Consider the following 144,179-nt stretch of genomic DNA (forward strand, 5'->3'; position numbering starts at 1 on the left):
GAGTCCAAGTGGAATCTGGCCCCATAGCACCATTTCCTGGTGATGGACATCATGCCAGGGGTTTTGATACAGTTGTTTGAAAGTTTAGATCATAACTAAAATCAAGTTTGGAATTATCTAATTACATTCCCCGTAAGCCTAAAAGTAGAAAATTCATAGCTATAACAGTCATAGAATTAGAGATCCCAGAATTTAGAGCCAGGACTGTGTTTTTTGTCATGTTCACATTGTGTGTGTGTGTGTGTGTATGTGTGTGGGCTTCCCAGGTGGCTCAGTGGTAAAGAATCCGCCTGCCAGTGCAGGAGTGCAAGAGACACGGGTGTGATCTCTGGGTGGGGAAGATCTAGAGGAGGAAATGGTAACCTGCTCCAGTATTCTTGCCTTGAAAAGTCCATGAACAGAAGAGCCTGGCAGGCTAGGGCTGCAAAGACTTGGACACAACTGAGCATACACACACATACATTTAATTGAAGTATGGTTGATTTACAATATTAGTTTCACATGTGCAACATAATGATTCTGTGTTTTTATAGATTATATTCCATTTACAATTGTAAAAGATTGGCTATATTCCCTGTGCTGTACCATATATCCTTAAAGCTTATGTATTTTATACATAGTAATTTGTACCTCTTAATCCCTTCTATCATGCCCTTCCCCACTTCCCTCTCCCTGTTGGTAACCAGTAGTTTTGTTCTCTGTTTTGTTATTTTCATTTGTTTGTTTCAATCTTATTGACTGTTACATTCATCTTAAAGATAAACTGAGGCCCAGAGAACTTGCTGCTGCTGTTGCTAAGTCACTTCAGTCGTGTCCAACTCTGTGCGACCCCATAGACGGCAGCCCACCAGGCTCCTCCATCCATGGGATTTTCCAGGCAAGAGTACTGGAGTGAGGTGCCATTGCCTTCTCTGCCAGAGATCTTAAATCTACATAAATAAGTCTGAACAGTTAATGGCTGACTGGGAATTAAGTCAGGATTTCCTCTCCTGTTTCTCAAAATGACATCAGTGAGCGTGTAGTTTGTTTTCAGTTGAGAGAGAGCTTTGGATTTGTTTTGACAAGGCATGTGTGTGCTTAGTTGCCTCTGACTCTTTGCAACCCTATGGACTGTAGCCTGCCAGGCTCCTCTGTCCATGGGATTTTTGAGAATACTGAAGTGGGTTACCATTTCCTCCTCCAGCCTATCTTCCTGACCCAGGGACCAAACTCCTGTTTCCTGTGTCTCCTGCATTGCAGGCGGATTCTTCACCCACTGAGCCATAGGGGAAGCCCTTTGACAAGGTGCTGGATTTCACAGGTACAGTAGCCCTCACTTCAGCAGCAGTGGTGCTAAAATGCAAGTAATTCTGAGAGGCTTACTGAGCCCCCTGTGTGAGGGTGACTAGCACATGGGAAAACATCTCCTATTTTTAGAAAGAAGAAAACAAATGGGAACGCTTCTAACTTCTAAAGAGGAGAAAGAATATTTGAAATCAGAATAATTGTGTCTTTTCCCTCATTTTTTGTGTGTTATTTGTTGACTGCTGTTCTTTTGTTAAAATCAGTCATTGCTTGAAGAGAGCTGTGTCTCAGTGTCGGGTGACATTGTAACAGTCTACATTAAGAATCTGTCATTCTTCACTTGGGATCTGACTTTAAGATGTTTCTGGATTCAAACATGTCACGGCTGTCAGATTTGATAGCTTTGGTCTCCCCAACTGGGACAGGGTTTTCCCTTTTGACTAAGTTTTCAAACAGTTGCTCTTGGTGTGTTTCATGTTCAGTTTCTCTTCAGTACTCTTTGTCTGAAGCTCTAGTATTTCAGACTTTTTTGAGTTGCTCTACCTGATCACTGGTTATTTGTAGTGCTGAGAGAGAGAAATTTTTTTCATGGTTGTAGGGGTTATCTCTTGAGCTAATCATTAGTGGCATTCCTAATTATTGTAAAACCATGGATTGGCAATCGATGCCTTACACTTTCTTGTTATTTTTTATCACATCAGCGAATCCTGTATTTTTCTGAGGCTCTGATGACACTGCAGGTGGTTGACGGAGAAAGTAAAGCCAGATGAAGCCCCTGGGCTGGAGTTTGTCTGAAGCTCCAGAAGAACCCATGGCTCTCAAAAGAGAGTGGTTTGGGCCAAGAGTGAGACAGTGGCAGTCCCAGGGGCTTCTGTGACTATTTCACAAAACTTCATGGGGATCAGAATGTTACCTATCGCAAGACTGCACAGGATATCTAAAAGGTCAGTTTATTTTTGGCATGAGTTACAGCAACCTTGGTTATCCCATACTGTTCAGAAACAATGGTATATGCCTTTGATGAATAATATATGAGAACATAAATTAATATCTAATGCTGTTTATTTTACAGACATAACCTTTCAAAACATGAGTTCTGTTAGGTGGGGGGTGGTCTTTGTTGATGGCAGAGTTGAGAAAAAGCCACTTTTTATTATTGGAAGTGTCAGCTTTTTCTAATCTTTGTCCTAATTACCTGTTGTGATACCTTTGCTTTCTCTTTTTTCTACCTGCCCATCTTGTCCTTTCTTCTGCCTTCCCTTTCCTGTCAGTTTTCTTAACCACTGGAATATAGTAAAGTGAAGGTGGCTCAGTTGTGTCTGACTCTTTGCAACCCCATGGGTTGTAGCCCACCAGGCTTCTCTGTTCATGGACGTCTCCAGGCCAGAATACTGGAGTGGGTAGCCATTTCCCTTTCCAGGGGATCTTCCCAACCCAGGGATTGAACCCAGGTCTCCTACGTTGCAGGAATACAGTAAAAGCCCCTAGACAAACCTAGACATGAGCTGGTTGGTAAATCAAAAAAGTTAAAAGATTGCTACAGTTGGCACAGAAATGGGAAAGTGAAAGTATTGTCACTTAGTCCTGTCTGACTCTTTGGGATCCCATGGACTGCAGCCCGCCAGGCTCCTCTGTCCGTGGATTTCTCCAGGCAAGAATACTAGAGTGAGTTGCCATTTGCTACTCCATGGGGTCTTCCTGATTCAGGGATTGAACCCATGTCTTCTGCATTGCAGGCAGATTCTTTACCATCTGAGCCACCAGGAAAGCCTGCACAGACGTGGGCAATCTGATCAATGGAAGGATAGAGTCCAAAAGTAAACCACACTTACATAGATGGGCAATTAATTTTTGCCAAAGACATAAAAAGAATTCAGTGAAGAGAATGTAACAAATAGAGCTGGAAAATTTGATATCCATATGTGAAAAACCAAACTTGGATCAAGACTCTTACCTTATTAAAAAAATTTAACTAAAAGTGGATCATAAATGTAAAATCTAAAAAAGATAAGTTGTATTTTATTAAAATTAAGAGCTTTTCAAAAGACATTGAGAAAAAAAAAAAAAGCCACAAACTGGAAGAAAAGGGCTTAGATCCAGAAAATAATGAATAACTCCAAAATGTAGTAATAAAACAAATGAGCCACTTAAAAAAAAAAGTGCAAAATACTTGAACGCTTTGCCAAAAAAATTAAAATGGCAAACACATGATAAGATACGCAACATCATTAGTCACTAGGGATATGCAAGTTAAAACCATCATGAAATACCACTACACACCCATTGGAATGACTTTAAAAAAAAGAATACCAATTGCTGGCAAAAAATGTGACATAAAAAACACTCACATGCTGCTGATGGAAAATAGCCAGTAGTTTCTTAAAAAGTTAAACATATACCTATTCTGTGTCCTGGCTTTTCCACTTCTGTGTGTTTACCCAAGAGAAGTGAAAGCATGTCCACAAAAAGACTTGTTTAGAAGTTTCTGGCAGCTTTATTTGTAATAGCGCCTAACAGGAACAACACGAATGTCTACATCAACAGGAGAGTGGATGAACAAAATGGGGGCTACCTATGCTATAGAATAGCGTAGTGTTAGTCGCTCAGTCGCGCCCGACTCTTTGCGACCCCTTGGACTGCAGCCCACCAGGCCCCTATGTCCATGGGATTCTCCAGGCAAGGATACTGGAGTGGGTTACCATTTCCTTCTCCAGGGGATCTATCCAACACAGGGATCGAACCCAGGTCTACCTGCACTGCAGGCAGATTCTTTGCCGACTGAGCCATCAGTAAACAGTATACTATAGAAGAGTACTCCACAATAAAAGGGAACAAACTATTGATGCGTGCAACATGGGTGAGTCTCAAAATAATTACACTAAAGAGAAGTCAGGAGGAGGAAACTATATACTATATGACTCCATTTATGTCGAATTTTAGAAAATGCAAATGAGCCTGTATTGGCAGATCAATTTCACCTGGGGATGGAAAGAGGAAATGGGAGAGGGTTTCTCTGGTGGCTCAGATGGTAAAAATTCCACCTATAATGCGGGAGACCTGGGTTCGATCCCTGGGTTGGGAAGATTCCCTGGAGGAGGGCATGGCAACCCACTCTAGTATTCTTGCCTGGAGAATCCCCATGGACAGAGGAGCCTGGCAGGCTACAGTCCATGGGGTTGCAAAGAGTTGGACACGACTGAGCGACTAAGCATAGCACAATGAGGGGGAGGGTAGGTAAAATGATTACAAAGAGGCATGAGGACCTTTGGAGGTGATGAGTGAGTGAGTGAAGTCGCTCAGTCGTGTCCGACTGCGACCCCATTAACTGTAGCCTGCCAGACTCCTCTGTCCATGGAATTTTCCAGGCAAGAATACTGGAGTGGGTTGCCATTTCCTTCTCCATTGGCAGTGATAGATGTGTTCATAATCTTGATTTTGATGATAACTTCTTATATATATGTCAAAATTTACTGTATACTTTAAGTATGTGTAGTTTATTATGTGAATTATACCTCCATAAAGCAGAAAAGTCCCACTCCCAATGACTTATATACCATCAATTTTTTTTTCAGATTTATATAAGACATACACATTCATTGGGCAGATGTGGTTATTTTGCTTGTTTTAACGTGTGATTCTGGCACTTGGAGGACCAGGCTGCCTTTCTTGCAAAATCTCCTTTTGTGATGCATTCTCTAAGAAACCTCCCACTTGGATTTCTTCAAAATGGAATAAGAACTTAAAGGCATAGGAGAAACAATATAAATTTATCAACTCTCTCGACTTTGGGGGCTTCTGGCCCCTAATCTTTGACTGTATTGTCTCTTGTGTGTATTATACTTAACAACATTTTTGTGTGTATATGATTTGTCCTGTCACTCCAGAGCATCTTAGTGAGTTACTGAAATGGTGTTTTCTTTATGTAATTATATGTCATTGGCTTATGTACTATTTTTATTAAATTACATTTTTGCAGTGCCAAGTATAACTGGCACAAACAAGTGTGGGGACAAACATGACTAACTCTTGGTAAGGACACAGCTTTGCAGGGGTAAACTGTATGGAGACCCTGCCTAAGAGCAGCTACCAGCTACTAACACCCACAGTACTGAGGTCATTCATCACAGTGTAGATTTACAAAATGAACTGGAGTCAGTGCACTTGCTAGATTGGCCAAGGAACGGTTGGTTGAGGACGATTCTCCTGCTCAAGCACTCATACTGTCTTTCATCAGCTGTAAATAGTAAGAGTGTCTGTCTGGGGGTAAGGGTATTATTATTAAGGTTTAAATGAAGTAATATAAATAAAGTGCTTAATGCAATAAAATGCTTTAGCACATACCCTGGCAGGTAATAAGTGCTAAAAATGCACCTTATTTTGATGATGTATGTTATTTCAGAAAGCTTTTTTATAATAGTAGGGCAGGAAGGACCTTAGAAACGGAGTCAACCCATTTATGTTACAGATGAGGAAAGTGGCCCGACAGCATACACGTTGGCAAGCATTTTGCCGAAAGTGGATAATGCTAAGGGCGCGTCACAGGAGGCTTCTTCCTAAGGGGCTCCTGAAGATGTGGAGAGTTCTCTAATACCAGGGGAGGAATTGCATATCTTGTGTCAGACTCATAAATGAGCTTCTTTTGAGAGCAGGCTTACTTGTTCAGAAGGTGGATCATCTTCAATAGCTGTGAACATCTTCTAAGAAACTTTTGCCGAATTCTGCCCTTGAAGCGTCAGTATTCCTCCCCACAGCCTAAAGCAGTGGGTGTGTGAAGCGAGCTAAAAGCAGCATCAGTGAGGCAGTAGGAAAGAAGGGGGTGAGAAGGTGGTGGGACTAATAAACAGATGACATCTGATTTAGTAAGGTAGGTTAGACATTTCATGAAAGCCATGTTTGATTATGCCTATTTGGGTTTTTAGCTTCACACTGAGACCTTTGCTTTCTTGGGCTGGGAATAGATCCACCTTTTTCCCCCTTCATGGTGAAAACAGACAGGGGCCTGTCATTGTGGTACAGGGATTGTATTTTTCATCTCAAGTATGCCCGTGAAGGCTGGTGTCCATACTCCTGACTTAGTGCAATGAACATCACTTGCAAATGATAATGCTTGGAATGTGACAGTAACAGATCATGGTCACCCTGTGCTGGCCAGGGTGATGTCCTATGGTGTTGGTATCTGTCTCTGCTGGCCCGGTCCAGCTTGAGGCATCAAGGTTGCGATGTACCTGCTGAAACACTGCAGGATCAGTAATCCCTAACAGGCATCTGAACTCACTCAGCCAACCCGGACTCGGAGGCAGGAAACCTGGGTTTAAACTGTGCCTTCTTCATACTCAGGCATATCACTTAACCTTTTGGGTCACACTTTCTGTTACCGCAGGAAAACACAAGTACCAACTTTCTAATATTCTTAGAGTAAGGTTTAATGAATTAATAGCTTCATGAATTTATAAACTCTTCACTGAGAAACAGACGTAAGAGGTAAAATGAACAAGTTAGTAATGACTCTGTTTCTACTTAAAAAATAACATCTATCCCAGATGCTCTTGATTTCTGGTGTTAAACAGCTATGACTATCTCACTAAAATTCGTCTTTCACACGTCATGCTTGACATGCTAACTGCTAGTCAATTCAGTGTTTATTGAGCACATATGTGCAGGGGTAGGAGCCAAAAGGAGTCATGATTGTTTGTTCAGAAGACTGGTCACATTTGATAGCTATGTGCAGCTTTTAAAAACTGCTGAATTCTACTTCTGAAGTGGTGGCATTCCATGAGAGGGGACGAGACTCCTCAAGGTATGTACACCTAAAATATTCTTGCTGAGGATTACTGTGTCATCTGTGATCTTCCCTGACACTGAAATGAAATTTTAAATATAGATCCTTCTTAAAATAATGAATTGAAATTCTAACAAAGCATTTGGCATATAAGATTTGCGTTTTTTGATTAAGAAGAATTTTACTAGATTGAAAAAATTCTGAAGGAGAAGTTTCACTCCTGGCATGTCTCTCATTTACATTTTTGTCAGGTTTATTAATGCATATGTACCAAATTGTGTGCAAGGCAGCAAGAGTTCTTTTTGAAGAATTGTGTTGAAATCACAATCATTTTCCAGGTGTCTTTAATCTGTCATCTAGGTAGATGGGATGTAGGTTCTGGCTCTTACTCTTTTGAAATTTGGATTTTAACATTAAGTATTTATATGATGTTTAGTGTAAGAGGTACTAATGTTTTATTATAGAAAAAATTAAAAAGGAGGTAACATGCAAATTCTGTTTCTGTTGCTAAAAACCTTATGATTTCTCTTAAAGCTGATGTGCATATTTGGGTTTGTATTAGTTGAAAGTTTTAAGAAAATATCTGTAGCAAATCATTGAAGCTGTGGAAGAAAGTGTATTCAAAATTGCTAAGTTCTAAAATTCAAAAGAAACGATTTTATCAAAGAAGAATGATGTTTAAAATAGTTCAGGAGAAGTCTTTTTCTTTTAAAACTGTCTCTATTTTGAGATTGGAGTGGGTACTTAGGCACTTTGAGTTTTCTTCGTTTGTGCTGTGCTCTGCTAGGTCACTTCGGTCGTGTCTGACTCTTTGCGACCCTGTGGACTGTAGCCTGCCAGGTTCCTCTGTCCATGGGATTCTCCAGGCAAGAATACTGGAGTGGGTTGCCATTCCCTTCTCCAAGGTATTTTTCTGATCCAGGGATTGAACCTGCATTTCTTAGGTCTCTTGCACTGGCAGGTGGATCTTTTACCTCTAGCATTACCTGGATAAGCCCTTTCGTGGTTTAAATATAATTTAACAAGATACTAATTATGAGTGTAAAGATTTCAAAATTTATAATTCAACCCCAAAGGAAGAAAATCAGAAAGGCCTTGAAGTAAACGGTCTGCTTGTGGAGCTGTGCTCATTTTGAAAGTACACATTTCTGGACCAGATTTCTAATGTGGGCCAAGGAAGTAAGCTTTCAAGGTGCTGAGAGAAGTTTCTCCCAGCAGCTCACCTAATGGTTAAACTTGAATTTGTAGTAGCTGATAGTTGCTTTAGGTGCCCTCTTTGAACTGAATTGTAGGAATTAAAGAATAAGGCATCTAAGAAATCTTAGCAGGTCAACAGTTGAATGATTGGCTGGAAACATGTTTTCAAAACTACTTTGCACAGAACCTTGCAAAAAGAAGGGGGCTGGAATGGATGGAAAACATGATGATTGAATCTTTATGGGTAAAACTATGAGCTCACATAAATATTTAATACCTTAAGTTATTGCCCACCTGGACTGTAGTCAAAAATATAATCATAGTAAAATACCAGAAACTTTAGAAGGGCCTTAAATGCAATTCTCACAGTAGTAGCTTAAGAAAGTTTGTGATGTGATGTGAAAGTCGCTCAGTCGTGCCCAACCCTTTGTGACCCCATGGACTATACAGTCCATGGAATTCTCCAGGCCATGGAGCGGATAACCTTTCCCTTCTTCAGGGCATCTTTCCAACCCAGGGATCGAACCCGGATCTCCCACATTGCAGGCAGATTCTTTACCAGCTGAGCCACCAGGGAAGCCCAAGAATACTGGAGTGGGTAGCCTATCCCTTCTCCAGTGGATCTTCCCGATCCAGGAATTGAACTGGGGTCTCCTGCATTGTAGGTGGATTCTTTACCAACTGAGCTATCAGGGAAACCCTAAGAAAGTTTAGTTTGTGAATAATACATTCTCCCTTCAATCTGTATATCCTGCATCCAACATGATACTTCTTTGCCCATTTCCTATTATTTGTGTTTACCGGGTCTCTTCCTGGAGAAGGAAGCACACCTGTGCAGTTCATTGGATTATGCTTGGATGATGGCTGTGGACCGAGGCTGGGCACCAGGATATCTCTGCAGGAAGGGTCCCCTGGGGTGTTCAGGTTCTGCTGCCCAGCTGCAAAAGTGCATGACCATATCACCCAGTTTTGGGTTTTTTACTTAATAGACTGTTTATTTACTAACTAACCTATTGTTTGTATGTATTGAGGAAGTAAGATTGGGTCATTAGGTGCTAAAAACATTTGAAACCATATTTTATTGATCATTGTCAGAAATGCGCTATTAGCACATGTGGAGGAGTTTGTGAATACAGGGAAGGGACTGAACACTTTGAGAGTTTTCCTGGCAGAATTTTCAGAAAGCCTGGCCAAGAGGACTGGCTTAGGGCATCTGCAAAGAAGCTATTTTGAGAACAAAATTCCAAACATATCATTTGTCAATCCGCAACTCAAGAATCAAACCAAAACAGAACAATAAATAAGTCATCATGACTTCTCATTCTCAGCTTAGTGACAGTGGTGATAGAACACAGGGAAAGATGGAAAACCCTTGGAGGTAGAGCTCTGGGGAGTGAATCGTGGCTGAGTTCAGTGCGCGTGTTTCTCAGCTGTGGAATACAGACACAGCTTTACCACCTTTCTGTTGTTGGTCTAGTGTAGATCATTCCTCTTTCAGTCCCTGGTGCCTCACCTACTGCCTGCTTAAGGGTGAGTCCTTAACTGTGTTCAAACTCTGCAGTTGCTGGCTTGCCCATGTCTCACTTAAGTGGAATACTGCCTGGATCCCAACTGTAGTTAAGTTTCAAGTTTGTTCAAAGCAAAATGAACTTCCTTGTAACTTTTTTCAGCATAACCCTCAAAAACAATTACTAACCTTGGCGGAAGATGAGGCCTCCTTAATGTCTGTACAAAGGTGGTTTTCAGGCCCGCCCTGGGTGCCATGCCCGTCTTGCTGGCCGCGAAGCCTGCTAGGCCTGCAGTGCTCAGTAGGTGGAGCTCGTGCTCTCTCTGTGCCGCAGCCATCGTGGAGGGTGTGGGTTTGGGCCGCAGGAATGTAGATACATCGTCTACTCAAAGTGGCTTCCTTGGGTCGGCAGCAGCCTAAACCCGTTATCGGCGCGGTGACAGCTGATGCTGACTGTCCTTGCTCGCAGGCAGGTTCAGAGTAAAGGCCTTTGGAATCTGTGAGGTTGGGCACAGCAAGAAGCAAAACCGCTGACTGAAATAAGCAGGTTAGGAGTCTGTTATCTGGTTCCCTGCAGATTGGCCCGGGAGCAGCTTCGAGGCTGAGACGAGTCCAGGAAGGCCCTTCTCTCCTGTAACTATGGTCTGAAAAAGTCTCATCAATGTGGCCAGCTCTCTAAAGCCCCCATTTTGGAGCCAATTTAGTGAAAATCAAGAATATTTTGAACTAGGGACAGAATTATAATTTTTATACTTGTGAGCTGGCTTCTCCTGGTCAGTCTTGATTTCCAGCATTCGATCTTATTACTGATGTGAGAGCAGTAGCCCTCAGTGCCTCCTTCTATTTGGGGTATAGAATATATAGTCACCATAATTACCACTTTCTGACAGCTGCTGCTGCTGCTGCTAAGTCACTTCAGTTGTGTCTGACTCTGTGTGACCCCATAGACAGGCAGCCCACCAGGCTCCCCCGTCCCTGGGATTCTCCAGGCAAGAACACTGGAGTGGGTTGCCATTTCCTTCTCCAGTGCATGAAAGTGAAAAGTGAGAGTGAAGTCGCTCAGTTGTGTCTGTCTTCGCGATGCCATGGACTGCAGCCTACCAGGCTCCTCCGTCCATGGGATTTTCTAGGCAAGAGTACTGGAGTGGGTTGCCATTGCCTTCTCTTTCTGACAGCTGAGTCTCAAGCAATGTTATGGACTGAATGTGTTCTTCGAAGTTCCTATGTTAAAATTGTAATCCCTACTGTGATGAGATCCCCTGGAGGACCGCGTGGCAACCCATTCCAATATTCTTTCCTGGAGAATTCCATGGACAGAGGAGCCTGGCAGGCTCATGGGGTGACAGTCGGACACCAGTGAGTGACTAATGTGATGGTATTAAGATGTGGGGTCGTTGAGAGGTGATTCAGTCATAAGGGTGGAACCCTCATGAATGGGATGAATGCCCTTGGAAAAGAGGTTCCAGAGAGCCTTCTCATCCCTCCAGCAGGTGAAGACACAGAAGATGGCCAGCTCTGAACCAGGAAGCAGGCTCTCACCAGACACTGAATCTGCCTGCACCTTGATTTTGGACTTTCCAGCCTCCAGAACTATGAGAAATAAATTTACATTGTTTTTAAGCCACTCAGTCTGTGATATTTTGGTATAGCAGTATGAAGACTAAGACAATCAAGAACATGCCCCCTATTTCTAATTCAAACTTCAATTCTTATAAACAAAGTGATGGGAAACCTAAACCATGAGTCACTGGGATTTGGTTTTTGCTAGTCTATGGTAGTTCAGCTGGTAAAGAATCTGCCTGCAATGCAGGAGATCCTGGTTCAATTCCTGGGTTGGGAAGATCCACTGGAGAAGGAATAGGCTACCCACTCCAGCATTCTTGGGCTTCCCTGGTGGCTGGTAAAGAATCTGCCTGTCATGCGGGAGACCTGGGTTTGATCCCTGGGTTGGGAAGATCCTTTGGAAAAGGGAATGGCTACTCACTCCAGTATTCTGGCCTGCAGAATTCCATGAACTGTACAGTCTATGGAGTTGCAAAGAGTCAGACATGATTGTGTGATTTTCACTTTAGTCTCTTTTAATAAACAATGCAAAGCAGTATAAGAAAACAATAGAATGGGAAGGACTAAAGATCTCTTTAAGAAAATTGGAGATATCAAGGGAACATTTCAGGCAAGGATGGGCACGATAAACATCAGAAATAGTAAGGACCTAACAGAGGCAGAAGAGATTAAGAAGAGGTGGCAAGAATACACAGAAGAACTATGCAAGAAAGGTCTTAAAGACCTGGATAACCACAATGGTGTGGTTACTCACCTAGAGCCAGACATCCTGGAGTGTGAAATGAAGTGGGCCTTAGGAAGCATTACTATGAACAAAGCTAGTGGAGGTAATGGAATTCCAGCTGAACTATTTCAAATCCTAAAAGATGATGCTGTTTTTTTTTTTTTTAATTTTATTTTATTTTTAAACTTTACAATATTGTATTAGTTTTGCCAAATATCGAAATGAATCCACCACAGGTATACCTGTGTTCCCCATCCTGAACCCTCCTCCCTCCTCCCTCCCCATACCCTCCCTCTGGGTCGTCCCAGTGCACCAGCCCCAAGCATCCAGTATCGTGCATCAAACCTGGACTGGCGACTCATTTCATACATGATATTTTACATGTTTCAATGCCATTCTCCCAAATCTCCCCGCCCTCTCCCTCTCCCACAGAGTCCATAAGACTGATCTATACATCAGTGTCTCTTTTGCTGTCTCGTACACAGGGTTATTAATACCATCTTTCTAAATTCCATATATATGCGTTAGTATACTGTATTGGTGTTTTTCCTTCTGGCTTACTTCACTCTGTATAATAGGCTCCAGTTTCATCCACCTCATTAGAACTGATTCAAATGTATTCTTTTTAATGGCTGAGTAATACTCCATTGTGTATATGTACCACAGCTTTCTTATCCATTCATCTGCTGATGGGCATCTAGGTTGCTTCCATGTCCTGGCTATTATAAACAGTGCTGCGATGAACATTGGGGTACACGTGTCTCTTTCCCTTCTGGTTTCCTCAGTGTGTATGCCCAGCAGTGGGATTGCTGGATCATAAGGCAGTTCTATTTCCAGTTTTTAAAGGAATCTCCACACTGTTCTCCATAGTGGCTGTACTAGCTTGCATTCCCACCAACAGTGTAAGAGGGTTCCCTTTTCTCCACACCCTCTCCAGCATGTATTGCTTGTAGACTTTTGGATCGCAGCCATTCTGACTGGCGTGAAATGGTACCTCATAGTGGTTTTGATTTGCATTTCTCTGATAATGAGTGATGTTGAGCATCTTTTCATGTGTTTGTTAGCCATCTGTATGTCTTCTTTGGAGAAATGTCTATTTAGTTCTTTGGCCCATTTTTTGATTGGGTCATTTATTTTTCTGGAGTTGAGCTGCAGGGGTTGCTTGTGTATTTTTGAGATTAGTTGTTTGTCAGTTGCTTCATTTGCTATTATTTTCTCCCATTCTGAAGAAGATGATGCTGTTAAAGTGCTACACTCAATATGTCAGCAAATTTGGAAAACTCAGCAGTGGCCACAGGACTGGAAAAGGTCAGTTTTCATTCCAATCACAAAGAAGGGCAGTGCCAAAGAATGTTTAACTTCTGGACAATTGTGCTTATTTCACAGGCTTGTAAGGTGATGCTCAAGGTAGGCTTTGGCACTAGGTGAACCAGGAACTTCCAGATGTACAAACTAGGTTTAGAAAAGGCAAAGAAACCAGAGATCAAATGGCCAACATTCATTGGATCATAGGGAAAGCAAGGGAATTCTGGAAAAGCATCTACTTCTGCTTCATTGACTACGCTAAAGCCTTTGACTGTGTGGATCACAACAAATTGTGGAAAACTCTTAAATGGGACTACTTAGACCACCTTACTTGTCTCCTGAGAAACCTGTATGTGGGTCAAGAAACAACAGTTAGAACCTTACATGGAACAAATGATTGGTTCAAAATTGGGAAAAGAGTATAAGGTTGTGTATTTTCATCCTGTTTATTTAACTTCTGTGCAGAATATATCATGTGAAATGCTGGGCTGGATGAATCCCAAGCTGGAATCAAGATTGCCAGGAGAAATACCAACAACTTACATATGCAGATGATACTACTCTAATGGCACAAATTGAAGGGAAACTAAAGAGCCTCTTTAGTTCCTCTTTAGAAAGAGGAGAGTGAAAAAGCTGACTGAAAACAACATTCAAAAAACTAAGATCATGGCATCAGGTCTCAGCACTTCTTGGCAAATAGAAGGGGGAAAAGTAGAAGCAGTGACAGATTTTCTTTTCTTGGGCTCCAAAATCACTGTAAACAGTGACTGCAGCCATGTAATTAAGATACTTTCTTCTTGGAAGGAAAGCTATGATAAGCCTAGACAGTGTATTAAAAACAAAGACATCACTTTGTGGACAAAGAGTTATCTAGTCAAAGCTATGGTTTTTCCAGTCATGTATAGATGTGAGAGTTGCACCATAAAGAAGGCTGAGTGCTGAAGAATTGATGCTTGAACTATGGTGCTGGAGAAGACTCTTGAGAGTCTCTTGGACAGCAAGGAGATCAAACCAGTCAATCCAGAGGAAATCAATCCTAAATATTCACTGGAAGGACTCATGCTGAAGCTGAAGCTCCAATACTGTGGCCACCTGATGCAAAGAACTGACTCAATGGAAAAGACCTTAATGCTTGGAAAGATTGAAGGCAAAAGGAGAAGAGGGTGGCAGAGGATGAGATGGTTAGATAGCATCATTGACTCAGTGGGCATGAGTTTGAGAACACTCCGGGAGATAGTGAAGGACAGGGAAGCCTGGCATGCTGCAGTTCATGGGGTTGCAAAGTCTGACATGACTTAGCGACTGAACAACAACAACAATCTCTTAGTTTATGGGATGAATATCTGCCATGTTAGCAAACCCTTGCCCACCTTGCAAAGAGAGGTATTAGCTGTGTCTTTTAAAAATCTGAATGGATACAAAGTAACTTCTCAGAGAGATGAGTCCACTTGTGGGTCATTTGCTTTGTGTCTGACAAATGCCTGGCAAATATGGGCCACCACTCCTCTCGAGGGTAGGCACTATTCATTTATCATGGCACGCTTTCCTGCTGGATCAGTTGTGGCCTCAGAGTCTTTGGCACATGGGAAAAAAACTTCTTTGTCTGGCTTCAACTATGGTTGATCTTTAATATTTTCATTGTATTAGATAATAATAAAGATCAAAATGTTAGCTGAAACAACAAAGCAGATACCCTAGACTTGGTGTTTTAAAGAAACAGAAACTCTAAGGAGAGCCATAGGGAATAATTTAATTTTAGAGCTCAAAAGAAATGGGATGAATTTCCAGCATCTCAAGATGATGAAGCTGATGCTCAGAAGACAAGCTGGGTGGGAATTTTGCTTCTGGTAAGGGAGGAAGCACTCATTGCAGCTCTTCCTTGCTCTAAGAACAACTAGAAAAGATGAAGAAAATACATAAAATGCCTCTGTGAAGGCCCTGGAGTGCTACTCAGCCAGCAAAAACTTGAAGGGACAAGGTCCTTAAGAAAAGGAAAAAAAAAACAGAAATGAAGTGACATTTGGACTGGTTTTTTCCCTCAAGGAACTTGTAAAAATCTGAACTGTGGCTGAGAGGCTGAGAAGCTCAGCAGAGCTTCCTATAGTTTTATGGGGCATCAAGAACAGAACTGGTGTTTAGAGAGCTGATGATCTAGGCTTCCCAGGTGGCACTAGTTATAAAGAACCCGCTTGCCAATGCAGGAGACCTAAGAGATGTGGGTTCGATCCCTGGGTCAGGAAGATTCCCCTGGAGAAGGAAATGGCAACCCACTCCAGTACTCTTGTCTGGAGAATCCCATGAACAGAGGAGCCTGGCAGGCTACAGCCTAGGCTCTGTAAGTCACAAAGAGTCAGGCACAACTGAAGTGACTTAGCATGCAATGATCTAGGGTCCTGGCAAAAACTCAGGCTGTGGGATGGGACTGTCTAATTACTATATCATAGGAAGTAGAGGATTCTTTAAAAAGTCAGAAGCCCAACTTTAAATCACTTCAGTTTATGATTGGGTAAGGCAATCTGCTGCAATTTAAATGTCTATTAAATTGCTAATATTTGACATTACAAAAATTTAAATTTTTGTCAGTCTAATGAGTAAAAGTGATAGTATTTTTTGTTTGTTTGTTTTATACTTTTTGTTGGCCTGATGTGTTTCAGTCATTTACATTTCTTCTGTGAACTCCCATCCTGTTCCATGCCAGCAGTGTAAAACTCTTCTGAGTTTACATTGCTCTGTAGGATTTCTGTTTGTTTTCTGCATGTTAATGCTTTGTTGTAATTTATTATGACTGACTTCTCCCAATCTGTGCTTGTCTTTTAATTTTATTTATGGTTAGTTGTTTTGTTCCCCTTAACTTTTGAAGACCATCAGTTAACTTGTGTGACAGGCAGTTCATTTGTTATAAAGAAAGAAATCTCACTCTCCTTCCTCTGGGTATTGCTTTGAATTACTCCCAGATGGAATTGGAGGACTTCTGGATCAGTGTTCTAATAATGGACAAGGGAGCAGCCAGATGGTCCAGCGATGATAGCACAGCTCATCAATACTAGGCATTTTGGGAGATGAACTGTATTAGAGCCAAAAGCTCTGTGCGAAGGATGAGTCGTGGGCATGACTGGTAGACTGGTAGCATCTGCAATCAACTCTGGTTCCCTTCTGACTCACTGATTAAGGCATAAACGGATTGGGGGGCTATCTCCTTGGCTTTAAGTTCAGAGAAACATTCTTGATAATCAGGGGGTTGGTTTCAGCTGGATACTGGTTTAGCAGAGATAGAGAAGATTATAACGCTGCCTCCAAGGATCCTGCCTTTAGAGACGGAGACCATGTGAGAAACTTATTTTACATTCAGAAAGACCAGGCCTTTTTGCTGCCACTGCTTATGTTCCTTGCTCACAAGGTCTCATAAGGTCTGTGTAAATTTCCCCAGATATACCCATAGCCTTGCTTGATGATGGAGTCATGAGTCAGTGGTGGCTGTCACCTCGGGCTGGTGGTGTGTGCGAGTATTTCATGAATAGCAGCCACTACCACTTATAGCCTTATACACCTGCCTGTTTGTTCAGAGGCAGATTGTCAGCCAAAATAGAATGAGCCTTGTGACACTGCAAGCAAAAAAATAAAGGATTAGCTGTGTAAACGGAAGTCTGCAACAAGACATGATCCTATAAAAACAAGCTAGCCACATGCCTAAAAGCACATGTATAGCATTTCAGCTTTTCAGTTCCCAGACATCATGCACATGCCATAAACCCAGACACAACTACACACACTTATGTAGGCTCATGTCAACTTACTATGCAGTGGTATAGTTACAGTCAGCTATATTATAGCACACACCTGCACAAAACTGCACACATACACTGGTCCATATAACACACAAACCTTGTAAATGCCCTCACACACAGGTATGCACTCAGACACATATACACTCACACATATATACATATACATGTATATGTATATATGCATATACATTCACACACAAATAACCACACATACATTTCATATAATCTTCCTGCTCTACCAGGAACACACACTCTCCCACCTGGAGATCTGGGTGGCATTTGTAATGAAATGCTCCTAGAGGTTTCCTTCCTGCTGTTTAGCTGCTGAAATTTGTGGCACAAGTAGTGGGAGGGATGCTCAAGTCAGAGTCAGATGACCAGGTGCTCTGATTGGGAGCAGATAGAGTTAAGGTTTGGGTGGTCCTGAAATCCTTGGTTCAGCCTTGTAGCCACTGCCATTCCAGTGGCCGCTATGGAACCTCACACATGGAAGGACTTTAATATTTGTTGAGAAAAATCAAGGAATTTGTGATTTACCCCTTAACGCTTTGTCTTTTAAAATTAAAAAACAATTTACTAGAGTAATCTCCTGTCTCTTTCCCCTTGCCTAACTTCAAATAGATGTGCCCAAGGTGATGTGAAGATCTCTTAGACTAAAACCTCCCTGGAGAGCAGAAAACACACATAACTTCTGAAGTCTTTTAAGAATTTAATCAGAGATGCCAAAACCCCCAGAGATCATCTAGTCCAAGGTAATCATTTTATAGTTGAGTGAATTGAGGCCCCGCGATGTTAGGTGGTTTCTCCAAAGTCACACAGCAAGTGGGCAGCAGAACAGGAACACGAGACTCAACAGCCTGATTCCTGGGATCTACATTTTTCAGTTTGATTGGACATGAGTGATTTTATTCCAGGGAATGACTCTTTGATAAGAATGTTAAGAAAACAAAGACTTACTTGTAATATAGACTATATTACAATAGTCTATGAGGAATTACACTGGTTTGGGTAGAGCATTGCTATATTTGATTAAATCTTGCCTATGCTATCACACTGGTAGTATTTCAACTAATAATGTTTAACCGTGTGACTTTAGATGTGATGAAAGGCATCTCTGTCATACTATTTTTATAACTTTGGACTCTGATTTTCTTAGCATATGGGATCCTTGACTATTCCATGGCTGTTTGCATCTGCCTGGTAGATATTAGAGCAATCTCAGGTTTACAATGGTTTTTAGCCTTGCCCAGCTTAATGGATATACTATAACTAGTGCCGGCAACCATCATTTCATTAGAGCAACAAAACCACTAATGGTCTCATTAACTTTGAAGAAATTAGATTTGCTTTAGAACATTGACCTTTATTTAGCAGTGATGGATGGTATTATCATATGTTTCCTGTCACTTCATCAACTGGAGTTTGACTTTTTCTTGTTTTGTTATTTAAGGCATTTGTATTTCTTTAGAGTAGGCTTCTGATTTTTATATAATTTTTGAGCTGCGTTAGGTTTAGACATCTCACTCTAGCCTATGTCCAGGAGATTTACTTGGAAATGGTAGAATGTTTACGTGAATTGCATTGCATAACTTTTCCAAACAACGTATAAGTGTGCTGTGTATTTGTCTTTGCATAGTCATGCTTATTCCATAAGCAATATAATAAACTTCCATGTAAAGCATATAAAATTTGAATACACAGTGTGAATGCACAAATCTGGTGGCTATTAACAGCTATTACCCTCACTTGAACTACTGTGCCGTCCCAGTGTTAAATAAAAAAGATAATTTAAAATACACCATGATATAGTGAATACTGACAGTGGTTGTTAGTGTGATGAAGTCATGGGGAATTTTTCTATTTTCTAAATGTTCTATACTCTTTAATACTGAAAAGAACACATTTATTATTTTAAAAGAAAGGCAAATGAGAAGACAATAAAACACGATGCTGAGAAACACGTTTGTAAAAATCCCCCAAGTTGAAGTTAACCATGTGGAGATGTGTGAATGTCATTACGGTATTTGCCCCTTATTGATGTTCTGTTTCCACAAAGGGGACCACCAACTGATGGTGGTCCTTTACTGCTCTTCATAAAGTTTTATCTTTTTATTTTTTCTTTTATATAATAGCTTTTGTCTCTCCTTCTTCCTTTCCCTCTCTTAACACATGGCTTCTTGCTTTGCTTCTTATGGTGGTTTGGTGTCATTTGTTGTAAGATGTCATCCACTGGCTATCAGTTCTGAGATAATGAGATAACGTACCTTACACTAAGGTATGTTTTAATTATGATATGAGGTAATGTAACATTATGATACATCACCTTTAAAAAATTCAAAGTTAAAATATAAAACATAGCCAATGTTTTATCATAACTGTAAATGGAAAGAAACCTCTAAAAATTGTATAACAGTTTAAAATTTTTTTAAATGGACTTAAAAATTAATTTGGGGTTAAAAAGAATCAGATAAAATTTCAAAATATAATAAACACTTCTTTCATTCATTCAAAAAATATTGTTATATATTGCAAATAAATAAGTGAGATGGATGTCGGTGTTAGTGGAAAGTCTGAGGCTCTAATATCCAGCAGGAAGGACTTACACTTGGATTTTACCAAGCTTGATTGTGCTGCTGAAATGATTTATCTCATTTCTCATCTCCTGATAGAGTGAAACAGCTTCTATGAATAGTTTTTATGCCATAGATCAATGAATTTTTAGGTTTCTTTTGCTAGTTAAATGTTTCTATCAAATATCCTTATTCATGCAGGAAATGATTCCTTTTTATACTTTGTCCAGGAAAAATGATGCTAAGTATCCTTTGAAAATACAGGTGCAAAGACTCACCCATAGGAACAGAATTAAATCTATATCAGTTTTATACATGTGTGCTGTGTGTGTGTGTATTCACACACATCTGCATCAGTGGATGCCGATGGAACTTCTATCTGTGGAACTTCTATCAGGGGATGCCACCAAGGAGACTCAACTTTAGGTATTGAGGATACAACTGAACAGTGCTAAGGAAAACCTTTCATGCTATCATTTGTGAATGTTTCTATTCTCATGGCATGCTCTCATGGATAAGCTAATGATAACTTTTAATTTTCAGGTTCAGAAATGACAATTATTTAAGCCTTGTGCAAATTTAACCCATATACTCTACTTGCTCACTTCCTTCCTAAATCCTACTTGCCAGCTTATGATGGGAACAAATTTTAGAGACCAGAGTTATCATTTTTATTTCATATCTTCTTTTAGAGAATTCTTTACATTTTAATTACTTTTATTTTTTCTAAATACTGGATGTAACTACTGGTTAGAGAAGGGGCTAAGGAAGTTTTCCTGAAATGATCTTTCTCCTAATGGTATATCTTAGCCTTATTGAAAAGCAGCCTCAGTTTTGCAATGAACACATAATACTTTCATCATTTCAGAAAAAGGAGATATTTTAAAAGTGTGTATCTATACAATACAAAAAGGGCAAGGTTTAATCTTTCTTTGCATTCTAGTTAAGCAATCCTCTTCTCCAAGTGTGCTAGGAAATGCCATGTTCAAGAAGCCCCTCCTGGATCAAGATGGGTTGGGGAGAGGGAATAAGCAAAAGGCAGAACAATGGGCCTCTTCTGGTCTTACTAGAGAAAATGCTTAAAGCAGTTAGAGGAACTGGGTAGAGAAAGGAAAATAATCTGACACCTTTGTTCACTCCCTCCCTCAGGGTATTTCAGAGAGGGCATCTTACAGAGAAACCTGTGGAAACCTAGTCTCAGGGGAGATTGGCACTGAAGTGGATAGGTCTGAGGCAGTGATGGCCACCCACTGGGTTCTTTGTTCTCATTATACGTGGGTCGTCAGGTTCTCTCCATCTCCCTTCCTCCCTCCCTCTTTCCTCTCTCTCACACACACAAACCAAGATTTCCAAAGTCTTCATGTACATCCTATTCATAGACTAAAAATTCAACCAAGAGAATATAACCACAATCTGTGTTAGGTAATACTGAAACACAGGAGTAACAAAGGTAAAAATAAATATAAATAAAAAATTTAAAAAGAAAACCACTACTGGAGCATGTGGGAAGAGAGGTACCTTTTTAATAAATACATAAATTATAGTTATTTAATTTAGAAACCACCAATAACTCCAGTGTTTCTGGAACGCAGACTTATCACCTCTAGAATCAGTTACATGACCTTGATAAAGAAGAGAAATTCCTTATTCTTTTGGGTCTTATGAGTTATTGTTATAATTAGTAAGGCCAAAGGACTATAATAAAACATTCTTTGAATATTAAAATAATTATTTCAAAGCCTATATTAAGCCTTGCAAATTTTAGGCAAGTTATTGTATCTGAAATTTTGCCTAAGATATACACTGTCGTGAGTAATGTGTTGCCATGAAAGCTTTTGGATTAAAAAAATGAACTTTAGGTATTAGAATATTTGATTTACTAGATTTTGGCTCCTCTCCTGCCTCTTCCTCTTGCTAAACATTCAGACTGAGACTTTACTATGATTATCTAATCTTACCCATTCTTGGAAGTTCAGTTGCTGAAAATAAAGAGGAAGGAGACTCTCCTAGATTGTTCTAGTGCATATTTGGCTCTGAATTAAATGAACATTTAAATCTCGAAGATTTTCAGTTAATGTTGAATTTGGCTGGATATCCTGTGGTTATAACATCTTAAGCCTTTAAAAATACATGGGTTCTCAAATAGCGATATGCTTTTTTCCTGATTTTTTTCCCAACTAGCATTTTGTTATGACTCTCACTGTCTACATCAAACAAATTTTATGCAGTTTACAATGCTTATAGCATACGGTTGCCACCTACAAGTACTCTGTGTGCCTTAGCAGACAGCCACGTGCAACACTGAAGAACGATTTCTTGGATGAGTAGTAGAGAATCTTGCTTCTATCCATTTTTCTACTTTCAAGGTAGGACTGGGCTAGATGTTTTTTCCTCTTCCTCCCTTTCTCTCTTCCTTTTTCCTACCTCCCTCTCTTCTTATCCTATTTCTCTGTTGCAGTCTCTCTTTACTACAGATACAGTAATTCATGCTGTCAGTATTATTAGAGGTTCTTATTATGCAATGATAATGTCATACTCATGTAGACAACCCCAGGTGTTTCTAGCTTTTGCATCTCCTGAATCTTCACCTATTTTTCAAATCATTTTGAGTAGGAGTCCATTTGTCTTTTGCTTTGTACTTCTGGCTGTACAGTATTCATTAAAGCAGAAAATGTGTTAGCTTGTACACCTCATCACTCATATTGAGACCCTGTGTAGGTTTCTGTTTCAGAAGAATAATAGCTTTTACTAAGCCATAATTGAGATGAGGGCTGAGTGTAATTTTCTGCTGCAAAGGAGAGGATTGGAAAGAAGGAGCAGAAGCTCTGAGAATTTAGACCACGAAAGTGACAGCAGGAGGTAGTGGGGAACCCTCTGGAGAGAGTGGTAGACACTCTCTCAGGGAGGCAACTGACGAGTTGGCAGGGTCATGTGAATATGGTCTCTTGAGACCTCTAGCTCAGAGTGGGGGAAGGGGGAGCGGGGATCAGAGCATAGCGTCTCAGTCTGAGGGCCCTCAATGCCTCCACCCCCTAGTTCCCTTTCCCACTTCCAACTCTTTCCTTGTAGGAAGCTGCCTCACCACATGAGCACATTGCAAAGCAATGGGCTGAGTTGTGTAGGAGAAGCAGATGGAAGAGGTGAGCAGTCCACTACTGTGATTGTTCCCCCCCTTTTAGGGCCTCTTTTGGCTATCTTTGTGTCCACACACTCTCTATAGCCTTGCAGTCTAACTCAACTGCTGTTCTGTCACTTAATCCGTTGGCTGAATTTATTGACCTATCATTGGGTTACTTATTTTTACCCAACATTACATGGCCTAATATTTGTGTTCTGAACCTATTTCTGATTCACAGAACATTAATCTACTGTAGTCCCAAGTGCAAGTAAGAGATAATTTTTTTTGATTAGCATCTAAATATTTTGCACGAGAGAAAGCCAAAAAGAGGTAAGAGAAATGTGTATGCAATATTTGCTTGCATACATGTATATAAAATATGCATGCATATATGTGCATAGACACATATATGTATATATTCACACATATACATTATAAGCATACATACATATGCATATATTATTATATGTATATAATGTCTAACTGGAAACTGATCATCCATTTAACTTACTGTGGAACTTACTAAACTCTATGGAAATAAAGCATTACATTTTCAGTATTTATGTAGTGGAAGTCTTTAAACACCAAATCTTACTGTTGATTAAGAAATTGAATTCAGTACCATCTTAATGGCAAATTAATATAGATTTGCTATGCTGTATGTTTTGTTGTCATTTGCGAAAATTATACTATCAACCAACGTTAAACAGAAAAGCTCCAAGTCAATTATAAATTGAGAACAAATAGCAAAGGCTGCAGATACTTTACATAATATTTAAAACTGTATTGATTCTAATTAAGCCTCTTCCATTAGACCTCCCTAGCCCTTAATGCCTCCTTCAGGAGATAATCCGTTACCACGATGATGGAAAGTCGGGAAGAACAGCCTCCAAAGGCAGAGGAGTCTTAGTCTACTCCTTCCAGATTGGTGTCAGCCACTTTGGGCAGTGGGGGTCCACCTGAGGCCCCTCCCGGCAGCCCCTCTGCTGTTGGCGGGGGCTGTGTCATGGGCTCACATCCAGACTCCCTAGCTGGCAGGTGTGCTCCCACTGCAGGTGGTGGGGCGGAACATTTGGCCTCCATCACACATAAGAAGGTCTCAGCTGGGGGCTCCAGGGCTTGACCGGAAGTCGCTGCCTCAGGCTTCCGGGACTGCCCGTTCACTTCCATCACCGGTAGCGAGGCCTCGGCTGTGGGCTCCTGGGCCTGACCTGAAGCTGCCTCCGGCTTCCAGGGCTGCTCATTGGCCTTCACCACCGGTAGGGAGGGCTTGGCTGGGGCCTTCGGGGCCTGACTGGAAGCTGCTGCCTCTGGCTTGCGGTTCTGCTGATCAGCCGGTGCTGCACCAGGGAGACCATCGTCTTGGGCCTCAGCTCCTGTCTCTGCTCTGAGGGTAGGTTCTGTCTCACTGACTCTCTTGCCCTCAGCTTGAGGATTTGGGGGAGGCAGGGGTATTTCTGAATGGCATGCGGGACTCAGAGGAGCTTGTTCCAGCCCCCTGAGGGCCGTGTCGCAGTCCCCTGGAGGACTGTCGACCTCTGGGTGGATTTCTTTGGATACGTCAAGGGTTGACTCTGGACAATGCATTATCATGAAGGCCGCCGCGAGATTTTGCACAGCCTTGTGAACGTTGTTGGCTTCCTCTGCGTCAGCCTCTTCATTCACAGAGGTGTTTGGCTCGTCATCAGAGGTGTGCTGACCTTGATCATCCTTTTCAGGCATTTTTGCTTCTCTGATTTTTTTATAGAGTTCATTTCTCTCTTCTTGTAAAGCTCGACAGAGGTTCTCTAACCTTCCAATTTTCATCACGAAGCACTCATATTCTTTAGCTCTCAATGCTTTCTGTGATTTAAATACACACACACAAACAAAAGGGTAGGAAAAGTAAAACTGCCAGGTTTTACTGGAGTAAAGTAAAATGCTCTCTGGAGACAATCAAAATCATTAATCCAGGAATTTGTCTGTTAGGCTCTGACCACAGGGTGGTGGCTGAACAGATCCTTGGTCAGGGACATCACTTCTATTTTTGCATTATGTTGGAGACTTTGATAGAATTTTAATCCACTTTTTTTTTTTTTTTTAAGGAAAGAAAGATAGCAAAGCTTCTTTCTGCTTCAGTCTAAGGCTTCTAAAAATCTTAAAATAGATGCATTTTCTGCTTCTAAGACTTAGAAGGAATAAGCAGAGGCTTGCGGCAAAATGACTGAGATGGACTGGGATTTGGCGGTCAGCAACGCCTTATCTGTCCTATAGATAAACTGCTATATGCTAATCCAGCAACTGGTTGATTTCTGTTTATGAATAATAAGCACATCTCTTTGGAATTGGTTGTAGTTTGGGATGAATTGTTAAAATAGTAATTATATCCAGAGAAAGTAACCACACTCTTTCATGATGCTGCTCAAACTATTCAGTTCTCCTTTTCTCTAGAAATGTTGGTGTGTTTGTGCATGGAATCATCTTACTTCTCCACCCCCCCCCCCTTCTGCTTTGTGCTACTCTGTACCTTTTAAGACTTTTTTTTCCACCTGTAAGCCCTGCCTCTCATGTTAAGGGTCATGTATCTTTGCTTTTTATGATCTCAAAACCTCCAGAGCCTGATGTAATATCAGTATTTAAATGCCTGTTGGAGGAATTAAACAATGCACATGCACATCTGTCTGTAAATTAGCACATACCCTGGGTGCTTGGGCTGGTGTTTTCTCTCAGTATGCTTGAATCAATTAATAAATATATTCTGCATCTGTTATGTGTCCGGCACCAGGGAAATTCAAAGACAGGTAAAACACTCATCCTGGCTTTGAGGAATTCACAGTCCAGCAGGTGTGGTGCTGTCTTGGGCACAGCTTTGGAATCAACAAGTAGGCATGTGACTTAGGGTCACAATGCTCTTTGAGTCTGGACCCAACTCTAAATTACTTTTGCTCTGATTATTTTTTATTAGAGTATCATATACCACACCCTAGAAAAAACTCAGCTCTTCAGAGGTCATCATTTGTGCTATTAGAGCATAATTATTTTCTGAGTATGAATGTATTGACAAGGGAGGATAAGCAAAGGGAAAAAGTTCCTCACCTCTTCAATCATGTCCAACAGAGCTTTGTTACAGTTCTCAAACCGAGCTTTCCATGTGGCTGTGTCCTTTTCCAGCTTCTTCATTTTCTTAGTGGTCTACAGAAATTATAGTGTTTTAATGTTAATTCTGAACAGTTAATATATCAGAGAAACTTTCAGTTCCATATGTGACATCAAGAAAAAGTCCTTTCATTACTAGGTGCTGAAGCAAGCAAAAATCCAATGTCAAGGAATGAAGATTGAGTGGAAAGAGTCATGATTTATTTCTGAAGCATCTAAGTCAGTGGTGAACAAACTTATTTGCACCAGAGCCAGTTCAGGAGAAAGAAAACTACTTAAGTCCTTCCTTTTTTGTCATTGTGTTTTCTTTTGTTTAAAAGTAAAAATAACTTTATTGAGTTCCAAGAATAAGCTTGAAATTTAGATTATTTACTGTATTGAATGCAAGACTGTTAATGAGAAAGTTGGACCAGCTTTTTTGCTATTAAAATGTTGATAGTATCTGGGCACATTTGAGAAGTAGCCACAAAAAGGCAACTTTCAGTTTTCTCAGCCTTCATATTTGCAGAGTGCAGTAAGATTCACAGAATGTGATTACATGCGTTATTCATTTCATCCTTGAGACAGTCCCCCAAGGAAGGTTGTTTTCACCTCTACTTTAAAAATGGGGAAACTAAGGTTCAGAGAGATGGAGTAATGATTCAGGTGAGTTTTCAGAGGAGTAGGGCTGGAGTCATTTCCATTTAATGCAACATATGCAGAGTGCCTGCTGGTGGCTAGGCAGAGGCTGGGTGTAGGGTATACAGAAATGAATAAAATGCAACCTAGCTTTTGCAAATCTGAAACTACTCTGCATTCCTGGTTATAGGATCTCCTCTCTGTTTGGATGATGGGAAGGACAGGGCTTGTATTCAGGGACAGTTACCCTGGATTAACTACACATGGTCACTGGTTGCTTCATGCTAAAAAGCCTAAGGTTGGGTCTGCTTGGAGGCCCAAGTTATTGGCTTCTGGGCTCTGTAGAGAAACTACATGAGCCTCCAGTGCTTTTTTATTTTCATCATTTCTTAACTGAGTTAATAGTTTATTAACTTTTTTAATGTCATCAGCCCCTTTAGGAATTTAATGAAATCTATGGAAAGTGGAGAAGGAAATGGCAACCCACTCCAGTATTCTTGCCTGGAGAATCCCAGGGACAGGGGAGCCTGGTGGGCTGCCATCTATGGGGTTGTGCAGAGTCGGACATGACTGAAGCAACTTAGCAGCAACAGCAGTATGGAAAGTGGAAGTGAAAAATAGATTCCAAGGGATTAGATCTGATAGATAAGAGTGCCTGAAGAACTATGGGTGGAGGTTGGTAACATTGTACAGGAGGCGGTGATCAAAACCATCCCCAAGAAGAAGAAATGCAAAAAGACAAAATGGTTGTCTGACAAGGCCTTACAAATAGCTGAGAAAAGAAGAGAAGCTAAAGGCAAAGGAGAAAAGGAAAGATATACCCATCTGAATGCAGAGTTTGAAAGAATAGCAAGGAGAGATGAGAAACCTTCCTCAGTGATAATTGCAAAGTAGAGGAAAACAATAGAATGGGAAAGACTAGAGACCTCTTCAAGAAAATTAGAGACACCAAGGGAGCATTTCATATAAAGATGAGCGCAATAAAGGACAGAAATGGTATGGACCTAACAGAAGCAGAAGATATTAAGAAGAGGTGGCAAGGATACACAGAAGAACTATACAAAAGAGATCTAATGACTCAGATAGCCGTGATAGTGTGATCACTCACCTAGAGCCAGACATCATCGAGTGTGAAGTCAAGTGGGCTTTAGGAAGCATTGTTTTCCTCTACGAACAAAGCTAGTGGAGGTGATAGAATTCCAGTTGAGCTATTTCAAATTCTAAAAGATGTTAAAGTGCTGTACTCTATGCCAGCAAATCTGGAAAACTCGGTAGTGGCCACAGGACTGGAAAAGGTCAGTTTTCATTCCAATCCCAAAGAAAGGCAATGCCAAAGAATGTTCAAACTACCTCACAATTGCACTCATCTCACACACTAGCAAAGTGATGCTCAAAATTCTCTAAGCCAGACTTCAACAATACACGAACCGAGTACTTCCAGATGTTCAAGCTGGATTTAGAAAAGGCAGAGGAACCAGAGATCTAATTGCCAACATCTGTTGGATCATGGAGAAAGCAAGGGAACTTCAGAAGAACATTATTTTTGCTTCATTGACTATGCTAAAGCTTTTGACTGTTTGGATCACAATAAACTGTGGAAAATTCTGAAAGAGATGGGCATACCAGACCACCTTACCTGCTTCCTGAGAAATCTGTATGCAGGTGAAGAAGCAAGAGTTAGAACTAGACATGGAACAATAGACTTGTTTCAAATTGAGAAAGGAGTACGTCAAGGCCGTATATTGTCACCTTGCTTATTTAACTTCTGTGCAAAGTACATCATGTGAAATGGCTGGGCTGGATGAAGCACAAGCTGGAATCAAGATTGCTGGGAGAAATATCAATAACCTCAGATATGCAGATGACACCCCCTTATGGCAGAAAGTAAAGAGGAACTGAAGAGCCTTTTGATGAAAGTGAAGGAGGAGAGTGAAAAAGCTGGCTTAAAACTCAACATTCAAAAAACAAAGATTATGGCATCCGGTCCTATCACTTCATGACAAATAGATGAGTAAACAATGGAAACAATGAGAGACTTTATTTTCTTGGGCTCCAAAATCACTGCAGATGGTGAGTACGGCCATGAAATTAAGACACTTGCTCCTTGGAAGAAAAGCTATGACCAACCTATACAGCATATTAAAAAGCAGAAGCATTACTTTGCCAACAAAGGTCTGTTTAGTCAAAGCTATGGTTTTTCCAGTAGTCATGTATGGATGTGAGAGTTGGACCATAAAGAAAGCTAGCACTAAAGAATTGATGCTTTTAAACTATGGTGTTGGAGAAGAAGACTCTTGAGTATCCCTTGGACTGCAAGGAGATCAAACCAGTCAATCCTGAAGGAAATCAGTCCTGAATATTCATTGAAAGGACTAATGCTGAAGCTGAAGCTCCAATACTTTGGCCGCCTGATGCAAAGAACTGACTCATTAGCAAAGACCCTGATGGTGGGAAAGATTGAAGGCAGGAATACAACAGAGGATGAGATGGTTGGATGGCATCACTGACTCAATGGACATGAGTTTGAGCAAGCTCTGGGAGTTGGTGATGGACAGAGAAGCCTGGCATGCTACAGCCCATTCGGTGGCAAAGAGTCAGACATGACTGAGCGACGGAACTGAACTGATGGGACTACACCTAAAGATGCAGTATGCATATCATTTTTTCTTTTTTTGTTAATTCTACTAAAAGTCTATAAATGAACTTCAGATAAAAATTTTTGCTCTAATATTTAACTGAATCTTAAAACTAATTTTGAAATAATATTTTTCTACTCTAATGTTTATTCCAAATTAAAACTCTGTAATTAAAAAAATATTTTTAAAATGGTTGAATCCTTTCTGGAATGGGAAAGTTGTAACTTTTAAGAAATGTTGACCTATTAAGTTTGCTTGTGAATGGTGAAATTTATCATATATGTTTGTGAAATTTTTTTTAAAAGAATGTTTTCTACACTTAAAAGAGGTTAATGCTAGTTCCTGTTCAGAAAAACAGTTCTGATGCTGATTTTGTTTTGGGAAAACAATGAATTAAATAAAATTTAAACATTATGTCCAATAATAAAATTAGCAACTTATATTTGTAAAAGTGGACTTCCCTGGTGGCTCAGTGGTAAAGAATTTGCCTACCAATGCAGGAGACATGGGTTTGATCCCTAGGTCAAGAAGATTCCCTGGAGGAGGAAATGACTACCCACAACAGTATTCTTGCCTGGAAAATCTGTGGACAGAGAAGCCTGGTGGGCTATAGCTCATGGGGTTGCAAAAGAGTCTGACATGACTTAGCGACTAAAACAACAACAAACAATACAATTTGTAAAAGACTTTTAAAAAGTTAAAAATCCTTAAAAACACATTAACTTATTTGAACTTCACAATCTTGTGACATAGGCAAGAAAAAATAGCATTTTAATAAGGGAGAAGTTAAGTGAATTGTTTACTGCTACTTGATGAGTAAGAGCATGCCCAGAATTTGAATTCAGACTTCTCATTAAAGATTGTCTTAGTTATATCATATTACATATATTCTCTTCTGAGAATATTCTATGAAATGGTATTTTCTACTCTAACATTCTGCTCTTGCATATTTGTATGAAAGTTTTTTTAAATCATTAGAAGATTTGATATTTTTATTTCAGCATAAACAACATAATATTATATTGCTAGCTCTTTTCTTTTTAAACCTCTCCATGGACTAGAAAAAGAAAATGTTCTTCCTCAGGGTGAAAATGTATCCTGGTGTTTTTTGATTCTTCCTAAAATTAATCTGCCAGATATTTAACCAATAAAATACAGCCCAGATCTCATTTGCATGTATAAATGTTTCATTACTTCATGAGATGCACTGAAATATCTTAGTGAGAGAAAAATGAACCCAAAGGAAAATTGCCTGTCAAAATAGAAAATGTCAGTATTTCATGGGAGATAAGCAATACTCACTTTATCCATTTCTTGTTTGAAAGTGGCAAACACCTCATTGCTTTTTGTCAGTGTGCTCTGAAACTCTTCAAACCTTCCAGAGTAGAGAGTAAGCTGTAAACAGGGGAAAGAGTAGGTTTGTTTTAGGCCTGCTTTCCTGTTTTAGGAATGCTTCCAAAACAAAACCACCTGTCGTTGTTTGTTATTTGAAAAGGAAAATGATTTAAGAGAATTCTCAATACAATGTTAGTGATATGTTCAATTCTTTTTACTTTGCGATCAGCCTAGGTCAGTGAGTATGACTGAGGTACTTCTTTAAAGAAAAATGACATAATAAAATATATCATCACCATTTCATTGTATCATAATTTTTACCAACAAACATTTATTGAGCTCTGACTGAACATAGCAAGGACTATTATGTACAAAAGCATTTAACCTGTATCTGCTGTTTTTGAGGGAATCCCAAAGACAACTTGATTACAGAACAGTGAACACGAAGTACCAAAGTAGTTAAGTACTGATCAGAGAATGAGATAAATGTGGCAGGTGATCATATAAGTCACATTTTTGTAGAGAAGGTGAGCCTTGGGCTTGGTCTTGAGGGAAGGGAGATATGGGCCAGATATGGACTAGGGATACTGCCATTATGTGGTTGTGCCATTATAAGCACGTGTCATTTCCCTTTTTGACATTGTGGTTTTGTGTGTTTTTGAATACAGTGTTCTAGCCAATAGTAGTTAAATGTTCCTTTTCAAGGAAATGAGTTTATTATACCAATTTTTAATAGAAATTATCATTGGAAGGACTGATGCTGAAGCTGAAGCTCCAATAGTTTGGCCACCCAATGCAAAGAACCAGCTCATTGGAAAAGACCCTGATGCTGGGGAAGATTGAAGGCAAAAGGAGAAGGCGGCAGAGAATGACATGGTTAGATAGCATCACCGAGTCAATGGACATGAATTTGAACAAACTCCTGGAGATAATGAAGGACAGGGGAGGGGCCTGGTGGGCTGCAGTCCATGGGGTCGCTAAGTCGGACACGACTGAGCAACTTCACTATCACTTTTCACTTCCATGCTTTGGAGAAGGAAATGGCAACCCACTCCAGTGTTCTTGCCTGGAGAATCCCAAGGATGGGGGAACCTGGAGGGCTGCCGTCTATGGGGTCACACAGAGTCGGACACGACTGAAGCGACTTAGCAGCAGCAGCAGAATGGTTCATTCTCACATGATTCAGAATAGCAGAGGTTTTACTGCAGTACATGGGCTTCCCTTGTGGCTCAGCTGGTAAAGAATCTGCCCGCAATGCAGGAGACCTGGGTTTGATCCCTGGGTTGGGAAGATCCCCTGGAGAAGGGAAAAGGCTACCCACTCCAGTATTCTGGCCTGGAGAATTCCATGGACTGTATGGTCCATGGGGTCGCAAAGAGCTGAGCAACTTTCACTTTACTGCAGTACACGAGAACAGTAAAATAACATAAATCCTTTCATAAGAAACAGATTTTCCAAAGAAAAATCAAAACAACAGCTCATCAGCATTTTGAAATCAGTCATTAACAATGTGAATAGGTGATAAATTTGGGGTAACTCTAGTGGCTTAAAAGTTTTCTCATGATTCCTTGCCATACAGACTGAAAAAGACTGGGTACCGTGTCATCAGGGAATTCACGGCCAGGAAAGCTTTCAGACACATAGTTCAAAGAACAACACAGTTAACCCTTGAACAAAGCAGGGGGTTAGGGGCATTGACCCTCCATGAAGTGCAAAATCTGTGTATCATATATAGTCAGCCCTCTGTATTCCCAGTTCCTCATCTCTGCAGTTCCCTATCCATAGATTCAGTCAATGTCAGATACTGCAGTACTATAGTATTTGCTATTGAAAAAAAAAATCCATACATAATCATCTTCACAGTTCAAATATGTGTTGTTCAAGGGTCAAAACTAACTCATTATGTGCAATGCACTCTTGACATATTCTGTTTAATTTAATAAATCTGTTTCATTTTCTCCACAGACAAGTGGCTAGGATTCACTAAGTTGATTTCAGGGTGCATGAATAGGTCAAGTCCCTCAGTTTGAGGATAAGCCCCTGTGGGACTGCCTGCCTGTGGGAATAACTATCCCAGCTGATCTTCACCTATCACAAAATCCATTCATTTGCATTTTGGACCCAGTCTCCTGTTAACTTCTTTTCCTTACTCTCCTCTTTCTTTGCCCAACTTTTCAGTAATTCCATTAGGATTACAGTGGTTGTATAGATGTGGTCTCCTGAGCTGGTCCTCCCACCCTCTCTTGCAGTCCTATAGCTGCAGGCTGCAGACAAGAGGGGAAGGCGGGCCGTGTGTGCTCTGTTTCACCTGCGCAGCCTTGACAGGGGACTTCCCTGGTGGCTCAGCAGTAAGAATCCGCCTGCAACGCAGGAGACGCAGGAGACATAGGTGAGATTCCTGGGTCAGGAAGATCCCCTGGAGAAGGGAATGGCAACCTACTCCAGTATTCTTGCCTGGAAAATTCCATGGACAGAGGAGCCTGGTGGGGTACAGTCCATGGGGTGGCAAAGAGTTGGACATGACTGAAGCGATTGAGCATCCATGCATGCATGCAACCTTGACAAGATCAGCGGGAGCAACCACACCCTCCCCGGCCAGCTATCTTCTTCTTTGGGCTGAGTGTTCTTTTGATGTATAAACTGGGCGGATTTTGTTTTCCTCCTCTATGTTTTCTGTGTCATGGAGATGACAGATACACCAAAGTTCGAGGGATTAGTGTCTCACTTCATCACCACTTTGGCCTTTTTCTAGTGACCCTCAACTTTCTTGTCTTTTAAATTGGGTAAAATACATATAACATTCACTGTCTTAACCATTTTAAGTGTACAGTTCAATATTGTTAAGTAAATTCACATTGTGCAAATGAATTTCCAGAAATTTTCATCATGCAAAACTGAAACTCTGTAACCCAGTAAATGATAGCTCTCCATTTCTTCCTTTCCTTCTAGTGATTTTTTTTACATCCGCTTTTCTTTCTGTTTGACCTTTTTGTCATAGGTGGCAAAATCTGTGTGAACTATACTTTTCTCAGGTAACCAACTCTGACACTCTTTACTTATATACTAACTAAAAATGTACACTTCCTGTTTCCTTTATGGATATTTGTTTGGTCGTATTTTCCTTCTCACTTTTATGTTGACATGATGAGTGTCTGATATGTCATATTCCCTCTTTCACTGTGGTATATCAGAGAAGCATGGAAAGAACATCCAGAGGTCATCCTCAAGATTCCTACCAGAGGCAGAAATAGAAACAAACTACTCTACGGTTAGTAACAACAACTCCTGCTCCAATATTTCACTTTTAAATGGGCTAGGTGGCACATGCATTCTTTTAACTGAGCACAGATTTTGATTCCAACATCACAAGAGAAGACTCTACACATGGACATCATCAGATGGTCAATACTGAAATCAAATTGATTATATTTTGCAGCCAAAGATGGAGAAGCTCTATACAGTCAGCAAAAACAAGACTGGGAGCTGACTGTGGCTCAGATAATGAACTACTTATTGCCAAATTCAGACTTGAAGAAAGTAGGGAAAACCACTAGACCCTTCAGGTATGACCTAAATCAAATCCCTTACGATTATACAGTGGAAGTGAGAAATAGATTCAAGGGATTAAATTGGATAGACAGAGTGCCTGAAGCACTATGGACAGAGGTTCGTGACATTGTACACGAGGCAGTGATCAAGACCATCCGCAAGAAAAAGAAATGCAAAAAGACAAAATGGCTGTCTGAGAAGGCCTTACAAATAGCTGAGAAGAGAGGAGAAACTAAAGGCAAAGGATAAAAGGAAAGATATAACCAGCTGAATGCACAGTTTGAAAGAACAGTAAGGAGAGATAAGAAAGCCTTCCTCAGTGATCAGTACAAAGAAATAGAGGAAAACAATAGAATGGGAAAGGCTAGAGATCTCTTCAAGAAAATTAGAGACATTTCACGTAAAGATGGGCACAATAAAGGACAGAAATGGTAAGGACCTAACAGAAGTAGAAGATATTATGAAAAGATGGCTACGATACACAGAAGAACTATACAAAAGAGATCTTGCTGCTGCTGCTAAGTCGCTTCAGTCATGTCTGACTCTGTGCAACCCCAATGACTCAGAAAGTCATGATGGTGTGATTACTCACCTAGAGCCAGACATCCTGGAATGCGAAGTCAAGTGCGCTCTAGGAAGCATCACTACAAACAAAGCTAGTGGAGGTGATGGAATTCCAGTTGAGCTATTTCAAATCCTAAAAGATGATGCTGTGATAGTGCTGCACTCAATATGCCAGCAAATTTGGAAAATTCAGCAGTGGCCACAGGACTGGAAAAGGTCAGTTTTCATTCCAATCCCAAAGAAAGGCAATGCCAAAGAATGTTCAAACTACTGCCACAATTGCCTTCATCTCACACACTAGCCAAGTAATGCTCAAAATTCTCCAAGCCAGCCTTCAGCAATACGTGAACTGTGAACTTCCAGATGTTCAAGCTGGATTTAGAAAAGACAGAGGAACCAGAGATCAAATTGTCAACATCTGCTGGATCATGGAAAAAGCAAGTGAGTTCCAGAAAAAGATCTTCTTCTGCTTTATTGACTATGCCAAAGCCTTTGACTGTGTGGGTCACAACAAACTGTGGAAAATTCTTAAGGAGATGTGAATCCCAGACCACCTGATTTGCCTCTTGAGAAATCTGTATGCAGGTGAAGAAGCAACAGTTAGAACTGGACATGGAACAACAGACTGGTTGCAAATAGGAAAAGGAGTATGTCAAGGCTGTATATTGTCACCCTGCTTATTTAACTTCTATGCAGAGTCCTGTATATTGTCATTTGCTTATTTAACTTCTATGCAGAGTACTCATGTGAAATGCTGGGCTGGATGAAGCACAAGCTGGAATCAAGATTGCTGGGAGAAATATCAATAACCTCAGATATGCAGATGACACCATCCTTACGGCAGAAAGTGAAGAACTAAAGAGCCTCTTAATGAAAGTGAAAAAGGAGAGTGAAAAAATTGGCTTAAAATTCAACATTCAGAAAACTAAGATCATGGCATCCAGTCCTATCACTTCATGGTACATAGATGGGGAAACAATGGAAGCAGTGAGAGGCTTTACAAAATCACTGCAGATGGTAAGTGCAGCCATGAAATTAAAAGACATTTGCTCCTTGGAAGAAAAGCTATGACAAACCTAGACAGCATATTAAAAAGCAGACATTACTTTACCAACAAAGGTCCGTGTAGTCAAGGCTATGGTTTTTCCAGTAGTCATGTATGGATGTGAGCATTGGAGTATAAAGAAAGCTGAGTGCCGAAGAATTTATGCTTTGGAACCGTGGTGTTGGAGAAGACTCTTGAGAGTCCCTTGGACAGCAAGGAGATCAAACCAGTCAATCCTGAAGGAAATCAGTCCAGAATATTCATTGGAAGGACAGATGCTGAAGCTGAACCTCCAATACTTTGGCCATTTAATGCCAATGACTCATTAGAAAAGACCCTGATGCTTGGAAAGATTGAAGGCGGGAGGAGAAGGGGACAGCAGAGGATGAGATGTTTGGATGGCATCACCCATGTGATGGTCATGAGTTTGAGTAGACTCCGGAAATTGGTGATGGACAGGGAGCTTGGTGTGCTACAGTCCATGGGGTCACAAAGAGTCAGACACGACTGAGCGACTGAACTGAACTGACTGAAATTTTAATTACAAATGTTCATAGCATATATGAAACAAAGTTGTCTAGGAATTGTCTTAGCTAACTTAGGTTATTTGGCTTGGAAAGTAATCCAATTATTATTATAGTTGTAGAGAAATCTCCTCTCATCTTAAATAGATACAGTGAGGTCTTCTGAGATTAAAGACTGTGATTACCTGTCTTTAAGAGTTGACTCACTGATCTTTCCCCTTGGATAGTATTTTATGTCTGCAATGCTGTGCTGTGTTGATATTGCTGACTTTCCACATCTACTACCATCTTCAGCCTTATTGATCCAATGAACACTCTATTTGTAGCCACAGTTGTATTCCATTGATCATCTCTGACATTTACTCTATTGCCTTGGTTTGTATAATTGAAAGTCAGACGTCTCTTCCCTAAGTGAGAATCATGCCCCAGACTGGCAAGCTATTGTTTTAGGACTGAAAAGTGACTTCCAGCTAGGAAAACACAATCTGTCCTTTATATTGTCTTTGCTCAGACCATAGAAATGGGGACTAAGACGTCTTCCTCCTACTAACGCACTCTTTTAATTGTCAAACCAAAGGACGTGTTTGAGTGCTTTGCAAAATCATCTGTGATAGACTTTGTTTAAGCTGGCTTGAAACTCAACATTCCAAAAACTAAGATCATGGCGTCCCGTCCCATCACTTCATAGCAAATAGAATGGGAAAAAGTGGAATCAATGGTAGATTTTATTTTCTTGGCTCCAAAATCGCTGCAGATGGTGACTCCAGGGATGAAATTAAAGGATGCTTGCTCCTTGGAAGCAGAGATATCACTTTGCTGACAAAGGTCCATCTAATCAAAGCTATTGTTTTTCCAGTAGTCATGTATGGATGTGAGAGTTGGACCATAAAGAAGGCTGCATGCATGCATGGATGTGTGTGAGCTCAGTCGTGTCCAATTCTTTGTGACCCCATAGACTGTAGCCTGTCAGGCTCCTCTGTCCATGGAATTTTCCAGGCAAGAATACTGGAATGGGTTGCCATTTCCTCTTCCAGGGGATCTTCCCAACCCAGGGATGGAACCCGTGTCTCTTGCATCTTCTACATTAGCAGGTAGTTCTTTACCACTGTGCCACCTGGCAAGCCCATAGAAGAGTGCTGAAGAATTGATGCTTTGAAACTGTGGTTCTGGAGCAGACTCTTCAGAGTTCCTTGGACAGCAAGAAGACAAAACTAGTCAATCCTAAAGGAAATCCATCCTGAATATTCATTGGAATGACTGATGCTGAAGCTGGAGCTCTAGTACTTTGGCCACCTGATGTGAAGAGCCAACTTATTGGAAAAGACCCTTATGCTGGGAAAGATTGAGGACAAGAGGAGAAGGGGATGACAGAGGATGGGATGGTTGTATCGCATCGTGGACTCAACGGACATGAGTTTGAGCAAACTCCGGGAGATTGTGAAGGACAGGGAACCTTGGGGTGCTGCAGTTCATGAGGTGGCAAAGAATTGGACATGACTTAGTGACTGAAAAACAACAGACTTTGTTTTTCAAGGTTTAAACTTTAAAAAAATATAGTGTTGATACTTTTCAATAGAAGCTTGTTTAAGCATTATTACATGTAGAGATTCAGGGCCTCCATATTCTTCTTGATGTTTAAGTAATTATTGAAGTTGTGAAAATGCCTTGAAGACAAAAGAGATAGACAAGAGAGGGTCCTTGCAGAGAGAGCCAAGCACCATGGAAAGCAAAGTGATGAAGGAGGCAGGGTTAACTCAGTTTAGTACCATGCTTCTACAGCCCTGGAAATTCTCTGTGTTCATGAACTAGAGCTGAACAGGGTCCTGAGATCATCTTTTCCAGTGGTTCTGAAGCTTTTTGGCAACTAAAGAACTTCTTTGTCTCATCTATCACTAGGTGTGTCCTTAGCCATAAGATAAGAAAGCCTTCCTCAGCGATCAATGCAAAGAAATAGAGGAAAACAACAGAATAGGAAAGACTAGAGATCTCTTCAAGAAAATCAGAGATACCAAGGGAACATTTCATGCAAAGATGGGCTCAATAAAGGACAGAAATGGTATGGACCTAACAGAAGCAGAAGATGTTAAGAAGAGGTGGCAAGAATACACAGAAGAACTGTACAAAAAAGATCTTCATGACCCAGATAATCACTATGGTGTGATCACTCACCTAGAGCCATACATCCTGGAATGCGAAGTCAAGTAAGCCTTAGAAAGCATCACTACGAACAAAGCTAGTGGAGGTGATGGAATTCCAGTGGAGCTCTTTCAGATCCTGAAAGATGATGCTGTGAAAGTGCTGCACTCAATATGCCAGCAAATTTGGAAAACTCAGCAGTGGCCACAGGACTGGAAAAGGTCAGTTTTCATTCCAATCCCAAAGAAAGGCAATGCCAAAGAATGCTCAAATTACTGCACAATTGCACTCATCTCACAGGCTAGTAAAGTAATGCTCAAAATTCTCCAAGCCTGGCTTTAGCAATATGTGAACTGTGAACTTCCAGATGTTCAAGCTGGTTTTAGAAAAGGCAGAAGAACCAGAGATCAAATTGCCAACATCCACTGGATCATGGAAAAAGCAAGAGAGTTCCAGAAAAACATCATTTCTGCTGTATTGACTATGCCAAAGCCTTTGGCTGTGTGGATCACAATAAACTGTGGAAAATTCTGAAAGAGATGGGAATACCAGACCACCTGATCTACCTCTTGAGAAACCTATATGCATGTCAGGAAGCAACAGTTAGAACTGGACATGGAACAACAGATTGGTTCCAAATAGGAAAAGGAGTACATCAAGGCTGTATACTGTCACCCTGCTTATTTAACTTATATGCAGAGCATCATGACAAATGCTGGGCTGGAAGAAGCACAAGCTGGAATCAAGATTGCCAGAAGAAATATCAATAACCTCAGATATGCAGATGACACCACCCTTATGGCAGAAAGTGAAGAGGAACTAAAAAGCCTCTTGATGAAAGTGAAAGTGGAGAGTGAAAAAGTTGGCTTAAAGTTCAACATTCAGAAAACGAAGATCATGGCATCCGGTCCCATCACTTCGTGCCGAATAGATGGGGAAACAGTGGAAACGGTGTCAGACTTTTTTTGGGGGGGCTCCAAAATCACTGCAGATGGTGACTGCAGCCATGAAAGTAAAAGATGCTTACTCCTTGGCAGGAAAGTTATGACCAACCTAGATAGTGTATTCAAAAGCAGAGATATTACTTTGCCAACAAAGGTCCGTCTAGTCATGGCTATGGTTTTTCTAGTGGTCATGTATGGATGTGAGAGTTGGACTGTGAAGAAGGCTGAGTGCTGAAGAATTGATGCTTTTGAACTGTGGTGTTGGAGAAGACTCTTGAGAGTCCCTTGGACTGCAAGGAGATCCAACCAGTCCATTCTAAAGGAGAGCAGTCCTGGGTGTTCATTGGACGGACTGATGCTGAAGCTGAAACTCCAATACTTTGGCCACCTCATGCAAAGAGTTGATTCATCAGAAAAGACCCTGATGCTGGGAGGGATTGGGGGCAGGAGGAGAAGGAGACGACAGAGGATGAGATGGCTGGATGGCATTACCGACTCGATGCACATGAGTTTGGGTGAACTCCGGGAGTTGGTGACGGACAGGGAGGCCTGGTGTGCTGTGATTCACAGGGTCGCAAAGAATCGGACACGACGGAGTGACTGAACTGAACTGGACTGAGCCCACAAGATAACACTAGTATTAACTCATACACTAACTAGTCGTTAGCATTTTAATTAATATCATTGTTATCATTAGATTGTGAGTTTAATTAGGCAGGCATTTTTGGTTCTTTTATTGAGTAGTATATCTCTAACATGTAGAGCCATGTCAAGCACTTAGATGCTCAGTAAATATTAGTTGAATTAATTATGCTTATTATGGGGCAGACACTGAATTAAGTGCTTTGCATGCATAACCTGAAAACAAACTGCATATATTACATAGACTTATTTTCCTTTTATAAACTGAATCAACTATACGAATAGCTACCATCCATGCTGCTAAGCGAAGCTGTTATATTGTCAAAAACAACTACATTTTACACAGCAGCTGCTGCCTCATATGCTGTTATGTTTTGGAAATACTGAAAAGTAATAGGCTTCCAAGAGGTCAAAGGACTCCAGCTTGGGATCTTAGATACATTGCAGCATCCTTGTTTTACATACCAGGAAGTTTAGGTCCAGGGAGGTTTAGGTGAATTGTACAGAATCAGACAGCTTCTCAGCAGAAGAGCCATCTGGTCCCTGGACTCAGCCCAGTTTTGAGGATTGAACAAGGAACACTGGCAAGTCTAGACCTTGGTTCCTTCTTTTTCAAACTTGAGGGAGTGGGAAATTAAATCATACCTTTCAGGTTATTAAAGGCCTGTTTTCTGATATCTGCTGAATGAAGCACTCTCTAGCCCAGAGTCTCATGGTATTAATGTATTCTTCATTTAGCATAGAAGAGTAGAGATTGCTTATAACAGATGTTGTGAACACTGAATAGCTTCAAGTACTGTCTGCTGTATACTTCAAGGCTTTGTGCTGTGAATGGGACAGAGATAGAGCCAGAAGCCCTGACTTGATGCTCTGGATTCTCCCCTCCTACCAACCCCTGCCCCCCTACAGTCAGGTCACACCTCCTTCCCCCTGCCTACTTCTGGCTCGGGAACTGTCTCTGCCTGCCACCCACCCCACACCGTGAAATGATGTGCTCTGTGACTGCCTAAAGGGTGATCTTGAGTTTGTAACTTTATAGTTTAATCTTTTAATTCTGAGTCCTTTGAATCTATTAATAGTGAAAAAATATATTTTTCAAATTTCTGTGTAATTAATATTTTAAAACTGTTTGGTATATTAGTGGGGAAACAAGTCATCATTGTGTTTGGTAAACACATTGGAAAAGTGTTCTTTAGGAAGGTTAGAAATCAAAATGTTATCTTTGTTTTTGTCTATGCAGTGATGTAATTTGTGATTTTGCTTCTTTTAAATTAAAAAAAATGTACAAATATTCATTGAACTTGTTCATTCATACAATGAATAATTTTTTAATATTTACAATGGACAAGTATTCAGCAGTCAGAACATTAACATTTATAAGTGAAATATTCAAATCTTAAATTAATGCTGCCCAGTTTTGGAAGGCTTCTGATTTTCTCGCTTTTGGTGAATTTTCACTGTGTGATTTTATAGTCCCTTTAGCAAGTGGGCATTTCTCCCAGCTGGGGAACTAGGACTCTGTGGCCTAGCCTGTGGCACGATGAGCAGAGCCCCAAGGGCCCCAGAAAGATGGGAGAAGTCTGGCTTTCCTCCAGAGCCAGCTGTTGCATAACCTTTATTTTTGAGCCTGCAATACGAATTCCTATAGTCTAATCAAAATACACTCATAACAACATGAAACCAAATAAAAATGATTTCTAACTTGTCCACCATTTCTAATCATTCAGCACTGGCAAGGCCAGCACGACTCTGTTTTGCTGACTCTATTTTTCTAATTTCCTTTTATTGTGAATAATACCAAACAAGTAAGGACATTTTCAGTATTGGGAATTATAGATGGTGCATTTGAACAGGTTCCATCAATCCTTACCTTCACAGGTTAATGGGGGAGGAGGGAGAGAGGACCTGTGAACAGATGGGTGAGGACCTGGCCACCAGCCTATCCTGGTTGACCCTCATTTGTATGTCAGCAGACCTTTTGACCAGAAGTTGTTGGTGCAGAGCATTTATTTTTCTTAGATATAACATTGTGCCTTTATTTTTACTTAAAAATAGTAAATATGAAGTTATTCTTCATTTCTAACTCCTGCCCCCACTTCCCCTCCCACGTGGAAGGCCTTGTGTGGACTCCCTTTGGTTCACAGCAAGGAAGACACACTGCATGCACTGTTGTACCCCTACTTCACCTGAGCCTGCAGGACTGTCTCTTGTTCCTTCAGCACTTTAGCCTGAAGTTTCCACTCTGCTGCCTGGTTCAGCAGCTGTAAGGAGAGAGAACGCATGGAAAGATCGTCAAATTGTCTTTTAAATTACCGTTTATTGTGACTCCTGTGTAAACTTAATTGCTTGCTAAATAATCTTCTTAAGTAATTTTTGGGGAACTTTATAATCTCAGAAAACTAACAAAACAACTAGTTTTAAAGGTCTTATTCTCAGCTAAAAATTAGTGATTCTAATGGGAAGAAAAAAGAGGAAAGAAAGTCTCCAACTCAAGCATGAATCACACAAAATTCTGGACCCCTCTGTAGCAATTCTGCCCAGCTATCATTCAACCTCTGCTTGAACATTTTCAGATTATCCTTACCTGGGGCATTGTTGTGAGCAACTGTTCCTTTGTATTAAACCTAACTGTTCAAGCAGTTAGTTATTGTTTTTTTAAAAAAAACAATAGTGCTAGAACTGGAAGACCTAAGATATTTAATTTGTAAAGCAGCTTGATTGGATAATCCTGTTGAGTTTTACAACTTTCTTCCAGTCTTCTATATCTGCTTGCATCCAACTTGACAATTTTTTTTTTTCTATTTGCCTACATCTAGGCTTTCAAAGCATTAAAGCATAGTTTTTATAGAAACAACTTTTTGACACTTATTTCATGAGTTTATATATTATTCTGTTGATTCACATAATGCAAAACCAAGGATAACTGGGAAAAGAGTTGGGAGCAAAGATCTGACTCTTGGTCTTAGCTTAGGCAACCATCTTCAGATACTGCAGATGGCTAACTCACCCCAGGATCCAACATGCTGTGGGCCTCTGTCAGTATGCTTACAGAGAATGGTGAACGTCATGGATAACCCAGTCAGTCAGTCAGGTGGCTGTCAGTTAAGAAGTTTCTATTTTATTTCAAGATAGGCTGATAGAAGTTTTTTCCTTTTTGTTAATCCATATATTTTAAAAAATGTCCATTTTTGTTTTTGGAACCAAAAATAATAAAATCATTATTTTTAAAAACTTGGAGGCATCTTTTCCCTTATCCGAGTTAGTCCTGACCTCTCCATTTATAAAAGGGGGTTATGGTATGGACCTAACAGAAGCAGAAGATATTAAGAAGAGATGGCAAGAATACACAGAAGAACTGTACAAAAAAGATCTTCATGACCCAGATAATCATGATGGTGTGATCACTGACCTAGAGCCAGGCATCCTGGAATGTGAAGTCAAGTGGGCCTTAGAAAGCATCACTATGAACAAAGCTAGTGGAGGTGATGGAATTCCAGTTGAGCTATTTCAAATCCTGAAAGATGATGCTGTGAAAGTGCTGCACTCAATATGCCAGCAAATTTGGAAAACTCAGCAGTGGCCACAGGACTGGAAAAGGTCAGTTTTCATTCCAATCCCAAAGAAAGGCAATGCCAAAGAAAGCTCAAACTACTGCGCAATTGTACTCATCTCACAGGCTAGTAAAGTAATGCTCAAAATTCGCCAAGCCAGGCTTCAGCAATATGTGAACCGTGACCTTCCAGATGTTCAAGCTGGTTTTAGAAAAGGCAAAGGAACCAGAGATCAAATTGCCAACATCCACTGGATCATGGAAAAAGCAAGACAGTTCCAGAAAAGCATCTATTTCTGCTTTATTGACTATGCCAAAGCCTTTGACTGTGTGGATTACAATAAACTGTGGAAAATTCTGAAAGAGATGGGAATACCAGACCACCTGATCTGCCTCTTGCGAAATTTGTATGCATGTCAGGAAGCAACAGTTAGAACTGGACATGGAACAACAGACTGGTTCCAAATAGGAAAAGGAGTTCGTCAAGGCTGTATATTGTCACCCTGCTTATATGCGGAGTACATCATGAGAAACGCTGGGCAGGAAGAAGTACAAGCTGGAATGAAGATTGCCGGGAGAAATACCAATAACCTCAGATATGCAGATGACACCATCCTTATGGCAGAAAGTGAAGAAGAACTAATGAGCTTCTTGAAAGTGAAAGAGGAGAGTGAAAATGTTGGCTTTAAGCTCAACATTCAGAAAATGAAGATCATGGCATCCAGTCCCATCACTTCATGGGAAATAGATGGGGAAACAGTGGAAACAGTGTCAGACTTTATTTTTGGGGCTCCAAAATCACTGCAGATGGTGATTGCAGCCATGAAATTAAAAGATGCTTACTCCTTGGCAGGAAAGTTATGACTAAACTAGATAGCATATTAAAAAACAGAGATATTACTTTGTCAACAAAGGTTCGTCTAGTCAAGGCTATGGTTTTTCCGGTAGTCATGTATGGATGTGAGTTGGACTATAAAGAAAGCTGAGTGCTGAAGAATTGATGTTTTTGAACTGTGGTGTTGGAGAAGACTCTTGAGAGTCCCTTGGACTATAGGGAGATCCAACCAGTCCATCCTAAGGGAGATCAGTCCTAGGTGTTCATTGGAAGGACTGATGTTGAAGCTGAAATTCCAATACTTTGGCCACCAGATGCGAAGAACTGACTCATTTGAAAAGACCCTAATGCTGGGAAAGATTGAGGGCAGGAGGAGAAGGGGATGACAGAGGATGAGATGGTTGGATAAGCATCACTGACTCAATGGACATGAGTTTGGGTAAACTCCAGGAGTTAGTGATGGGAGGCCTGGCACGCTGCAGTTCATGGGGTCGCAAAGAGTCAGACACGACTGAACTGAACTGAACCTTTCTGTGACTTATATCTGCTGTTCTGCTAAATTGCTGCAGGAAAAGAGGGCATCATTTTAGTTTCTTGGTAAGATCGAGTTACTCCATGTCTGTCCCCTAGTCTCTCTCACAAGAATCTTTGCCTGATTGTTCCTCTGTTGTGCCTCATATATTAAATCCAAAGGTACTGATGTTCTATAGGAAGCATAGTTTACCTGAGGATAATTACCTCTAAATAATAAATAAATGCTTTATTTCTTACTTTGAGAGCTAGATTGTAAATGGATTTAATAAATTAATCTTTAAGAGCACATGGAGATTTGATTGTAATTATGCAGTGCCCACCAGGTTATATTTTCCAAAATCCATTCTTTTGTTGTCATGTTTGAAAACCAAAGTTTAAAAAAAATTACTATTCTGACAAACTGAAGTGATTCCAGTCTGATTTTAGGTAAATGCAAAGCTTGTGATCAGTTGTTAAATGGCCAAATCTGAATGACTGGTTGGTTGTCTCTCCCCAGCAGCAGATACATGCTTTAACTCATGCCTCTGAAACACACCTCTGAGTGTGATGTACTATCACAGAGCTTGGGATCTGGGGACAGATGTACTGGAGATGTGGCCAGCATACCCCGGTCACTTAGCAGTGTGTGACCTTAAGCAAGTCACATATCCTTTTATGGGCCTCAATTCTCTCATCTGTTTTGGAGTGTTTAGGGTTAATAAGATATCAGTAAAAGATACCACTTGGTTTCTTAAACCAAAACTCAGGAGTCATCCTTGATTCTTCTGTTTCTTCACTGTCACCATCTTCCAGTTCAAAGCATGGCTTGTTGGTTTTATGTTAAAAACTTAACTTTTATCCATGTCCAGCTCTTCTTCTCCACTGCCACTTCCCCAGTCAAAGCCATCATCAGATCTTGCCCAGATTGCTGCCTAGCTGTCTTGCCCTTCTCTAGTTCACTTTCTACCTATCAGCCAAAGTCACTTTTTACAGATGCAAAGCAGATCCTGTCACTTCCTTTGCTAAAACTACCCAGTACTTTCCCATTATATTTAGAATAAAATTCAAACTATATGTCAAGCAATACAGTTTGCCCCTTGCTTACCTCTACAGTTTCATTTTGAAATTTTCTCCCATTGGGGCACCTACTCTTGCTACCCTGACCTCCTATTTCTGGAGGATGTCAAGCTGGTTCCAGCATTAGGACCTTTGTCTCTGCTACAGACACTGCTGCTGGGGCCCTCGTCTCTGACTCCCTGATCATCAGGAAGGGAGCAACTCAAGCATCCTCCGCTCCAGGAGGCCCACCAAGTCACCCAGTCTAAAGGAGGCCTCCTCTTTCTGCCCCTTTGAGATTCTTCATTATTTCCCTAGTAGCACTTATTATCTGAAATTATCCTTCTTTGTTTGCTTGCTTATTTATTGCCTTTTTCTTCCAAGTTAGACTCTAGTCTCCATGCTGGGATGTGGACTTCTCCATCTTGTTCACCACTACACGCCAGCACCTAGAATGGAGCATAGCTCATGAACGGTGCCTGCCAAAGGTTTGGTGAATGGATGCATGATACAGTGTTACAGTGATAGGTACAGTGTTTCCTCCTGGGCCGGCCAGTGTCATTCTCCAGGGAAGCTTAGGCTCTTCCTCCATCAGTCTAGTGCTCTATGACCATTACCAAAAACATTCTCAGGGGTTCTCTGACCCCAAGGCAGACCAGACAAGCACATAGATGCATAAGATAAATACATATTCCTTTTCGCGTTTGTGTCGCTCCTCTGCTTCCTTCATCATTTCTTGTGCCTGCTCAAGTTTAGCATCCACTAGCTTCTGCTGCAGTTCTCTGTGTTTAAATATTTTGTCGAGGTGCTGAGGAAAAATAAAGTGCACATATCAAGTTGAGTTACTGTGCTGACAAACGTGTATAAAAAAGTAATATTGATATAAACATGCGTTCTCTAGGTTTTAAGAGTTAAAAAGAGGGGGAATAAAGCCATTGGCATCACTTATGCTTTTATACAAAAGTCATAAATTGGTGGAGTCTCCTGCATTTTGCACTACATGAAAGTGGCTATGAAAGGTGGAGGTGCCAGAGTCCAGCAATGCAACGCCAAAAGGTCCCAACAGTAGTTTTCTAAATGTGCCAACTATTAGATGTGGCACTACTTATTACTCTAGGCTCCAGAGACAGTGATGTATATTACAAGGGCTGTAGCAATATCACTTGGTATTCTGGCTCTTTCTGTGAATATAAAATCACATTTAATCACAATATGAATTCAGTTTATCATGGTGAATTCTCTGCATGCTTGCCTCAAGGGTGTGGGGAAGCCTTGAGGTAACAGCCTGTGGCTCTTTGTCTGGGACTGAGGCAGGAGCCCCCTGACATGAACTCTGTTGCTGTGGTGGGCAAGCAAGGCTCAGGTTTGCAGATGAATTGATATGCAAATGTGCTACTGCCTCCTCCACACCTTTTGACCTGTTGACTACCTTGGTAAAATGAAGCTTCCAACTCCACCTCAGGGTGGAGAATTTCTTGGTCATTAGGGGGTCCCACTGGCAAGAGTACATATGGAATTATATCTTTGGGCCTTACCCAGAACCAGTCCTAGGAATATACAGCTGGTCTACCAGGTCATTCCCATACGTGATCTCTCTGCAGAGTATGGGCACCTTTTTTTTTCTTTTTTTTTTTTTTTTAGCTCTTTCCCCTTTTTTTCTTGAACCTCCACTTTGGAGCAGGATTGATCTTTGTGACAAGATAAAATGGTAGCATGGAATTATGGCCTACTGCGAGAAGTTTCTTGATTTACCGAACTGCTATATCAGTTTTTTTTTTTTTCTTGATTAAAGCTTAGCATGTTGCCAGCAGAGCTCCTTTGACTATGTTATATTACATTTTAAGGCAGAGATTTAAAATTTTAAGTGAGATGGGAAAAGGGATATGACATATCAAAATCCAGAGGGGGGCATCTGGAATCTTCAAAACATATTAAATATTAAAGTATAATCTTGGGATAATGAAAGATCTTTATAGTCCCCCAAGGTAAACTATTGATAACAAACTCTTTTGGCTTTTGTGATTGTGGATACATGATTTAATCTTGTAGCTTCTGCTTCACATCTATAAAATGTGGATAATATGTTATTATCTAGTACATAAGATTGTTGAGACAGTTAAATGACATACTGTATGTAAAGTATAATACTTAGCACATTGCTTGGCACAAACTAAGTATAAATAACAATACCATTATTACTATAATTATTATATATATACTATATAATAGTATATATATTAGTAATATAGTATATGTATAGTAATATATAGTATATTATATATATACTATATAATAGTACATATATTATTATTTGTGCAGTATATACAATGCAGACTTTTAATTTCGATGACATGCTAATTCTTAAGAGGCCATGCATGAAGTATTTCTTGGTTCTGTAGAGAGAGTTTAAAAAAGGCTGAGAAATATTATATTTTATTTTCAAGGATAAATCCATTCATGTTGTACCCCTTGTTTATTGCCTCTGCTTTGCAGTGATTCTAGTTTTGAAGAAATCCTCTGTGACTTTCAGCCAGGTATTTTGTAATATCATTTGTTTTTATTTTGGCTAGTAAAAGAAGTCCAAACCTAAATATTAATCAGTTGAGAAGGCTGATCATAACTTTGTTATTAACCGACCTCCCAACCTTCACAAACCAGACCCAGATCTATATGCAGTATTTGTAAATTGTCTGATGTGGTTCTCACCTCCTCTCTGAGCTCATACTGATCAATGATGCTTTTTAGTTTCTCTGCGAGCTCTGTGTTCTCCTGACAGAGCTTCATGTTTCGCTCACTCTGCTGCTCAATCTGGGCCTGGATATCCGTCAGGGTGTTCTGGAAATGACTTGTGATCTCCTTCCTTTTCTCTTCTTCCTCACGTGCCCGCTGAAGGGTTTCCTCCTGTAGAGAGAATGCACGCTCTCGTTATGCTGGTTTATAAGTCCGTAGGTTTACAGAACTCAGAGTTTGGTCGATAAAGGGAGAATAGTGTGCAGGCTAAGTAGGATGTATTTCCTCAGTTCCCTAGAGGTAACATTGCTCAGCCCCAACATAAATGTTTGAGCAAAGGTTTCAACTGTGAGTACACGGTCACTCAGAGCAGGTGCAGCAAGGGCCTTGAATTTGATAGCTGGTGATAAATAAACTTGTTTTAAAGTCAACAGGTCCTCTGCTGAGTAAATAAACTGCAGTGTTTCCTAACAGACATGCAGCCTGAAGGTTCTATCTCTTGGTTGTAGCCTAGGAAAAAGGATACTCAGTCTTACTGATTGATGGGGTAGATCACGTGTTCCCTTAGTTTGGTACAGAAAGAGGAACAGCAGATCTTATGTTCCTCTGTAAAAATGATGGCATTGTATTCCCCAAGTTTTGTAACTATAAGTGATTACAATATATATTTTTTCTTATTAAAAATAAATGTCATCCAAAAGCTTTTGAAAAGAAAACTAAGATAGCCATATATTAATTACAGCAATTCAAAAGTATCAAAAAATTTTAGAAAATATGCTGGGTATTTTTTGAAGGAACAATCATCCCATGAGTCACACAGAGTAATTGAAATATTCAGTGTAAATTTTAAATCTGAAAGCAATATGACGTTTCAAATCTTCCTTAACTCTAAAATGAAACATCTAATTTCCCCCTCTTCCACTTTGTTAACATTGAAGAATTGAAAATTAACTTTTATATCATTTCTGTTCTCTTTTCTCCTAAATCAAAATTCCCCTTTCATTGCTAACTACTTACAATGTACCCAAATTTCCCCCGTATCTATATTGAGAATTATTTGCTTTGTGCTTATTCCTGTCATTCTTTTAGAATAAAAGGGTTTAATCTTCTACATACACCAAAGATAGAGACTCTGCTGACAAGTGATACAGACATTTTAGGATCCCTTTAGTTCTGATTAATTTTATTATGAAAGCTTTCTTCATTGTTGGCAAGTAAAATTATACTGCATTTAGTTGCCTATCATGATCAAATTATGTAACAGGATTTTTAAAAAGAAATACTGATTGAAACAAGTAATTGTGCAAGTCTTTATTATGATAGTAGAATAATGTGATCAAAATAAAAGCTGATGCTGGAAATACATGCTCTGGAAATATTTTAATTTATCATTAGATATCCCCTTTCTTCTACAATATTGATATATTTTCTAACTCTGACTCCTGGTATCGGAATCACAATTTGTTCATGGTATAAACATTTATTGAATGGAAATTTCTTCAGTTCAGTTCAGTTGCACAGTCGTGTCCAACTCTTTAAGATCCCATGGACTGCAGCATGCCAGGCTTCCCTGTCCATCTCCAACTCTTGGAGCTTGCTCAAACTCACATCCGTCGAGTCAGTGATGCCATCCAACCATCTCATCTTTGTTGTCCCCTTCTCCTCTTGCCCTCAATCTTTCCCAGCATCCGGGTCTTTTCAAATGAGTCAGCTCTTCATATCAGGTGGCCAAAGTATTGGGCTTCAGCTTCAGCATCAGTCCCTCCAATGAATATTCAGGACTGATTTCCTTTAGGATTGACTGGTTTGATCTCCTTGAAGTCCAGGGGACTCTCAAGAGTCTTCTCCAACACCACAGTTCAAAAGCATCAATTCTTCGGTGCTCAGCTTTCTTTATGGTCCACTCTCACGTCCATTCATGATTACTGGAAAAACCATAGCTTTGACTAGACAGACCTTTGTTGACAAAGTAATGTGTCTGCTTTTTAATATGCTGCCTAGGTTTGTCATAGCTTTTCTTCCAAGAAGCAAATGTCTTTTGATTTCATGGCTGCAGTCACCATCTGTGGTGATTTTGGAGCCCAAGAAAATAAAATCTGTCACTATTTCCATTGTTTTCCCATCTATTTGCTATAAGTCATGGGACCGGACGCCATGATCTTAGTTTTTTGAATGTTGGGTTTTAAGCCAACTTTTTCACTCTCCTCTTTGACTTTCATCAAGAGGCTCTTTAGTGCTTCTTCTCTTTCTGAGGTATATGTCTTAGGAAATTTCTTAGAAAGAAATTTAGAAGAAATCTACACTTCCTAATCTGGAGAAATTAAATATCAGAGATGTTATTTCCTTGAACTTTGAATGCTAACACTTACTATATATATTTCACTAAAAATGATTACAGCCATCTGTTAAAGAGTTGTTGAATATACATATGATAGTGATTCTGTCCTTATTGTTCCTGATTAACTTAGAAGTCAACAATCTCCTAGTTAGAATTATAGTCCATGATTTGGATATTAATTGCATTTATAACTATTCCATCCATGAATGAATGAGTAAATGAAGGGACCATCCCATGCTACCCAGCAAGTCTGAGTTTTTCACTTCCACTGGCTAGAAAAAGAGGGTATAGCTGTTAACATGGCATTTAACACATGTCAAACCATAATAGCACCCAATCCTGGCCCATAGAATGGCATCTTGCATTGTACATTACACTGTTTTTCAATGAGAGAAAAATAAGTCTACTGAAATCATAAAATTTGATTCTACTAATAAATAAAACACAATCATTTGGGCAGTGTCTGAGGTAGAATTTTCTTTATCATACACAAAATTCAAAGTGAAAATTAATAATGCAAAAAGAAGATTGAGGGACAAAATCTGAAATAACTAAGAAAACAACTTTTCAGAAATCACTGTGCCTCTTAAAACCAGTGCTGTGCCTGGCACACAATCCATAGGTATTCTGTAAATGTTTATAATGAGTCAACAGATTTCATTTATTTACATGCAGACATATGAATAGCTTGGATCCTATAGTCTTTTCCACATTAAAATTCAGTGATATTCTGATAACAAACCCTGCTTATTTCTTTACTAAAATTATATTGCCTAAGACACTAATTTCTTACAAGGTGGGTCTTTTGGTATAATTTGAGGCTCAAAATACTATGTTCATTGATAAAAAGGAAAATATCTCAATAAAAAGACAGGAGCTGTCAGGAGAAAAATAATCTATAAGAAAGAACAAAGTGGAAATTTTAGAGTTAAAACTTACAAAATATGAAATGTAAAAACCACTGGGTGGGCTTACACAGCAGAATAGAGATAACAGAGGACAGAGTCAGTGAATATGAAGATAGGTCAGTGTGAAATATCTAAAGATCAAGGAGAAAAAAGATTGATGAAGTACATGAAGTGAGACTCAAGGACCCGTGGGACAATATCAAAAGATCTAACCCACGTGGAGTTAAAATCTTAGAAGGGGAATGGGGGAGAGAGAGAGAATGGGGCAGCAAAAAAAATATTTAAAGAAATAATGACTGAAACTTCCTGAAATTTGGTAAAAGACATAAATTACAGATATGAAGTGAAAGTTGCTCAGTCACGTCTGACTCTTTGTGACCCCATGAACTATACAGTCTATGGAATTCTCGAGGCCAGAATACTGGAGTGGGTAGCCTATCCCTTCTCCAGTGGATCTTCCCAACCCAGGAATTGAACTGGGGTCTCTTGCATTGCAGGCAGATTCTTTACCAACTGAGCTATCAGGAATACAGGTATAAGAAGCTCAACAAATCCTAAGTAGGATAAATATGAAGAAAGCCACACTTGGGCATAAAACAAAATTCCAAAAGCCAAAAATCCATAGAAAATTCTTAAAAGTAGTCAGAGATAAATGACATATCACACCAGGAGAACAATAATTCAAATTATTGTTGATTTTCATCAGAAATTGTGGAGGCCAGAATACAGAATCTATAAAAGACTGAGTAAGAGAAAGAAAAGGAAAAAAATTCTTGTCAAGCCAGAATTATTTATCCAGTGAGTATAACCTTAGATCATAAAGCAAAATAAAGACATTTTAAAGATAAAAAGCAAATAAGAGAATTGACCTATACTATAAGAAATACTAAAGAAGTTCTTCAGGCTGAAGGGAGTGACACCAAACAGAAATGTAAAGCTTCAGAAGAAATAAAAAGCATCAGAAATGGTAAAATCTGGGTTTGAGAAAAGACAGTTTTGCTTGAATTTTTAAAGGACTATATGAAATTGTTTAAAGTAAAAATTATAGCATTGCCTCAGGAGTTTTATAAATTATATAAAGATAGGGAGCAATAAAGGGACCTTCTATTTGTAATGTTTCTACATGTTATATGAAGTGATACAGTTTTAACTCCAGGTAGACTGTGACAAGTTAAGAATATCTATAGCAATCATAGAACAACCACTAAAAATGGAAAGAGATATAATTAAAAATCCAAGAGATGAGATAAAAAATTTTTTAAGTTTCCAGTAATACAGATAAGGCAGGATAAAAGCAGAGGAAGAAAAAACAGATGTGACAAATAGTAAATAAATAATAAAATGGAAGACATATCCAACCACTCCAATAATTACATTATGTTAATGGTTCCAAATAGGAAAAGGAGTACATCAAGGCTGTATATTATCACCCTGCTTATTTAACTTATATGCAGAGTACATCATGAGAAACGCTGGACTGGAAGAAGCACAAGCTGAAATCAAGATTGCTGGGAGAAATATCAATAACCTCAGATATGCAGATGACACCACCCTTATGGCAGAAAGTGAAGAGTAACTAAAAAGCCTCTTGATGAAAGTGAAAGAGGAGAGTGAAAAAGTTGGCTTAAAGCTCAACATTCAGAAAACGAAGATCATGGCATCCGGTCCCATCACTTCATGGGAAATAGATGGGTAAACATTTTGGGCTCCAAAATCACTGCAGATGGTGACTGCAGCCATGAAATTAAAAGACGCTTACTCCTTGGAAGGAAAGTTATGACCAACCTAGATAGTCTATTGAAAAGCAGAGACATTACTTTGCCAACAAAGGTCCGTCTAGTCAAGGCTATGGTTTTTCCTGTGGTCATGTATGGATGTGAGAGTTGGATTGTGAAGAAGGCTGAGTGCCGAAGAATTGATGCTTTTGAACTGTGGTGTTGGAGAAGACTCTTGAGGGTCCCTTGGACTGCAAGGAGATCCAACCAGTCCATTCTGAAGGAGATCAGCCCTGGGATTTCTTTGGAAGGAATGATGCTAAAGCTGAAACTCCAGGACTTTGGCCACCTCATGCAAAGAGTTGACTCATTGGAAAAGACTCTGATGCTGGGAGGGATTGAGGGCAGGAGGAGAAGGGGACGACAGAGGATGAGATGGCTGGATGGCATCACTGACTCGATGGACGTGAGTCTGAGTGAACTCCAGGAGTTGGTGATGGACAGGGAGGCCTGGCGTGCTGCGATTCATGAGGTCGCAAAGAGTCGGACATGACTGAGCGACTGAACTGAATTGAACTGAATGGACTACTACTCCAGTTAAGGGGCTTCCCTGGTGGCTCAGTGATAAAGAATCCACCTGCCAATGCAGGAGTCCCAGATTCCATCCCTGGGTCAGGAAGATCCCCTGGAGTAGGGACTGGCAACCCACTCCAGTATTCTTGCCTGGGAAATCCCATGGACAGAGGACCCTGGTGGACTATAGTCCGTAAGGTTACAAAAGAGTCAGATATGATTTAGCAACTAAACAACAACAACAGAAGTTACTCCAGTTAAGTGGCAGATATTGTAAGAATGAAAAGAAAGAAGGCCCAACTATAAGAGATGCATTTTAAATAGAAAAACATAGAAAAACCCAGGTTGAAAATAAGTGGATGGAAAAAGATTACTCATTGCAAGCAATGAGTAAGAAAGCTACAGTGGTTAGATTGATATCAGATAATGTAGACATTCATATTGGTAAAAGTCACTTTATCAAGGAGACTTAGAAATAACAATAGTATACACATGTTGTACTAATGCTTCAAAATATTAATACATGAATCAAAAATTGACATAATTGAAAGAAGTAGGCAATTTCACAATTATAGTTGGAGACTTTTTATACCCATCCCTCAGCAATTGATAGAGGAACAAGTCAAAAATTCAGTAAAGACATAAATACTCTAGAGTTAATTATTACTTATATAGCATTACACGTAACTTCTGAAAAACAGACATTCTTTCCAAGTGCATTTAGTATGTTCATCAAGATAGACCATATAAAGGGGCCATAAAAATTAAACAATGTTTCTAAATAACCCATGGATCAAAGAAACAATCAGGAGGGAAATCAGAAAATGTTTTGAATTTGAGTTCTGATTTTGACAAAATATTCATGACCTTAGACAACTGATTTTGATTGCTCAGTCTCAGTTCCTTCAATAAAATGGAGATACTAACTCATGGTTTTTGTGAAGATTGGATAAAATAACATATGTAAAGCACTCAGCACAAGTCCTGGCATAGTGATGCTACTTAATTCCATTGTCCACAACTGGAAGTCATTACTGAGGGTGTGCAGATATATGTACAGGGTCTCCTGCCACTTCCGTCGTTCTGTCTTTGAATGCTATCCAAAGAAACTACAGCACATCATTCCATCCACATCATCAAAGGAGATTTAACTTTTATCTCCTTATGCTACAACACTCCTGAAAGCTGGGAGGTTTATGTAGGTACAGAGTGCTATTACTTGATTACATATCTGAAGTTGAGGATAATGCCCCCATTCCCATCTAACCTGGGTTTTGATGGTCCCAGAGCAATGATTAAAGAGATGCCAGAAGTCCATCTTTTACAACTCATAATTTGAGAGTTAAAGTTCATCACCCTAGCATTTCATTTCCCAAATATCAAAAACTGACTGTGGGGGTGGGAAGAGGCTCAAGAAGGAGGGGATATGTGTGTGTGTGTGTGTGTGTGTGTGTGTGTGTGTGTGTGTTCAGTTCCTAAGTCATGTCCAACTCTTTGCAACCCCACGGACTGTAGCACATCAGGCTTCCCTGTCCTTCACTATCTCCTAGAGTTTGCTCAAATTCATGTCCACTGAGTTGGTTTTGTCAGAACTCTCCACTGTGACCTGTCCATCTTGGGTGGCCCTGCATGTCATGGCTCATAGCTTCATTGAGTTAAGCAAGCCCCTTTATCATGATGAGGCTGTGATGAGTTATGAGTGATTCATGATGTTGTATGGCAGAAACCAACACAACATTGTAAAGCAATTATCCTCCAATTAAAAACATGTGAGAGATTAACAGACTATGTCAAGAATTGTTTGAAATTTTAGTGACCTAAGCTTTTAGTGACCAAAGCAGAGAAAGCAGTGGAGATGGTAAGAGCTAAAGTCAGAGAGGTAATCAAGGGCCATGTAGGACCTCATACACCACACTAAGGATAATGAAGAGCCACTGAAATGTTTACACAGGAAGATGGCTAGATTGGCATTTTAGAAAGATCATTGTGGCAGATGGATTGGAGAAAGCAAGACTAGAGGCAGGGAGACCGCACCTCTGAAAACTGATATCAAAATGAATAATTTTCTTTTTCTACTTCAAAAAGCCCCCAATTTTGGAATGTGAGGAGCCATTATCCAGTTCTATTTTTCTTCCTAATTCCATTGTACAAACTCAGCAATGATATTAATCTCTCTGTTTCTTAAAGTATCTCCTTTTAAACACAGGTAATAATAACTATATCACAGGAATATTGTTGTCTAATTCTTGTTTGTCAAAAGCTTTAGCATCTTCAGCTGGAAAGGGGATTGTGGCTGCATGCAGTACTGTGTTGGAGAACTCTGCATCTTGCTTCATTGAATGGAGCTAGTGTCTGCGTGTAATCAAATTAACCACACTGCTACAGGCTTCAGATCAGATCAGATCAGTCGCTCAGTCATGTCCAACTCTTTGCAATCCCATGAATCGCAGCACGCCAGGCCTCCCTGTCCATCACCAACTCCTGGAGTTCACTGAGACTCATGTCCATCGAGTCAGTGATGCCATCCAGCCATCTCATCCTCTGTCGTCCCCTTCTCCTCTTGCCCCCAATCCCTCCCAGCATCAGAGTCTTTTCCAATGAGTCCACTCTTCGCATGAGGTGGCCAAAGTCCTGGAGTTTCAGCTTTAGCATCATTCCTTCCAAAGAAATCCCAGGGCTGATCTCCTTCAGAATGGACTGGTTGGATCTCCTTGCAGTCCAAGGGACCCTCAAGAGTCTTCTCCAACACCACAGTTCAAAAGCATCAATTCTTCGGTGCTCAGCCTTCTTCACAGTCCAACTCTCACATCCATACATGACCACAGGAAAAACCAAAGCCTTGACTAGACGAACCTTTGTTGACAAAGTATGTCTCTGCTTTTGAATATGCTATCTAGGTGACACCACCCTTATGGCAGAAAGTGAAGAGGAACTAAAAAGCCTTGTGATGAAAGTGAAAGTGGAGAGTGAAAAAGTTGGCTTAAAGCTCAACATTCAGAAAACTAAGATCATGGCATCTGGTCCCATCACTTCATGGGAAATAGATGGGGAAACAGTGGAAACAGTGTCAGACTTTATTTTTCTGGGCTCCAAAATGACTGCAGATGGTGACTGCAGCCATGAAATTAAAAGACGCTTACTCCTTGGAAAGTTATGACCAACCTAGATAGCATATTCAAAAGCAGAGACATTACTTTGCTACAGGCTTTCGCTGTGATTAATGAAGCCCATGCAAACTGACTGAAGTGATCAGTCTATTATTTTTAGATTGAATAATTAAGCTTAGAGAGCTTCAGCGTTTTTTCGAGTAACTTCTTTTTTCAGATGACTGTTGACATTTTAGCTCTCAGTCTTCCCTTTTTCTGTCAGTTAGCTTTGTGTCAATTTGTTTCATGTCACGCAGATTTCATTTTTAGTCAAAAAATGTTGAATTTTTATAAATTTGTATGTTAAAGAGTAGAACTAAGGCCTACCTTAAAAAACAAAACAGAACAAACTCAACATAAAGAGGAATAACACACATTTTACCAAAGTTCTACTATTCATTGAGTACTACATCAGCACCTTACATATGTGGTCTCATTTAATTTTTTCCTGACCACACAGTGACATTGGTATAATCCCCATTTTATGGATGAGATAACAGGCTTGGGTGGTAAAATAATTTATTGCAGGTCACAAGTGAGCAAGTGTCAGGGCTAATATTTGAACCCAAATCTCTCTGATTCTAAAACTCACAGCACGAATGGCAGAAGCCTGTGCCTACAAAGTGTGCAAGAAAGTGTGTTATTTGGGGCCTTGGTGACACATACCTTCAGTGTCTTGTTGTGTCTCTGCAGCTCCCGGCACAGACTCTCCAGTTTGCTTCTCGCAAGGATAGCTCTGCTGTGTTCACCTTGTAGCTGGTCCTTTTCTTTTTGGATCTGTGCCTGTTTCTTTTGTAGGAGTTTTAACTTCCTTTGCTCAGTGCGATGTTCATCCAGCTAGATGTGGGGGTGCACATGTGAAAAAAAAGGGCAGGAATCTCTGTTGAGTTGATAGGAGCAGAAGAGGAAATGCCTAAAGACCACCCTCTGGTTGTTTGGAAAGTTTGTTGCTATCATCACTGCCCCCTCTGGAGTCAAACGAACTTCACGCGTGTTACCATGGCAATATTTGTAGATATGATTTAAAAGCATAACATTTATAGGTTTTTCCTTTATCATTATTATTCTTGATCTCTTTTACTTTGATCTTCTTTTCAGTGGTCTAGAAACAATTTTATCTTTTGTGAGTCTAATGAAGTCAGTCAGTATAGAAAGGCATGTTTCAGAATTCACAATAATGCCTTACCTTAGGAAAATGGTCAGTGGTGTGTCTGCTTGGTTTACATTTAAATTTTCACAATTCTTTCTCAAAACAAGCTTTAGCAACTATTTTAATAAGTAGGAAAGCGAAAAGCAGCTAGTAAACAGAAGGTGAAGCGTGTGGATTATGAGAAAGGGGGAGAGCAGCATGTACTCCTTGACTATTTAAGGACTGATGATCTGTCACCAAAGTTTCCGAAATAGCCACTGCACAACTCAACAGCACACAAGGGAAGTGTCTGTAACAAGCCTTGCTCTCTGCCCATCCCCCACAGCCTCCATGCTTATGGTGAATGAATCATGACACTTGTTTCTCCTGAGCACAGGTGGGGCCTCCTCTCACAGCAGCCACAGCTAAAGTATCGAGGGCAACATGGAAAATGAAACCAGTGGACCCCTGGACTTTCTGTCTCATGATGCTAAAGTTCTGAGCTAGGGGTTGCCAGATAAAATGTAGGACACCCAGCTGAATTTCAATTTCAAATAAATAGAGAACAAGTTTTTAGTAAAAGTAATTCAAAGTATTGCCATTTGCTCTTGGTTTACTTGAAATGCAAAGGTAACTGGGCATTCTTTATTTTTGTTTGGTAAATTTGGCAACAAATATTTATGGAATTCTAGTTGGAATGGGGGAATGTGGGTTCAGCCTCCCCCATTCCAACTAGAATCCCATAAATATTTGTTGATATAAATTAAGCCTCCAGAGACGGCATACTAGGAGTAGGACTGGGATCTGACAGTGTGACCAGGAGCAAGCTGGAGCCTTTTTTTCAGAGCTGTTTCCTCCACTGGACTGAGTTCCCTTAGAATCTGAATGGTGTGTAAGCCAGGTGGGCACTCGCTGTGATAATTATCTTGTTGGCTAATGAGGAGGAAAAGGCCTGGAAGCTCATGGGTTCTTTGGACTGCAGGTCCCTTGGTGCCTCTCAGAGCCAGATACAAATGGGTACACACACTGTAAGCCCTGATATGTGTCTTAGTTTGTTATCTTAATTTCTTATCTTGAAAAAGCATTAGTTCTTTCTGAGCTAGATGAACAGGATTGTCACATTTTCTTCAGTTCACATCTTATTTTAATTCTTTCCTCCCTCCCTCCCTCCCATTACACTGAAATGTCCATGATAAACCTTTGCCAGATTAAGCTGGGGATATTCATTCATGATATTCTATCTTCATACTTATGTATGTTTTTACTTATTAGTGAGTGTTAGCATCAGGAAAAGCTAGGTCCATATTATCCATATTACTATAAATATTAATTGAAATTGGTATCTTTCTTGAGGTTCAATTGGAAAATCAATGATATTTTATTATATATTTATCATGCTAACTTCATTTTGCACCATAGTTATTAGATATGGATGAAACTTCTTGTCCTTGTGTGTGGACTTTAAATGAACTGTTGTCCTTTCTTGAAATTTATATGTTGTTATTACTGCTATTGCCATTTTGGTTTAGACTTTTCCTTTGGAAGATTAAACAATTTGTCAGGGTTTCTCAGCCTTAGCACCATCGACATTTGGTGATAGTTCTTTGTTGTGGGGGTCGTCCTGTGCATTGTAGGCTATTTAGCAGATGACCCCTACCCACTAGAGACCAGTAGCATCCCCAACTGTGATATCCAAAATATCTCCAGAGACACTGCATGTTGTCCCATGGTTGGCAAGACTTTCCCTCTTTGGGGGAACACTGCCCTGTGTGGATTTATCTGAGCATCAGGAGAAGGATACTTTGCTTATGTTTCGTAAGTTGGAAGAGATGATTTGTGCTTGCTCACTGAACATTTAAATGTTCTAGTTTTACTGAAGGATCATACACATTTGACATATAGCTAGGTCTATCTTGCTTTGCTCTAACTAAAACCCCTTAACTTTCTGACAATTTTTTTTAGAGTGTGACTAATTTTGTTCAACTACTTCAAGTTTATGTGATTGCATATGGTGTTTCTTAATGGATGAAAGCAAACATTATAACGGAGTCAACTTCAGTCAAATGCTGGCTCTGTGATTTAGTGATACGTTTAGATGTATGCCTTCTGTCCAGTTCTAACAGGCATATAGGATTTTTATCTGCAGTTTCTCTTGTTCTCTTTCTTTTTATTATTAAATTAAAAAAGTAAAATTAATGCCAAGTAGTTTGTGATGTTGTAACTACTTATAAATTGAGGAAATTTGCAAAAATATTTCTTCCAGGTCATTTCTTAATTTAGTCATGAGGTGTCCTTATTTATTTATGAACTTATTCTTATTTATTAATAAAATACAGTTGTTGATATTACAGGATTTAGAATCTGTAAGGGTGAGTGAACTTGAGTAGCAATGTGATTCACAGCTTTTGAATTTAATAATTTATTCTATGTTAACACTTAAATTCCAGACACTCTCTATATTAATTTCTGAATCAGTGAGTAGGGAAATAGCTTTTAGTCTCCAAGTAAAAGGTTGAAATTCTTCATAATTTTTACTTTCTGAAAAGGATATATAATAGGGTTTTGAGGTCAATTTTCTCCTATTTATTTTTTCTAGAATGATCTTTTTAGTTTAAAAGTTTATTATGGGATATGATACAAATGCCAAAGTATAGTAAGACTGAGCTGAGTAGAATTTCTGGAAAAAATAACCTCTGTGGGATTGACTGCTTGACTAGTAGGGTGAGTGGGTTTGGGAATTCTTGGAGACCAGGGTGAACAGCCCTGGCTCATAAGAAAGATCTTAGGCAGACTGGATAAGTGATTCTTTTCTGATGTACTGCTGTGGGGCTACAGCAACATAAAGACTAGTAGTCTGGAAGATGCCCAGTTCATCTAAGCATGGGACATGGTACTAGAAACTAAATATGAAAGGCCTTGGTGTGAATAAGTAAATTGAAGGGTAAATTAAAGGGAAATCAATGTAGTAATTATTGAAAAGAGCAAGGACGGACCAGTGAGGATGGGGTCAGATTTGGGGGAAAAATATTATTTTTGACTGTTTTATGGCGCTGAAATTGTTCATGAGTGGTTAACAGGCAATATTAAACAAGTTGCAATAAAATTGATACACTAATACTTGCTTTAGAAATTTATACCATTCTTTTGGAAAACAATATGGCCATTAAAAACATTTATACTGCTTGATTTAGTAATCCCAATTCTGGAACTTTTCCCTGGGATCATAAAAGAGAAGAAACAAATCTCATGCATGATGATGTTCACTGCACCAATATTTGGTAAAACAAACAGTGGAAAGAATATAAATGTCCCCAAACTAGAGAACCAGTAGAATAAAGTCAATTAATGGAAAATTTCATAGCTTTGACAAAATATAATTATGAAGAACACATGTGAAAATGATTGTCACATGAGCCAAAAAAAGGTATTAAATTCTATGCACCTAATGATGGTAGCTATGCAAAAGGTATCTTTGTATAGTAGAACTGAAAAGGAAGACAGTTAAGTCAGTGTTCATGTTTTAGACTGTAGGATTAGAGATATCTTTACTTATGTATTCAGCATTTTCCTTATATCATTGTGATGTGGTTTATGTGATTAAAAATAATTTAAAAGCATTGTTGGCAGAGTTAAACAGTCACTAGTCATTCAGGGTTTCAGAATTTCTTTGAGGCTGTGCTGTGATGTGCTGTGCTAAGTCTCTTCAGTTGTGTCTGACTCTTTGTGACCCTATGGACTGTAGCCTGCCAAGCTCTTCTGTCCATTGGATTCTCCAGGCAAGAATACTGGAGTGGATTGGTGTGCCCTGTTCAAGAGGACCTTGCTGACCCAAGGATTGAACCTGAGTCTCTTATGTCTCCTGCATTGGCAGATGGGTTCTTTACCAGTAGCGCCACCTGGAAAGCCCCTTCTCTGGGTCTGTTGTATGACAATTCAGCATAATGGTGTACATGAATGTACAAGGGAGAAAGCAAAGACTACACAGGGATCACAGGACTAAAATCAGAGTGAAAAAGAAGGTAAACAAGCCACTCATAAACTCTACTTCATCAACAGGGATAAGATGCAACCAGTGACCTGAGTGGTTTGTGGGTCTCAGTTTTGGAGACCTTCTTTAAAAAAAGAAGATTAAAAAAAAAGAATCATCTTCAGGGCTTCACAGGTGCCTATGCAAGTGAGAGGCCCTGACTCTTAAGCTTTTTTGATATGAGGTAAATCTGCCTTCAGGGGCAGTCTGACCTACTGCCAGGAGGAACTGTTTTGTTGGGTAGGGGGCTGTCACTGCTTCTCTGAAAGAAATAAGTAAGTGAAAAAAAATGAGGAAAAGAAGAAGAAATGAGAATGAGGTGGCGTATTGCCCAGCCTCACTTGAGAGGACGCCACATCTCCACAGTGGGTCTTCTACACCTCAGGGCTGGTGCATGGACCTCAGGTGCAACTCCTTTAGTCAGTTTTTGCGAGGCCTCACTGAAACTAGTGGTGCTGGCTTTGCTGAGCCCTTTTCTTTCTTCCAAGTGGACTATTGTAAGAGTACTGGTGAGGAGACCATCTACTTCACAAGTTCTCTGAAGTCTGGGAGTGGCTTCTCTTCCTGCCACGGGCCCTAATTTGTTGAGAGGGAGACTGCATGTGGAGGATATATAACTGGAAACAAAATCCATGTCAAGTGCTTTGCTATTGTGTGGGACAGGAGAAGAATGTAGATCATGGAGAATAAATGAATGAATGAATGGATGCATTCATCAGGAATAAATGAGAATGTTTCACAAACTGAGGGGTGGAATTAAGTCAACCTCTGCCTTATTTGAGAAGACTATTCCCTTAAAAAACCTGTGCTTAAGAACCAGTTGAAAGTTTACTTTTTATTTCTAGTGTACTTCTGTTTCATTGAAAAGCCAAAAAGAACTTTTAAATTTTCACAACTTTTAATTATCTCTAATTTGCTGTTCCATCTCTCAAATTATGCACATAATTGAAGGTGGAGTGATTCCAACTCTGTTCTCTTTCTTCCTTTTGCTTTTATTCCTCAGTTTTTCTGTTTCTTTCTTTCCTTTTTAAAAACTCTGCCTTTGTGAAGTCTGATTTTGACTTGCCTGAGGTAACCAGCTATAGTCTATAATTCTCAGCTCTAACCAGAGCTTAAATCTTTCTGGCAAAAGGGCTAATCAATGAACTTACCAATTCAGCATATTTCTTGAATAAAAAATCAAACTTTTCCTCAGGAGTTTGCAACTTGTTCAGATTTTGCATTAGCAGGTTGGCTTCTTTGCCTTAAAAGAAAACAAAAACCATAAAGACATTTTAAAAATTAAGAGTTGAACTTGAAGTCAGATGATAAGGGCTGGAATCTCAGGTGGTCTACTTGTGCTAAGTTGCTTTGGTCATGTCCGACTCTTTGTGACCCTATGGACTATAGACTTCCAAGGCTCCTCTATCCATGGGGTTCTTAAGGCAAGAATAGCAGAATGAGTTGCTATGCCCTTCTTCATGGGATCTTCCCAACCCAGGGATTGAACCCACATCTACTGTTAGCTGCTTGCTATCCAGCCTTGGGCAAGTCACTTAACCTGTCTGAGATGCAGATGTAAATTTTTTTTTTCCCTTTGAAAAGGAATGACACCTACTTTGCAAAATAAGTGATTAATTGAGAAGTTTATAAAAATGTGTGGTACAGTGTCAGGCTCATGGTAGATTTTCAATAAATGTTGACTATAAGAGTAGTCCCTAAATTTCCATCCTAAGAATTCGTTCTTAGTTACTTCCCCTTATACTCTAAATATTCCAGGGAATTGTGAACATCTGAAAATATTCAGAAGACTAAAAAAACCACAGACTTTATGGAAGAGTAAATCATCCATTTCCCCATGTTAATTATTAAAAAACAAAAAAAGAAGAAGAAGAAGCAAACCAGCCTATATCTGACTACTATAAAGCAGCCGGCATTAATACCTGGAGCTGTAAAAAAATTCCAGCCCAAAGCAGAGAAACTTGATAGTTTAGTCTGCCTATGTTTTTGGTTTTGTTCCTTTAGTGCCTCTTTCTTTTTTGGGGACGGAAACCAATTGTCTTGTTTCTGTGTGTGAGCCCATTTCATGCAGTTTTTGTGGGAATGACTCTGATCGTATTTCCTATCAGAGAATAAAGTCAATATATAGAGAAAATGGACCCAAGACACTTTCCCCCAGGCCTTTTTGTGTCTCTTTGGTTACAAATTTAGCCTCCCCGGGTCTTCCCTTCTCCCACCTAGACCTTAATCTCTGTTGGCAGTTTCATTTTCTGTTCCCAGTTGGAGTTTGTGTTATGTTTAAAAACTCATCAGTTTATGATTATTTGATAGTGAGCCTTTGATTCTTTCTTTTCTTTCCCCATTGTTTTTCCTTTTTGTCTTTTGAGCTCAGCCTCCCAGATAGCCTTCCTGAGATGACTGGATCTTTGGTATCCACAGGGATACCTGTAGATCTTTCAGTATCCACAGGGTTGAGGGTTGCAGGCAGGAGCTGGACCCTGAGGCTCACACACATGTACCACTGCACTGTCTTTGCCAACAGTTGGGTCAAGGTGGGGCAGCTTCCCCATCCTCACCTACCTGTTATACCTGCCCTGTCTATCTGAATAGAGAGGTCAAGCCACCCAGTGGAGCCTACATTTCCTGATATAAATCTGCTTGAGAATGTTAACAATTTTGACAACCTCTCCCACAAGAACAGGCGTTTCTCCTTTGCTGGAATTTTTGTTTTCATCTTGGAGAGGCAAATATATCATGGAATTAGGGTTTCCAGGTGAAATATAGGACATGGGACACTCTTATACTAAAAAACAATGGTGTCTCTGAAATTTAATGTTCCTTGGGTGGCTTGTATTTTCACACTTGCTAAATCTGGTAACTCTAATGGCATCAAAGAATTTTAGGTTTAGAAGGAACTTCAAAGAGCACCCAGACAACTGGTTAATTTTATAGATTAAGAATAGAAAGCCCAGAGAAGCCCAAAGTTATGTAATTAGCACTGGCAGAGCCAAGGCTTGGATCCAGGGTTTGTCTACTTGTTCCAAATCACTCCACTCCCATGTGGAATTTTGATGCCAGGGAAACCTAGAGAAATAAAAAGAAGCTTCTTTTGAAAAAAGAAAAAAATGACCTCATTCCTAACAGCTGGTTTCATCTATCTTTGCCCAGTGAGTCAGTTCAGATTAGAGACATGATCTGAGACAGGGGAGAGGGCGGGGGTGAGTGGTGCCCGACCAGCAACCCAATTATGGCCTATGGCATAACATTACCTTTAAACTGACAAACTCTGCTGTCCCACCCCAACCAGGCCTGGCTTTGAGAGATTTCTGTAGTAGCAGGGATGGCTTGTGTTGGTCTGGCCATCCCTTCACCCTGGTCTTCAGTTTGTGGAAGGCGCTCATGTGATGACTGCTGTCCTGGGTTAGAGGATCACCCATTAAAGGCAGGAGACTGTACTGTTGATCATGTCTGGCCTGGAACCTCTTATAGTGTTTGGTCCATGGCAAGTGTTTAGTGAATCTTGGTAATAATGGAACTAAACAGAGCCAACCTGTGCACACGAATATCTTGTAAATCAAATAAACACTGTCCAGAAAACAACTTTGTGATCAACTGGAGGAAAGACACCTGTGACCTTTAATGTATGCTTAGCATAGCTCTCAATGTGAGTATCAACCAGAAAACCATATCATGTTTCTTTTGGGAAAAATAGAAACACTTGAGTGAGGCCAGTGAGTGGGGATCTCTTTTTCTGTGTTCAGTATCTTCTCTCCCTTTAGTTTTTCTAACAATGAGAACAGTTTTTTGTTTTGTTTTTTTTTTTAAATTGACACACTTGCTGAGGTCTTTTTCTGCTCTCATATTCTCTTTTTTTATTTTATTTTTTCTAATTTTATTTTATTTTTAAACTTTACATAATTGTATTAGTTTTGCCAAATATCAAAATGAATGCACCACAGGTATACATGTGTTCCCCATCCTGAACCCACCTCCCTCCTCCCTCCCCATACCATCCCTCTGGGTCGTCCCAGTGCACTAGCCCCAAGCATCCAGTATCGTGCATCGAACCTGGACTGGCAACTCGTTTCTTACATGATATTTTACATGTTTCAATGCCATTCTCCCAAATCTTCCCACCCTCTCCCTCTCCCACAGAGTCCATAAGACTGTTCTATACATCAGTGTCTCTTTTGCTGTCTCGTACACCGGGTTATTGTTACCATCTTTCTAAATTATTTTGTATAGAAGTTGAACATTCAGATGCATCATTCCACCCTTCAAAAATGATTTCTACAAAAAAAAATCCAAGAAATTGGAGACAAACATGTACATAATCCATAACTTTGTAACATGAGAGAGCTTAGTTTTTACATGTCCATTAAATTTTTGCTGGACTACAGTGCTGTGTACGATTGTGTGGAGGAGGGATTAGACCAATCATCTCATAAGAAAGGCTGTCATTACAATTTTAGGAAATGGGGTCATTAGGTGACAGTGTCAGACACAAGAAGAAAAATCAGTTTTATGTGTTTAAACTACTAGCAGTTTCTTAGCTATAACTATAAAGAAAGCTTTCCTAAAAAGAAAAAAAACTGAGCCTAATAATGAGATTAGCAAGAAGAGATAAGAAAGTCTTCCTCAGTGATCAGTGCAAATAGAGGAAAACAACAGAATGGGAAGGGCTAGAGATCTCTTCAAGAAAATTAGAGACACCAAGGGAACATTTCATTCAAAGATGGGCACAGTAAAGGAAGAAACGGTATGGACTTAACAGAAGCAGAAGATATTAAGAAGACGTGGCAAGAATACACAGATCAGATCAGATCAGATCAGTCGCTCAGTAGTGTCCGACTCTTTGTGACCCCATGAATCGCAGCACGCCAGGCCTCCCTGTCCATCACCAACTCCCAGAGTTCAATCAAACTCACGTCCATCGAGTCAGTGATGCCATCTAGCCATCTCATCCTCTGTCATCCCCTTCTCCTCCTGCCCCCAATCCCTCCCAGCATCAGAGTCTTTTCCAATGAATCAACTCTTCACATGAGGTGGCCAAAGTACTGGAGTTCAGCTTTAGCATCATTCCCTCCAAAGATATCCCAGGGCTGGTCTCCTTCAGAATGGACTGATTGGATCTCCTTGCAATCCAAGGGGTCTTCTCCAACACCACAGTTCAAAAGCATCAATTCTTCGATGCTCAGCCTTCTTCACAGTCCAACTCTCACATCCATACATGAATACATAGAAGAACTATACAAAAAGATCTTCGTGACCCAGATAATCACGACAGTATGATCATTCACCTAGAGCCAGACATTCTGGAATGCAAAGTCAAGTGGGCCTTAGGAAGCATCACTACAAACAAAGCTTGTGGAGGTGATGGAATTCCAGTTGACCTATTTCAAATCCTAAAAGATGATGCTATGAAAGTGCTGCACTCAACATGGCAGAAAATTTGGAAAACTCAGCAGTGGCCACAGGACTGGAAAAGGTCAGTTTTCATTCCAATCCCAAAGTAAGGCAATGCCAAAGAATGTTCAAACTACCACACAATTGTACTCATCTCACACGCTAGCAAAGTAATGCTCAAAATTCTCCAAGCCAGGTTTCAACAGTACATGAACTGTGAACTTCCAGATGTTCAAACTGGACTTAGAAAAGGTAGAGGAACCAGAGATCAAATTGCCAACATCCGTTGGATCATGGAAAAAGCAAGAGAGTTCCAGAAAAACATCTACTTCTGCTTTATTGACTATGCCAAAGCCTTTGACTGTGTGGATCGTGGATCACAAGAAACTGTGGAAAATTCTTAAAGAGATGGACGTACCAGACCACCTGATCTGCCTCTTGGGAAATCTGTATGCAGGTCAAGAAGCAAGAGTTAGAACTGGACATGGCACAACAGACTGGTTCCAAATCAGGAAAGGACTACATCAAGGCTGTATATTATCTCCCTCCTTATTTAACTTACATGCAGAGTGTGCAAAATGTCGGGCTGGATGAAGCCAAGTTGGAATCAAGATTGCTGGGAGAGATATCAATAACCTCAGATATGCAGATGATACCACCCTTATGGCAGAAAGAGAAGAGGAACTGAAGACCCTTTTGATGAAAGTGAAAGAGGAGAGTGAAAAAGCTGGCTTAGAGCTTAGCATTCGGGACTCCCCTGGTGGTCCAGTGGCTAAGACTCTGAGCTCTCAGTGCTGGGGCCCTGGCTTTGATCCCTGGTTGGGAAACTAGATCCCACATGCCACAACTAAGACCCTGTGCAGCCAAATAAATAAAAATAAATATTAAAAAAAAAAAAAAAAACCTCAACATTCAAAAAACTAAGATCATGGCATCCAGTCCCATCACTTCATGGCAGATAGATGGGGAAACAATGAAAACAGTGATAGACTTTATTTTCTTGGGCTCCAAAATCACTGTAGATGGTGACTGCAGCCATGAAATTAAAAGACGCTCGCTCCCTGGACGAAAAGCTATGATCAACCTAGATAGCATATTAAAAAGCAGAGGCCTTACTCTGCCAACAAAGGTCCATCTAGTCAAAGCTATGGTTTTTCCAGTAGTTATGTGTCGATGTGAGAGTTGGACCATAAAGAAAGCTGAGCACTGAAGAGCTATGATTTTGAACTGTGGTGTTGGAGAAGACTCTTGAGAGTCCCTTGGACTGCAAGGAGATACAACCAGTCCATCCTAAAGGAAATCTGTCCTAAATATTCATTGGAGGAATTGATGCTGAAGCTGAAGCTCCAATAGTTTGGCCACCTGATAGGAAGAACTGACTCATTGGAAAAGACCCTGATGCTGGGAAAGGTTGAAGGCAGGAGGAGATGGGGATGACAGAGGATGAGATGATTGGATAGCATCACTGACTCAATGGACATGAGTTTGAGAAATCTCTGGGAGTTGGTGATGGACAGGGAAGCCTGGCGTTCTGCAATCCATGGGGTTGCAAAGATTTGGACACAGCTGAGTGACTGAACTGAACTGAACTGAATAATGAGATTTTTCCAGGGAAAACAAAATAAAACAAAACTTTACAATAAAAAAGAAAAAATTGGAAAAAGCAGTAAGAAATAAATATATCAATTTCCAACTTGGGTCAGAAGAAAGTACTAATCATTTCACCCCAAACAATTATTTTTCCCTTACTTCACTTACTCCTCTAAACCCTCTTCTCTTTTCAGGATCTGACCTAAGTTTGAGCATCCCTATGCATCTGTTCATGAACCCTTCAGTCTCTGTGGATTCCTTTCTCCCCTAAATTCCTCTGGTCTTCTACCATTTCTTCCAGAAAATTTAGCATTTGTTTCAAAGCTACAGTTTGTTTCCTTCTCAGAGTGAAACTAGAAATCAAGCTAAAATCTTATAAAATAGACCACCTGGGAAGGTGACCGTTCTAAGGCAGAGTAAGTCAATAGCTGTAAAGACTTTAGAAAGCCAGTGTCCTAGTCAAGATGCTACTCAGAAGGTAGAACTGAAACTCCCCTGTAACTGGAAAGATGAAACCCATTAAACTGAACTATAGCTCAGCTAAATGCTTCTCAACCGACATACCAATTAGTCTATCTTTGGTCCTGAACATTAGTGACTTTAGGTCTGCACTTTGCTTTCTTTATGACTAATCGCACAATCACATCAATTAGTTGAATAACTTTTGGGGGCAGACTTTAAAACTCTCTAGGCTTTAATTTTCCTATCTAGAAATTGATACATTGACTAGATAAATTCTGAGCTCATAATAGACCTGTGGATCAGCTTTGTTTTTCTCCCAGATTTATGCTTCAGACCCATGATTCCCTACTCAATCGGTCATCAACCTGATTATCAAAAGGGATATTACATTTATCATTGTTTTGTGCTTCTTACTATGTGGTACTTGTGCCACTCACATAGTGTTGATAGAGAAGAGATGAATAAGACACCTGTGAGCTGGAGGATGGGGTGAGGGGAGGAAGGGACATACTTAGACGTTAACAGGACAGGTCATAGTGCTGTCTAGTGGGGAATCTGTTTTTATTTTGTTCAGTGCCAAGGAGAAAGTGACTCCACCAACTAAAGAGATTTTAGTGTTCCCTCAACTGCTCTGGTGTACAGTGTGTTACTAGTGGGAGGATATGCAGCCTGTAAAGGAAAAACAAGTCCTGGGTACTTGGATTGTAGAGACATTTCCCAGATATTAATCAGTGTTCTGTGAAAGATGGATGTTTTTGGTCCAATAAATTTAGGAAATATTATAAACTATGCCCATTACTCTTGGAGATTTTCACTGTTGTGTATGTTAAAGGTCAGAGAATTCTGGCAGTTGGGAAACTATCTTGGTCTGAAATTTCAAATATCCCTAAGCATATACTTTGGAAAAATTTGGGTTAGAGATTCAGAACATTTCAGTATCTCAAAAATATCAATAAAGCAAATGTTATCTGACAAACATACAATAATTAAAGATTGGTCTTTGATCAAATACGTAAGCAAAGACTAAGGATATGTCTTAAATGTGGATTGAATGACATACTCAAAGTCTGTAAAAGTTCTGAATAGTTTCTAAAAGAAGACTACAGCTGGGACTTTATATTTTTTCCAGAAAGGTAGAGGAAGCATTTTCTGAAGCATAAAACCATTGCTTCCACAATCTGTTTGTGTCAACATTACCCAGAGTGCCTTGGCCCCAATCCAGACCTACCGATTCTGAATCTCTTTGCTCAGGAATGGCATTTTTGACAAATTCTGTATTTGATTCCAATGCATAGTTAAGTTTGAAATCATTGGTCTAGACCATAGTTTAAATGACATAATAATGTCATTTAATTGATAAAGAGCCAAGCAGTTTGTTGAAGCCACTTGCAGGCAATTGAAATGATGTTTAAAAAGGTGGTTACATATTTAAATTAGCCTAAAAATACTGTTTAACTCATAATGTAGCTGAAATAGTACAGTGTTTAGAGAATATACCAACAGTCTTCAGAGGAACAGCTTGAAAGTATCAGCGGCTTATACACATGTAATTAGCGTGCACCCATGTGGGCATTCTGATCACAAACATCGGTCCTGATAAACACATTCAATTGAACTTTGTTAATTTATATATAATGACAGAATTAGTTGTGACATTTTCTTCTTTCTCTAAATTTTTTTGATTATTTGGTAAAGGAAAGTGTGAAGTCACTCAATCATGTCTGACTCTTTGTGACCCCATGGACTGTAGCCCTACCAGGCTCCTCCATCCATGGGAGTTTTTAGGCAAGAATACTGGAGTGGGTTGCCATTTCCTTCTCTAGGAGATCTTCCCAACCCAGGGATTGAACCCTGGTCTTCCACATTGTAGGCAGATGCTTTACTGTCTGAGCCACCAGGGAAGTAAATATGTGGTTAATACGCTTCCCAGTGCATCTGTGCAGTAAAGAATCAGGTAAAGAATCCTGCTAGTACAGGAGACCCACGTTCGATGCCTGGATCAGAAAGATCCCCTGGAGTAGGAAACGGCAACCCACTCCAGTATTCTTGCCTGGAAAATGACATGGACAGAGGAGTCTGGCAGGGCTACAGTCCATGGGGTTGCAGAGTTGGACATGACTGAGCTACTGAACACAGCAGCACCTGAGGTTAATACAGATTTTGAAATAACTCGTGGAAGACAGAGTAGAAACCAAAATCGGTCATCTTTAACTTTACCCCTGCTTTCTTCATACCTATCCCCCATTATAACACACACAAATTCCTATGTAGAAGTAGTTTTAGAGTGATAAAGCCAAAGGTCTTTCCTGGTTAGAACCACTTGAAATCATTCACCTTTGCAATGTGATTTTATGGTGGCTCAGAGGTTAAAGTGTTTGCCTGCAATGCAGGAGACCTGGGTTCGATCCCTAGGTCGGGAAGATCCCCTGGAGAAGGAAATGGCAACCCATTCCAGTATTCTTGCCTGGAGTATCCTATGTACAGAGGAGCCTTGTGGGCTACAGTCCATGGGGTCGCAAAGAGTTGGACACGACTGAGCGACTTAACTTTCAACAACGGAAAGTTTAACAGTGACTAATGCAAAAGCTTATTTCTGAGATGCCTTGGATAGAGAACAAAAAATGCCTCTATAACACAGCGCAACTTTATTCTCTTTCCCGAAGTTCCAAACACTAGAGTGATTCCAACCTTGCACTTTAGAACTTGGTATTATCTGAGTTAATCTTTATGCTGAGTAGGTAAAGTAGCTGTTTGAATGTGTCTTTTAGCCCTTCTTGAAAGCATTACCAGCAGTGGTTTTAAATCTCATAGTGAGGTCCTATGCCAGCACAGACATACTTTGGGGTTTGCACATAACCTGTTCACTGAAGTCTGAACCCAGTTCTGACTCCAGTGCCCATGATCTTTCACTCTGCCACACCGGCTTCCAGAAATTAGCAAGATGTGACCACTATCTCAATAGATAATCTCCCTCCAGCTTGGGATACAGGTATATAAACAGATGATTGCTGCAGAAAGTTTAATGGAGAACTACAGAAGATGATGCTGACTCTACCTGGGCATGTCAGGGAATGTATCACATAGGAGGTGGTGATTGTAGTGAGTGTTTCAGTGAAATTTCACCAAGGAAGACAGGCAGAGGACACTCATATGTGTAGTAACATGCCCTCACTCATAGCTAAAAAATTAACTCTCTCACCCTTCTTGTAGAGCCATTTTCAGTGTTACCAAACCCCCTATCCCATGCTCTCCTAACAATTTCCTGTGCCTGTTCTAGCACTTATCCTACATAGCAGTTAGTGTACATGTCTACTTTCTCTCTAGACTTAGAGTCCTTAACCAAAGATCTTTTTTTTTATCTTTGTGTACCTCATAAAGACTAGGCATTAGTAAATATTTGCTGAACCAGTGAACTAATTAGAGTGAAAGTATTCTCTGCAATTTTCAACATTCTATAATTAATATATTTCTGAAGTTTTATTAAAATAAAAAATACTTTATATACGTAGTAATGGAAATACTCAAGTGATCCAGTGACAATCATTTTATATACAAAAGCATCCCTATATTTAGACTTTGTTTAAATCTAGATTCCACTAGCTTTGCTTTGAACAATTTCCTTTTCATTCATTCACTCACTCATTCATCCTTATAACAGATATTCAGCATGTATTCATTGAGCACCTAGCACATGTCAACCACTGTTCTAGATGCTAGACATCCAATGATGTACACATACACACATTGCCCCTGCTCTTGAGATAAAAGAGCTAGTGGGGACGAGATGTATTAATCAAATAATCACAAAAATAAATGTATACTCTCAAATGTAAATGTCAGGAAGGAAAGATACATAGTACAACTGAAATGGAAAACAAGAAGACTTCAGGTTGAGACTAGGAAAATGCCATTTAAGTTGTGACCTAAGTGATGAGTTAAGTGCTGAGAGGGCAGAACTGGGAAATGGGGAGGGATTTCTAGGTAGAGAAAATAGAATGGACATGGGCCTGTGGGGGAGTGGAGCATGGCCTGTTGAAAGAACTGAAAGAGAAGATGAGAATGACCAACTACTAGATGGCGGTGATGACAGTAATGGTGTTAATCAGGACAGCGTGTTCAGAAAAGAGGCTTTGGGGGTAACTTGATGAGAGATAAAGCTGGTTGGGGTTAGATATTAAGGCCTGAAAGACAATGTTAAGAAGTCTGGTCTTTGTTCTATGAGCAGTGGGAAAACACAGGGGACAGAGAGTAGATGGGTAACATACTGAAAAGTTCATTTTAGTTCTGTTGAAGGGGAGGGGGCTGGGGACAAGTATAGTAAGAGAAGATGTAGGGCGATCCCGAAGGAAGCTATTGTGTTAAAATCCAAGTATGAGGTGTGGCTTTTAGCAAAGGTTGGAAGTGCCCCATTTTAGGAATAATTCAAAGAAAAATCATACATTAGAATGTAACTACTTGCCTAATCCTTTTAGAATTTTCTTCTCCAGTTTTTGCTCTTTGTTGCTGGCAGGCTCTTTGGCTGTGGATGGCTCTCCAGTGGCTGCAGGTTCTCTCTCCACCTCTTCAGGGGCCTCCTCGCAGTCTCCATCCTCATTGTCAGGGGGGTCTGTGTTCTCAGGCTGCTCCTTGACCATGGTGGTACCCTCCCTCCCTGCCGCGCCGGCAGTGGACCCGTACGTGTTAATGATGTCTTCCAGTTGTCGGTTCAACTCTTCAGAGATATCGTGGGGTCCCCGTTCCAGCTGTATACCTGCCGCCTGCTCTGGTGCTGGGAGTGGGGTTGAGCAGTCCAGATCGTTTTGCTTCTCCAGGCCATTTTGACTGGACAGTGCTGAACTGTCCCTCACAGGTGTTGATGGTGGCTCCCCCGACAGCTGCCCAGGCTGATTGCTCTCCATACTGGGAGTGGTATCTGGTGGTAAGCACAGCCAGGGTTGATGTAGTTAACCCAGTTACAGGCACATGGTAAGGCTATCCCCACACTGGTACCTACTGATTACAGTCTCTAACACAGAATGAATATCTGTGCATTCATATTGCATTGATGTTGCAGTTAGTTGGGTAGGAACAGTGAGAAGCATTTCCAAATTAAGTCATACTGTTAGCATATGTTTGATTTTGGTCTTTAATTTCCAATAGTATCTCCTATTATTGACATTAACAGATTAATTCAAGGTATTATTTTTCATGGTCATTTGCTTAGAATAACCATTTTGTGTTACCATTCTCATCTATAATTCTACGTAGATTTACAATAATTGGAAATACTTTAATTTAATGTTTAATCTACATTTAATGTCTAAATTTAAATTGATACTTTTCTCCTAAAGTTTAAACATTGAATATAAGAGCCACTGACCTTACTAAAATCACTCATAATAGTAACAGTCTAAACTCTATTTTAGTGCATATTGATTAGTATGAGCCCATCGTGTGTTAGTCACTCAGTCGTGTCTGACTCTTTGTAGTCCAATGGACTGTAGCCTACGAGGCTCCTCTGTCCATGGAATTCTCCAGGCAAAAATACTGGAGTGGGTTGCCACTTCCTTCTCCAGGGGATCTTTTAGACCCAGGTGTTGAACCCAGCTGCACTGGGGGCAGATTCTTTACCATCTGAGCTACCAGGGAAACCCATGAGCCCATTAATATAGATCAATTATTATACTGGATACAGGAAATACTTGCTTTTCTGGTATTTTCCCTTTCCCAGATGAGCAACATGTACTTATTAATCAGAAAAAAACACTTTTTTGAGATTCAAACCAGCATCATTTTTAGAATAAGACTGCATGAGGAAAGATGTAGATTAACTAATGAACGTGTATGGAAACATGGTGATACTCATAATGAAAATTCCTTGAATTTCTATACCATTTTGTTCCACTGAGGGCTTCCCTGGTGGCTCAGTTGGTGAAGAATCTGCCCTCAATGCAGGAGATCTGGGTTTGATCCCCTGGAGAAGGAAATAGCAACCCATTCCAGTACTCTTGCCTGGGAAATCCCATGGACTGAGAAGCCTGGCAGGCTACAGTCCATGGGATTACCAAGAGTCAGATGCAACTGAGCAAACATTCTGTCTTTCTGTCGTTTGTTCCAATATAAAAACTGACTTTCTTTTAGGGGTAAAAACACCCCAATATATTACGACTTTCTCATCTCAGTCAAGAAGCTCTAGGATAACAATAATTTTTAAGAAGTAGAAATGTCTTAAAAGCAGGGAGGGAATGAACCAGGGAAATAATCCAAGTATAATGTAATAATCCCAAGTAATCCCTTTGGAAATAGGGAGTGAGGGATGGGCTGAATCAGGCTTTCTAGGGTGGCTGGCTGTCACCATTTCTAGAGTTGCAATATGTTTGGCTTCTGCCTTTAAGTTGTGGTGCATTTTACTTGTGAATAATAATTAATGGTGGTGCTGCTAATTGGCAGCATGAAATTATGACAGGGTCCTAATAATCTGCAGGTTTTGCTGTTGGCATGAAAGTGAAAACAAAAACACACTGCTCCATGCACTATACAGCTTCCTCCTCCCCTTCTCAGGGCAGGTGAAGTCAAATGCTCCAGTGCAATAAGAACAGAAAATTCAGTGTCCAGACATTGCCACCCACCTGCGGCCCTCACCAATTTTGAAGGAAGTACTCACTAATTTTGAAGGAAGAACTGTTTTGTCTCATTTATTTTAATTCACCATCTTTCTTATCAAATGATGCAGTAAACAGCTTCATTGTCTTCATCACTGGAATTCTTTATCCTGACCCCTGCTTGTTGGGTGCACTCATCTATATATAACTTACGCTTCCCCTGAACTTGGAGAAAGATCCATGGCACCTGCTGTCCAGCCAGTAGTTATTTTAAGCTTTTCTAAAAGAAGCCCTGGCCTTTAACACCTCATCTTTAGAACTAAAAGGAAGAGAATATTTTTTAAATCAAATTGAAAACAGTAAACATTGATTGGTTTAAACCCATACGTGGGTTTTACAGTGTTAGGGGGGCTTCTGAGGATGAAATAAAATCTAAAGTAAACCAGACTTCAAAGCAATGAGTTTAAAACCAGCTGTCCAGAGGAGTTTTAGTGTGGTTAGTTTGAATACAAATGTTTTGTTTGTATTTGATTTATTCTTCATTCATCAGAGGCCATAATCATTGATGTTTTTTATATTAAGTGCATGATCTCCTTTAAACTCATGCTCCACATTTACTTTAAAACAGAATAACTGAGTCATTGTAAACCACAGAACAACTCATTTTCTAAAAGTAGCCTCAACAAGATCCCAAGAGGACAAAAACAAAAAATAAAAATAAAAAATAAAAAAACTCTTGTTATTTGTAAATTGTCTCTTTCTTTATCAATTAGTTTTACAGCAAAAACTTATTTCTAAGTTTTATCTTCTACAAACTTTATTGCCCATCTTTTGCCTCCTCTGAGAGAGAATTTTATTTTTCACTTGTCCTGGCAGTCCGGTTAGATGACCACACTCACACACACATCCCTTCCTGAGCAACACATTTTACTTATAAATAAAACAATGGAAAGTTCTTCAGCAGTTCACTGGCAGTCTCAAAGTTGCAAGTTTCGAACACCACAAACCGCACCCTACATCTCACAGGGCTCGGGGGAGTGTTTGTCATACTTACCAGAATGCAAGGAGCTAAGCAGAAAGAGAAAGGAGAGGCAAGAGGCAGCAAAAGCTAGTCAGAGCAGCAGCAACAGCAGGAGCCTGGCGGGCAGCTGCGCTCTTACAGTGTAGAGAGAAACCAAACACACACGTACACACGCGAGCAGTGGGAGAGCAGAGCGGGGGTGGTGGGGGGTGGGGGGAGGAAGAACATCCTGTGACACAGCCAGAGAGAAATACACCAGGCTTTACTAGCAGTCTCCTGGGCAAATGTCCTAGGAAAAAGAAGCGGCTGGTAGATCTTAGCAGACTCCTAGTTTTGTCCTTTAAAAAGTTTAAACTCTCAGTACACATGCCCATTGCTAGTGCAGTTTTTCACTATGGTTGTTCTTTGGGGCAGAGATCAAGTTTTCTTATTTCTTGGTTTATTTCCAGTGTGCCCTGTGATTCATCTTTTTTTCCCCCTCCTTCATATGCTAGCTTAATTAGTGTCAAGTTTCTAATAGGAATCAAGGAAAAAGAGGAACAATGGCATAACGGAAAGAGGTAGTAGAAGCACTTTAATTCTGATGTCATTATTTGGTTTCATTGTAAAATTTGAATATAAATTTAGATGGCTCATTTGGCAGTGGGTTTAGTGCATCTTCATGTACATGCTAATTGGTATGACCTCCAACCCCGTGTCTTACTCAGGTAACTGCCTTTATTCAAATAAGCCTCAGGGAAGCAGTTGCTTTTTCTTCTTTAGTTGCAGATTTTCCCATCTCCCACAGTGACATTTCCAAGTCTTTCCTCCCTTCTCAAATCCTGAACCTGTTGCTTAATCCTCAGAAAAAGAACTTCCTCTTCATTGACCATATAACGGTTCTTTTTCTTAACCTACATCCATTCCCCTTTTCTCCTGTTTCTGGAGAATGTGTTCCCACACATTTCCAAATCGGATTCCTCCATCAGAGCTTCTCCTCTTGAGACTGGCTGACATAGCGATACCCACTGTGTTAAGCAGGATCATGCCGCTAGAAAGGCTTCCACACCCTAATCTCAGGAACATGTGAATATGCTGCTTTAGGTGGTGAAGGAGACTTTGCAGATGTGATCCACTTAAGGATCTTGAGATAGAGAGATTATCCACAATTACTGTATGGTTCCCATGTAATCACAAGGGTCCTTAAAGGTGAGAGAGGGTCAGGTCAGAAAAGTAGACTTGGTGATCTAAGCAGAGGCCAGAGTGATGGAGAGACACAAGCCAGGGAATGTGAGGAGTCTTGAGAGGCTGGGAAAGACAAGGAAGCGTATTCTTCTCACAGTCCTGCAGAAGGGATGCAATTCTGCTGACACCTGGTTTCAGCCCAGTGAAACTCATTTTGAATTTCTGACCTTCAGAACTATAAAAGAAGAAATTTGTATTGTTTATAAGCCACTAGATTTGTGGTAACTTGTTTATGGCGGCAAAAGGAAACTAAAATATCCTACTCCCAAACTTTCTCACCCCTTTCTCTGAGTTCAAGGGAGGCATTGATTATGTATAGATGGATACCTAGTAAGTGGAGGTCAGGATAAAGAAATCCCAGAGAGGAAGACAATGATGCTGTTTATTGCATCATTTGATAATGAAATTGATGAATTAAAACGAGTGAGAAAAAAGTACTTCCTTTGAAGTTAATGAGTGCTTGGTGAGGGCCATAGTGAGTGATACTTCATATTGGATTGTAGCAAACCATTCCAGAGCGGTCTCTCAGTAAATAACAAACAATATTTCATCAGTGCTTCTCAAGTATAAGTAATGTACATATTCTCTTAACAGAATAACTTAATGTTGAAATTAAAGGAAGAAAAAGAACTCACTATGACTGAAACAAGTTATTGCATTATTACTTGTACCAATATATACTGATATAAAAATAGGTATAACCTTCTGATATTATTATATGATAGAATTTTAAAAAATATTACTTTGAAAACCATACGAAAACAATAAATACAATTCATACTAACAACATTACTTGCATGTGACACATAATATTTTGCTGAACCCGAGTTGTTACTTGCAACGTGAATACTGGTCCTTTTGAGTTCATGGTATTCTTTTACAATGTGCTTTGTAAAATGACTCCACTTCATCAACTCTTGGTCCATTCAGATTACTACATAAGTTTCATTCATATGACCTGCCATAATTTCAATCGGACTTCATTTGATACGAATACACCATTTACTGCTCTGTCTCATGTTCCTGCAATTATTAAAATAGTGCTGTTTTGAGCTGATTTAACTAGATATGCACATGATATTGAAGACACAAAATGAAAGATACATGTGTTAACATGGATATGACAGCTACCCAGAAGACCCAGAATTGGCTTATACAGGCATACCTTGGAGATATTGCAGTTCAGTTCCAGACCACCAAAACAAAGGTAATATTGCTATAATCAAGTTACATGAACTTTATAACTTCCCAGTGTATATAAATTATGTTAGCATTGTTCTATACTCTATTAAGTGTGCAATAGCATTATCTTAAAAAATGTACATAGCTTAATTTAAGAAATACTATTTTGCTAAAAAATGCTCACCATCATATGAGCCTTCAGTGAGTTGTAATATTTTTGCTGAGATAGAGTCTTGCCTCAGGGTTGGCTGCTGACTTATCAGAATTGTGGTTGCTCAAGGATGGCTGGCTGTGGTAATTTCTTAAAATAAGACAACAGTGAAGTTTGCCGCATTGATTAGCTCTTCCTTTGACAAGTGATTTCTCTGTAGCATGCAGTCCTATTTGATAGCATCTTACCCACAGTAGAGCTCCTTTCAAAATCAGTCTTTCCTTCCAAGCCTGCTGCTGTTTTATGAACTAAATTTATATAAAATTCTAAATTATTTGCTGTTATTTCAACAGTTTTCACAGAATTTTCATCAGCAGTAGATTCCATCCCAAGAGACCACTTTTCTTTGCTCATGCATAAGAAGAAATTCTTTGTCTGTTAAGGGTTTTGTCATGAGATTGCAGCAATTTAGTCACATCTTTAGGCTTCATTTTTAATTCTGTTTCACCTCTGCAGCTACTTCCTCCATGGAAGTCTTCAGTCCCTCAAAGTCATCCATGAGGTCTGGAATCAACTTCTTCCAAACTCCCATGAATGTTGATATTTTGACCTCTTCTCATGTTCTTAGGACTTCCCTGGTGGCTCAGATGGTAAAGCGTCTGTCTACAATGCGGGAGACCCGGGTTTGATCCCTGGGTTGGGAAGATCACCTGGAGAAGGAAATGGCAATCCACTCCAGTACTATTGCCTGGAAAATGCCATGGACAGAGGAGCCTGGTAGGCTACAGTCCATGGGGTCACAAAGAGTCGGACATGACTGAGCGACTTCACTTCACGTCTTCACTTCATGTTCTTAAATGCATCTAGAATGGTGAATCCTTTCCAGAAATTTTTCAATTTACTTTGCCCAGATCCATCAGAGGAATCACCATCTATAGCAACTATTGCCTTAAAAATGTATTTCTTGAATGATAAGACTTAAAAGTTGAAATTATTCCTTGATCTGTAGGCTAAAGAATGAAATTGTGTTAGCTGGCATGATAACAACACTAATCTCATAGTGTATCTCCATCAGAACACTTGGATGACCAGGTACTTTGTCAGTAAACAACCATCTTTTAAAAGGAATCTGTTTTTCTGGGCAGTAGGTCTCAACAGTTGGCTTAAAATATTCAGTAAACGCTGGGCTGGAAGAAGCGCAAGCTGGAATCAAGATTGCTGGGAGAAATATCAACAACCTCAGATATGCAGATGACACCACTCTTATGGCAGAAAGTGAAGAGGAACTAAAAAGCCTCTTGATGAAGGTGAAAGAGGAGAGTGAAGAAGTTGGCTTAAAGCTCAACATTCAGAAAACGAAGATCATGGCATCTGGTCCCATCACTTCATGGGAAATAATAGATGGGGAAACAATGGAAACAGTGTCAGACTTTATTTTGGGGGGCTCCAAAATCACTACAGATGGTGGTTGCAGCCATGAAATTAAAAGACGCTTACTCCTTGGAAAGTTATGACCAACCTAGATAGCATAGCAGAGACATTACTTTGCCAACAAAGGTCTGTCTAGTCAAGGCTATGGTTTTTCTAGTGGTCATGTATGGATGTGAGAGTTGGACTGTGAAGAAAGCTGAGTGCCGAAGAATTGATGCTTTTGAACTGTGGTGTTGGAGAAGACTCTTGAGAGTCCCTTGGACTGCAAGGAGACCCAACCAGTACATTCTAAAGGAGATCAGTCCTGGGTGTTCTTTGGAAGGATTGATGCTAAAGCTGAAACTTCAATACTTTGACCACCTCATGCGAAGAGTTGACTCATTGGAAAAGACTCTGATGCTGGGAGGGGTTGGGGGCAGGAGGAGAAGGGGATGACAGAGGATGAGATGGCTGGATGGCATCACTGACTCAATGGACATGAGTCTGATTGAACTCCAGGAGTTGGTGATGGACAGGGAGGCCTGGCGTGCTGCAATTCATGGGGTCACAAAGAGTTGGACACGACTGAGCGACTGAACTGAACGGATGTTGTAAGTAGATGTGCTGTCATCCAGACTTTGTTGCTCTACTCGTAGAGCATAGGCAGAGTAGATTTAGCATAATTTTTAAGGACCGTAGGATTTTTGGAATGCTGAATGAACACTGGTTTCAACTTCTCTTTCTAACAAGAGAGTCAGCCTGTCCTTTGAAGCTTTGAAGCCAAGCATTGACTCTTTAGCTATGAAGATCTTAGATGGCATCTTCTTCCAAAATAAGACTGTTTTGTCTACACTGAAAAACTTTTTAGTGTTGCCACCTCCATGAATTACGTTTAGTAAGTCTTCTGGATAACTTGCTGTAGCTTCTACATCAAGCACTTGCTGCTTCACCTTGTACTTTTATACAACGGAGATGGCTTCTTTACTTAAACCTCATGAACCAATCTGTGCTAGATTCATGCTTTTCTTCTTCAGCTTCCTCACCTCACTCAGCCTTCATAGAATTGAATAGGGTTGGAGCCTTGTTCTGGATTAGACTTTGGCTTAAGGGGATGTTGTGGCTGGTTTGATTTTCTATCCAGACCACTAAAACTTTCTCCTTATTGGCCAGAAGGCTGTTTTGCTTATCATTCATATATTCATTGGAATAGCACTTTTAATTTCCTTCAGGAACATTTACATTCATAACTTTTGTTGCGTAAGACTTAGCTTTTGCCCTGTTTTGGCTTTCAACAGGTCTTCCTCACTAAGTGTAGTCATTTCTAGCTTTTGATTTAAAGTGAAAAATATATGACTCTTCCTTTCACTTAGAAGCCATTGTAGGGTTATTATTTGGCCTAATTTTAATATTATCATGTGTCAGGGAATAGGGATGCCTGAGGATAAAGAGAGAGACAGGGAAACAGCTGGTTGGTGGAGCAGTCAGAACACCAGCAGCACTTAATCCATTAAGTTTCCCATTTTATATGGGTGTGGTTTGTGGTGTTCCAACAAATTACAATAATAACACCAAAGATTACTAATCATAGATCACCATAAGAAACATAATAATAATGAAAAACTTTGAAATTTTTGGAGAATTACCTAAATAAAGTGACACAGAAACATGAAGTAAGCAGATGCTATTAGAGAAAAAATGGCACCAGTAGACTTGCTAGATGTAGGGTTGCCACAGACTTTTAATTTATAAAAAATGCAGTATCTGTGAAGCACAATAAAGCAAGTCAGTAGGATGAAGTATGCCTGCATGTATTAATTACAATTAAAATGAATACAGACACAGTAACCAAGGGCTTCCAAGAATATATCTGTAACCTGATAGAGACCCAAAGAACTGGAGTAGGTAACTAAAAAGACAAATTAATAGAGCTCAGTGCTGTATTATAAAATCAATATTTGAAGAATAAAATTTAAATATAAGGAATAAATTAATTTTTTGAAAATAACATTGTTCTGTAAGTATAACAAGAAAATAGTTGAAAGTCAAATGATACTAGAAAGCTTATCACAAGAACCAATATTCTTTTGCTCTTCCCATTACCTCTTCCTCTAACTTTGCCATGCTTCTCAAAGCTCCCCAGGTAAAAATATTGAACTATTACAGATATTGCTTCTGTGATTTACTTTCTCATTTGTAAATAAGATGGCTATATTGGTGTCATATGCCTATATTGATATCCATACATCAGTTTTTGACATTACCTATTATTTTCCCATAATGATAGATGAATTAAATTATTTACACTGCTTTCCTTTTCCTTTTCCTTATTTCTTGAGAAAATTACATATCAATTTTTAATTCATATTCTATTAATTATTGAAATAAAACTCACTGCTAAATCAGATAGAACACTATGATTATAGTTCCTTTCTTTTGCAGCTTTCTGTTTTTCTTGGAGTTAATGATAGCCTTTTCTTTTATTTGTTGAGTATTAAGAGCACTCAGTCTTCCCAAACTGTACAAGAACTCTGTAAAATACCTCTGTATGCAATGTCATCCAAGATCAAATCTATCAGGTAATCTATATTAATACATCCTAATATTTTCTTGGGAGATATCACTTCCACAAATACCCTGAGAGTCTGGACTTCTTGCTCTGTTCTGGTTTGGTGACTTTCTTGGTCTGCTGCACAGCTGTGGTCCTAGCACTTCCTTTGCTGTCATCCTGGGAATTCCCTTTACCTCTCTCATGTTTCCTGATTTCCATTCTTCCTCTTTCTTGGTTTACTTCCTCATTTAGTGAAACACATTGTCTTTTGGCTTCCTGAGAAGGCATTTGTGGGAAATTTTTTATGTCTCAAATGTCTTTTTGCTACTCTCGTACTTAACAGTTTGGTTAGGTATAAATCTTTTTACAAAATGTAAAAAAAAATTTGGATAAAACTTTTTTTTACATCTCTATAAGAGTATTTAAAGCATTGTTCCCTTGTCTTTTCGTTCTCAGCCATTGTTCTTAAACTTTTATTCCTGGTTCTCTGTGAGATCTACTTTTGTTTTTCTCTCTGGAACCTCTTAGGATCTTCTTTTTAACTCTGATATTCTGAAGTTTCACAGTAGTAAAATTTGATGTGAGCCCTTTTTCATTTATTGTGATGGGTACTTAATGTGTTTTTTAGTCTGAAGACTCATGTATTTAACCTCCTTCCCCCTATGTAATTTGTTCCTCATCTTGTTCTCCTCTAGGCCTCATATCCCTGAATCCAGAATCTTTTAGTTAAGTTTCTCACAGAACAATCCTCAGGTATCTCAAAAAGGTGGAAAGACATTGTTTGACTTAGTGATTTGGAGTTGGGGACCCTTGGGTTTACTGCTAAGTCTCCAGTTGTGTCCGACTCTTGTGACCCCATAGATGGCAGCCCACCAGGCTCCCCCGTCCCTGGGGATTCTCCAGGCAAGAACACTGGAGTGGGTTGCCATTTCCTTCTCCAATGCATGAAAGTGAAAAGTGAAAGTGAAGTCGCTCAGTCGTGTCTGACTCTGTGCGATCCCATAGATGGCAGCCCACCAGGCTCCTCCATCCATGGGATTTTCCAGGCAAGAGTACTGGAGTGGGGTGCCAGTGCCTTCTCCAAAGTCTGCATATTGCAATAATATTGAGTTCATCTCTGCAAAGTCCCTCCCTATTGCACTGCTGAATGCACCAGTGACCTAGGAGCATGGAAGTTGTGTCCTGCCTTGTTCATACAAAATGTCTCCATTGAGGATAGGGTTGAGTTTTCATGGCCACCAAGGGCTGCAGCAATGACATTCCCCTGGAACAGGCTTCACTGTTCTAACCTGCTGGCAAGGGGGCTGGAAGACCATATGGCTGAAGCATGGCAGTGTTTCTCTGCTTCCTCCTATCAGTGCCTGTTTCATCAGCACTTTTTTCAGCACAGTTTAGGATACTGTTTTGGATAGTGGTCTACTTGATGCTGCAGATCAACAGGAAAAGCCTGCTGGCCTTTGAATACTCTAACATAACCCTGGGGGTAGAATTGCTGAACTCCAGGGTTACAGTCACTTCATGGTGTCCCACTTCCTCTGGCTCATGTTCCCCACAGGAGAGTTGGGAAATATATCCTTTTGAAAGAACTCTAGTCACAAGATACCAAAATTAATGACAAGAAGGTAATGATATAGAGTGACTGAAATGTCAGTTGCTGATGATCCCAACTTTGAGGTTGCCAAGCCACCTGTGGTTTTACATTGGGCCCTTCCTGTCAGGTGTATTTCTTTCCTGCATCCCCTTTTTCCATTCCTATTTATTCTGAGTTTGACTGCTATAGTGGCATCTGCAGAATCTTAGCAGGGGAAGGGATCTCACAGATCATCTTCTCTCCTCCCTTGAACTCAGAGGTTCTGTCCAGAGCCACCCTGACCCATCGTCAGGTAGATGACATTTGATGAAAAACAGTCAGTTCAGTTCAGTTGCTCAGTTGTGTCTGACTCTTTGTGACCTCATGGATTGCAGCATGCCAGGCTTCCCTGTCCATCACCAACTCCCAGAGCTTGCTCAAATTCATGTCCATCAAGTTGGTGATACCATGCAACCATCTCATCCTCTGTCATCCTCTTCTACCCCTGCTTTCAATCTTTCCCAGCATCAGGGTCTTTTCCAGTGAATCAGTTCTTCACATCAGGTGGCCAAAGTATTGGAGTTTCAGCTTCAGCATCAGTCCTTCCAGTGAATATTCAGGACTGATCTCCTTTAGGATGGACTGGTTGGATTTCCTTGCAGCCCAAGGGACTCTCAAGAGTCTTCTCCAACACCACAGTTCAAAAGCATCAATTCTTTGGCGCTCGGCTTTCTTTATAGTCCAAGTCTCACATCCATACATGACTACTGGAAAAACCATAGCCTTGACTAGATGGACCTTTGTTGGCACAGTAATGTCTCTGCTTTTGAATATGCTATCTAGGTTGGTCATAACTTTTCTTCCAAGGAGCAAGTGTCTTTTAAGTTCATGGCTGCAGTCACCATCTGCAGTGATTTTGGAGCCCAAGAAAATAAAGTTTGTCACTGTTTTCATTGTTTCCCCATCTATTTGCCATGAAGTGATGGAACTGGATGCCATGATCTTAGTTTTTGAATGTTGAGGGTTTTAAAAAATATTATTCTTATTTATTTATTTGGCCGCACATGGTCTTAGTTGTGGGATGTGGGATCTAGTTCCCCAACCAGGGATCAAACCCAGGGCCCCAGCACTGAGAGCTCAGAGTCTTAGCCACTGGCCCACCAAGGGAGTCCTGAATGTTGAGTTTTAAGCCAACTTTTTCACTCTCCTCTTTCACTTTTATCAAGAGGCTCTTCAGTTCCTCTTTGCTTTTTGCCATAAGGGTGGTGTCATCTGCATATCTGAGGTTATTGATATTTCTCCTGGAAATCTTGATTACAGCTTGTGCTTCATCCAGCCCAACATTTCACATGATGTTCTCTGCATATAAATTAAATAAGCAGGGTGATGATATATGATCTTGATGTACTCCTTGAAAAAAAACTTGAACGTACTCCTTGAAATAAACTTGAACGTACTCCTTGAAAAACTTGAGGTACCGATTGAAAAACAATCAGTCCTTCCTAATAAGATAGCACTGCTTGGCAAGAGGAAATAAAGGAATCAAGTCTCCAAAAATGATAGATCCATGGTGTTTTACCACTTGAGCACTGTGCTTCCTTTCAAAGGTTTGCCAAAGGCATATATTTCTCTTTCAAAAAGCTTTTTTTTTTCTTTGTGTTTATACTTAAACACTTTGTGAGTTTAACATTATATATCAGTTCTTTTGATTTTCTTCCCTAAGGGTCATGAGTTCTCCTTTCCCCTACCTGAGTGTCATGAGGCCTGACTTTCGCTGCTAATCACAAAGCCTTTCTAAGAAGGGGTCTAAGGTTGAAATTATGTTTTAAGGAAAGCCTGTCATTTTGATGTGTTAAAAAACAGGAGTGTGGTGGTCACCTCGTTACAATCCATTAAGTACTCTTTTCCTTCCTTCTTGCAATGCAGTTCTTTTTTTTTTTTTTTTGCAATGCAGTTCTTATCAAAGAGTATGGACCTATTTTTAAATTCTGTGTCATTTTTTTCTCCACAAAAATTGGATGTGATTTTGATAGAATCTGGGATATCACAAACCCTGAGAAGGCAGAGGTGGTCAGCAGAATAGGAGGGAGTGAGCAAATGGTTAAACCTCTGTTCCTTTATTTTCTAATCCTTTTTATTGTGTCTCCTTCTTATCTCCCTTCTGTAGTGCACAGATGCCTAGGCTTTTTTTTCCCCCACAACAGACCAGTAACTGAGTTTGTCTGTCTTCCTGTCTGATCTTTAAGATCCCTTTCCTGCTCTAAATATCTTTATGTGCCTGGTTGTCCCTGTATGCATGTACGCTCAGTCACGTCTGACTCTTTGCGACCCCGTGGACTGTAGCTTGTCAGGATCCTCTGCCCATGGGATTTTCCAAGCAAGAATACTGGAATGGGTTGCTGTTTCCTCCTCCAGGGGCTCTTCCCAACCCAGGGATCACCTGCATCTCTTGTATCTCCTGCATTGGCAGGTGGGTTCTTTACTGCTGTGTTACCTGAGTTGTCCCTAGATTAGATTAATTTACCATGTATGGATCTTGATTCAAGTTTAAGAACTGGAAAGGAAACACCTCACCTCCTCCATATGTCTTTAAACCATTTTGCAATCCATTCTGTATCAATTTGAATTGTGCCAAATTAATCTTGTGAATCAGTTGATCTTGCTAATCAGTTATGATCCCAAATTGTAGCAGAGTCCTGACAGAGCTGCCTTGTTGCCTAACTTCACGGGTCACCCTTCAAACAAAATAAATGTGGGACCCACTGGTTTTGGGAGACATGATGGTCTTAGACTCAGCATGAAACTACTGCCAGATGGAGTCATGGTTTTCTTGAGAAGGACAAATTCCCAACTTCCATCCCCTCAGATACCCAAAAGAGATCACAAAATCATTAAAAGCATGAAGGAAAAATTCAGAGGAATCCTCTTAGGTATCTGTATGGTGCCAACAGGTGCAAATACAACTTCTTCAAAGACATTCCTGTGGGAAAATGGAACTGTTATTAAAAAGTAATGAAAGCCCAGCTGTAAACCTTCACTCTTAGCCCCAAATCTGCCTTCCCATGAGGTTCCCATTGGTGAAAAGAAGTATTTTGTAGGTTGTCTGGAAATAAAATTAAGTTCCTGAGATGTGATCACTACCTGCCCGTGGGCTAGAAGACACCAGCCAGAAGTAATGGGTGCTGATCCTCTCCTGAGGAAGCGCAGTCCTACAGTGTCCCACCCAGAACCGGACAAGGGCCTCCCCAGAAGTCTCTTCACAGAAGTCAGTACTTCCATGCCTGAACCTTGCTTTTAAAGTCATGGGATATAGGTAAAAATGGACTACTATATTTAAATATGTGTGATCATCAGCAAGTGTGTGCGCGTTAGCAAAACAGAAAAATACAAGAAATGGAAAAGCAAGACAAATGACACTGGGCAGACTACTAATGTATTTTTTAAAAATTCAGAATGTAAAATTCAGAGATCTTAGAACCTAAAGAATGAGAAAATGGGCTTCCCAGATGGCACGGTGGTTAAAGAATCAGCCTCCCAATGCATGAGATGTGGGTTTGATCCATGGGTTGGGAAGATCCCTTGGAGTAGGAATTGGCAAACCATTACAGTATTCTTGCCTGGGAAATCCACTGGCTACAGTCAATGGGGTTGTGAGGAGTCAGATACAACTGAATGATTGAGCATACACACATAAAGATTGCGCATCTTTTGTGGGGGTAGGAAGGCAACAATAAGCAATTAACTTTAAAAAATCCATACACTTATTGAAACTATGAAACTTTATTGGTTAGAAGCACATATGAAGAATGTGAACATTTTGCTTGAGTGTATTTTGTATATTTAGCTAAAAAATAGAATGATATAAATTTATGTATGTAAAGGTAAATATTATATGAATTAAGCTGTTTTAAATGAGTACTTTTTTATATCAAAGACTGAAACTCAAGAAGAGAAATTTAACTTTGTACTAATAAGAAAAAAATAAGGTCATGGAAAAGATAGACATCTTGGGCCTGAGTCTAAGAGGGGAAAAAAGTGAAAGGTTTAAATCTGTCCTAAATATTAATAATAAAAGTCCCAGTTCTAGAAAGCCAGGATTGAAAAATAGCAACAACAAAAATTAATGTGGTGAGTTTTTAAATATTTATTCCAAAATTTGATGATCATTTTTATTTAAAAACCTGTTAGATTTCAAAGGTAACTACTCCTATATTGTATAATGCAACTGGGAAATTAAATGTGATTTTGTGTTTTTTCTCTATAAGGATAAATGACATAAAAATTGAAGTGAAAATATGCAATTACTTTATGTTAAAGTAATTGCATGTTTTCACTTCAATTTTTAATTGAAATATATTTATGTAAATATACATAAAGTAACATAAAGAAAAACAATATTTCTGTTGCACTGCCTCATTTTGATATACTCTGCTTATTTTCTGATATTCTGAAGTAGTTTTTGGAAGATTGAATTTATAACATAGTAAGGAATACTTTTATTTATCCAAAGACCCATGAAAAATTGAAGTTCTACATCGGTGTCATCTGTAATTGGAGAACGCAATGGCATCCCACTCCAGTACTTTTGCCTGGAAAATCCCATGGATGGAAGAGCCTGGTAGGCTACGGTCCATGGGGTCGCTAGAGTCGGACATGACTGAGCGACTTCACTTTCACTTTTCACTTTCATGCATTGGAGAAGGAAATGGCAACCCACTCCAGTGTTCTTGCCTGGAGAATCCCAGGGATGGGGAAGCCTGGTGGGCTGCCATCTATGGGGTCACACAGAGTCGGACACGACTGAAGTGACTTAGCAGCAGCAGCAGCAGCATCTGTAATTAAATTAAAGGATAAATATGTTTTTGATAAATGAAAATTTATCAGATGATATACTCAGAATAAATGAATCTTAGATTATGAGCCAAGGGGAAGACTTTCAGTTGAAACATCAAAATTGAGTTTACATGTAATGTTCAGTTCAGTTCAGTTCATTCGCTCAGTTGTGTCCAACTCTGCAACTGCATGGACTGCAGCACACCAGGTTTCCCTGTCCAGCACCAGCTCCCAAAGCTTGCTCAAACTCATGTCCATTGAGTTGGTGGTGCCATCCAACTATCTCATCTTCTGTCATCCCCTTCTCCTCCCACCTTCAATCTTTCCCAGCATCAGGGTCTTTTCAAATGAGTCAGTTCTTCGCATCAGTTGGCCAAAGTATTGTTGCCTACATACAATCCCAGATGGCTCAGTGGTAAAGAATCCACCTGCCTATGCAGGAGATGTAGGAGATGCAGGTTTGATCCCTGGTTGGGATGATCTTCTGGAGGAGAAAATGGCAACCCACTCCAGTATTCTTGCTTGGAAAATCCTGTGGATGTAGGAGCCTGCCAGGCTACAGTCCATGGGGTTGCAAAGAGCTGGACACAACTGAGCATGAGCATGCAAAAAGAAGAAAAGGAAAACAGAAAATTAAACGCTTTGAACTTGTCTGATGCTAAATGGAAGTGGTACTCACTGGGACAATCACTGGATCATAAAATGCAAATAAAACATTCCATGATATATCAGGTTGCTAAGGGAATGAGAAAATGTGGTATACACTAGGAAGTGCTTTTAGCTTAGGAAAGAGATTCAGATATATTTAAAGAGTTTTATGATAGGGCAAAATTTAGGAGAGATAAGTTTTAAATTACTTTACTTACTAGAAATGAAAGAGAAGCGGGAATCACTTTGCCCAGCAATCCCTTGGATAAATGAATTCATATTTTTCATTGTCGACGACACAGGGAAACTTTCCATCCTCAAAGAGTGAACTGAATTAGCTGTGGGACTCCCTTCCAAAACTATTTATTAGAACTAAGAAGAGCAGTGACCCAAAGCTTGCACTTCTGAGAATACTGAACTGGCAGTGAAGAGGATGCCAAAGACCTAGACTCAAAACCAGTTGAAAAAAGTGAAGCAAACCACCTATCAAACAAACACCATTACATAGCTATGGAGAATGAAGGCTGAAGAATGAATCTAGAACCAAGTAGCTGGAATACACATCCCTTCTGGGCTCACTGCTCAAAACAAAAGTGACTAACCAGAAAATACTGGGCTTTACTCAGTATTTTATTGTCCATATTGACCTTGAGGTGGATATCTTAGAACTCATAGTTCAATAATGAAAATAAAAATTATTCTTGCTTGTGTCAGAGAAAAAAGTGCTGCAATTGTAGAATTACTCAAATTAAATAGGACTGTTGTACTTCTAGAACAGAATTAGAAATATCAATGTAAGCTTTAAAAGAAAACTTTCGTACCTTTGACGATGCAATAACCTAGGAACAACGGTACTCCATTTGCACTCTATCACCCTGTTCTTGCTCTCTGTATTTTTTCACTAAGGAAAATTAAGGATCCTTAGAGAAACATTTCAGTCTAGGTTTGGTGTAGAAATATACCAGGTAGCTTGGATCATCCTCTACCAGAAAGCAAGAAAGCTCTCAAAGATTAATAAAGTCATATGAAAAAGATACAGTTCAGTTCAGTTCAGTCGCTCAGTCGTGTGTGACTCTTTGCGACCCCATGGACTGCAGCACACCAGGCTTCCCTGTCCATCACAACTCCCGGAGCTTACTCAAACTCACGTTCATCGTGTCAGTGATGCCATCCAACCATCTCATCCTCTGTTGACCCCTTCTCCTCCTGCCTTCAATCTTTCCCAGCATCAGGGTCTTTTCAAATGAGTCAGTTCTTCGCATCAGGTGGCCAGAGTACTGGAGTTTCAGCTTCAGCATTAGTCTTTCCAGTGAATATTCAGGACTGATTTCCTTTAAGATTGACTGGTTTGATCTCCTTGCAATCCAAGGAACTCTTAAGAGTCTTCTCCAGCACCACAGTTCAAAAGCATCAATTTTTCAGTGCTCAGCTTTCTTTAGAGTCCAACTCTTACATTCATACATGACTACTGGAAACAAGACTACTCTCACCATACTTGCAGTCAACTCAAGTCCCCTTGTTTTGTTTTGGTTGTTTTTATGTGATATGTTTTAAATATGATTTTCTAATTCTGTATTTGTGTATTTTGAACTAGACTGCTATTTTGAACCTAGAAATTTTACTTATTATCTCTATTAAACTGACAGTTTTGGCTCATTATTCCAACTCACTTCGATGTTTGGGAATGATGGTTCTATCATTAAATGCTCTGTATTCCAAGCTGTTCTCACCTGTGCTACTGTCACCTCTTCTCCCCTTTTTATGACACTGTTATGTATGGAATATGTTGGTGACTTGGTTCACAAATTAGTCCGTAGTTACACTACAGAAGGGTAAGATTATATCATCACTAGAGGAAGAATAAATATCATCAAGAGATCTTTGTATTGGAGCTGAATGAAGCAACTATTGATGCTGAGTCATTTCCCTTTGGGAAGATGAGCACATTTGCTACTCTGAATAGTACTGGTAATGGTAGTCACTGTTTTCTATTAGGCAGGAGGATTTATTCCGATATAGAAATGTTTGTTTTAACGTAAAGGATAAGTGGTACATATAGATATTAGGAATACAAAGTGGTAGACAGCAGTGAACACTTGCTATTCTGATAGCTGCCCAACATCCAAATCTTCTGTCCATTTCAAACCCCATTCACCAGTGCATCGGTCTTGTTTGAGGGCAGGGTTCTGCCTTCCTTCTAGTAAGGTAGAGAGGACCATTTCCTTCCCGACTGTTGGAAATGAGTACAAGACCCAAACTTGTCCAAACACACTATCACCTGGAACTTTGAACAGGCGGAGTGATGCCGGGAACAAAGGTTACTTTCTGGGGGCAGTGATAAGTGTCCAGTGGGATGAAGAGTTTCCAACAGTCCCAGTATTACAGCAAGAGGTTTTAGCAGTATAACCTTAATCAGAATATTTAATCAGGGCCAAATCTCTCCTGCTTAGATTTCCTTGATTCCTTATCATTTTTTGAACCTGGTTCCCCATTATTTCTTAGATTTGGTAGGCTAACTATAAATTTCCTTTCTGTTTAAATGTTATGGAATCGGTTTCTATCACTTGCAAGAGGATCTCAGAGTAGTATGGTACACAAAGTACACATCACAGGGGAAGGCCACCACAGGGCTTTGCAGATGCTCATTAATGGCAATTTCTTTTCCTCTTTTCCCCTCTTTGTTCCCCTCCAGTTGTAGTATAAACTTTTTGAAGGTCTATTTCTCTTCACTAACCCCCTCTAAGAAGGTGCTTATTGTATTGCCTTGTACAAAGAAAGCAGTCAATACTGCTTCTTGCCCAAATTACACACTGAGTGAATTGGAATTTATCACTGATTTCTCCAAGATTGCAAACAGCATGGGTGAAAATATAAAAATGCCCTAGCAAGCAAATTGAAAACAGAAGTGGTGCTCTAGTTCTGGCTAGCTTCTTTGGTTACAACATTTATAATGCTTAGGAGGTGGGACCACTTAAATGCGTCTTGTTTGTTTGGTTTGGTTTTTGACCTAACAAACAGTATGGGAATTCCTTCTTGAAATTTTACTTGGCGTCATACATTTCTATACAGTCAGCAAAAACAAGACTGGGAGCTGACTGTGGCTCAGGTCATGAACTCCTTACTGCCAAATTCAGACTTAAATTGAAGAAAGTAGGGAAAACCACTAGACCGTTCAGGTATGACCTAAATCAAATCCCTTATGATTATACAGTGGAACTGACAAATAGATTCCAGAGCTTAGATCTGATAGACAAAGTGACTGAAGCACCATGGATGGAGGTTTGTGACATTGTACAGGAAGCAGTGATCAAGACCATCCCCAAGACTTCAGTTCAATTGCTCAGTCGTGTCTGACTCTTTGCAACTCCATGGACTGCAGTGTGCCAGGCCTCCCTGTCCATCACCAACTCCCGGAGTGTACTCAAACTCATGTCCATTGAGTTGGTGATGCCACTGAACCATCTAATCCTCATCCCTTCTACTCCCGCCTTCAATCTTTCCCAGCATCAGGGTCTTTTCAAATCAGTCGGTATTTCGAATCAGGTGGCCAAAGTATTGGAGCTTCAGCTTTAGCATCAGTCCTTCCAATGAATATTCAGGACTGATTTCCTTGAGGATGGACTGGTTTGATCTCCTTGCAGTCCAACGGACTCTCAAGAGTCTTCTCCAACACCACAGTTCAAAAACATCAATTTTTTGGCACTCAGCTTTCTTTATAGTCCAACTCTCATATCCATACATGATTACTGGAAAAACCATAGCTATGACTAGATGGACCTTTTTTGGTAAAGAAATGTCTCTGCTTTTTAATATGCTGTCTAGGTTGGTCATACCTTTTCTTCCAAGGAGCAAGCGTCTTTTAATTTCATGGCTGCAGTCACCATCTGCAGTGATTTTGAGCCCCCCAAAATAAAGTCTTTCACTGTTTCCATTGTTTCCCCATCTATTTGCCATGAAGTGATGGGACTGGATGCCATGATCTTAGTTTTCTAATGTTGAGTTTTAAGCCAACGTTTTTACTCTGCTCTTTCACTTTCATCAAGAGGCTCTTAAGTTCTTCTTCACTTTCTGCTGTAAGGATGGTGTCATCTGCACATCTAAGGTATTGATATTTCTCCCAGCAGTCTTGATTCCAGCTAATGCTTCATCCAGCCCAGCGTTTCTCATGATGTATTCTGCATATAAGTTAAATAAGCAGGGTGACAATATACAGCCTTGATGTACTCCTTTCCCTTATTTGGAACCAGTCTGTTGTTCCATGTCTAGTTCTAACTGTTGGTTCCTGACCTGCATACAGATTTCTCAAGAGGCAGGTCAGGTGGTCTGACCTGACCACTACCTCTCTGGAATACAGAGAGGTATTCCCCTCTCTTTAAGAATTTTCCACAGTTTGTTGTGATCCACACAGTCAAAGGCTTTGGCATAGTCAATAAAGCAGATGTTTTCCTGGAACTCTCTTGCTTTTTTGATTATCCAGCAGATGTTGGCAATTTGATCTCTGATTCCTCTGCCTTTTCTAAATCCAGTTTGAACCTCTGGAAGTTCACAGTTCATGTACTGTTGAAGCCTGGCTTGGAGAATTTTGAGCATTACTTTGCTAATATGTGAGATGAGTGCAATTGTGCGGTAGTTTGAGCATTCTTTGGCATTGCCTTTCTTTGAGATTGGAATGAAAACTGACCTTTTCCAGTCCTGTGGCCACTGCTGAGTTTTCCAGATTTGCTGGCATATTGAGTGCAGCACTTTCACAGCATCATCTTTTAGGATTTGAAATAACTCAACTGGAATTCCATCACTCCCCAAGAAAAAGAAATGCAGAAAGGCAAAATGGTTGTCTGCAGAGGCCTTACAAAGAGCTGAGGAAAGAAGAGAAGTTAAAGGCAAAGAAGAAAAGAAAAGGTAAACCCATTTGAATGCAGAGCTCCAAAGAATAACAAGAAATAAGAAAGCCTTCCTCAGCGATCAATGCAAAGAAATAGATGAAAACAATAGAATAGAAAAAACTAGAGATAGTTTCAAGAAAATTAGAGATACCAAGGGAACATTTCATGCAAAGATGAGTACAATAAAGGACAGAAATGGTATGGACCTAACAGAAGCAGAAGATATTAAGAAGAGGTGGCAAGAATACACAGAAGAACTGTTCAAAAAAGATCTTTACGACCCAGATAATCACTATGGTGTGATCACTCACCTAGAGCGAGACATCCTGGAATGTGAAGTCAAGTGGGCCTTAGAAAGCATCACTACGAACAAAGCTAGGGGAGGTGATGGAATTCCAGTTGAGCTATTCCAAATTCTAAAAGATGATGCTGTGAAAGTGCTGCACTCAATATGCCAACAAATCTGGAAAACTCAGCAGTGGCCACAGGACTGGAAAAGGTCAGTTTTCATTCCAATCTCAAAGAAAGGCAATGCCAAAGAATGCTCAAATACTGCACAATTGCACTCATCTCACATTTTAGCAAAGTAATGCTCAAAATTCTCCAAGCCAGGCTTCAACAGTACATGAACCGTGAGCTTCCAGATGTTCAAGCTGGTTTTAGAAAAGGCAGAGGAACCAGAGGTCAAATTGCCACATCTGCTGGATCATCAAAAATGCAAGAGAGTTCCAGAAAAATACCTACTTCTGCTTTATTGACTATGCCAAAGCCTTTGACTGTGTGGATCACAACAAACTATGGAAAATTCTGAAAGAGATGGGCATACCAGACCACCTGACCTGCCTCCTTAGAAATTTGTATGTAGATGAAGAAGGAACAGTTAGAACTGGACATGGAACAACAGACTGGTTCCATATAGGAAAAGGAGTACGTCAAGACTATACATTGTCACCCTGCTTATTTAACTTATATGCAGAGTACATCATGCAAAATCCTGGGCTGGATTAGGCACAAGCTGGAATCAAGATTGCTGGGGGAAATTATCAATAACCTTAGATATGCAGATGACACCACCCTTATGGCAGAAAGCGAAGAAGAACTAAAGAGCCTGTTGATGAAAGTGAACGAATAGAGGGAAAACGTTGGCTTAAAACTCAACATTCAGAAAACTAAGATCATGGCATCTGGTCCCATCACTTCATGGCAAATATATGGGGAAACAATGGAAACAGTGAAAGACTTTATTTTGGGGGGCTCAAAATCACTGCAGATGGTGACTGAAGCCATGAAATTAAAAGACGCCCTTGGAAGAAAAGGTATGACCAACCTAGACAGCATATTAAAAACCAGAGACATTACTAACAAAGGTCTGTCTAGTCAAACATATGGTTTTTTCAGTAATCATGTATGAATGTGAGAGTTGGACTCTCACGAAAGCTGAGTGCTGAAAATTTGATGTTTTTGAACTGTGGTGTTGGAGAAGACTCTTGAGAGTCCGTTGGACTGCAAGGAGATCAAACCAGTCCATCCTAAAGGAAATGTGCCCTGAATATTCATTGGAAGGACTGATGCTGAAGCTGAAACTCCAATACTTTGGTCACCCGATGCGAAGAACTGACTCATTTGAAAAGACCCTGATGCTGGGAAAGATTGAAGGTGGGAGGAAAAGGGGACGACAGAAGATGAGATGGCTGGATGGCATCACCGACACAATAGACATGAGTTTGCGTAAGCTCCAGGGGTTGGTGATGGACAGGAAGGCCTTGTGTGCTGCAGTCCATAGGGTCACAAAGAGTCAGGCAAGACTGAGTGATGAACTGAACTGAACTGATACATTTCTGGGGCTTCCCAGGTGGCTCAGTCGTAAATAATTCACCTTCCAAGCAGGAGAAATGGGTTCAATTCCTAAGTCAGGAAGATCCCCTGGAGAAGGAAATGGTAACCCATTTCAGTATTCTTGCCTGGGAAATCTCAAGAACAGAGGAGCCTGGCCGGCTACAGTCAAGTTCAGGGTCTCAAAGAGTCACACAACTTAGTAACTAGACCACCACCATGCATTTCGTACAATGACTAAAAAAAAAAGATGTTCCTTCATACAAGATAAGGGGGACATTTTGAAGGTATGGTAAATTTTTTTCATTAGTGATATATTTAAAAATAATTTCCTTTCCTTCTTTGAAGGCCCAAACAGTGAGAAGCCATATTAGAAGCTGCCATGCATAGGACAGTTCAAGAAGTCCTTCTTTTTGGAGGTGGCATCTGAGCTGAGACTCAAATGACCAGACAGAACTAGGTGTTCCCAGCTCCACGGCAGAGAGTGCAGGTGGAGGAAGGGCAGATGTGCCTCTGGTATCTCTCTGCTGCACTCAGCCTTCCCCTTCACCTTCCTCACCCAGGCTTTGTACTCCCCCACCTTGTTTATTGTCAAACAGGGACACAGACAATCAATTTGCAGTAAAAAAACCCTTCATTAGAGATGTACTACTTCCCATGGGACAACATTTAACACTATTAAACAGAATATCACTGTCTCAGGCTAAACCACTAGTATCTGAATTCTTCCAGCCATAATCAGAGATATCTGAAGGGAAATGATTAGGTTCTTGACTTTGAAATGATCCTCAGAGTGATACCTCCCCAAACAGAAGGTGTCCATCCCAACTACAAATTCCTTCCCCTGCCATTCAGTCTCTCCCATATAAATTTCTGGCAGTTGAAGAATGACCATTCTATCTCACCTAATTATGAAGCCTTCAGACCAAGATCCGACCAGCCAGCTATATAATGAAGAAGAGCTTTAATTATTAAAAGGGACATTTATGTGTCCTTTTTGGATAAATTTTAATATCATTGCATTGGAGACTAAAATGTCATTCTGTTTTTCTTCTAGACATCCTCAAGTCTTATTTCCTCTGTTTATTAGTGTCACCAGCAAGCCCATTAATATTCCTGGGAAATAAAAATAGAAATCTGTGTAATATTAATAAGATAAAGCCTAAGCTTTTTCCTTTTCCTTTGTGCTTAGTCTAGTTTCACTAGCTCATAGGGTGCTGCATGCAGAGGTCTTGCACCTGCCACTTCAGGCCAGTTCCTAGTGGCAAATGGCTGTGCAGACCTATCACATGGGTGGGCCATCTGCAGAAGCCCGCCCCCCAATGATACTTCAATTAAAAATGGCTGTGGTGGGCTATGCACAGAGACGCTGCAAATGATGCTGTGATCTGGAATGTGAACAAGATGCCTGTGCCAACCCCATGAGAACTCTGCCTCCTACCCACTGAGGAGAACCGTATAAAGCAACCCCACCCACGGCCTGTCCTGGGGAACATATATCCCAGAACACTCATCTCATATTTGCTCAAAGAAGAAAGTTTTCCTTTGCTTCTGAATCAAACTTGGTCTCTTTCTGTTGTCTCCAGCAGCACTGTGCAGGAAGACCCTTATTGAGATCTGACTGGAAAAGGTCGGTAACATAAGTACTGATACATGATAACTGATGGAATTGTGATTTAAACAAGTTTGTCCAGAACTAAGCCAGGAGTACAAGTTTTCCAGTCTCCGGAGGAGTCAAGCCAGCCCTGTATTCTTTCTACTTACCCTATATCTTGTGTCTTGGAGAATACAGGTTGATGAGGTGGCCCTCTGGGATTTGAAACTTTGAACTGTAGAAGCTGAAGAAATTTTTTAAAAAGTAGCTTGCTGAAATAGAGGTGAAGCTTATCTCTGAGCCATACCATTTCTTTATTTTGCATGAAGCCTCTGGAATGGATAATTGAGTTATGCAAATAAAAATCAAGCATCTATGGGTGGATCTGCCTATAGGGGACGCTGATGCTGAATGCTCTGTGTGATACAAGTGCTAGAGTTTTCAAGCCCAGGCCATGCCTCTGAGACCCTGAGTTTTCGTGGGGTGTCTTAGGGTAATGAATTTACAGTCTGCTGCTGACAGACCTCTTGCATGACCTTGTGAAACTGCAAATGCTCTTACACAAATAATCTGTAGCAGTTAGTTTTGTTTTTGCATGGGATGCACTGAGCTGGAGAAAAGCCAAGGAAGGGCCTCCAGAAAGAATCTTGATTTCATGCTAGAGGAAAAGCAGCCCAAGAGAAGAGGACCAGGTTTGCTGCAGCTCCACCTGGACTGGACTGTTTGTGTCCTGTATGTCACACGAGTTAAGACAGAATCTGGAATGACTATGACTGCACTATTACCGTTCAGTGTCATTGTTCTGTTGAAGTTGCAGTCAAGACCACCCTTCCATGGTTGAAGACTAGACATTCTGGAGAAGAAGACATTTCTTCAGTCATCCTTGAGCAAGAAGACCTAATGTTAGGACCTTAAACTTGAGAAAAGTTTAAAAATTCTTTCTCACCTGAAGTGATTTTGGACGCTTCGGCACAGTTACCTGAAGAACATTCCTGAGGTTAGAATAGCCTGACCCTTACTGTGTTCAGGCTGCTTGGGGGCTCCCTTGAGGACCATGAAGGCAAGTCAAGATTACACTGTGAGAATAGCCATCTCAAGAAGCATTTATAAGATACCCTTCCATTTGGTACCTTGTATCAGAGAAACTACAGTAGTTTTGTTAAATGCTGCAGTCTAAACTTAGCTGTATCATGAAGAGTGAGGGAAGGGCCTGTCCCCTAGGTCAGTTGGGTGTTAGCAAAGGCCATCATCCAAGGAGTGTAACTACTTCTGTATCATGTTCATCTCAGAACATGGGTCAGGAGAGAAGAAAGGGAAAGCATGCCTTGACCAGGGCTTTGGGCCAAAGAACCACATGCAGGATCAGCTGTGGAGCACATGTGAGAAGGAGCTCAGCCATGGCTTTCAGAAACAACCAAGGAGAGTTTGACGTGGGGAAGTTTCATGCTGGGAAGGTAAATTTCTGATAGAACTGCAAACTTATTTTTTAAGACACCTATGTGGCAGGCAGGTGTAGTATTCATTTGTAAGAATTTTTTCCCTTCAAAATGGGACTTAAAGCTTTTCAACTTTATCTGGAACAGTACAAAGTAGGGTTTTTTGTTTGTTTGTTTTTTTGTTTTCTTTGCATTTTTTGCATGAAGTCTGCATCCATGTAATTATGTGTTTGTCATACCTCTTACTGAGACTGTTACTCACATGAATGAAGTAACAAAGAAACAATTACATATTTGAATACTAATAGAATAGAATAGAATATTCTGTTACATACAAATAGAATATTTACAGCATCCTAGAAAAATTCAAGTATCAAATTCTCTTTAAGTAGAATATATTACAGAAAACTGTGAAATGCAAGAATGGATATCCAGGCAAGGAAGTTTGAAATTCTTTATGAAAATAAGCAATAGAAGAGGGGAATTTATACTGACATAAAATATATGTGGGCCAATTTTTAAAAAACCACAATACCTTTCTTGTGACTTTGTAAGCCATTTACTCATAAGAATAATAATGGATACTATTTTAGACACAGAAAATTTACAGAGAATTTGGATTCTGAGATTAAGTTTACATTTTAGAACAATGTATAGGTTAAATAAATGGAAATAAAAAGTTACATTATATAATTAATGATAATAACAAAATCTCTTTCAGCTGAAAAACAAAGTGAAAAATGACAGGGAGAAAATATTCTCAGTAAGAATATATTGAAATGTTGTTAGAAAATTTCTACTTCTATCTATGACAGAGTAGTTTATATCAGATCAACTCCCTCCCCCGACAAGAGCAATAAAAAAGATAATAAAATTTATTTTTAAAAAGCCACAACCAAATAAGCATTGGAGGCATCAGAGAGCAACTAACGACCTGTTAGGGTGAGCAGGATGAAACCCAGGAAACAAGCAATGCATTGATGTAAACCTGATGTTCTTTATTGATTATCCTCTGAGGTTGTTTTTCCAATACGAGAGTGACACAGGTGTGAAGGTAATTACAATAGTCTCAGAGCTTCTGGTTGGCTCACAAAGTTGGGTGGGCAAAAGATGGAGCTCAGTATGACCAAAGTAGCTAAGACCTTGGAGAAAAGGGAATTGCAGGTAAGTATGTTTGATGTTTTACAGTTCTTTTCCCCACAAGGGTATTTAATAAGACACAGAGTGAGAATATAAGCAACAAATCAGAAAGTGGAAGTTAAGATGCTAACTAGAACTTTAGGCAGTTCCACAACATTTGAGAAATAGGAAAACAATTCAGAGATTTCCAAAGACCTCTTGGATTTAAATCATCTTATTTCTTATTGGATCAGTGTGATCAATAACTCGTCTGTCTTCCAGGAAAAATCAAGCAATAACAATAAAAAATACCCAACCGTCTCTCTAAAGAAAGATATCATCAGAGTCCTTATAATTCATCACTCATACCTGGCATTCAATTAAAAATTATCAGGCAACCCCAGAGACAGGACAGTGTGGCCAAAAATGAAGGAAAAAAGCAATAAAAACAGACCCTGGGTGATCTATGTATTGAGTTATTTGGTACTTTTAAATGTTTGTAGTAAATAGATTTAAGAAAATATATAAAAATAATTTTGGAAGATAACTGGAACCTATAAATGTGGTCCATGGAAATTCAAGTGTTGATAAATGCAATTATCAGAAGATTTCATCAAATGAGTTTAACATCAAATTAGAGCAGAGTATTACTGAACTGCTAAATAGAAAGTACAAAATTAAAAAGGTAGTAAGTACAAAAGAGAACAAGATATATATATGGCAAATGGTGAGAGAAGTTCTTACTGCTACTACTGCTAAGTCACTTCAGTCGTGTCCAACTCTGTGTGACCCCATAGACGGAAGCCCACCAGGCTCCCCCGTCCCTGGGATTCTACAGGCAAGAACATTGGAGTGGGTTGCCATTTCCTTCTCCAATGCGTGAAAGTGAAAAGTGAAAGGGAAGTCGCTCAGTCGTGTCCGACTCTTAGCAACCCCATGGACTGCAGCTTACGTATGTATAATTGGAGCCCTGGAAGGAGAAGGGGGAGAGAAGTGGGGGCTAAGAAATAATTGAAGATATATTATCTGATAATTTTCCAAAACTGATGCAAGACATTGCCAAAGATTCAAGAATTTCTATAAAATCCAAGATTACATAAGCACTGCTGCTGCTGCTGCTAAGTCGTGTCAGTCGTGTCCGACTCTGTGCGACCCCATAGACGGCAGCCCACCAGGCTCCCCAGTCCCTGGGATTCTCCAGGCAAGAACACTGGAGTGGGTTGCCATTTCCTTCTCCAATGCATGAAAGTGAAAAGTGAAAGTGAAGTTGCACAGTTGTGTCCGACATAAGTACTACTTAAAAAGAAAATTATAAAAGCATCCAGAGGATGCGTCTGAGGAGAAACAGTTAAAATGATGAAAGCTGGAAGACAATGGAGTGATATTTTTAACATACTCTAAGAAAAAACTGCCAACTCAGAATCCTTCAAGCATTGAAAATACCTTTCAAAAATCAAGGTTCAATGAAGACATTTTTTTCAAACAAAATTTGAGAGTGTTTGTTGCCAGTAAATGGACATTAAAATTGATTGATACAGAAATACTCTCAAATATTACTTTATATAAACTAATGGACTAAAATGATGAATTCACAAAAGGTAGTTAATTTTTGGGGGGGTTTAAAAAAGTGCAGCTTTGTTTAGGATTTATTAGGTTATTTTTCTCCTTTATTAAAAAATAATATGAGAAATAAGTCCTTTGGAAGAATACTTCACATTAACTGATGGATGACAATATGGGCCATTTGTAGAATGTGACAATTTTAACAGGAAATAAGAAAATTTAGAAGGGCTCAGCAAAATGCAACAGGCTAAAATGGCAATTGAGTAAGAAGTCAAAAGATTATTAATTTAAAAATATACTTTATGAATACTTTATGACTATAATAAAGAATGGAAGTATAATTTGTGGTGATTATTAAATATAGTGCTTTATGTCTTTTGTTTTTTCTTAAAATTTTGAAAATCTAATGTGGCCTTCTGTACTTATGTACTCTTCCTTTAGGATTCTGCTCCCAAATAATTTCTGGAAACCATGAAGAATATATGAGATTATCAATGAGATAATCCCCTTCATTGCTAGCTTGTTGTAACCTGCCAGTTTCAGTCCTAGAGAAATAGCTGTTGTCAGTGAACTCAATTTCTTTCTATAACTTTCTCTGTCACCTAAAATCCAAATTCTTGGACCTGGTTTGGAGATAAAGCACTGGAAATCTGAGGAAAATTTTTCTCATATTTTAGTTTTAGTAAGAATGCAAAAGAAACTTAGTTCCAATGTTTCCACTTCTGAAAATCATACAGGGGAATAAGGAAAGTGCAAAAATGCTACATCTGACCATAATGGTATTAAACTATAAACAGAAACTATAATACCTGCAGATATAACACTGGGAAGAACCTCCACACATATAAATTTAACAATTTTGATGAAATGAATGAATTCTTTGAGATTCAAAAGCTGCAAAAGCTTAGCCAAGATGAAGTAGATAACCTGAATAGTTCTATAACTGTTAAAAATATTGAACTTAATGTTTAAAACCTTCAGAGAAATAAATCTATGGTCTTAGATTATTTCATTGGGAAATTTCACTGAATATTTAAGGGAATAGAATGAATGCTACGTAATGCTACGTAATCTCAAAAAAATTAACGAGGAAAAAACACCTCCCAGTACATTTTATAAGATTATCATTACCCTGATACCAACACACAAAAAGGGAAATGGAGAGAAATACAGACCAGTATCCCACATGAATATAGATTTAAAAAAAAATTCTCCAAAAAATATTAGCAAGTTGAATCCAATTAAATATAAAAAAATAAAATACTATAGCCAATGAGGGCTGGGAATGCAAGCCTGGCTTTTTTTGGGAACCAATGTAATCCACAATATTAATAGTCTAAAGAAAAAACCACATAATTGTATCAATTGATAAAAATAACCTTCTGACTAAATATAGTACCCATTTAAAATAAAAATCTGAACATAAATGTTTATAGAATTCTTCATAATGAAAAATACTGGAAACAAATGTCTTTCAGTGTATAAATGGATAAACAACCTCTGGTATATCTGTATAATGGAATATTACTCAGCAATAAAAAGGAACCAACTTTAACATACAACAACTTAATTGAATCTCAAAGATGTTATGCTGCATGAAGTAATTCAGTCTCAAAGTTTATGTATTATGTGATTACAGTTATATGACAGTCTCTAAATGACAAAATTATGACAGAGAACAGACTAGAAGTTAAGGGGTGGGAGGGTGTGACTTTAAAAAGATAGCACAGGGGAGATTTAGGGGTGATAGAATTTTTCTGTATCTTTATTGTGGTGGTGGTTACATAAACATTTGTGGAACATGGAATTTTACATACCCTCCAAGTTCAATTTAACTGTAAAATATGAACAGAGGAGCTTGGCAGGCTACAATCCGTGGGGTCACAAAGAGTTGGACATGACTGAGAATGCATGCACACACGTGATCTTTAAATAATAATTTAAAAACACATTATAGCTATATATTCAGCAAGGAAAATGAATCTTTAAGAAACAAAGAAATGCTGTAAACTCCATAGTATATGAAAGTACGGTCAAAAGCAACTGAGATCAGCAAAATCTTCATGGGAATCCTTGATGAAGTACTGAGTTTATAGGGAAGAATAAGTAGTGTAAAGAAGGCCAGTTGTGGAAAATATTAGAAATTACCATCAACATCCACTTCTAAAGAAGACAGCACTACTGTGAGTGAATAGGACTGAGAATAAATAGGAATGATTACTGGGGGAGATGGCGAATGTGCATGGAACAAACAGATGGGCAACAGAAGTGGCAGGTCTCTTTCCCCTTTCTAATCAGGAAGACAGTGAAGCAACCATCACTTCTACCCACATTTCATTGACCAAAACCAGTCATATGAGCTTAACTTCCAGGGGAAGTACAACACTACCACAGGCACACGTAATCACTGTAGTCTGCCTCGTGCTTGTGTGAGTGCTCACTAGCTCGGTTTTGTCTGATTCTTTGTGACCCTGTAGACTGTAGCCCACCAGTCTCCTCTGTCCTTGGAGGCAGGAATACTGGAGTAGGGTGCCATTTCTTTCTCCAGGGGATCTTCCTGATCCAGGGATGGAACCTGCATCTCCTGGGTCTCCTGCATTGGCAGGTGGACTCTTTACCACTGAGCCACCCAGGAAGGCCCTATAGTCCACCTCTCTGGTAATTAAAGCCACTTTCCTTCCTGCATGCCAGATAACACCCAGCTTCTTTCCAAGGATAACATCCCCAAAGTCCCACTAGTCAGTGATGTCAAATTCAAACTCCAGTATGTCTGGGTGGTATAGGATTGTCTTTTCATTAGGGTGTGGGTCACAGGGCTCTGTATGTCATTTCCAAGCATGGCTGCTCTTAATCTGGAACCCTGGGAACTAAATAACAAGATATCTGCCTCCTACTCAAAGGACAATGATTGATTAAGGACAGGGTAATACAGGAGCACTCCAAGTAAGAATAGGAAATGGAGGGAGAGATACTGTAAAGATAGTGGCCCAAAGCTGCTTCCCTGGTGGCTCAGATGGTAAAGAATCTGCCTGCAATGCCAGAGACCCAGGTTCAATCCCTGGGTTCGGAAGATCCTGTGGAGAAGGGAATGGCAACCCACTTCACTATTCTTGCCAGGAGAATTCATGGACAGAGTAGCCTGTTGGGCTCCAGTTCATGGTGTCGCAGAGTCAGACACAACAGAGTGACTAACACACAGACTCTGTATGAGTCATATATACTGTATACAAGCTATATATTGAGTGGAGTATGGTTCTGTTCATAAAATGTTGTCCATTATTAAATTTATTAATAATGCATTTCTAATGCATTAAGGAAGAATTGATCAAGATTTCTGAAGGCCAGTATGGCAAATGAAGCAAAGCCTTTAAAGATATTTATTCCTCAGTACTTAGTATTTTTGTTTTTTATACTTTATCATGAGTAAATAATCAGAAGATGCAGATATTTACACCTAATGTTCATTGCAGACTTACTGTAATACCAAAATTGAAAACAATTGAAATACCCACAGGATAAAAATAAAATTTTTACATATTTATTAATTGGAATATTTTGAAGTTCATAAAGATGATTTAATGGCATGGGAACATGTTCATAATATAAGGTCATGGGGAAAGATGAGTGGAAAAGATTTGTATATATGTAGGTGCTTGTATATATATAGACATGCAAAGGAAAAATTTGAGGATATATGTGACTATACAACTGGCAGTCATTTCTTTATGGTTGGTGGATTACAAATAAATTTTATTTTTTTCTGCACATACTTCTGTATATCAGTGTCTCCCATGCCCAGTTTTTATCTCCATTGTTTGCTTTGGTTTACTCTTTAGAACTCATCTAACATAATGTATGGAGAAGGCAATGGCACCCCACTCCAGTACTTTTGCCTGGAAAATCCCATGGACGGAGGAGCCTGGTAGGCTCTAGCGATCCATGGGGTCGCTCGAGTTGGACACGACTGAGCGACTTCACTTTCACTTTTCACTTTCATGCATTGGAGAAGGAAATGGCAACCCACTCCAGTGTTCTTGCCTGGAGAATCCAGGGACGGGGAAGCCTGGTGGGTTGCCGTCTATGGGGTTGCACAGAGTCGGACACGACTGAAGTGACTTAGCAGCAACATAATGTATGTCTTAATTTGCTTTTTCTACATCTTCTCTTGTCTGTGTGCTCCGTGGAGGCAGGAAGTTTTGTCAGGTGTTCCCCTGCTGAATCCTTCATAAACATTTGCTCATGGAACAGCGAGTGTCCCAGGATAGAGACTTGGGGCAATCAGTACTTTTTTTAATGTTCATCTCTTTAAGTCCCTTTATCTCCTCTGGACCTTTCCTTATTTCAAATACTAAGCCAAGGTTTCAGTGAGAGATTGGCAGCAATTTCAATTGTCTTTTCTGTAAGAAGCTTCATTTTGGGTCAGTGACTATGATTTTTCTTCACTTAAACACACAGAAAATCATTTCTTAGTGTTGACCTTTTTGGTCAGCATAAGATGAAGTAGGGATTTGGGTTGGTGTGTGATCAGAGCCTCTTTGTTTGCAAGGAACTCCTAGAGATTATTATAGTGATCCCGGGAGGAGATGTTTGTTTACCTTTTAACCTCCTTATACAATAATAAAGACACGTGTACACTTGAGCAGGGGATGAACAGGAAAGTCGGAATCATCAGGCACATAGTTTGTCTTTTACCATCCTCTCTCTGCAGGTCGGCTCCATCTTCCTCTCTAGGCTTACTTACCAACTTCCGCTGCTTACTGATAACTTCTGTTTCCTCTTCAGTTTGCAAGGGCCTTAGTCTACCTCAGGGCTTCCTTTGTCTGCTCCCATCCCCCACTTCTAACTGACTCAGCCTCTGGTTCTCAAAATTGATCTGCCTCTGGTTTTCAGCAAGGGGCAAAGCATAGATTGCTCTGGCCTGTGCCCACCCCGTATCCAATCTGGTGCTTTTGGGGTTTGGAAAGGATCCCATAAACCAAAATAAGCCCCTAGGAGCACCTTACTTCCTCTTGAAGCCCCAGACCCTTGCCTCCTTCTCCATAGTCCAGAATATATATACCTCACCTTGCTTTGCTGTCTTTGGAATTTTTCATACTTACATGGATATGTAATAGATTTGGTTTTCTCCTGTCAATCTGCTTCATTCATTTTAGTTGCCAGCTAAAAAAAGTAAGAGGATAAAGAGGGGAAATTTCCCTTCCCCTGACAGTTGTTTCTGAAAAGAAAATGTCTGTAAAAATTGTTCAAATTTCAATATAAAACTTAAAAAAGTGATTAGGGCTTTTTGGGGGGGAAAAAAATCCTCAGTTCAGTTCAAATGTGTGCCCATACCTTCCAGAGTCAAGAAACATTAAGAGTTTTTCTTGATAAGATGACACAAAGAAAATTCTGGAAATTTCTGAAATATTAATATTCCCATCATGTCGATGAGTCATTGCTGGAGTCTTGTCTCCTGCTGAAATAAAGAAACAGATATGGAGAGATATGTGGGTTAGAGAAGAGCCCTCAAAATTTGATATCTGAGTGTTAGTCACATGTCATTTTGATTCTGAACATCATCTGTGACTGGAAGATAAAAATAGTTCCTTTTTTGTTTTTATGCTTTTATGTTACTGTGTTTGATTCCTGATGTTCTGAAAAACGCTAATTTGTGTTTTTCACAGCGCAAACTAAAATATATTTCCTCTAAGAAAACAACAGCAGGATGAACCCAACTGTAGAAATTATATTTACTTTAATTTGTAAATCAGATTTGTTTCTAGCCTCTGCCTCTGTGGTCAGAGACTGAAACAGTGTACTGACTTCAGTAGTTACTTCCTCATTCTTTCAGGGGGTGTTAATTTTTATGCCTGCTTATAACCACAATTTCCCTCAAATACAAACACACAGTCAAACAATTTGGCAAATAATTGTTAATTATTTTATATTATAGTTAAAGATTTTTCTTAAAAAAAAAAACCCAAACTTTAAGCTACATGATTCTCTAAGTCAGTAGTATTTCCATCTGATAAAGGAAATAAAATGAAGCAGCATGGATAATCAAGACCTAGGAGAGATTTGCTTTTGGCATTGCTGAAGGCAATGGCACCCCACTCCAGTACTCTTGCCTGGAAAATCCCATGGACAGAGGAGCCTGGTGGGCTGCAGTCCATGGGGTTGCTAGAGTCGGACACGACTGAGCGACTTCCCTTTCTCTTTTCACTTTCATGCATTGGAGAAGGAAATGGCAACCCACTCCAGTGTTCTTGCCTGGAGAATCCCAGGGACGGGGGAGCCTGGTGGGCTTCTGTCTATAGGGTCGCACAGAGTCGGACACGACTGAAGCGACTTAACAGCAGCAGCAGCAGACCTGGTAATACCAAAATAGTCCCTCCCCCACACCAATCAGTCCAAGTTTGTTGGCTGAGGAATATTTCCTTTGCCCATAGGAGCCTTGACCTCCTGTCTGATCTTCACAACTGCTTCATCCACATGATTGTGAAGGTGGTCACCACTGCTTACTCCTCTCCCTCCTTCAAGGTATGGCCATCTCTACCACTGCTGATCTATGAAAAAGTCCCAGGTGTTTGCTTGCTGGGTTTTTTCTATCTTTCCTAGACTATAGGCTGCCTGAGGACAAGAGAGGCATCCATTACATTAACCTTTGTACCTTCTCTCATAGGACCTCCCTCATAGCTCAGTCAGTAGAGAATCTGCCTACAGTGCAGGAGACCTGGGTTCAATTCCTGGGTGGGGAAGATCCTCTGGAGAAGGAAATGGCAATCCACTCCAGTATTCTTGCCTGCAGAAACCCATGGTCAGAGAAGCCTGGCAGGCTACAGTCCATTGGGTTGCAAGAGTCGGACACAACTTAGTGAATATACCACCACCACAGTGTTAACAACTGTACCCAGTCCTAGTGTGATAAATATTTGTTGACTAATGAGAGAACATCTCAGCATCAGTCATGTACTTCTGTCTCTTTTTGAAAAATTCACTTTATTAAAAATCATTACCATATGCACATGTATTAATCTCTAATTTAGTTGAGAGAGAGAGTCCAAGGGCAATTTGTCCACTGTATCTATTGCTCTCTGTCCCATTGTTAGATTTGTTTGATTGAGCTAACAGTTTAAACAGATGTTCATTTCTGTACCATGTTTCTGCTACTTTCCCCCTCACTCTTCAAGCAGAAGTCATACTGGTCTTTCAGTTCCTCAAATGTGCTGGGCATTTTCTTGTCTCTGGCTCTATTAGAGCACTTTTTCCTCTGTTAGGAATGTTTTTACTCTTACCCTCCTTGACTTGGCTCTCTTAGAGTTCTTTCAGCATCCAGCATGAGTGTCATTTCCTACAGGTTGTTTTCCCAAATCTCCTGATTTCCCCTTTGCTTTTTCTCCTCACACTTTGTTTTTGAATTCTGCCTAGCATTTAGCATTTTATTACGATATATTTAGCTAACAACTTTGTCTGCTTAATGTCTGTCTCCTCTTTTGGTTGTAGGTTCTAAAAGAATAGGATTGAAAGTGTAATGCTTTGTACATAGTGGGTGCTCAGTAAATATTTGTTGAAAGAATGGATAAATGACTGAATCATTACAGTATCCTCTTCCTCTCTTGCAGTTCTATGTGTACTAAAAGAATTGAACTTCTCTGAGAGAGAGAGGGGGAAACCTTTTTTTTTTTCCCAGATGGCAATGTATATGCAATATAAATCAAGCAATGAATAAATTAGAATAAAATTTAGATATCAAAGATGTGACATTTCATTTCAGGTTACATCACTTGCTGTTAATCAACACTTATTTGAAAATTGTGTTTCTTTCTCTCTTTTTTTTTTAAGAAAAAAGCTTAAATCAGTGTTTTTTATGGTTTATGAATCTCCATAGTAGTCTCCATCTCCACAGTGCTTTTGGCTTTAGTATCAAAAAGTCCTTATACATAACTTTCTTTCAACTTTAATTGTATGTAAATTGGTAGGTAACATATATTTTAAATACGATGTTTTACCCTTACTTCCAAATAGGAATTGTGGTCACTTTCATATTATTAATACATTTTCCAGACATCAGGCAAAGCAATTATTATGAAGATTAAAAGAATAGACAAATTTTTTGAGGAGAGAAAACTTTTTCCACAGAAATCTAACATTGTATCATTAATATACAGATAAATTTAACATAAATTTAGCAATATATTTTTAAAATTTCTTGATAGACAAAACCAGAAAGGAAGCACAGTGGATTCTAAAGTTCCCTTTAGATAGTATAAAATAAATATCTGTATTCAGTTAGGAAAAAACAAAACAGTATTCCCAACATTGTGTTCCAGGCAGGAATTAGGTTCCAAGAGGAATTCCTTGCATAGATCCATACAGAGGAACAATTAATTACACAGTGGGCAGTATCTTTAACTATTATTTTGTAGAAGATACGAAGTTCAATTCAGTTCAGTCACTCAGTCATGTCTAACTCTTTGTGACCCCATGAACTGTAGCACGCCAGGCCTCCCTGTCCATCACCAACTGCCGGAGTCTACCCAAACTCATGTCCCTTGAGTCAGTGATGCCATCCAACCATCTCATCCTCTGTCGTCCCCTCCTCTTCCTGCCCCCAATCTTGCCCAGCATCAGGGTCTTTTCAAATGAGTCAGCTTTTCACATCAGGTGGCCAAAGTATTGGAGTTTCAGCTTCAACATCAGTCCTTCCAATGAACACCCAAGACTGGTCTCCTTCAGAATGGACTGATTGGATCTCCTTGCAGTCCAAGGGACTCTCAAGAGTCTGTTCCAACACCACACTTCAAAAGCATCAATTCTTCGGTGCTCAGCTTTCTTTATAGTCCAACTCTCACATCCATACATGACCACTGGAAAAACCATAGCCTTGACTAGATGGACCTTTGTTGACAAAGTAATGTCTCTGCTTTTTAATATGCTGTCTAGGTTGATCATAACTTTCCTTCCAAGGAGTAAGCGTCTTTTAATTTCATGGCTGCAGTCACCATCGGCAGTGATTTTGGAGCCCAGAAAAATAAAGTCAGCCACTGTTTCCACTGTTTCCCCTGGTCATAGCAAACACCCTCTTCCAACAACACAAGAGAAGACTCTACACATGGACATCACCAGAGGGTCAATACTGAAATCAAATTGATTATATTCTTTGCAGCCAAAGATGGAGAAGCTCTATATAGTCAGCAAAAACAAGACTGGGAGCTGACTGTGGCTCAGACCATGAACTCCTTATTGCCAAATTCAGACTTAAATTGAAGAAAGTGGGGAAAACCACTAGACCATTCAGGTATGACCTAAATCAAATCCCTTATGACTACACAGTAGAAGTGAGAAATAGATTTAAGGGACTAGATCTGATAGACAGAGTGCCTGATGAACTATGGACAGAGGTTCGTGACATTGTACAGGAAACAGAAATCAAGACCATCCCCAAGGAAAAGAAATTCAAAAAAGCAAAATGGCTGTCTGAGGAGACCTTACAAATAGCTGTGAAAAGGGAAGCGAAAAGCAAAGGAGAAAAGGAAAGATATACCCATTTGAATGCAGAGTTCCAAAGAATAGCAAGGAGAGATAAAGCCTTCCTCAGCGATCAATGCAAAAAAATAGAAGAAAACAATAGAATAGGAAAGACTAGAGATCTCTTCAAGAAAATTAGAGATACCAAGGGAACATTTCATGCAAAGATGGTCTCAATGAAGGACAGAAATGGTATGGGCCTAACAGAAGCAGAAGATATTAAGAAGAGGTGGCAAGTATACACAGAAGAACTATACAAAAAAGATCTTCATGACCCAGATAATCATGATGGTGTGATCACTTACATTCACCTAGAGCCAGAAGATGCAAAAAGGTCTAAGAATGACCATTTGTTATATCAACCTTTGGCAGATACCAAGCTGATAATATTAAACTTTTTAAAAGGCTTTTCATGGATTTATCTCTGGGCTTTCTATTTTGTTCCATTGATCAGTATTTCTGTCTTTGTGCCAGTACCATACTGTCTTGATAACTGTGGCTTTGTAATAGAGCCTGAAGTCAGGTAGGTTGATTCCTCCAGTTCCATTCTTCTTTCTCAAGATAGCTTTGGCTATTCGAGGTTTTTTGTATTTCCATACAAATTGTGAAATTATTTGTTCTAGCTCTGTGAAGCATACCATTGGTAGCTTGATAGGGATTGCATTGAATCTATAAATTGCTTTGGGTAGTATACTCATTTTCACTATATTTATTCTTCCAATCCATGAACATGGTATATTTCTCCATCTATTAGTGTCCTCTTTGATTTCTTTCACCAGTGTTTTATAGTTTTCTATATATAGGTCTTTAGTTTCTTTAGGTAGATATTCCTAAGTATTTTATTCTTTCCGTTGCAATGGTGAATGGAATTGTTTCCTTAATTTCTCTGTTTTCTCATTATTAGTGTATAGGAATGTAAGGGATTTCTGTGTGTTGATTTTATATCCTGCAACTTTACTATAATCATTGATTAGTTCTAGTAATTTTCTGGAGTCTTTAGGGTTTTCTATGTAGAGGATCATGTCATCTGCAAATAGTGAGAGTTTTACTTCTTCTTTTCCAATTTGGGTTCCTTTTATTTCTTTTTCTGCTCTGATTGCTGTGGCCAAAACTTCCAAAACTATGTTGAATAGTAATGGTGAAAGTGGGCACCCTTGTCTTGTTCCTGACTTTAGAGGAAATGCTTTCAATTTTTCACCATTGAGGATAATGTTTGCTGTGGGTTTGTCATATATAGCTTTTATTATGTTGAGGTATGTTCCTTCTATTCCTGCTTTCTGGAGAGTTCTTATCATAAATGGATGTTGAATTTTGTCAAAGGCTTTCTCTGCATCTATTGAGATAATCGTATGGTTTTTATTTTTCAATTTGTTAATGTGGTGTATTACATTGATTGATTTGCAGATATTGAAGAATCCTTGCATCCCTGGGATAAAGCCCACTTGGTCATGGTGTATGATCTTTTTAATGTGTTGTTGGATTCTGATTGCTAGAATTTTGTTAAGGATTTTTGCATCTATGTTCATCAGTGATATTGGCCTGTAGTTTTCTTTTTTTGTGGCATCTTTGTCAGGTTTTGGTATTAGGGTGATGGTGGCCTCATAGAATGAGTTTGGAAGTTTACCTTCCTCTGCAATTTTCTGGAAGAGTTTGAGCAGGATAGGTGTTAGCTCTTCTCTAAATTTTTGGTAGAATTCAGCTGTGAAGCCATCTGGACCTGGGCTTTTGTTTGCTGGAAGATTTTTGATTACAGTTTCAATTTCCGTGCTTGTGGTGGGTCTGTTAAGATTTTCTATTTCTTCCTGGTCCAGTTTTGGAAAGTTGTACTTTTCTCAGAATTTGTACATTTCTTCCACGTTGTCCATTTTATTGGCATATAATTGTTGATAGTAGTCTCTTATGATCCTTTGTATTTCTGTGTTGTCTGTTGTGATCTCTCCATTTTCATTTCTAATTTTATTGATTTGATTTTTCTCCCTTTGTTTCTTGATGAGTCTGGCTAATGGTTTGTCAATTTTATTTATCCTTTCAAAGAACCAGCTTTTGGCTTTGTTGATTTTTGCTATGGTCTCTTTTGTTTCTTTTGCATTTATTTCTGCCCTAATTTTTAAGATTTCTTTCCTTCTACTAACCCTGGGGTTCTTCATTTCTTCCTTTTCTAGTTGCTTTAGGTGTAGGGTTAGGTTATTTATTTGACTTTTTTCTTGTTTCTTGAGGTATGCCTGTATTGCTATGAACTTTCCCCTTAGGACTGCTTTTAAAGTGTCCCACAGGTTTTGGGTTGTTGTGTTTTCATTTTCATTAGTTACTGTGCAAATTTTGATTTCATTTTTGATTTCTTCTGTGATTTGTTGGTTATTCAGCAGCGTGTTGGACACCTTATCTTTGACAAAGGAGGCAAGAATATACAATGGATTAAAGACAATCTCTTTAACAAGTGGTGCTGGGAAAACTGGTCAACCACTTGTAAAAGAATGAAACTAGAACACTTTCTAACACCATACACAAAAATAAACTCAAAATTAAAGATCTCAACGTAAGACCAGAAACTATAAAACTCCTAGAGGAGAACATAGGCAAAACACTCTCCGACATACATCACAGCAGGATCCTCTATGACCCACCTCCCAGAATATTGGAAATAAAAGCAAAAATAAACAAATGGGACCTAATTAAACTTAAAAGCTTCTGCACAACAAAGGAAACTATTAGCAAGGTGAAAAGGCAGCCTTCAGAATGGGAGAAAATAATAGCAAATGAAGCAACTGACAAACAACTAATCTCAAAAATATACAAGCAACTCCTACAGCTCAACTCCAGAAAAATAAATGACCCAATCAAAAAATGGGCCAAAGATCTAAATAGACATTTCTCCAAAGAAGACATACAGATGGCTAACAAACACATGAAAAGATGCTCAACATCACTCATTATCAGAGAAATGCAAATCAAAACCACTATGAGGTACCATTTCACGCCAGTCAGAATGGCTGCAATCCAAAAGTCTACAAGCAATAAATGCTGGAGAGGGTGTGGAGAAAAGGGAACCCTCTTACACTGTTGGTGGGAATGCAAACTAGTACAGCCACTATGGATAACAGTGTGGAGATTCCTTAAAAAACTGGAAATAGAACTGCCTTATGATCTAGCAATCCCACTGCTGGGCATACACACTGAGGAAACCAGAAGGGAAAGAGACACGTGTACCCCAATGTTCATCGCAGCACTGTTTATAATAGCCAGGACATGGAAGCAACCTAGATGCCCATCAGCAGACGAATGGATAGGAAAGCTGTGGTACATATACACAATGGAGTATTACTCAGCCATTAAAAAGAATACATTTGAATCAGTTCTAATGAGATGGATGAAACTGGAACCTATTATACAGAGTGAAGTAAGCCAGAAAGAAAAACACCAATACAGTATACTAACACATATATATGGAATTTAGAAAGATGGTAACAATAACCCTGTGTATGAGACAGCAAAAGAGACACTGATGTATAGATCAGTCTTATGGACTCTGTGGGAGAGGGAGAGGGTGGGGAGATTTGGGAGAATGGCATTGAAACATGTATAATATCATGTATGAAACGAGTTGCCAGTCCAGGTTCGATGCACGATACTGGATGCTTGGGGCTGGTGCACTGGGACGACCCAGAGGGATGGTATGGGGAGGGAGGAGGGAGGAGGGTTCAGGATGGGGAACACAGGTATACCTGTGGCAGATTCATTTCGATATTTGGCAAAACTAATACAATATTGTAAAGTTTAAAAATAAAAAAAAAAGGCTTTTCAGTAAGGAGTTAAGATAATATGTTTGTTGGTTTTTGATTAACTACTCTAAAAGAAAAAGTTTGTTTAGAAAAGAGACAATACATCCTTAAGTATCACTTGGGATAATAGAACCCTAAAATACAGCAAAAAAAATTATTCCCCTTTATGCCTTTTACCCAGGTTTCCACCTGAGTTCCTGGTTAAGGCATTATTCTAAATCTTATTTTGGTTAGAATTACATTCTGAGAATGCTTTGCAAAACATATCATTACCTGCAGGATAAACTGACTTGTTATGTGGAATTTCCTTCTTATAGTCTATGCAGGTTTAAAAATGTTCCAGAGTATTTTAGTATAGTTTATCCTAAGTTGAATCTTCTGACCATAATTAGATAATAGGTTTAATTGTGAACTATCCTCATAGGTTTTTATACAACTATTCCAAAAATGAAATATAATTTTTATCTTCTATAATGAACATTTCATGGTAACAAGAATTTGTGAAGCCAATCTGAACATTACATTTCTTGATTGATTCAGAGATTGCCCAGCCACCCAGTCAGAATTAAGCAAGTGTGATGACGTTTGCTGATTCCTGGGAGAGAGTCTTCTCTCCAGCAGGAGGAGAAGCCTCATGGGATGAAAGTCCAATAGCTACTTCCTCTGTCTTGCTACCGCGAACACCCAAGACATATTGTAAAGCTGGATAGAGAATTGCCTGGATGTTAGCTTTTAAATCCTAAATCCAGCCAAGTTTGGAGAAATGCCTTTTTTGTTTAGCTCAACTTGAGTCCAATTTTCTGTTGTTTGCAACCGAGAACAGCTAACTAAATCTTCCTATTCAGAAGATTAGAACACTTATGTTTAAGATCTAACTAATATCTTTTACACACACACACACACATTCAAAGGGCTAAAATATATTCATTAAAAATTATTGAAGTACAGTTGATAGACAATGTGTTAATTTCTGTTGTACAACAAAGTGATTCCATTATATATTCTTCATTTTCATGTTCTTTTTCATTATGGTTAATCACAGGATATTAAATATATCCCTGTGCTTACAGTAGGACTTTGTTGTTTGTCTAGTCTATATATAAGAGGTTACATCTGCTAATTCCAAATACTAATCCATTCCTCTCCCTGCTCTCCCCCTTTTCAATCACGTTTGTTCTGTATGTCTGTAAGTCTGTATGTTTCACAGATAAGTTCAGTTGCGTCACATTTTAGATTCCACATAAGAGTGATGCCATATGGATTTGTCCTTCTCTTTCTGACTTCACTTATAATAATACATGTAATATTATTATATATATATATAAAATCTCTAGGTCCATCCATGTGGCTGCAAATGGCATTATTTCATTCACTTCTATGACTGAGTAGTATCTACTATATATATGTACCACATCTTTTTTATCCATTTGTCTATTGGTAGACATTTAGTTGGTCTCCATGTCTTGGCTATTGTGAATAGTGCTGCTATGAACATAGGGGTGCATGTTATCTTTTTGAATTCTACTTTTGTCCAGATATATGCTGGGTCATATGGTACCTCTGTGTTTTGATTTTTGAGGAATTCCATCCCATCTTCCATAGTGGTTGCACCAATTTACGTTCCCACCAACAGTGTAAGAGGATTCCCTTTACTCCACACCCCCTCCATCATTTGTTATTTGTAGATTTTTTTAAAATGACGGCCATTCTGATTGGTATGAGGTAGAACCTCATTATAGTTTTGATTTGCATTTCTGTAATAATTAGTGATGTTGAACATTTTTTCATGTGGCTGTTGGTTATCTGTATGTCTTCTGTGGAGAAATGTCTATTTAGGTATGCCCATTTTTTTATTGGATTGCTTGCTTTTTGTTGTTGAGTTGTATGAACTGTTTGTATATTTTGGAAATTAAGCCACTATGGGTTGTGCCATTTGCAAATATTTTCTCCCATTCTGTGTGTTTTCATTTCATTTCATTCCTGGTTTCCTTTGCTGTACAAAAGCTTGTAAATTTGATTAGGTTCCATTTGTTTATTTTTGCTTTTATTTCTATTGCAAAGGGCTAAAATAGACTCAAATTTGAAAACATTAAAATTAAAACTGTCTTTCAGGATGTTACTCTTAGCCATTTTCATTCTGCCAGAATGTTATGATACTGGGTAAAAAAAATTCAAAGCCTGGTTTCTTCACCAAGATCAGTCATTTGCATGGAATGGAAACTAGTTAAAATTGTGAATGAATGCCAACCTGATTCTGAGAGTAATTTGACTATTTCATGAAACTGGCAGGAAGGAACATAAAGCAGTATTCTGTGGTCATATGGTCATTTTTTCCCCTTGCAAAAAAACTGAGAAACCCAGACTTGACAGCTGAAATCTGCCCTACACTTTCAGAGGAAGAGAATGCTCTGAGGAATTTGTGAATTGGAATGACAACAGAATTATCTTCTGAATAGAGGTTGATTCCACACAAAGTCCATTCTGAGGAAACTACACCTGAGATATTAATGAGAACAAAGAATTGACAAAGAGTGAGTCTTGTCACTCAGGATAGTTTCTAAAGGATTCTATAAACAAAAGATTGTCTTTTGAGTCTCCATTCTTTTTGAGGTGACTGAATAGATCTCATCATCTACCTGTAAATGTTTGTTCAAATAAATTATTGACTGAGAAAAGTTTTGGGAGATATAGAATGAGGAGAGGTTGTTAGAAGCCTATAAAGCTGAGTGAAATAGTTCAGGTGGTAAGAATTAGAATTTGTTTTTTCAAGATGCTCTTGTGAAAGCCATAGCAAGGGTAACTATAACCCTCAGTCTACACTTATTGATCCTACTGGCTGTGTCCAAGACCCTTCATTATAGTTGTTTTAAAGGACAGTGTAGAGTAAATATTTGAATTTAATACATTCCAAGTTAACAGTAATTACATATATAGCTGTGTACTTTTTTAAGTTTTGTTTTCCCTTAGATTAGAAAGTTCCTTTTGAAAAGTTGTTTCAGATAATGATTTAATAAAATGGAAAATAAACATGTTTTTTCCTGACTAGTGGAGAAGCTCAAATGCCAATTAGGATTCTTACTGCAAATATTTGAAGATTGAACTCTGACTTAATATTTGATATTCCTTTTGATGAAATGGAGCTAATTTTAGGTACTGCTAAATTTTGTGCTCAAATAATGCCATTAGGGTCCATTTCTAGGCTCTGTTCTGTGGCTCATGACAGATTGAGATTTATATTATTCTACTTTTAAATTCTATGCAGAGATAATTGCTTCTTGTACCTTCCTCATAATTTTAAGGATTCACATACATACTCTCTCTGGCCCAAATTGGCTTGCTATGCATACCCCATCCTTTAGCTGATCACTGTTGATGAGGGGTGGTAGGGGGTGGGGTGGGGGGATGGTAGCTAAATAAGCAAATTGGCTTAGGCCCCACTCCTGGAGTAAAGTGGAGTGACTTTTTCCCACACACATGGAGATGGGATGAGATTGTTCACTCAGAGGAAAATTGTGATACTGTTACTATCATAAGGGGGAGTGGATGCTCTGGGCAAAAGAACAACCACTCTTGAGTTAGAATATGGGTGTTCCAGTGGCAGAGCTGGTCAGAGTTTGAGGTCAATGACCTGGAAAGCCTCTTTATGAACCCCTTCTTCTGATCTAGGTCTTTAGGAATGAAGGGCATAAATATTGATTGAGATATGAAATACTGTTTTATCATGTTCAGAAAATGAATGAGTCAAAGAACTTCTCTTAATAGCCTAAATATTCTTGTGGAGTACAGTTATCCTGGAAAAGATAATCCAGTGTTTCTATGGTGAAAACTTTAAGTGTTTTAACGTGCTTTTTCACGTATCATCTGACAATGGTATTGGGCAACGCAATATGTAACTTGCGGACAACCACAAAGCATCTTGATTTAGAAATATATACATCACATATTTACATTGACAACACTATTTAATCCATTTAGAATTGTATTTTATGAGAAACTGAAGGTCGCACATTTTGGCCAACAGTCTGTATCTGAAGCAGTTCACTGATGGAGAGAGAGATTTATTTTTCAGTTTCAAGTTTATGACATGAAGTATTTGTTTCATAGGCAGTATTTACCTGGTTCTTTTTTTTTTTTTCCTGTCTTTAATTCTTGGATCCCAGATACCAAGAACAAAGTGAATAACACAGTTAAATCAGCCGATTCTGCATAAGGCCAGAAAGAAGAGTTCTATTTTAGAAAAATTATTGAATTCTAAATCTGTGTCTGAAGAAATGTTGTGTAGGTTTTAGCTGTGAAAGTCTTCTGAGAATATAGTGGTATTCCCTATGGTTTTGATTGTGTTTGTCCTGAAAAGTTTCAATTTAATCTTAGAAAGGTTTGAACAGTAAGAAAATCAATTATCAGGGTTTCAATTTTCTCCGGGCAATTTTCACCATTTCAGCATGCCCAAGAGGGAAACGGCCTATAATTTTGTTATGCTGAAGAATTTGGCAAGCTGGCTAATGGTCTTCCGAAAAGTAAAGAAATCCCTTCGGTGGCATATGCAGGAAGTTATGTCTGAATCATTTGGAACCACTGTAGAGAAGCTTTTTGTTCCTGAAGAGATCTGTGGGGGATTTTCTTGGGAAGAAAAGGTGTCTGAATATTCTTAAATCTTGGACAGATTTATCAAACTCACTGTTTCACTTAAACCTTCACCAAATGTGACTCATCTTCCGTCAAACAGACCTCTCCACAGGCATCTTCATCTTCAAAAAAATCAACACCCAACACCATCCTATGTTATCTTTCAGTGATGCAATGATGAAGTCTGTCCCAAAAGACACATATTTGTATGGATTTTATAATCTTAGAGGTTATAACATTCGAGTGAGGCTGTTATTTAGAAGCATACTCCAAAAAAGGGTTTTTGAAGAGGTTTTTGTTGTTATTGTTGTTTGTTTGTTTTGACTATGGGGACATCGAGGGGAGGGAAGCTGAATGATAAGTGAAATGGCCTGAAACCATGAGTCAAGGTAAAAAAATAATAAATCAAAGGGAAGTCATTGAACACTGGTGAATATGAAAAAAGAAATTAAATCAGACTATGGAGCAAAATGCATAAATTTAGTATCCAGAAATACTCTTCATGGGAGGTTCTATTAGTTTGTCTACTAATAGAGGTCGGTGAAGTAATAGTCTCCAAAAGGTGGGGCCATTAACTCTGCAGGCATTTAGAACCGGTCTGAACAAAGCACCTGCAAGCTTTAGGTAGGGAATAATATTGTAGACAAGCTGAATAAGCAAGTGTAAAGACTCTGACTCCCTCAGACTTCCAGCTCATCATGTATAGGCAGTTCAAAAATCCTGCCGCCTCATTCCTGCCAACTTGGATGCAAATTCTCCTTGGCCAGAAAACTGATCATTAGATATGAAAGCCTCTTTTTTGTTGTTGTTGTTGGCTCCCCAAGTTCCTCACATATCACCTGGCATTCTGCTCAACAAATAGTTACAACTTTAAATGCAATGTGTAATGTCAGAGGTTTACAGACGCTATCTCATACTTGAAGATCACTGCAGTCTCCTGTCTTACATAGGAGGCAAACGGTGCTCAGACACCAGGCTGGTGAGTTGGATTTCTAACCCTGGGATACCTCCCGTGAAAGAGAAAGAGAGCCTGGGTTTAGGTGAAAATAAACTTAGGTGTGATATCAGGCTTAAATTCCCTTTACTCTGCCAAAGCCTCCACCAGTTTGTACCATAACCTTCTTTATCCTTGCAGTGGAATTATTTGAAATTCTTATTTGCAACTCTGTCTAGCAGTTTGCACAGTTCACTCCATCATTGTCTGAATGAGACCATCCAGAGCATGGTTCCTCTTCCTAGTAGGAACTGAGGCTTTTTAGTGGATGTAATCCTCATGACCCAGATAATCACGATGGTGTGATCACTCACCTAGAGCTGGATATCCTGGAATGCGAAGTCAAGTGGGCTTTAGGAAGCATCACTATGAACAAAGCTAGTGGAGGTGATGTAATTCCAGTTGAGCTATTTCAAATCCTAAAAGATGATGCTGTTAAAGTGCTGCACCCAATATGCCAGAAAATTTGGAAGACTCAACAGTGGCTGCAGGACTGGAAAAGGTCAGTTTTAATTCCAATTGCAAAGAAAGGCAATGCCAAAGAATGCTCAAACTAGTGCACAGTTGCACTCATCTCACACGTTAGCAAAGTAATGCTCAAAATTCTCCAAGCCAGGCCTCAACAGTGAAGCCTGAACTGTGTTCAGGCAAACCATAAACTTCCAGATCTTAAAGCTGGATTTAGAAAAGGCAGAGGAACCAGAGATCAAGTTGCCAACATCCACTGGATCATCAAAAAAGCAAAAGAGTTCCAGAAAAAGTTCTACTTCTGCTTTATTGACTATGCCAAAGCCTTTGACTGTGTGGATCACAACAAACTGTGGAAAATTCTTAAGGAGATGGCAATATCAGACCACCTGACCTGCCTCTTGAGAAATCTGTATGCAGGTCAAGAAGCAAGAGTTAGAACTGGACATGGAACAATAGACTGGTTCCAAATAGGTAAAGGAGTACATCAAGGCTGTATATTGTCACCCTGCTTATTTAACTTATATGCAGAGTACATCATGAGAAACGCTGGGCTGGATGAAGTATTAGCTGGAATCAAGACTGCTGGGAGAAATATCAATACCTTAGATGTGCAGATGACACCATCCTTACAGCAGAAAGTGAAGAAGAACTTAAGAGCCTCTTGATGAAAGTGAAAGAGGAGAGTGAAAAAGTTGCCTTAAAGCTCAACATTCAGAAAACTATGATCATGGCATCTGGTCCCATCACTTCATGGCAGATAGATGGGGAAACAATGGAAATAGTGGCTGACTTTATTTTTGGGGGCTCCAAAATCACTGCAGATGGTGACGGCAGCCATGAAATTAAAAGACGCTTGCTCCTTGGAAGGAAAGTTATGACCAACTTAGACAGCATATTAAAAAGCAAAGACATTACTTTGCCAATAAAAGTCCGGCTAGTCAAGGCTATGGTTTTTCCAATATTCATGTATGGGTGTGAGAGTTGGACTCTAAAGAAAGCTGAGCGCCAAAGAATTGATGCTTTTGAACTGTGGTGTTGGAAAAGACTCTTGAGAGTCCCTTGGACTGCAAAGAGATCCAACCAGTCCATCCTAAAGGAGATCAGCCCTGAATATTCATTGGAAGGACTGATGCTGAAGCTGAAACTCCAATACTTTGGCTACCTGATGTGAAGAGCTGACTCATTTGAAAAGACACTGATGCTGGGAAAGATTGAAGGTGGGAGGAGAAGGGGAAGACAGAGGATGAGATGGTTGGATGACATCACCAATTCAGTGGACATGAGTTTGTGTAGGCTTCAGGAGTTGGTGATGGACAGGGAAGCCTCGCGTGCAGTCCGTGGGGTCACAAAGAGTCGGACACAACTGAGCGACTGAACTGAACTGAATGTATCTGTGACCTAACTGTGCATAAAATTGAATGTAAAATTTTTCCATAACCAAATTTGCTTTCTATTGTAAACATTAATTTCTGTGTCAGACTTTATTTTTTTGGGCTCCAAAATCACTGTAGATGGTGACTGCAGCCATGTAATTAAAAGACGCTTACTCCTTGGAAGGAAAGTTATGACCAACCTGGATAGCATATTCAAAAGCAGAGACATTACTTTGCCAACAAAGGTCCGTCTAGTCAAGGCTATGGTTTTTCCTGTGGTCATGTATGGATGTGAGAGTTGGACTGTGAAGAAGGCTGAGCACCGAAGAATTGATGCTTTTGAAGTGTGGTGTTGGAGAAGACTCTTGAGAGTCCCTTGGACTGCAAGGAGATCCAACCAGTCCATTCTGAAGGAGATCAGCCCTGGGATTTCTTTGGAAGGAATGATGCTAAAGCTGAAACTCCAGTACTTTGGCCACCTCATGTGAAGAGTTGACTCATTGGAAAAGACTCTGATGCTGGGAGGGATTGGGGGCAGGAGAAGAAGGGGACGACAGAGGATGAGATGGCTGGATGGCATCACTGACTTGATGGACGTGAGTCTGAGTGAACTCCGGGAGTTAGTGATGGACAGGGAGGCCTGGCGTGCTGCAATTCATGGGATTGCAAAGAGTCGGACACGACTGAGCGACTGAACTGAACTGAACTGAATGAAAAATTTAATTTTGCTAGTTCAGCATGGAAACGTGTGCTAAGTCACTTCAGTCATGTCCAACTCTGCAATCCTATGGACTGTAGCCCACCAGGCTCCTCTGTTTATGAGATTCTCCAGGCAAGGATACTGGAGTGGGTTGCCATGCTGTCCTCTAGGAGATCTTCCTGATCCAGGGATAGAATCCGCATCTCCTGCATTAGGAGGTGGGTTCTTTACCACTAGCACCACCTGGGAAGCCCATTAATTCAGAATAAACCTCATCAAATCAGGATTTTAAAAATTTTACTTCAAAGTAAATTCATTCAGTTTAGACTTCCCTTAAATTTCAATTTTGCTTAAGTGGCATCTTTTAGGGAGGTGCTGGGGATTATTAACTGCGGGTTGTATGCATGTTTCCTTCATCAGAGAAAGGAAGCAGCAAGGTATAAAGTTTTAGAACAATAGTAATTTACAAAGTCAATTACTAATAGTTTTACTATCTTACAGGATGTAAACCAGCTTGTCCGGAAATGTGCATTTTCAGTTAGGTGCCAAAACTGTATCGAATTACCTCCAAGCAAGACCCTGACACAGTGCCAACAGAAGGCATTGTGAATTTGGCAGTGACTGCTGTAGCTGTGAGGCAAAGGAGGTCTTTGACACTAGATCAAAAGAGGGACTCTAATAAGCTGTAGGTTTTTGGTGCTTTCCTTATAATTAAAGCTATTGTAGAATCAGAATTTTGCTTAGAAGCTCCTCTATACCAATCAAAAAAGATAGTACATTTGACATTAGGAAATCGATTGCCCATTTGTTCTAAGATGGACAATTTTGAAAATTTTCAAAAATTTTTTGAGTTCATCTAAAGTGGCCACTGTGACTCCAAATTATTCTGGGTGAAATAGTGCCATTTCACCCACACATTTGTGAGATGTGTGTAAGAATTTGAGTAACAATGATACTATACATAAAAAAATAGATGTCTGGCTTTTCAGAAGTGTAGACTTTGAATAGACTACTTCTGGAGAAATGATCATGGTTAGTCTAATGTGTTGATTCTGTAACTCATATCTTGAGCCCCTAGACAGTGGTTGGCTATTTTTGACAATAGACTTGATAATTTGTGACCCTCGCGGATAGAATTTATGGAGATTTGTTTCCCAAATTAAACTCTCAGGGCTGTAAACACAGAAAAAATTTAAAATAGATCTTTTAAGACTAGACAGCATATTAAAAAGCAGAGACATTACTTTGCCAACAAAGGTCTGTCTAGTCAAAGCTATGGTTTTTCCAGTAGTCGTGAATGGATATGAGAGTTGGACTATAAAGAAATCTGAGTGGCAAAGAATTGATGCTTTTGAACTGTGGTGTTGGAAAAGACTCTTGAGGGTCTCTTGGACTGCAAGGAGATCCAATTAGTCCATCCTAAAGGAAATCAGTCCTGAATATTCATTGGAAGGACTGATGCTGAAGCTGAAACTCCAATACTTTGGCCACCTGATGTGAAGAACTGACTCATTTGAAAAGACCCTGATGCTGGGAAAGATTGAAGGCGGGAGGAGAAAGGGACGACAAAGGATGAGATGGTTGGATGGCATCACTGACTCAATGGACATGAGTTTGAGTAAACTCTGGGAGTTGGCGATGGACAGGGAGGCCTGGAATGCTGCCGTCTGTGGGGTCACAAAGAGTCGGACACAACTGAGTGACTGAACTGAACAGCAGATTTTCTGATGATGACCCAAAGTAAATTTCATCCAGTGGGGAACATTAGCTTGTAAAAATTTTTGAGGTATAACTGATATATAATAAAGTATGCATAATTAAAGTATAAAATTTGATAAGTTTTGACACTTGTATACACTCATAAACCAATCCCCAGTCGAGATAATGAAAACATCCATCATTTCCATAAAGTTCCACATGCCCCTTCGTAATACCTTCTTTCTGCTTTTTTCTGGTTTCTCTTTACTCTTCCGTCTGTGGGCAACTTCTGATCTGCGTCTTCTAACTATAGATTACTTGAAGTTTTCTAGAACTTAATATAAATGAAATATGTATTCTTTTCTTTCTGGATTCTTTCATTTGACATAAGTATTTTGAGGTTCATCTGTGTTGTTGTGTATATAACTGTTCCTTTGTTTCTAGTCATTGATGTGTATACTGCCGTGAGTATACGATCAATTGTTTATCCACTCACCTATGCTTCGACGTTGAAGTGCTTTCCAGGTTTTTGTTAATAAAAACACAGCTGCTGTGCCCATTCATATACAAGTCTTTATGCAGACATATGCTTTGTTTTCTGCTGAGTAAATATCTAAGTGTGGAATAGCTGCATCGTCTGTTAGGTATATATTCAGCTTTTTAAAAAACCGCCAAACTGTTATCCAGAGTGTTTGTACCACTTCATGCTGCTGTAAGAGGGTTCTAATACCTCTGTATACTCACCAGCACTAGTACGGTCAATGTTTTTAGTTTTAGCCACTATACTAGATGTGTGGTGGTATTGCATTGTGGTTTTAATTTGCATTTTCCTAATGACTAATGATATTGAACATCTTTCATGCTTACATCTGCGTATGTTTTGGGTTTTTTAATATTTTTCATTTTTGTTTTTTTGGTGGTGTGCCTGTTCAGTCAAGTCTTTTGCCCCTTTTTAAATTGGATTGTTATGGAAGTTCTTTACATAACCTGAATGCCTATTTTTTTCAGATGTTTGATTTGCAAATATTTTTTCTTGGTCTGTGGCTTCTCATTTTCTTAGTATCTTTCAAGGAGCAGAATTTCTTAACTATTAAAAATACTATAGTTTTATGGCTGTGTCTAAGAAATGTTTGCCTAAATCTAAGCTTGCAAATATTTTGCCCTATTTTCTTCTAGAAGTCACACAGTTGTTAAGGTTTACATTTAGATCTATGATCCCGTTTGAGTTAATTTTTGTATGTGGAGAGATATATAGACAGAGTTCATATTTTTACATATGAGTATCCAAGTATTTTGGCATATTTGTTGAAAAGATTATACTTTCTCCTTTGTATCTATGTTGAAATCAGTTTTCTATATTTTTTTAGGTCTATACTCTTCATTCTGTTCCATTAATGTAGTTGGTTATCTTTATATCTAACACATACAATCTTGATTACTGTAGCTTTATGCTAGGTCTTAAAATATGATGAGTTCTCCAACTTCATGCTTTTTTTCAAACTTGTTTTGGCTATTCTGGTTCCTTTATATTTCCTTTAAACTTTGCATTTAAACTTTAAAATCAACTTGTCAATTTCCACAAAAAATGCCTGCTGGGATTTTGATAGTAATTGTGTTGACTCTATAGATCAATTGAATTGGCATGTTGGCAATATTGAGTCTTTCAACCCAAGAATGTGATATTATTGTTTCATGTATTTAGGAGTTCTATTATTTATCCCTCAGCATTGTTTTATACCTTTCATTGCGTAAGTCTTTAATATCTTTTACTAGACTTAGGCCTGTATCACAGTTTTGAAGCTATTGTAAGTAGTATTGCTTTTAAATTTTCTGATTACTGCTACTAGTAAATATAACTTCAGTTGATTTTTGTATATTGATTATGTGTCCTGAACCTTGCTAAACTCATTTGTTTGTTCTAGTAGCTTTTTAATCAATTCCATAGGCTTTTCTGTACAGATAATCACGTTATCTTCAAATAAGAGTTTTATTTCTTCCTCTCTAATCCGGGTATCTTTATTTATTTTCCTCTTTACCTTTTGTACTATTTACAGCCTCCAGTAAAGTGGTGGATAAAAATGGTGAGGGTGAATACCCTTGTCTTGGTTTCTGATGTCAGGGCAAAAGTGTCTGTTTTTGATTATTAAGAATGATGTTAAGCATACAGAAACCAACACAATTCTGTAAAGCAATTATCCTTCATTTAAAAATAAATAAATTTAAAATAAAAAAATAGAATGATGTTGGCCATAGATTTTCATAGATGAAATTTTTCCCTTTCTCAGGGTGACAAAGTGACCTTGCTGAGAATTTTTCTCAGGCATGAAAATTGGATTTTTGTTAAATGATTTTTCTGCATTTGTTTAGATTATTGTTTATTTTTTCTTTTTAGTTTATTGATATGATGAATTACATTACTTGATGTTTTAGAAGATTTATTTGTTTATTTTTGGCTGTGGGGGTGGGGTCTTCGTTGCTGCGCACAGGCTTTCTCCAGTTGTGGAGAGCAGGGGCTACCCTTCATTATGGTGCACAGGCTTTCTCATTGCAGTGGCTTCTCGTTGCAGAGCATGGACTCTAGGTGCAAGGGCTTCAGTAGTTGCCGCACGTTGGCTCAGTAGTTGGCAGCTTACAGGCTCTAGAGCACTAGCTCAGTAGTTGCGACACACAGGCTTAGTTGCTCCATGGCGTGTGGGATCTTCCTGGACCAGGGGTCAAACTGATGTCCCCTGCATTGCAAGGCATACTCTTCAACCATTGGACCACCAAGGAGGCCCCATTGATTGATTTTTGAATGTTAAGTCATTGTTGCATTCATGGGATACACCCCCTCTTGGTCATGATGGCCTTTTAATGTATTTTGGGTTCAATTTACTACAATTTAACAGTTAACATTTAAGTGATTATTGATATAGTTAGGTTTAAGTCTGTCACTTTGCCACTTGTTTTCTGTTTGTTCCTTCTTTCTCCCCCTTCCTCCTTTTCCTCATGTTTGCCTGAAAAACTTCCTTAAAAATATTTCTTATAGAGCAAGTCTATTGGTGATGATTTTTTCCCCCAGCCTCAGTACATCTGAAAGATTCTTTATTTTACCCTACCTCTTAAAAGGCATTTTTGCTTGGTATAGAATTCTAGATTGGCAGATTTTGGGGAGTTTAAGATATTGTTTCACTGTTTTCTCACTTGCATTGTTTCTTATAAGAAATTAGCCATCATCCTTATCTTTGCTCTCTGTACTTAATATGATGTTTTACTCTGGCTAGTGGTAATAGGCACTGTTCCCAGTCCTGAGTGAGAACCAACTATTGTTAGATCGAATCATTTTGAGTGGTTCTTTGCCAGCAGCAGTCTCCAATGCTCTGTCCTGTGAACTCTAGCCTCCTTATTTTCCTCAGACTCTTAGCTCCTCTTCTCAACCCCTTGAGTCAGCCAGGCTTCTCCGGGACTCCTTTTCTAAGTTGTCTGTGGCCTGAAAACTCTTTCAAAGCTGTAAGCTGAGGCAATCATAGGATTTGTTTCCTGTTTCTCAGTGATCAGTGTTCTTGGGCATTTCCTGATGCCCAGTATCTTGAAATCCATTGTTTCCATATATTTTGTTCATTTGTTTTAGTTGTTCAGACAAGAAGGTAAATCTAGCCCCTGTTATCCCATCTTTGTCATAAACAGAAGTTCTCAGAGTTGGTTTCTGTCATGGACTTGGACTTACTGGAACTGTGTTGATCATAGTACATTGTTTTCTCTCTTATTGACATATGTTTATAAGAGGACAAGATAAGGTAAAGCTGAGGTTAAATAGAGAACACAATACTACAATACTACCAGGAATTTTTAGAAAAACAAGTTTAATCAGAAAGTTCAGTACATAAATAAGTAAAATATAATTTTCTCAGGAAAGAAAAAAAGAAATTCAGTGTTGAAAATTTCAATAAAATCCTCTTAGACCCAGTATAACTTTTCCACCATATACCAGAAGAGATACACAGGGCCTTGAGGAATGCACACAGGAGTTGTCAGGCTCAAGAGTCCTGATCCATGGCAGGAAGGTCAGAGCTGAATCTTAGTAGGTCCTCCAAACTGCGGAGAGCCTCCTCTTCAAATAAAGAAACCTATTACAATATAAAGAAATGTACTTTATAAACTTATAGAAACAAGGGAGAAAATGTCAATTCTGAAATGGCATCTCATTAGGGAAAATGACTGCACAGTTTTTATTGCTCATTATTTGATTTGGGGATATTACAAGTGGGAAAAATCTCTGGATCTCTGATTTCTTTAACTGAGGGTTGATGCAAGTGACATGAAGTTCTGAATGAAGAAAGAAATGTTATGCAAGTCCTACGACACTGTAAAATTGAAATTGGACGTAGTTCTTCCAGATCTCAATTTTGTGGGAGTGGTGGAGGTGGTTGTTCTGGTTCTAACCTGTTAACACAGGCAAACCCTGTGTAAGGTTACCTATTATTATATATTTAGACAATGATGACTAGCTCAGCAGGCTGTACTCTGCACTTACGGCAGTACACATTTGGGTGGCATGTCCCGTATGCTCCCCAGAGTACCGTTCTGAGTTGAATTGTCCATGTATTACAACATGGTAGTTTTCTTTTCTGTGACTTCTCTTTATGTTGTTTATTTTGTGCTTGAAAAATAGATCTGGATTTGAGAAAAGTGAAGCAAAGGAACATCATGCTGGCTATTAAAATGTGAGTTTTACATTGACTAAGGCATCTTCAAAGAAAGAGTTGTGGAACCGGTCAGTTACAGATTGGTGGCAGTCTACTGTAAGGTATACTTCAAACGTAACCTCAACTGACCAGAAATTAAACAAATTGGGCTGGGAAAAAACATATTCTAAACATAGGTCATGGGGAGATTTGAGAACTGGAGAGTGAGCACCAACTTACAACACAGTGGTAAGTGCATCCCCATGGGGACCATGTTATACTGATGTCAGCCACAGTGGATGTAATTAGCACTCATTTCTAGATACACATCCCTTCTGCTAAACAAAGTGTATTTACTTGATTCAATCATCAGTTACTTTAAACTCAGTTTAAAGTTTAAATTTTGATCATTGTCAAAAATCTGTTACTTTAAACTCCCTGTTTAAGACAGGAGAGGTTGACTTATGCTAGAAATAATCCCACATTCTCTGCAGTTGAATATAATAAAGATTAATTTCTTATTGATGCAAAATCTGCTGTGGGCCCAGGTGACTCTCCATGGGCACTGCTATCCATGTGGTAACTCAGTGATTGAAACATGATCCTGGAACCTGTCACCCTAAAACACATGGCCTCCTCAGTTAAAAGGCAGGGAAGGAGAACCTGCTTTAGCCTGGAAGTGCTGATGTCACTCCTGCTCACCTTTTAATGGACAGAGTTAGTTACATGACTCTGCCCAATTACTAGGGTACTGATTCAGCCCTCAGCTTGGTTTCACCAACACCCACTAATCTTTCTGGCTTCAGGTTAACTAATTATTTGTTTCACACTTGTCTCTCCCGTTATCTCACCAGGGCTTCCCTGGTGGCTCAGACAGTAAAGAATCTGCCTGCAATACAGGAGACTCAGGTTCATTCACTGGGTCAGGAAGATCCTCTGGAGAAGGGAATGGCAACCCATTCCACTATTCTTGCCTGGAGAATTCTATGGATAGAGAAGCCTGATGGGCTACAATCCATGGGGTCACAAAGAGTCCTACATGACTGATTGACTTCGACACCTTCGCACTTTCTCTCTCCCATTGGGCTGTAAATTTGACATTACTTATTCTCTCTCATTTTCCTAGCTTCTGACACACTGAATATCTAGTATTTAGTTGGTGTGTGTGTGTGCTCAGCCATGTCTGACTCTTTGCGACCCCATGAACTGTAGTCTGCCAGGCTCCTCTGTCCATGGAATTTCCCAGGCAAGAATACCGGAGTGGGTAGCCATTTCCTTCTCCAGAGGATCTTCCTGACCCAGTGCTCAAACCTACATCTCTTGAATCTCCTGAATTAGCAGGCAGATTCTTTACCACTGCACCACCTGGGAAGCCCAGTATTTAATAGTCAGATATTTATAAACAAATAACTACTTTGGATAATAATATGCATCTGGAATTTTTTTCTTGATATTGTCAGTAATTTCTGTTTTATTGGCTATAGAAGCACTGAAAAGTTATAGACAGTCTGATTTCATAAGTGTCAGGCAGGAAGCTGAGAGACATTACACATCTGTAGATTGTCAATGTGGAGAAGGCAATGGCACCCCACTCCAGTACTCTTGCCTAGAAAATCCCATGGACGGAGAACCCTGGTGGGCTGCAGTCCGTGGGGTTGCTAGGAGTCGGACACGACTGAGTGACTTCACTTTCACTTTTCACTTTTCTGCACTGGAGAAAGAAATGGCAACCCACTCCAGTGTTCTTGCCTGGAGAATCCCAGGGACGGGGGAGCCTGGTGGGCTGCCGTCTATGGGGTCACACAGAGTCGGACACGACTGAAGCGACTTAGCAGATTGTCAATGACTATTTTATTTTTTGACATTGGAGTAGTGTCTCCTTTTTTCATGACACATCATTCCTGCAGATGATATTGTTAATTTTTAGAAAGATAGATTTTAGATTTTTCTGTTTTTTCCCCTGACTATACATGTAAGGGCTTCCTGTGTAGCTTAGTCGGTAAAGAATCTGCCTGCAATGCGGGAGACCTGGGTTCAGTTCCTGGGTCGGAAAGTTCCCCTGGAGAAGGAAATGGCAACATACTCCAGTATTATTGCCTGGAGAATCCCATGGACAGAGGAGCTTGGCGGGCTACAGTTCATGGGGTCACAAGAGTCAGACACAACTTAGTGCTATCTTTCTTCTATACGTGTAAGATGACAGAGAATGAGATGGTTGGATGGCATCACTGACTCAATGGACATGAGTTTGAGCAAGCTCCAGGAGATGGTGAAGGACAGGGAAGCCTGGCATGCTGCATTCCGTGGGGTTGCAAAGAGTTGGACATGACTGAGCAACTGAACAACAAAGTGTAAGATATGTACATTATAGAAAAACTGGAAAGTACATCAGATATAAATAATTCATAATTATTTATGAGCACTGGAACTCATAATTCCAGTGCTCAAAAACCACTGTACTTTGGCATAGTTATATTCAGACTTTTATCAACACACATCTTCACAAGGTTAAGCTCAAACAGTAAAATAGATTCTTCTGAATTTCTTAAATTTTGTTGCAGCATTTCTACTTTTCAGTGAAGTCTGTTACTACATCATTTTCAGTGACTACATAATATTCCTTTCATGTCTCCACTGTGATTTACTGAACCATCCCCTTAGAAGTATATTATTTCTGGAAATTTTTCTCTGGATAAAACACTGCAACAAATATTGTAATGCATGTGTTTCTCCATATTTTGCACTAATTAGAATAGATTTATAGAAGGAAAACAGATAAATTAAAAGGTAGGAGCATTTCTACTTTTAGGGACACCTTTGGTCTTCCTGGGTGGCTCAGTGGTAAAGAATCTGCCTGTGATACAGAAGATGCAGGTGGTGCTGTGGGTTCAATCCCTGGGTCAGGAAGATCCCCTGGAGGAGGGCATGGCAACCCACTCCAGTATTCTTGCCTGGAGAATCCCATGGACAGAGGAGCCTGGCAGGCTACAGTCCATGGGGTTGCACGAAGTCAGATATGACTGACGTGACTGAACACACATACACACAGGGACACCTTTAAAGTAGTCAGTAGTTTTAAGCAAACACAGGCAACATCTAACCTGCTTAATATTCTCCTATGAGTTCTTGGGGTTTTAAAATGCTTAGTCTTATAAGGACTTACTGTATAGCAGAGTGAACTCTACTCAATACTCTGTAAACTCTACTCAGTACTCTGTAATGGCTTACATGGGAAAAAAAATGTGAAAAAGAGTAGATACATGTATAACAGACTCAATTTGCTATACACCTGAAACTCACACAATCATTGTAAATCAACTATACCTCAGTAAAAAACTTTTTTAAAAAGTAAATTTAAAAAATGCTTAGTTTTTTTATTTAGATGTCAAAAAAGTATTTGGAACTTTTTTGTGATCAGCACTCATTGCATGGAACAGTATCTCATTAGGTGAGACAATAGTAACATGCCCAGCATTTCCACATTTCCTTTTTTTGCCCCCACACTTCCTTTTATAGCAGGTTCTTAATGTTTGAGAGAGATACATCCGAACTCATCTGGAATCCTTCAAGTTACAAAACTATTTTAACATATAGTTTTTTTCCCAGAAATTTCCATATTTGCATTGGCTAAAGCATTTTACTGAAATAGTTTCTTTAATCACTTTTTCTTCCCTCCACATTGCATAAATATGGCAGAATCATTTGCAAAACAGAGTCACTAGTCACTGCTGAATTCCACATTCCACTCTATATTCAAAACTTAATTTTTCTCACTAGTAATTATCACTTTCTTAGCTCTCTTTACATTCTTTTCAATTTTGCCAACAACACTTACAGATGGCTTGCTTTGCTGGGTGGGGGGTGGGGGGTCCTTGATTAACAAAAAGTGAAGTTTTATTGCTCAATGTAAATTTTCGCTGATGAGAAGGGAACCAGAAAGCCTGAAGAAGATACAGTTATTGGACAGTCCGGGAGCTCAAGCACCAGCTGAATGACTGTCTCAGATGCTGTCCTTAAACATCCACTAATCCAAAATGACAATCTACTGTTTGTGTCAGGAACTTTCAGGTTTAATGCATAACCATGAACATTAAATCCATACCTTCCAGGGATCTCCTGTGGTATTTCCAAACACATTAATAAGCAGGACAATTATAATTATCTCTTTTGTCTAAAGGAGGAAGCTAAAGCCAGCAAGGACATAATTGTCTTGGCCAAGGTCATATAGTCCATAAATCAAGCTGCCGGGATGAGACTGATATTCAGGAACAGAACACTTTAGAAACTGAATCTTCATTACGTACATGAACAGATGGAATGGATCTAAGATGTTATTCCTCAGAATCAATGAGATGTAAATATAGTTGGAAATAGGAGTGGACAAGAGAATAGGAAATCAAATCATCCTACAGAGTAATCCTTACAGAATAATGACTGCACAAGAGATGACCTCAATTCGCTCATGAAGGGAAGAGAAGGCAAACTGATACTTTTACCATATGCTGGCTGAAAACATGTGGAGAAAACAACAAGCTGATATTAGTTGAAGGTACATTGCAGCTGGCAGCACAATTTCTTTTCCCATCAGTTTTCACCCCGCCCCCACTTCTACTCCACAAGAGATCTTCCAAAGTAGACATTCAAAATAAGTATATCTCAGTTAATAGAATGTTATGCGATACAGCTGAGTGGAAAAGGAAAAGGGTTTCTGATAGAACCTAGTTTTTATCACTAGATAAAATTGTAAATAGGAATTGTGTCAGTCAGTCAGTTCAGTCGCTCAGTCGTGTCCGACTCTTTGTGACCCCATGAATTGCAGCACCCCAGGCCTCCCCGTCCATCACCATCTCCCGGAGTTCACTCAAACTCACGTCCATCGAGTCAGTGATGCCATCCAGCCATCTCATCCTCTGTCGTCCCCTTCTCCTCCTGCCCCCAATCCCTCCCAGCATCAGAGTCTTTTCCAATGAGTCAACTTTTCACATGAGGTGGCCAAAGTACTGGAGTTTCAGCTTTAGCATCAGTCCTTCCAAAGAACACCCAGGACTGATCTCCATCAGAATGGACTGGTTGGATCTCCTTGCAGTCCAAGGGACTCTCAAGAGTCTTCTCCAACACCACAGTTCAAAAGCATCAATTCTTTGGCGCTCAGCTTTCTTCACAGTCCAACTCACATCCATACATGACTACTGGAAAAACCATAGCCTTGACTAGCCAGACCTTTGTTGGCAAAGTAATGTCTCTGCTTTCTAATATGCTATCTAGGTTGGTCATAACTTTCCTTCCAAGGAGTAAGCGTGTTTTAATTTCATGGCTGCAATCACCATCTAAACAGTATCCTAGATAGATGTTAAAGATATTTATTGTCTAGAATGTAATACACATTTATCTGCTCAAACACGACTATAATTAATTGGAAAAACTTCTCTATGTTTTTCTAATTCAAGGCTTATATTCAAATACATTATTTCTGAGTAATATATACAATGATACAAATTCTGCTTGATTAAGCTTGACTGACTTTTACTGAGTCCAAAGCTAATTGCGCTGCTAGAACTAACTAAAAGTATAAATTCTCTTATTACTAACATAAATCATAGGTCTCGTTTAGCAATCTTAAGAGAAAGAGACAGAGCCCCATGAGTAGTCTATGTAAAACTGAAGACTTTGTAGAGCTGCTGTGGGAGTCAGAGGATTTCATTTTAATGCCACCTCTAACATTTAGGACTTCTGGACTTCAGTTTCTCCATCTGTGAAATAGAGACACAATGATATTTACCCTTCTAACCTTCCAGGATGGCATGAGGATCAAATAAGGTAAGGTAGGGTTGATGTCTGTAGAATGCTATAGTGACGTGAAATTGTCAACGTTGAGGTGATTGTTACTGACTGTAGAAGAGCTCTCTTTCTCCATATATAATATTTGTGAGATGAGAGTGTGGTTGTCCGCTTCAGCTATTCAGAGTGTTTGATAGATTAGATTCTAGCACATGGGAAAAGGACACTTTTTTTTCCCTAAGAACTTCTCCAAACCAAGGCAGATTTGTTGTAAGATCTTACATTTTTGTTTTAGTCAATTAGTCTATATTTTGATATGAAAAGTGGCAAATGGTAAAATGGGTTAATGAATAAAAGAAAAATGACAGTGATGAGTGTGGCTTGGCCTCAAATTTCATGGCTTATCACAGCTCATATATATCTCTTCCTATTCATTCATTCACTCATTTATTCATTCAGTTAGTATTTATAAATCACACCCTATATGCCAATTTTGTGTTCATTTGGGCATATTGCTGTGCCAAGTGAGGATGACTGCTTACACTGCATGTCTCCAATGAGACTGTGAGTTCCTTAAAGGTAGGGGATATGCCTTACACTTTTATCCTGCTCTCTGTTATAATGCTTAGAAGTGCTAGGAAATTTTAAGAAACCATTAGTTACTGTGTTTTTCTTGTTGTTGTTTAGTTGCTAAAATGTGTCTGACTTTTTTGTGACCCCATGGACTGTAGCCAGCCAGGCTCTGCTGTCCATGGGATTTCCCAGTGAGGAATACTGAAGCGGGTTGCCATTTCCTCCTCCAGGGGATCTTCCCAATCCAGGGGCTTATCTTCTCATTGGCAGCTATTCTTTACCACCAAGTCAGCAGGGAAGCTCAAATATTATATAGTTTTTCTTGTTGTTCAGTCACTCAGTCATGTGTGACTCTTTGTGACCCCATGGACTGAAGCACACCAGGCTTCTCTGTCCTTCACTATCTCCTGGAGCCTGCTCAAGCTCATGTCCATTGAGTTGGTGATGCCATCCAACCATCTAATCCTCTGTCGTCCCCTTCTCTTCCTGCCTCAGTCTTTCCCATCATCAGGGTCTTTTCTAATGAGTCAGCTCTTTGCATCAGGTGGCCAAAGTATTGGAGCTTCAGCATCAGTCCTACCAATGAATATTCAGGATTGATTTCCTTTAGGATTGACTGGTTGGATCTTCTTGCAGTCCAAGGTACTCTCAAGAGTATTCTCCAACACTACAGTTCAATAGTGCTCAGTCTTCTTTATGGTCCAACTCTCACATCTATACATGACTACTGGAAAAACCATAGCTTTGACTAGACGGACCTTTGTTGGTAAAGTAATGTCTCTGCTTTGTAATATGCTGTCTAGGTTTGTCATAGCTTTTCTTCCAAGGAACAAGCATCTTTTCTTTTCATGGCTGCAGTCACCATCTGCAGTGATTTTGGAGCCCAAGAAAATAAAGTCTGTTACTGTTTGCATTGTTTCCCCATCTGTTTTCCATGAAGTGAAGGGACCGGATGCCCAACCGAATGTTGGGTTTTAAGCCAACTTTTTCACTCTACTTTTTCACTTTCATCAAGAAGCTCTTTATTCCTCTTTGTTTTCTGCCATAAGGGTGGTGTCGTCTGTATATCTGAGGCTATTTATGTTTCTCTTGGCAGTCTTGATTCCAGCTAGTGCTCCATCCAGCCCAGCATTTCTCATGATGTACTCTGCATAGAAGTTAAATAAGCAGGGTGACAATATACAGCCTTGATGTACTCCTTTCCCGATTTGGAACCAGTCTGTTGTTCCATGTCCGGTTCTAACTTCTTGACCTGCATACAGATTTCTCAGGAAGCAGGTCAGGTGGTCTGGTATTCCCATCTTTGAAGAATTTTCTGCAGTTTGTTGTGATCCACATAGTCAAAGGCTTTCATGTAGTCAATGAAGCAGTAGTAGTGTTTTTCTGGAATTCTCTTGCTTTTTCTATGATCCAGAGGATGTTGGGAATTTGATCTCTGGTTCCTCTGTCTTTTGTAAATCGAGCTTGAACGTCTGGAAGTTTTTAGTTCACATACTTTTGAAGCCTAGCTTGGAGAATTTTCTTAAAACCACGTAATATTTGATAATTTTTGAAAAGTACTGTCTTGCAGTTGGGTTTCTTGGTCAGTGGCCTCTGAGATGGATATTGGCATCTCCCACTGGGAAGTGGTTGGGCCGGGGGGGTTACTGTTAGAAGCATTGCCTATGGAAGGGAGGGGCAGGAAGCAGATTGGGCAGATGATGGGGTACGTTGCAGCCTGGATAAAGTCCTCAACTCACCCCCGGAAATCTCTGAAGCTAGGATGGCCTTTCAGAGTTGTTCTGAGTTGGGGTGAAGGAACCAGACCTTTATCCTAGTCATTGGAGGCAGGCTGCCTGAGGAATCACTGACTCAATGGACATGAGTTTGAGTAAGCTCTGGGAGTTGGTGATGGACAGGGAAGCCTGGTGTGCTGCAGTCCATGGGGTCACAAAAAGTCGGACACGACTGAGCGACTGAACTGAACTGAACTTGAGGAAAAGGAATGGCCTTGGGCAGCGTGACCAGGAATTCTGAAGAGCTGTGGGCTGTCTGTGGGCTGCATTCCCAGAAACTGAGGGAAAAAGTCCTTCAGTCCTGAAGGGAAACTTGCACAGCACATCACAGTGCTCATTGCTCACTGTAATATCGGTGCAAGAGTATGTTAGAAGCTTTAACTGAGGAGGAAATTTTAAATTTCCTCTAATACTTTAAAACAGACACTTTACATACCTCATTTGTTTGTGGGAAAGATCATTTTTACTTCACTCACTAGTGTAGGTATAAAATAACCCCCTAATATGTATTTCAAGGAAACATTTTAAAAAATTTGTGTTAGGATGTGTTAGGATGATTTTGTGTCATGTGATTGAATCTAACTCAGATTAGTTCAGGGACAGTAAAATATATTGTTTCATGTAGCTAAACTTCAGGAAAGACAAAGTTGCAACTAGACTTCAGGGACTCAGATTTTTGTCTCTGCTTCTCTCTTCATGTTGTCTTGACTCTCTCAGACTAGCTCATTCAGTACAGCTGGCAGTATGGCTAACAGTAGTTTAAACTTATAATTTCATCACTAGAGAAAAAACTTGACTTCTCTATTGTTAAACTCACTGAGAAAGGTTTTTATTGGGTCAGGTTTTATCCATGGACCAGTCAGCTGCAGCCAGGTGGATAAGTTATGATGATTAGACCAATTCAGTCTATCTGGGCAAACCTAACCAAGCATGGTCATCAACTAAAATCATGTGTATTCTTATGTGGATACATTACTGGGATGGAGAAAGGCATTTTGTGGAAGGCTAGAACAAGCAATGAGTAGATAGAATAAAAGATATCCTGTGGTAGATTTCTCTTATGCCCCCCACTCCTTTTCAGTCTTAGCAGATTAATTCTGTATTTTTTTTGGCTTTGGCATAGGGACCAATGAATTTTATCATGGAAATACCACATAGCTATCAATAATTTGTTCATAAATATTAGGTTCTCTTCATTTTGTACTAAGATTAATCACCTGCCAACATGTACATGATTTTCTTGGTTCAACGAAATTGTTGATTAATCATATTAACAAGAGAATTTTTGAAGGGCCAGAAATGAAGACATAATGAGTATATATTTCTTTTTAAGAGGATATTTATTTATATTAGCAAATGTCACTTTATAGAAGACATTTCAACCTTTATCAAATAAACCTGCTCTGAGTGATTTATAATATAATTTTGTTAGCAATACATCTTTATTATATAAAGAAGACTTATTTGAAAATATAAAGGCTTTAAAAATAGTTCTTTTAAGTTCCAGCAAAAAATCCAGGCCTTAAAACATGAATTTTGGAAAGAGTTCACTTAACTTTTGAATCTTCTAGTGATGGAGTTGTTGGCCTCCATCTACCTACCCTACCCCAATTGTGTTAATTCCATCCTGTGGTAAAACCTATCCCAGCGGTTGGTTCAGAAAAGGGAATGAGACACAGTACATGGAGGGAAGGAATTCTTCTGGGAAGTTTTCTTTTCTTTTGAAGGAAAAAAAAAGCCACAGAAGAGACAGCCATTCTTTTGGACCTTGATGGTCCATACATCATGTAAGCTCTTCTAATGTCACCTGTCACCAGTCTGAGGTAAAATGAAAAAAAAACAAGTCCTTGTTGACATTATTAAATTAGTGAATTAACCAATCTGCCACAATGTAGGGAGGTCTCTCAGAGAGGAAGACACCTGAGATGGATTTTGAAGGACACTTCATCAAGGGGAAAACGAAGAGGGTCTTCCAGGCAGAGGGAACAACATATGCCAAAGCACAGAGTCATTAAATAGGTGTTTGACTTAAAATCACTCAAGTTAGAGCAGATGAAGACTTGTCTGGGGATATTTCATAGGAACTATGCCCAGCTGTTGGCTGGGTTCTGGGTGCTGAATCAGGAGCTGTCAGTGACAGATGTTCCTTCTCTCTCCATCTGTATTTGGGATCATGTGGTCTCTTAGTATTGCTTTGTTCTGACCAGGTGTTCCATTCCCCTGGATTCATGGAATTCGCTAGTGCGGTGAGGTGAGAGGCCTAGTGAACACCAATTCTCCTTTTGACTTCCGCAAGCTGGTTTCACTTATCTTCAGTATAAGTATATGGCCCCCAAAGGACCGCTTAGGCTCAAATCCAGAGAATTTCAGTTTAAGCACCACTGTAATCTGACTATAGTTTCTGTTTCTTGGTTGGAATTTTCCTGGTCAGCTAATGTGCTAGCTAGCTTTCAGGCAGCTGTTTGAACCACAGTCCAGTCCACCAACATTTAAAGTAAGAGCAAAGGGCCAATGAAAGACTTTGAACTGGATGGGCCTGACAGGCAGGAGGAGAAACAGGAGAGAGAGTAATGGGTCAGAGAAAGGACTAACAACCTAAAAATATCTTTCCGACTGAGGCACTCAGTCTTATCATTCAAAACATTCCTGTAGTTTAAATGCTGTACTCTCTCCAGAGTTTCTCTCTTAAGGTATAAATGTTCTTAGTGGGGCAGAAAACTGAGCCCCTGGTACCTGAGTAAATGGAAGGCAGGATGAGAGCACTTCAGAAAGGGTAGGGGAGAATTAGAGCAAAAAAGTGGAGGATTGCTCAAAGACACCTTTGGTCAATTTGCAATTTTTATTAGAGTGTAATGAGCAACGGTGCCTGGGCAGAGAGTTATAGAAGTGTCCTTGGCTTGTCCTTAGTGTTGAAGGTTATAATAGGTCATGTGGTATAGTGTATGTTTCAGTAAAATGAAGGGCAGTGGTGGAGGGCAGTTTCTTTAGGCATGGGACTCTAGGTTGCTCAGGAGAAAAATGCAATTATGGGCTTACAGGCCTTCAGCTACACCTAGTGGCCAAGTAGTGAAAGGAGCAAGTATTTTATTGTCAGAATATTGTGTTGCAGTTCTTTAGCTACATTACTTTTACAGTCAGTTACGAATTATTTCTTGGGTAGTTACAAATTATGCTCTGGGATTCCCTTTATATGTTATTTTTGACTAGTCTGTTAGCTTGTCATCTAGCTACAACTGGTTCTCCAAATTGGAGGAATGTTGTGGTGTGAAACAAAGAGACTATGTGCGTTGGGAAGTTGAGGGGAGGGAAATAAAATGACAGCCATGTGCCTCCTGCTCCTTGACCACCCTTAAGAACCTACTTAAAATGTTTGACACTGTCCAGCTTCCTCTACTTTAGCATTATGTAAGGGATTGTCTCTGAGAAAATAAACAATAACAGTGATGATGTTAATAATGATGATTGTGGTTCAGGAAGAGTCATGTGAAGGACAGAGAGTGTAAATATTTGAGAGTGTTATTTATGAGGTTGGAAGAATGAACTTAATCTGTAAGAAAATAGAACAGAACCTGATCAAATTATTTTCAAGAATGTTACATAGTCACCTATGTCTTTGCAAGTGCATGTACCAGAAATATGTTGTGAATGGTCATTTTTTGATATTTGCTTACAGATAGGGAAATCTCAGCAGCCAACACTTATGGGCATTTTGACATTGAAGTGGAACATTGACTAACATGATTGCAGCCCTTGGAGGATTGACTCAACTGGCTCAGGTCTATAGCACACCCCCAGACTTACAGTTAGATTAGAGAAAGAACAGTAAGAAATGATATTTTGAAGGAGTTTTATATAATATTTTACTCCAATATTTTACTTTCCAAAGGGAGAAAATGATAGGAATGGGTTTATGTTTCCTTCATGAAGATTTGTATATAGGATGTATTAATTAAACATACACCTTCATTTCACTGATGGAGAAACTTGAGCCAATAGTGATTGAATTACCCAGCTCTTTGGTTGCAGAGCTAAGGCTACAACTCAATGGTTTTTACTCTTGACCTGTTATTTTTTTAAGTCTAACTATTAATGGAAGAGTTCTCCATTTCGGTAAAAGACCAAAGCAGAAGGAATTGGGCTTATACCTATATCAAAAAAGTTTAGATAGATTGAGGGAGATTAACTGTAAAGTAACTAAATACTGTATTTTCTTTATTCTAAGATGTTCAGTTTTTTTAACATATTAATATTCTGAAATCAGCGTGAATCTTATAATCAGTGTTAAATAATAGTTGCTTCCAGACAGGGTGTCAAGTTGTGATGTGGTGTCTTTACATGGAAGAATTTAGCCAATGATTTTCATTTAATAGATTACAGAATTGGCAAAGCTAAGGTGCTGGCTTAATTTCTGAAAGAAACTATTTACTGTCTAACTATATACTATTTATTAGTATATGTAATTCAATTAAGAAAAAAAGCAAAATTACAGTTTAAATCACTGGTATTCTTTCAACTTTAGGGCTAACATGGTGAAAGCGTTAGGAAGGATTCGGCAGACTCATCACAAATGCTGTCCTTGCACTGTCGGGGGCCACACTTAAGTTGGAAGAATCTTTAGAATGGGTTTGAAAAAATATAGACTGAAATCTTGTGAATCCTAGAAGGAAGTCATATGTAATTGTATAAATAGATACATGTCATAGCTGTGTTAGTATAGCTTACAATTTG

At 39.5% G+C, this 144,179-nt stretch overlaps 1 protein-coding gene across 3 annotated transcripts; it reads right to left on the minus strand.

Annotated features, from left to right (window-relative positions):
• Positions 1-21,215: 21,215 nt before the first annotated feature.
• On the minus strand, positions 21,216-77,679 carry TXLNB (taxilin beta). Of its 3 annotated transcripts, XM_061428139.1 has the most exons (10): positions 77,553-77,678; positions 74,377-74,829; positions 63,632-63,723; positions 57,991-58,161; positions 48,621-48,815; positions 46,603-46,722; positions 42,147-42,221; positions 30,524-30,616; positions 25,908-26,003; positions 21,216-24,674 (listed from the first exon to the last, which is right to left on the minus strand). In XM_061428139.1, exons 2-10 carry the CDS (start codon positions 74,813-74,815, stop codon positions 23,739-23,741), a joined length of 2,217 nt encoding a protein of 738 aa, XP_061284123.1. In that variant the 5' UTR covers positions 74,816-74,829; positions 77,553-77,678; the 3' UTR covers positions 21,216-23,738. The 3 variants fall into 3 exon arrangements, with proteins under 3 accessions (XP_061284123.1, XP_061284124.1, XP_061284125.1); XM_061428140.1 differs by lacking the exon at positions 30,524-30,616 and having other exon boundaries at positions 77,553-77,679; XM_061428141.1 differs by lacking the exon at positions 74,377-74,829.
• Between the last annotated feature and the right edge of the window lie 66,500 nt (positions 77,680-144,179).

Source organism: Bos javanicus, chromosome 9 (genome assembly GCF_032452875.1).
Source record: "Bos javanicus breed banteng chromosome 9, ARS-OSU_banteng_1.0, whole genome shotgun sequence".
In the NCBI taxonomy this organism is placed as follows: Eukaryota; Metazoa; Chordata; class Mammalia; order Artiodactyla; family Bovidae; genus Bos; species Bos javanicus.

What these genes read in the sequence shown, in the direction of transcription:
- TXLNB (XM_061428139.1), bottom strand. Translation starts at nt 74,815, where the DNA reads ATGGAGAGCAATCAGCCTGGGCAGCTGTCGGGGGAGCCACCATCAACA. An exon ending in GAAAATTCTAAAAGGATTAG is followed by an intron (nt 63,724 to 74,376) that starts GCAAGTAGTTAC and finishes TTTTCTTTTAAG; the next exon opens with GCAAAGAAGCCAACCTGCTA. An exon ending in TCAAGAAATATGCTGAATTG is followed by an intron (nt 58,162 to 63,631) that starts GTAAGTTCATTG and finishes CCCCACATCTAG; the next exon opens with CTGGATGAACATCGCACTGA.